Source organism: Podarcis raffonei, chromosome 3 (assembly GCF_027172205.1).
Source record: "Podarcis raffonei isolate rPodRaf1 chromosome 3, rPodRaf1.pri, whole genome shotgun sequence".
In the NCBI taxonomy this organism is placed as follows: Eukaryota; Metazoa; Chordata; class Lepidosauria; order Squamata; family Lacertidae; genus Podarcis; species Podarcis raffonei.
Genome location: NC_070604.1, coordinates 30,032,243 through 30,176,421, shown reverse-complemented (window position 1 = coordinate 30,176,421; position 144,179 = coordinate 30,032,243).

Here is a 144,179-nt window from a genome sequence, read left to right as displayed (position 1 = left end):
TAAATAAATAATGGTTGCTGATTCTTTTTGGGGGGGTTTTTTTAAATAGAAAAATGGACCTTTGATTACTAAAATATATTATGGCCAGCCTGTCTATATGTTATCATTTAACCAAAACAGTCCAGAAGGCATGCCAAATGATGACAATTCACAGTTCAGATTAACAAGAGGGATGTTTTCATAGTGTCTTACACAGATGAGCCACAGGGGAAAATACGTTATAATTTCAGGTTATTAGTAGATTTGAATTTGCGAGGCCAACATAATAGAGTATCTCCTGTGGATCTGATTGTGAAATGCAGCACTAAATCCACCCTGCTCCAAATCTGCCCAATGATCACGTTGCTCTTGCCTTAGCAAATGGCAAATTTCACAGGCCAGGTCCTGTGGGGATTTCAGAGAGCTTTCTTGATGCTGCTGTCCATGGTAGACGTATATAGACTTTGGCTCGGTGCCCATAAATAACCACACCACATCATAAAAGACCTAGCCACAAATGGCCTCAGGTTTTCTGGTTATTCAGTGAGATGTGAGTAACCACTTAACCTTGTGTCTGATGGTGCCTCCTCAAATAAAATAAGTCTTGCTCCCTCCCTCCCTCCCTCCGAATCTTGCTTCCATTCATACTTTCCACTCTGTTCTACAGAGTGGTTTTCAACAGAGAACCACATGATATGGCCCTCCTGATGAATATAGTGGAGCAACAATATCAAAAGCTCTGTGACTGGGGGGGGGGGGTTGGATTCTGTCAGAAAGGATTCTGGTCTATTCTTTTCCTAGACATTCTAGTTTTCCACATGTAGGAAGCATTTCATCTGCTGGGCAAGTACTCTGTTGTGTGATGTCCACCTGTAGTCTGAAGTTGTGTAGTCCCATGTCACCCTCAGGCATCACCTGACTGGCTAGAACCAACCTGTGTCTCCCCAGGTAGATTTGGAATACAACATTCATCATCCCTGATCATTGGGCGTACTTTGGGGGAGGGTTGATGGGAGTTGGAGTCTAACAACCACAGAATAGGCATTCCCTGTTCCAGTTAACCCTGGTAACTTGATGCACAGCTTGGAGGGTGAAGCAAAGATTTGAAGACGGATTCCACAGGACTATTGATAAAATCAAGTTAAAGACTCCTGGTTCATATCTACTCCCCTCAAACCCCATGCTCAGAGTTCCCTTTCAGTTCCATCACATTGTCTCAGGAAACAACAGGACTCAATGGCTGGAAACATGTCAGAAGGTAGATGAGCCAAGAAGTGGCAGGGTTCCTGCTGTTATTATATGTCATGCTTCCCACCAGCATCAGTACCTCTCCTGTGTGAGACTAGAGGATGTACACTTGGTAGTTTAAAGTGTGATTGAAATTGGGGCAAACCACCAGTACCTTATTTAGGGAAGATGAAATAGGAATCATTTCTTCCTCTTCTTCTTTGCAAAATATGCATTTCTTTGCTCTGAGTTTCAGCAGGATCATACTGTAAGTTTGAAAATTAGAAACTTATTTTATGTGATCTGAATTACATGTTGCCTCTCCACTTCGATTCTTGACTCTTTTAATCTGGCAGCTTACCTTGAGGTCTTTTCAGTCTCTGTGTGCTTGCAGGTCTCTTTCGGCGGCATGTGTTATGTGTTAAAGCCAGCTTTTTCTCATGTACACAGCCAACAAAGCTGGTTCTTTTCCTTGCCTCAAGCCAAAAAGGTATGGTTGCAAGATGCAGTTGCATATTTTGAAGATGCCACTCCAAAAATGTCAGACAGTGTGTCTTATCCCTAAATAAATCAGCTTAACATCATCCCCCTTAAATAAATTCCTTCATTAAATAGATTATAATTCTTGATCAATACATAGATGTACAGGGTGATTTCTATCCCTGCAAGATAACTGTATACCTTGTGGTCAAGAACTAAGATATAAGGCTTGCGTATACATACAGGGTCAAGAGGCAATAAATCTTCAGAACACCATCAGGGATACCAGGCAATTATTGCTGCTAAAATCAGGGCTGGCACCAGCTTTGAAGGGCTTCTGTGACTTGGTAGCTCACCAGGGTCTTGCCAGGGAGTGATGGGGGTGTGAAGTGGTGCACATTCCAATACTCTGAAATGTTGGCCAAGTCAGCTTACATGCTGCTACAATGGGACCCAGAGGCATTCTGAGAAAATTAAGAGAGTGGCAGTCAGGACATACTTTAAACAAAAGTTCAGGGAGAAGAGCATTTGCAGGAGAGGGCCATCTGAGACCTGGCATTTGCCTCACTATGCCAGATGCTGATACCAGGCCTGTCAAACCTCACATGGGTTTTTAGTCCCTATTTATTTCATAAGATTTATATACCACTTGGTTGTAAGAGAACACCTTGCAGTGCTTTAGCGTGCCCCCTCCCATGTTGGATGTTCCCCATGACCTATTTCTATGCAGAACTTTCTCACTATGTCCTGGGGGAAGGAAGGGGGGAAGGAAGGAAGGAAGGAAGGAAGGAAGGAAGGAAGGAAGGAAGGCAATCATGAATTCACCTTGACTTTTCTTGCCTAAAGATTTGTGCAGTCTCAGGTATCTAAGGACCAAAAGATTTGAAACCCAAAATGGAGACAGTGAGGAACAAGAGGAAAGTATCATTCGCCTGTTTAGGATCTGCAAGGTATTCAAAAGTACATTTATGTGTACTTTATACAAGCCTAAAAAGAGTCTCTCCTCTGCATTTTCTTACGTACACATTAGTTGTGAAAAGAAGGTCAAAGGAGATTGAGGCCTCTTTTCTACCCTCTATATCAGTGTTTTTCAAACTTGGGCCTTCAGCTGTTTTCAGACTACAGTTCCCATTATCCCTGACCTCGGTCTTGCTAGCTAGGGTTGATGGGAGTTGTAGTCCAAAAACAGCTGGAGACCCAAGTTTGGGAAACGCTGCTCTAGCTCCTGCCTGATGAGAAGACTTGAAGAAGAACCCTCCTGAATTCCTATTTTTGACAACTCTCTAAGAAGGGATATGAGGCCATCAGAAGAAGGGCTTGCCCAGAATACAGTAGGAAAACAATGAAAGAGGCTGGCCTTTCTCAAAACAATTGTTACTAACAAATGCCCAGTTAAGTTCCCAAGTGCTCTCAGACAACTTTGCTCATGATGAATTTCATGGATTTGCACGGTTTAAATTCACGCTTTCAAACATAAATGAGTATTCCAATTTGGCTGGCAAACACAATTTGTTTCAGCTTTAAAGGTAAATTAGTAATTCAAAAAATGATATGTAAAAGCTTTAAGAGGTCATACTGGAATACACTGAAGCAGAAAATAAGGAATAAATATTTTGTTCTGCTAGTCTCTACATAATAAGGCATGTCTGTTTACCAAACTGGTTCTTCAGTCTTTTTGTGATAAACATGTTCTGAAAATAAATTGGGACTATAGATAGTATATCACATATTCTTCTCATGCTATTGTGTTTCATTACATCAGGGCAAGTCAGCCCCAATGAGCACAACGAGGCTTACATCTGAGTAAAATTGTATTGGATTCTGCTGCTAGTGCATCTCCTGAAAAAGACAGTGGCACAGCCTGGCTTCGGGGAATCGGCTCACTCCTCTCCCCCCTCTTTGGCAATAGATAAGCAGAACAAAGAGAAAGAAGTCTTCTTACCAGTTAGAACTTTAATGATCACAGCAAGAGAACAAAGAATCCATTTCCTAGGAATGAAGTTGCTCCCAATTAAGGGTCCCACCCACTTCCTCCCTAGTCATCCACATCACTCCCGCATCTTGTAACCTGATCACACAACCACTGTACTTTCTGTGCTGCCACCTTATCTGCTCTTCTTGACCTTGGGCTGAGTGTCTGGACACATTCCAGCGACAGTGAGTATGTTAACTCTCTCTCTCTCCCAGTTCTCCTCCTCCTAGCTTTTCCCCATTCAGTACTTCCCAGCTTCTGCCTTCTGAACTATGTCCCTCTGCAAACCACTGTTCCAAATCTATACTGCCCTGGGAAGATTCAGGATCTGGTGCAGGAGCAGGGGGAGGGGGAGGCTCCCACCATTCCTCTTCAGAGCAGCCTTCCTCAGCATGGTCCCTGACAGTCATAGAAAAGAAGAAGAAGAAGAAGAAGAAGAAGAAGAAGAAGAAGAAGAAGAAGAAGAAGAGTAGTAGTAGTAGTAGTAGTAGTAGTAGTAGTAGTAGTAGTAGTTTGGACTTGATATCCTGCCTTTCACTCCCCTTAAGGAGTCTCAAAGCGGCTAACATTCTCCTTTCCCTTCCTCCCCTACAACAAACACTCCGTGAGGTGAGTGGGGCTGAGAGACTTCAGAGAAGTGTGACTGGCCCAAGGTCATCCAGCAGCTGCATGTGGAGGAGCGGAGATGCGAACCCCGTTCACCAGATTACGATTCCACCACTCTTAACCACTACACCAGTTTGGGACATAAGCGGGAGGGGAGACCCCAGTGGCGTAGCATGGGTTGTCAGCACCCGGGGCAAGGCAAGTAATTTGCGCCCCCTAACCCGTGGATTTGCGCCCCCTAACCCTAACCCCCAGATGTTGCGCCAGGTGCGGCCGGCCCCCCCTGCACCCCCCACGCTACGCCACTGGGAGACCCCATCATTATTTCAAGTCAGCTGAAGGAGTGAGAACTTTAAAAGAGCTTCCAAATGAAGGTCTTTTTTTTTAAAAAAAAAAACAAAAACAAAACAAGCCACACTCCTCTTCCAGTTGATGCAAGCCATTGTTTCAGTGAAAACATGGGGACTCGATGTGAAAACGTTTTAACATAATCCAAAAAAACGGCACAACATTTCTCTGGAGCCTTGACTCATTTATTTCTAGCCTGGTCTAAATTAGCCAATTAAACATTTCAGAAATATCATTGTTTGGCCCACAAACTATGTGGACTGAACTGTTTGAATAGCTGGAATCCATAAACCCACCTATGTAACGTAAGACACGAGTCATGTTTTTACCTATCCTTTTTATGGGATTAACAGGGAACTGGCAAAAAAACATGGTGATGTTGATAGGAGTTTCCAGCTGGGGTTGATTAAAGGCTGCAGACTAATGCAGTAATGCTTTGTGCTAGCACAACAGTTTAACTCAAGAGTGCTCACACAATGCAAATCCTCCCCACCGTCTGCCCGTCGAGCTGTGGCATAAAGGAAGAAGCTAATTTTGTTGTGATCTTGACCTTTGAGCTGATGCGTCCCCAAATTAATTCTCGGGCAGACGCAGGGTCCTTTGCCTTGGTAAATATGACCAATATTTGGTCAGTCACTTAGCCTGAAATGCGCAGCTCGGCGTGGTGTGGGTAACATGTTCTTAGCAGTGCGTACAAAGACCTAGAACTTATTTCAGCAGTCAGTTTGAAGAAAGTTTTCTTCCTTGATTTTTACGGTTCATTTTAACTGATCTTATCGCTAACTTATCGTACTATATTTAGAGCCCATGATGTTAAATGTTTTAGCTGTTACATTGCTTTAATAGACTTGCATGTTATATACTGTATTTTAATTACGGATGTTTAAATTTGGTTGTCTTACCAATGTATTTTCATATAGGATAGCTATATTTTTGTAATTGGTTTTCTTCTTGTTATTTTGCTGCCATCTCTTATCTGTTTGTGAACTGCTTTGATATGACTTATTGAAATAAAAGCTGTATAACATATTTTTAATGATAAATAACTGTGTTGTTGAAATAAATTATATTAAATAATAACTAAGGCTTCAATCTTAAGCATGCTTCATACCACTGAACCTGGTTGGATGGACTTCTGGATAGACATGCAGAGGACTGCATTCCAGTGAGTTGCAACAATGGCTTCTTAATGTTTCGTCATTGTGTCAAATACTTCACTACAGAGATGAACAGAAACTCCTTTTGTTGTATCGACTACTGGACTGTGACAATAGTTTCACACCATTTGCAGGTGTAGGAGGGTGTGTGGATTGTTTGTGTTTGTTTGTTTGTTTGCTTGTGTTTTTAATGTAGCCACATGTAAACTAAAAGATTGGTTCAGCTGAAACACCAAACCATACTTTGGACTGACTTGTAGTCATGTTTTTATTCCAGCTAACCCAAGAATCCCACCCCCCATAGATCCCTGAATGCTATCACAAGCACTAGCCTCAGAATACATGAGCAAAGAAGGGAAATTACATATCCCAGAGTTGTTCGCGACTGGACTTAACTGTCAGGGGTCCTTTACCTTTATCATTTATGTTGAGACTTTGGACAGAACAACCAATTTTCCCCAAACTTGGGTCTCCAGCTGTTGTTGGATTACAACTCCCATCATCCCTTGCTAGCAGGACCAGTGGTCAGGGATGATGGGAGTTGTATTCAAAAAACAGCTGGAGACCCAAGTTTGGGAAACCCTGTGTTAGATTTTGGCCAAAGTTCTATTTAGTCCAGAACTCTGCCACCCACACTGGTGAACCAGTTGCCCCAAGAAATCTCATAAGCACAGCAAGGTGGCCATTCTCTGTTTGTTCTTGACACCTATTAGTTAGCATCACTCATACTTTTTCTTCAGTGAGGGAGGAGAGTCAAGATGGTGATGTCAGCAGCAGTTTCTACCTTTTGCTCTGCTGTTTTTTTTTTTAATTTTTAACTTTTGCTGCTGACCATTTTAACTGTATTAGCTGTTCCACCTACTCCTATTTACTCTCATTTGTTGAGGTCCTTACCCCCAAGGAAGATAGCTCCACTACTTAATTCTGGCTAAAAGTAATGACCTTGTCCCATTTGTTTCAGTGGAACTTAATGGCAACTGTTCTCTGGATTGGAATTCAGTTGTTTTAGGTTTAGGAGATGCGAAAAATAGGTCACCAACTTGATCGTTCTTTCAACTCTGATGGCTTCTTGTTTGGCTTCTGTGGGTTCTTTTGGCTTGACCGCAGCTGTGTCTTGGACAATGACAGACATATGCAACACATAGAAACATGAGAACTATCCTCCTGCTCCAAATAAATGTTTAAGGCCACATTTTAACAAAGGAAATAAAATAATCTGTTTTGGGATCCATCCAGTTCACATTTTGTTTGTCCTTTGCTCTTGAGAAGATACTAAAATTGCATTTGAATGTTTCTTGTGAAACTCAAAGCTGAGATTCTCAAGATTTCAGGCAGCAGCTGAAAACATTGAAAAAGGCTGTATAAAGCCAGAGCAAACCCAGCATTTTGTCGCTGATTAGGTAGGTAGGTAAAGATATAAAAATCTACCTACTTCCAGTTCAGGCCCCTTTTGCAGCGTTGTGCCAGTAATGCCATCCCATTTCCTCAGTAATGCACATTTTTAAAATATTCCTCTCCAAAATATTTTAAATGCATATTTAAATTTGTAGTTCTATATGTTGAAGCTGCTAGGAACTATGTCAGAATATTTGGGAAATGCAAAATCTGGTGGATATCCTACCTAATTACAGAGCAATCCAAACCCCTCATAGATGGGCAGGCTCCAGCCTCTCGCCCATGCTGGTATCAGAAGAGACTCAAGCATGGAGGAGGGAAGAGGAGAGGTCAGGTCGGGGTGGCGGAGGGGCCCAAGCTGCCAGCTCCATGCTAGGCCAGCAGCAGGTGCTGAGGAGGAGCACCAGAGAGAGGGAAGGAAAGAGGGGGCGACGGAGGGAAGAAGATGTCACTCTTCCCCCCCTTCCGCCCCCGCCACTTAATGGATCCAAATGGTTTCCAGAGAGTGGTAGGGGATGCTTTATCCCATGTTGATGGCCTTTCAGCTGATTCCCTGGTGGCCCGCTGGAATGTGGAGTTAACCAGGGCTATTGACTGTTTGGCTCCGAAGCGCCCTCTCCGATTGCATGGAGCCCGGACAGCCCCGTGGTTTTCCACGGATCTGAGGGCAATGAAACAATCGTTGAGACGGCTAGAGCGCCGGTGGCGGATAACTCATTCTGAATCTGACCGGACACAGGTTAGAGCTCAACGTCGAGCCTACCAAGTGGCGATAGCGACGGCGAAGAAGAATTTCTTCACCGCCTCTATTGCATCTGCAGAAAACAGCAGCAGGAGACTTTTTCAGGTGGTTCACAATTTAGCGGAACCACCTGCAACATCGGGGCCCAGTACGGGCCACATGTTCTCCTGCAGTGATTTTGCAAAGTTTTTTGCAGATAAAATCGCTCAGATTCGGGAAGAAGTAGACTCCACCGTGGGAGCAGGGCCGGGGCGGGAGAGTGCTAGAGTTCTGTCTAGTCAAGTTGAGTGGGATCAATTCCAATCTGTTACCTCCGAGGATGTGGACAGGCTGCTTGGACGAGTGAAACCAACCACCTGTCTCCTGGATCCTTGCCCATCCTGGCTTATAAAAGCTAGCCGGGAAGGACTGGGCGATGGGCTTCGTGGGGTGGTGAATGCTTCCCTCCGTGAGGGAGCCTTCCCAGACCCGCTGAAAGAGGTGGTTATTAAACCGCTTCTTAAAAAACCATCTTTAGATGCGGCCACGATGGCCAACTATCGCCCAGTCTCAAATCTTCCATTCTTGGGCAAGGTGATTGATCGAGCGGTTGCCGAACAACTCCAGGCACGCCTGGAAGAAGCGGACCATTTGGATCCCTTCCAGTCGGGATTCAGGCCTCATCATGGGACTGAAACTGCCTTGGTCGCACTGGTTGATGATCTCCGGCGGGCTAGAGACAAAGGTGAGAGCTGTTTCCTAGTTCTGCTGGATCTCTCAGCGGCGTTTGATACCATCGACCATAACATCCTTCTGGACCGTCTTGAGGGGCTGGGAGCTGGGGGCACTGTCATACAGTGGTTCCGCTCCTTCCTCCTGGGCCGTGTTCAGAAAGTGGTGGGGGGGGATGAGTGTTCAGACCCCTGGGCTCTCACTTGTGGGGTGCCTCAGGGTTCTGTCCTCTCCCCCATGCTTTTCAACATTTACATGCAGCCGCTGGGAGAGATCATCAGGAGGTTTGGGCTGGGTGTTCATCAGTATGCGGATGATACCCAGCTCTACCTCTCTTTTAAATCAGAACCAGTGAGGGCGGTGAAGGTCCTGTGTGAGTGTCTGGAGGCGGTTGGAGGATGGATGGCGGCTAACAGATTGAGGTTGAATCCTGACAAGACAGAAGTACTGTTTTTGGGGGACAGGAGGCGGGCAGGTGTGGAGGATTCCCTGGTCCTGAATGGGGTAACTGTGCCCCTGAAGGACCAGGTGTGCAGCCTGGGAGTCATTTTGGACTCACAGCTGTCCATGGAGGCACAGGTCAAATATGTGTCCAGGGCAGCTGTTTACCAGCTCCATCTGGTACGTAGGCTGAGACCCTATCTGCCTGCGGACTGTCTCGCCAGAGTGGTGCATGCTCTGGTTATCTCCCGCTTGGACTACTGCAATGCGCTCTACGTGGGGCTACCTTTGAAGGTGACTCGGAAACTACAACTAATCCAGAATGCAGCAGCTAGACTGGTGACTGGGGGCGGCCGCCGAGACCATATAACACCGGTCTTGAAAGACCTACATTGGCTCCCAGTACGTTTCCGAGCACAATTCAAAGTGTTGGTGCTGACCTTTAAAGCCCTAAACGGCCTCGGTCCAGTATACCTGAAGGAGCGTCTCCACCCCCATCATTCTGCCCGGACGCTGAGGTCCAGCGCCGAGGGCCTTCTAGCGGTTCCCTCATTGCGAGAAGCAAAGCTACAGGGAACCAGGCAGAGGGCCTTCTCGGTAGTGGCGCCCGCCCTGTGGAACGCCCTTCCAGCAGATGTCAAAGAGATAAACAACTACCTGACATTCAGAAGACATCTTAAGGCAGCCCTGTTCAGGGAAGTTTTTAATGTGTGATATTTTACTGTATTTTTGGTTTTTATGGAAGCCGCCCAGAGTGGCTGGGGAGGCCCAGCCAGATGGGCGGGGTATAAATAATAAAAAATTATTATTATTATTATTATTATTATTATTATTATTATTATTATTATTCTCTCTATTGCCAGGTTTCTTGTCAGCCACACCAATAGCAATACAGTCACCATTGTGGGCCAGCTGGGCTGGAATATGGGAAAAAGACAGAGCCGTCTTTCCCATTGGTGTTAGTGGTTTGTTGCGCCAGGGCGCCGACCTCTCAGGGGCGCCCTAGCGAGCGGGGGAGCTGCGCGGCTTTGCCAGCAGCCTCCCCTTTCCCTGCATGCTCGCCAGCTGTGCCCCACCAACTATATGGCTGGCGGGCGTGCAGCTTCCCTCCCAAACCTCTGCAGGAGGAGAGTGATCCCCGCAAAGGCTTAGCAGCTTCCCTCCCAAGCCTCTGCATCTACTCAAGACAGCCCTGCTCCCGGTCATTGTCCTCCTCCTGCTTCCTGGCAAAAGGCCTTCCTGGGCTGCCTTCTCGGGCGCCCCAACGCTGAGAGCATGTCCGCCAGCACGTTTTCCTGCTTGATCACCGCCACCACGCCGGGGATCGGGGAGGTGGGGGAAGGCAGAGGACATTTTCCACTGCCCCCTCCCTTTTGGAGTTGCCAGGGGGCACCAGAGAGATCTTTGCACCACATCACCAGATATGCTTAAGACAGCCCTGGGAAAAGACATGCCCATTTGAAGTCCAAATGTGACAGGGGACATTTTGTCCAAAAACAGGGTAATTCCATTTTTCTAGGGACAGGGGGCAACCCTACTTCCAACTCTTCATTTCTATGATTTTAAGTTTGAACAGGAGGTGGGGAAGAAAGAAGGGCGAGAGAGGAGAAGCAGGTGTTACAGAGAAGAAGAGAAGAAGAAGAGTTTGGATTTGATATCCCGCCTTTCACTCCCCTTCAGGAGTCTCAAAGCGGCTAACATTCTCCTTTCCCTTCCTCCCCCACAACAAACACTCTGTGAGGTGAGTGGGGCTGAGAGACTTCAGAGAAGTGTGACTAGCCCAAGGTCACCCAGCAGCTGCATGTGGAGGAGCGGAGACGCGAACCCGGTTCCCCAGATTAGGAGTCTATCGCTCTTAACCACTACACCACACTACAGATCCATATATTTGATGTAGCCCCATCCTTCTATGCAGGGAAAGAGTGGGTTTTAGGCAGGGCTTTTTTCAGGGGGAACTCACAGGAACTCACTTCTGGCACCTCTCAGATGGGCGCCATTGCCATTCTAAGAGAATGAGGGAGGCATCCACAGTGAGTTCTGACACTTCTTTTTCCTATAAAAATAGCACTGGTTTTAGGGAGGCGTTGGGAATCTTTTTGAAGTTCCAGCGTGGCATTAAAAACTAAGCTAAACTTAAAAAAAGCTCCTTACAGATATGCTACATTGCTATTTCCCCAACACTGCACCCAATTGTTCAAAAACAGTTTCAAGCAATTTAGCTTCCCATTGAACCTCCTAAATTACTGATATTAAGCACTTGGTTTCACAACAAACTTAATGAATAGTTCTGACAATCTACGAGTATGGCCACTGGAAGCACACGGGCCAGATGGAATCACAGATTACAGAATTTTCCAATTGGCCTGCAATTTTCTGGCACCTGGTGCTTCATTGCTTTGATATTATGTATTATAGTTAGAACGGCAACCTCTCCTGACAGCTGAATCTAGACTTGAAAAGCTCAATTTTGAAAAGAGAAAAAGCTGCCCACAACCGTTCTGATTCCCAAGCACAGTTGATCTTTGAGAATGGGAGTCAGCCAGGCTTTAGGGGATTCAAATTAGTCCTTTGGGTGGCTTTGCCTTCTGCCTTCAAGCATCTTAGGGAAGGAAGATTAAACCGAGACCAAATATTAGAGGGGCTGGGGGTAAAAAGAAGGAAACATACCTGTGAAAAGGAAGAGAAGAGGAAAATTAAAGAAGGGAAGTTGAGCTTTCCTCTAACTTGTGAAGGCTGCAGCTTTCTAACTGCAAATCTGAAGTGATCTGAAATCCCAAGGAACAGTGAGATGTGGACTGAAATGCAGATATCACTTGAAAACTGGGCACCCTAGTGCTAAACCATATAGCATAGTGCTTGATCTGGTTCAGAATTTGCTACAAACCATCATCTTGAGCTTCAGCTGCCTAAGATGCGCAACTTCAGAGCCCAACTGCTTGTTATGTTAACGTACTTTGAAAGCATCATGCTTACACTGGCCCCTTCCTTTCTGAAATAACGTGATTTGCAGAGCTCCTAGACCCTACCCATATTGCATGCATGACCTAATCAGGACCCTATGTCTGAAAACAGTGCCTTCTAGGGCAAAAAACAGCCAGGGACCTGTGATTTTATTATATATATTTTTAAAAGCATTTCTATGGGGCAAATTCACCAGCGAAACCAATTCAGCATTCCTGCTGATGCAATTTAAACCCCTGTATCCACAAAGATAGCTGGAAATGCAATATCATGATGATAAGACATTCTTGTATGGACTGCTTGCTCTCTTATTTGACTAATATAACCAAATGCAACACATTAAGCTCGCACTGTGGTCAGCCATTCAAGTCAAAGCAGGGGGGAAAACAAGAGGTTTACAGCCCTGCTACAATCCATTGGTAGGTCACAAGTTTTTAGGTCTGCTCTTGTCAGAGACCTACAAGAATTTCAGCGCTCTCGCTCGCTCTCTCTCTCTCTCTCTCTCTCTCTCTCACACACACACACACACACACACACACAAACAAACCACCTTGCACTTGCTAAAGCATATTAGGGATGAAAATGGCAAAAAAATGTAAAATGACCCCCCAAAAAACAAACGAACAAGGAAGCAAGCTTTTGAAAAGCCTAACACATTGCCACCATCCCTTCCATTATAGATTTTAGGTACATTTATCACCATTTTATTTTTCCGGCTGGCTCAGAATATTGTATTCCACAGAATTCAAATTGCAACTCAGGACTCAGCTATACAGCTGCAAATAAAATGTTTTTAAGTGTGTTTTAAGTGCAATATACAATGTGACGCCAGATGGCGAGCCTTATGGGAAATTATGGAAAATTCGATGTATTTTTAAAAATACTTTCGGAACGTATGTGTGTAGATTCCACCTTGATAAAATGCAACATAAGAAATAACAGAAGCAATAAAAATGCAATTAAAAATCAATGTGAATTTTTCTGCAGAACACATAGATTCAGCTTATGGACAATGGGTAGTCCACAGCATAAGGTTTGGGAACCTCTGCTCTTAGCACCCAAGTGTGAGAGTCACTGGTCTTGAGCTCAGGCCAAAGCCCATTGCAGTTTAACAGCTCATCTACAAATCACTTGAGAAAGAGAGTGTGGATTTGAGCTGACTTAATGCCGCTGAAGTCAGTAAGACCAAATGATCCTCAGCCTGAGTACTGTGGCCTTGGTGGTTTCTCGCGTACTTTATTCCCAGGGTGCCACAAATGCAGATGGAGATTCCCACAAGCGGCAGCTCCACTCATCCCTATCCATTATCCGGAAAGAGCAGGTGCTTGAAAAATGAACAAGCCGGCACCCAACACACTTATAGCTCTTCATGCACTTTTGGGGGGTAAATAACAGATTGCCTCTATTACTCCTGACCTTACATTTCTTTGTCAAATGTATCAATCACTTCTCTCTAACCTTTAATGGGAAAGGCTAAAGTTGTTTACTGCGGCGGTTCACGTGTGCGCAACCGGCAAGGACACTGCCTGCCTTCGGTGCCATTCCAAGGATTGGGCGTTTTTATCTCGCAACTAACTATATTTGTCCTTATACATAAATGGGTGCTTGTATTCATGTATGTACAAGTGTGTGTGTGTGTGTGTGTGTGAGAGAGAGAGAGAGAGAGAGAGAGAGAGAGAGAGAGAGAGAGAGAGATTTCGCAAGGAGGTCAGACATTGCCAGGAAGGTTAAATGAAAAAGTCAGCAGTATTTGGCAGAGATTTATGTGGAAAACGGATACAGGTCTGTCGAGCTCTCAGCCTGATTAAATAAAGGGTGCCCTGGGAATAGAACACAACTATGTGCATACTCTGGTAAATGAAAGTACTGCATTAGAATGCAGCTTTAGGGTCTAATTTAAAAATATAATTCATACCCGAGCAGAAGCCTTTAAAATATTGGCAGATGTCTTTATACTGTTATTTTATACAGAGGACAAAGTGGATTAAAGATAAATGTAATCCAAATAATGGTGCTGTTTCATTATTTTCACTTCTGTTTTATTTCCTTTAAAGAAATGTAATTTAGAGAGGAATATATATTCTGGGAGATCCTCTTAAATGGAGGAAGAGGAAAGCATTTGCCCGCAAATGGATGTCACAGCTTGGAAGCAAGCAACAGTACCAAGTCCAGGACTACTTCCCGCAGCCTAGGCGAAGTTAATAATGTGGCCTTTTGCAAAAAGAAAAGGAAAGAGAAAAAAGGGCACTTACATAATTGGGAACTTGAATTTTATTCCCAATCACATTGTTTTGTCAGGGTGATTAGGCTCAATTAATTACTCTCCACTCAAAAGTTCCCTGCTTTTATTGTTATCTACTGACGAAGGACAGAGGGCACAGTACTTGCTTCTGTTATACTTTTTAATTTCTCCCCACTGATAATCAGGCTGCTGGTGGAAAGTATTTTTATTTTTATTTAATTACTGTCTCTACCCCTGTTTCTTGTATGGCATAAAGTTCAAATGCAGCAAAATATCATAGAATGCATTTTACCCATTAACATAGTTCATCTTATGGATTCCTTTTTATTAATACAATTGTTGCTAGCAGTGCTCTTTTTCTTGAAAAAGAGGTGCCGGAAACTCACCATGAACACCTCGCTCATTTTCTGGTGCCCACCTGAAAGGTGCTGGAACTGAGTTCCAGCTGGGAGGAAAAAAAGCTCACTAAAAGTTATTAGTGAGCAATCTGAAGCCATAAAACAGGCCTTTCTGGTGGGACCATCACTAAAATCTGAGTTGCTCAGATACTGAGATGGATGTCAATTTTTCTTTACATATTCAGGTTTTTCTTTACATATTCAAGTTTCTCAACAATTTAATTATTGTGCAAAAAACAAACAAACCAGTGGCTTGTTTCCAACTAAGCCATACTCACAATAAACCTATTGAAATTGATGGATGTGGTGTAGGAAGTAATCCAAAGTATGGGCACCTAGCCTAACTAAAGGTAAAGGGACCCCTGACCATTAGGTCCAGTCGTGGCCGACTCTGGGGTTGTGGCGCTCATCTCGCTTTACTGACTGAGGGAGCCGGCGTACAGCTTCCGGGTCACGTGGCCAGCATGACTAAGCTGCTTCTGGCGAACCAGAGCAGTGCACAGAAATGCCGTTTACCTTCCCGCCGGAGCGGTACCTATTTATCTACTTGCACTTTGACGTGCTTTTGAACTGCTAGGTTGGCAGGAGCAGGGGCCGAGCAACGGGAGCTCACCCCATTGCGGGGATTCGAACCGCCGACCTTCTGATCGGCAGCTCCTAGGCTCTGTGGTTTAACCCACAGCGCCACCCGCGTCCTCTAATGCTGTCTTAAATTAAGCCAGAGCATAGTATGCCAGATCCAAACTCTGTTCAATAGTGGGAGTACTGTCCGTTTAGCTGGCCTAAACCTGGCAAAAGGCAGACAAGCATTTGAAATAGAGTTTGACTTGTTGGGGTTTTATTTTTTTGCCAGTGTAAGGTTTGCTAGGCTGTCAGGTTGCTTCACTGAGCTGAATGGAGTTAAAGGACTCTCCAAATGTCCCAATTTTCCAGGGACGACCCTGATTTAGAGAAGTTGTTCCAGTTACTGATTTAATCCTGGAATGTTCTGCTTTTCTTTAGGCTGTCCCTATTTTTACTGGAGAAATGTTGGAGGGTATGGCGTTATCCAACGCCCGAGCCGTCTGAAGGCAATCCTGTACAGGGAAGTTTTTTAAAAAAAGTTTAATGTTTTATTATTATTGTGTATATGTTGGAAGGTGCCCAGAGTGGCTGGGGCAACCCAGTAAGATGGAATAAAGAGTAAAATTATTGTTATGGAATGGGACGTCCTTATTTTCATCAGGGAAATGTTGGTGGGTATGAGTTAGGATCCAGCATAAGTCCCACCTGCCCAGTCCTGCCTTTAGTTTAGGGATCAACAACCTGCTTTTTGATAAGGGCCACATTCCCTCAGAGGTGATCTTTCATGGCACTGGGTGGAGCCAAATCTGGTAATGGAGAAAGCCAGAGGTAAAAGTGGATTAACTAACCTGAAAAAGGTACTGCCCTGCTTCAGTTTTCATTCTAGCATTTCTAGTCCTGCACAGATCTACTCAGAGGTAAGCTCTGCTGCGTTTGAGGGGAATACTTTGAAATAAGTATACAGAAGTGTTGTTGTTTTTTAATAGTACAAAAAACCAGTATGACTTTTGTTCTGAAACAGGATTGAAAGCAATTACTTTATTGTGCTACAGACAGAGCAGATGCCTGCCAATTTGTTCTTAGATAGCCAGCAAAAAAAGTTAAAAATAAAAGTAATTTATAATCAAATAAAATACTGCCTCCTTCCAAGTTCTGAAAGTATATCAAAAAGTGGGAGGACGACACTTTTAACAGCCAGAGGAAAAAAATAGAAAGGAAGTCTGCTAGTGTGGGAAAATGAAGCAGCTTTAGGAGTTTCAAGGGGCCACATAAAATGAGAAAGGGGCCACAAGCAGCCCACCTGGTCTCTAGCTCTTATAGAATCAGATATATCAAGCAAAGAGTCCATGAAATCACGCCAGCTCACCCAGCCATTGCTAGAGATTGAAACAAGCTTTCCATCTTATTTCATGTAGCCTTACTGCCACCCATGCACCCATACTTCCAGCATTCCTTTTCGGCTAGTATATGTTTGTGAAAATGATGTGTCGCTGAATGTATTCCTGGTGTTGGGCCCTGCCTGGTGCCTGTTCTTGTCTTCACTTGCCACTGCACGATCCGCTTTAATTGAAAACTTGATCCAATAACTTTGCTTGGGAACTATTTCTCAGGATTTTGAAAATGCTGGAAGTGGAGAGGTTTACGTGCGAATGAAAATGTTGCACTTTACGGCAGCCTTCTCAGCAATAAGATTGGCTTAAGGGTTAACTTTGCTCCTTTTTTTTGCCCCATTTGAAAAGGCCTTGCAGGTGCCCAACCATCACCATAAAGGAGGGATTTGAATTAACACAACCCAGTCACTGTTGTTTTTCAGAAACAGTTGCAGCTAGGCAGCTGAATTTGCATGGGCAACAATTCCTGTTTCTGCTACGCAAATTACAAAGGGGCACCACTCAGATGTGGCAGACATCTCTATTAGCATGCCTTTCTATATTTTCAGAAATAATTTGAACTGCTTAAAAGATAAGCACATTGAAAGGCCATATAAACTCCAGCTGCCTCTGTTTATTAGCGTCGGCTCACAATCCCTGTTTTGTTCCTTATTTGCCCTTTAACAAGATCTGGGATGTGCTCTTTAGCACTATGTTAATGTGTACTAGACTTATGAACACAGAAAACTGCCTTATACAGAGTCGGTCCATTGGTCCATACTGTCTACATAAGATTGGCAGTAGCTCACCAAAGTTTCAGACAGGAGTCTGTCTCGGACCTACCTGGAGATGCTGGGGACTGAACCTGGGAACATGTGAATGTAGTCATGCCCCGGGATTCATCCTCCTCCCAAGGATCCCTGGAATTCAAATGTATGATAGGGTGGAGAAGATATGCCATGAAATCTAGTGCACAGTGTGTATGGCATAGACAGAGAATGCCAGTAACATACACAAACAATGGCCCAATACATTTTGTAGGGGTGTGTGTGTGAGAGAGCTGCTCTGTGCTGGGGCTGCACAAAAAGGCAATTTGAAGGCTTCACAAGTCAAACAGTGATGTTGATGAAGCGCCTCAGATCGGATCAGGGCCTCCACGAACCCTTCTGCTGCACTGTTTTCTGTACTCTCCACTTTTGCTCCGCCGTTACCTCCTTGTCAATTTGGATACAAAAACGGAACTGGAGGCCCCTCGACTGTCCTCAGGTCCAGTATTGGACCACTTTGACTGGATATCCCCAGCTGATGTGGACAGACTCCTCCGAGCTGGAAAGCCCACTACCTGTCCTCCTGACCCGTGCCCATCCTGGCTGATTAGAGCGTGTGCAGATGAGGTGTGGGGCCCCCTAGGGGGATATCATCAATTTGTCCCTTGGCACCAGGACATTCCCAGGGGGACTGAAGGAGGCAATGGTGTGTCTGCTCTTAAAGAAAACATCATTAGGATCCCCAGTGCTATTTTTCTAGAAAAAAAGAATTTACCATGAATGCCTCTTAGAATGGCAATGGCGCTCACCTGAGAGGTGCCGGAGCTGAGTTCTGGCAAATTCCGGCTGAAAAAAAGCCCTGAGGACCTCCAGTCTAAATTCTGCCTGTGGAGCATTGAAGAGCTCTGGGTGATTTTGTTTGTTTGTCTATTAAAGCTGAATAGTGGATGATTGGGGATTTTTTTAAAAAAAAGTTAAAAGCATCAATTAATGTTTTAAAATCTACCCACTGGGAAAAAGAAAACTCCTCTGGAACTCATCAACATTGCACAGGTAGTTTTTAGGACAGCCTCACCTTGCAATGCCTCTCCCAACACAAGCAAGCTCTAAGAAAGCCAAACCAGCCCATGTAAAGCTGCTAGTTGTTGTTTTTAACACACACACACACACACACACACACACACACACACACACACACACACAGACACACACACAATAATAAGCCCCTCTTGGCCACCTCTTGATTATTTTAAGGTAAGAAACAGTGAGAGACAAATGCCACCACACCCTCCAAAAGTATGAAGCTAATACAGTATGATCTTAGAGTTTTAGTTGGCCTGGTAAAGGTATTGATCTAATATGGATTATGGATGAGAGTAAATCCCATGCACTTCACACACAAAAGCCCCTAAATGTTTTTGTCTGCCATTCAGCAGGCTTCATCAGCTGGAGGGGCTTCTGTGCCTGCAAATTTGTTCTACTTCTTCCAGAAAGGCAGGGGAAGCACATTACAGCCATTTTAAGGTTCCCCATTGTAGTGAAGGGGGAACACATAGCTTTGTCTTAAACCGAATAGCTAGGAACATGAATCACAGGATGAAGCAGAGAGAGCACACCAAAGCATATTGGGTATTCTTTGCTGCCTGCATCAAAGGACAATACAGTGGTATCTTGGGTTACAAACATCTCAGGTTACAATCACTTCAGGTTACAGACTCCGCTAACTCGGAAGTAGTACCTCAGGTTAAGAACTTTACCTCAGGATTAGAACAGAAATTGTGCGTGGTGGCATGGCAGCAGCAGGAGGCCCCATTAACTAAAGTGGTAAAGGTAAAGGTAAAGGGACCCCTGACCATTAGGTCCAGTCGTGGCCGACTCTGGGGTTGCGGCGCTCATCTCGCTTTATTGGCCAAGGGAGCCAGCGTACAGCTTCCGGGTCATGTGACCAGCATGACTAAGCCGCTTCTGGAGAACCAGAGCAGCACACGGAAGCGCCGTTTACCTTCCCACCAGAGCAGTACCTATTTATCTACTTGCACTTTGATGTGCTTTCGAACTGCTAGGTTGGCAGGAGCAGGGACTGAGCAACGGGAGCTCACCCTGTCACCGGGATTCAAACTGCCGACCTTCTCATCGGCAAGTCCTAGGCTCTGTGGTTTAACCCGCTCAGGTTAAGAACGGTTTCAGGTTAAGAAAGGACCTCCGGAATGAATTAAGTTCATAACCAGAGGTACCACTGTATAGGGAATAACCAGGAGGATGCCACCGGCCCACTGCTTTCCAGCAGCATCCACTACCTGAGGTAGCTGCTTCACTCTGCCTATTGATGGGGCTGGCCCTGATGCATACACATCACCTTTCCCTGCATCCAGACCATAAATGTTGCTCACTTATTTACTACATTGGTGGATCTTGTCTACCTGTTGTGCAATGTATTCCCCTGTTTGTCAATAACCTGACCTGCTCTCACTTCCACAGGGTGTAAAAGGTAAAGGACCCCTGGGCGGTTAAGTCCAGTCAAAGCTGACTTTGGGGTGGTGGCGCTCATCTTGCATTCAGGCCAAGGGAGCCGATGTTTGTCCACAGACAGCTTTCTGGGTCATGCGGCCAGTGTGACTAAACCGCTTCTGGTGCAATGGGATACCGTTACAGAAGCCAGAGCATCCTGCTGCAGCAGTACCTATTTATTTACTTACACTGGTGTGCTTTCAAACTGCTAGGTTGGCAGGAGCTGGGGCAGAGCAATGGGAGCGCACTCCGTCATGGGGATTCGATCTGCCAACCTTCTGATCGGCAAGCCCAAGAGGCTCACTGGCTTAGACCATGGCACCATCTGCTCTGCAAGGTGTGGGTGATATCCAGTGGTGCCCACCTACTTGTGTGGTGGACATTAGCCTAAGCTACAGGACTTCTGGTTTCTCTTCTTCAGTCTCTCTGCACACCCCCCCAAAATCTGTGCCAGAGGATGCAGGGGAGAAGAGAGGAGAGGAGAGGGGAAAGATGCCCTTTTGTGCCAGCAAAAAGGGCTGTTGCTTATGTGAATGCATTAACATGATTGCATCTCTTCACTGAAATGTGAATGCAGAGAGCAAACCTTTTAAAATAGCAGCATCTTATTAAATGAGATTTACCAATGAGTGCAAGGCACCACGAGCTCTATATGTAATCTCTGGAATGTCCCTTTGATTTTGTTTTAGTCGGCAACAGTCTGCCTTGTCAGGCAGGAGGAATTATTCTTAGACTAATAATGAAAAGTATGCTCACTTGGATTGGAGCAGCACTATTCGTAACAAAAATACGAATGCCTTATAGATATTTTTTCCAGCCTTTGGCACATCCCTTAAGTCAATCGGAGTTCAGGACTCTTCAAAGATAAAACCAGTGCTTATTACAGTGTTTAACCACCCGTCCACTATGTAGAAAGTTTGATAATATTGTTCTAATTAAACACCATTTATTGACGTTCACCTTCATTAAGCCAAATTAGTTCCCTTGGAAACATGCCAATAAATCAGCAGTTCCAATTAAGCATATTCTGTTCAAGCGGAGTATTCTGTCTTTCCAGAGCCAGTGACGTTAATGCTCACAGTATCCAATGAAGCCGGTGACGAACATGGAAAACTTGGCATGTACACAGCAGTCGAGGTGCCTGATATTGCAGGATTTACAGACACACTAATTGACGGAGGCTCCCAAAACTCATTATGTGGTAGGTTAAGTGTTATCACTTGGATTATTATGATTTATATTAAAAAAAAACATGAAGGTTAATCACAACAAAGGCCTTAACCCTATCTCTAAATCAGACTTGACCCAAGGAGAGAAACTATTTCACCCAGATATGTTAATCCAATGGTTTTCAAATGCTATACTTTGCACATTAATTTGTCTGCTTGAGCGTCTGTGACATGTTGCAGGAGAAACTCTGGCATACGTGTCGAGGACAGGGCTTTTTTTCAGTCGCAGCTCACCCGAATTCAGTTCCAGCTTCTCTCAGGTGGCTGCCATGGCATTATAAGAGAACAAGGGAGGTGTTCATGGCGAGTTCTGGCACCACTTTTTCTAGAAAAATACCACCAGGGCACCAGCGCAGGTCTTCATTTTCACTCTCCCTGGTTCTTTTACCTCCACTTTTTCTTCCTTTAACACCTTTCCTCTCTCATCCTCTTCCTTTCTATTCCCGTTTTCAGTCATCATCATAACCAACTTCCTAATTTCCTCTGGTCCTTCCCCTCAGAGGAGGGAGACATCCTCTTCTCCCTTCCCTTAATCTCCGTGTCTCCTGGCCATCTTTACTCAGCATGCAAGCAGCTGCTGGTGCTGAGATTGATCCAATCAAAAGGCTAGAAGTCACTGAGCAGGATGTAGCCCTAAAGCCCACAGGTGGGTCCACTGTTTGAGAAACACTGTTCTGGCTGAAGCACAATATTTTTGTTGTTGTTTAGTCATTTAGTCGTGTCCGACTGTCCGTGACCCCATGGACCAGAGCACGCCAGGCACTCCTGTCTTCCACTGCCTCCCGCAGTTTGGTCGAACTCATGCTGGTACCTTCGAGAACACTATCCAACCATCTCGTCCTCTGTCGTCTCCTTCTCCTTGTGCCCTCAATCTTTCCCAACATCAGGGTCTTTTCCAGGGAGTCTTCTCTTCTCAGGAGGTGGCCAAAGTATTGGAGCCTCAGCTTCAGGATCTGTCCTTCCAGTGAGCACTCAGGGCTGATTTCCTTAAGAATGGAGAGGTTTGTCACTGGTACATGACACCAGTCAAGCTTGCAAAAATATATCATCTGCCCGATAATAAATGTTGGAAATGTAAAGAAAATGAAGGTACATTCTTTCACCTTTGGTGGACGTGCCCAAAGATTAAGGCTTTCTGGGAGATGATCTATAATGAAATGAAAAAGGTATTTAAATATACCTTCCTGAAGAAACCAGAGGCCTTTCTCCTGGGCATAGTCGGCCAATTGGTGCCAAAGAAGGATAGAACTTTTTTTATGTATGCAACAACAGCAGCAAGAATACTTATTGCAAAGTATTGGAAGACACAAGATTTACCCACTCTGGAAGAGTGGCAGATGAAGGTGATAGACTATATGGAACTGGCGGAAATGACTGGCAGAATCCGAGACCAGGGAGAAGAGTTGGTGGAAGAAGATTGGAAGAAATTTAAAGACTATTTGCAGAAATATTGTAAAATTAATGAATGTTAAAATGATGCTGGATTGAAATTAAGTGGCATTAGCAACAAGGTTAGCAAGAATATGCAAAAATGGATTGTTAATGGATGAAAAAATATAGTTATAATATGTTAAGATATAGAGTTAAGATAAAGGAAAGAGGGTAAGGATTTGCTGAATTGATTATGTAAATTGGAATACAAAAAGGGGAGGTGTGAGGAGGTCAAGGAAACAAGCAAATGAGCCTAAAGATATAAAAAAATGGATTTGTTTTTAATTTTTTCGTCTATACTTGTTTTTTGTATCTTGTATTTTTTCCTTTTTTTCCTTTTTGTCCCGCTATGTATTTTTGTATTTTTTGTATTTTCTCTTATTTTTTCTTTTCTTTTTTTAATGCTTTTTCTTTATTCTGTAAACTTTTGCCTTTTGTAAAACCTTAATAAATATTATATTTTTTTAAAAAAAAGAATGGAGAGGTTTGATCTTCTTGCAGTCCAATATAACCCCTGGTAAATTTCCAAGCAGGGGTGGCCTTGCCCATTTTGCCGCCTGAGGTGAAATGGGAAGATGCTACCACCTCCATCACCCAAGTCTCACTTACTGGGGTCACGGATGAGATCTCACTGGAAGCTGCTGCACAACCCTTGCAGTGGCGGTAGAGGTAGGTGGGGCATCATCCCATTCCACCACTCAAGGCAGCTGCTTCAGTCTGCCTCACGGGTGGGCTGGGTCTCTTGCCAAGGTCTGTTTTATCCAGGCACACTGAATCAACTGTGCACTCTTTCCTTAAGAAAAGTCTTGCTAGTGCCCAGATCTCCCCATCCCTAACTGTTAAACTAGGGTAAACAATACGGCCGGTGTGTGTTGGGGACCCTGTTAGGGAGCTGTGTAAAACTTTGTAAATGTGTTATTTACAGTACCACAATCTGGATTAAGTAGTCAAGCGGTTCAAAAAACAAAACACAAAGAACCTGGAATCCTACCACTCCCCACCCCAAAACCCTCTGAGGTAGAAAACCACCAGTTAGGGCAATATTTTTAAAGGCTGTCTTCTATTTTCCACGTGTTAAGACAATTTTATATGGTTCGTGTTATCCACATGTTATGTACGCGATTCATGGATTATATTCCTGAAGTCCCAATATATTAATGGGTTATTTTCCTGAAATCCTGAATCACGTTGCATGTCAACAACACTCGTTACACCATAAGGCACAAATGAATTTTTGAAAAGCCGAAAAGCCAAACAGAGGTCTTCTACACAGAGCACCGCGGCGTGTAGCATTCTGCAAGCCCTTCCTTCTGTTTGATAAATGATAAAGCACCATTCTATAACATTCTGGCGTGGTGATTAACCTTCAAACCTCTGGGAATCTCGGCGGGTCCTAGGATTTTATGCAGCGGTTATCAGAATAACTGAAGCAGAGTTCCTGATTGGATTCTAGGAGCGGATAGAGGGGAGTGTGTTCCCTCTGCTCAGTGCATCCAGTTCCATGCAGGAGAGCTTCCATCTTCATTTCAGCAGAGGAAGCTTATACACATGTGCATTTTGTTTCAGGGCCAGGAAGTACTCGTATTAACCACAGTGCATGCAGCTCTCTCAGTAGGGACAAGGCATAAAAAAGTGGGATCATATTAATAGATGGCGCTGGTTGTGGGCAGGCCCTCAACACGGTCCCCCCACCCTGACGTGGGTGGAGCCATTACCCTCACGCCAGGGTGGCACCACAATTACCCAGGGCTATTGACCAATCAATTTGAGTGGGGTGATTGGGGGGGGGAGTATAAAAGCGGCAGCACGACGTGTGCCAAGCACTTGCTTCACGCTGCCAAACACCCACCCACCCTCCCTTTAATTTAGGTGTCCTCTGGCCTTGCTTTGGACTTCAGTTGGTTGACCATCTTGGGATGGGGTCCGGGTAGAAATTTTTCCATTTGGCAAATTGGCACTGGCCACTTGGCCTACCTCTTAGCAATCGTCACAACTTTGTAAGGTTAGGCGGTTAGGCATTGGCTTATTGTTGAGTGGAGGAGGGGAGGTCAGCCATCGCCTGCCCCTCCATTGTCCAAGGGTATTCCGTTAAAGGAATCCGAGGCCTGGATCCTGGATCTTGTCTGAAGTCCGCTTGAGGGGCTAGGGCCATGCCAGGCCTCTGGGAACACCAGGGGAGATACAGGCGGGTTCCCCTGAAGCAGCTCCCCTTTGGGTGGTTTACCCTTACAGACTTCTTGCAAAGGGGGCAGGAGTCTGATATAGTCTTTTGCCAATGCCTAAGCCAATACAGCTCACATTTCCTGTAATCAATAAAGTTGTGGCCAAAATTTGCCCAATCACCTTAAACAAAAAATCTGTGTCCGTGTGAATTTCTTTATTCTAATGGGGGGTTGGCTTGAGGGTCTTGACAAACAAATGCTCTGCTTGAATCAAATCTGCATTCCTTCCCTTCCCAACCCTCATTGTGACCTAGGTTGCTGATGAGAGCAAATGGGACTCCCACATAAAAGGGGCTAGTGAAAATGGAGATAGAAGACATGAATGTGCTCGTAAACCTAGACGTGAACCTGAACACCCACCCAAATTATGTGAATAGCATACCGGTAAATAGACTAATATCCTTGATAGCACAAAGGATAGCATATCCTAAGCTGTCCTTAATTTTGGAATTCTAATCACATTTCCTAAAGCCTTCCGATGGTCTCTACTGGAATGGCAGCAATGATAGAATGCTATAACACTGCATTACAGTCCGAAGCTCTGCAGTCAAAACTACATATAAAAATGTGTCTATTAGGAGAAATTGTCTCTAAAATGCTGGCAAATTTTCATGTGGGTCCTTTTTGTAAAAAATAATAATAGATAGATAAATCATGAATTGCTGTGAAATGTGGGGAACCAAATTTAACATAGGGAAAAATGAGAAATTGACAGAATTTTTCTATCCCTGCTCCCAGGTAAGTGTATAGAGGATTGTGGCCCGAAACTATTTTATTTTGGGTAATAAGCATGGCATGAGGAGCATGTGAAACATAGTGAGATGAGAGAAATTTTACTAGGCACAAATGGGTGATTTTTCATGCAATATATTCTTTAACAAATTACGGCGATCCTGAAAATAAGAACCATATGTCATACCAACCAAGAGGTAAACATAGCCAATTAAAATGACTTATTTTTGGTTAATGTATCATATATTGTAACATGAGTAGGCGGCTATAACATCTATCAGAAAAGGCAGTGGTACAGCTGAAGGACAAGCTGATGAAACTCAGCAGTGTGGAAATAGCTAGCTGTGGAAAACATATTTTGTCTTGTAAAATTAAGACTTAAAATTAAGACATAAAAACTGAGTGCATATTGATCTATTAATCAAAAACTTTTTCTGGGGTCTTCTGCAACTGTACGTTTTTATATTCCTGCAAGATTTTTTGTCATCTTTCCAGAGAAACATGGCCCAGGCATTAAATGTAACAGCACTGCCTTGTCTTGTAAGTGGCAAGAATCAAGGCATCAAATGCACCCTTGTCAGTAAGCCCTCCTGTTGTTTGCTTTTGCCCTACAAAACATTTCTTTTTTATATGCAGTGGTACCTGGGGTGAACTCCCGTTGCTCGGTCCCAGCTCCTGCCAACCTAGCAGTTCGAAATCACGTCAAAGTGCAAGTAGATAAATAGGTACCGCTCCAGTGGGAAGGTAAATGGCTTTTCCGTGCGCTGCTCTGGTTCGCCAGAAGCAGAGGTAATTAACCGGAGGTAATATTTCTGGGTTAGCGGAGTCTGCAACCTGAAGCGTATCTAACCTGAAGCGTATGTAACCCGAGGTACCACTGTTACTGGATATAAACATATACAGAGTTAAGTGTGCATGAATCCATTGATTTCAATGGGCTGAAGACCAACACATAAATCTGTCAAATTGTAACCGCTGGTTTTTAAATGACTTTAACTCTTTGAAGAAGAGTTTTGGATTTGATATCCCACTTTGTCACTACCCTAAGGAGTTTCAAAGCGGCTAACAATCTCCTTTTCCCTTCCTCCCCCACAAGAAACACTCTGTGAGGTGAGTGAGGCTGAGAGACTTCAGAGAAGTGTGACTGGCCCAAGGTCACCCAGCAGCTGCATGTGGAGGAGCGGGGAAGCGAACCCGGTTCACCAGATTACGAGACTACCACTCTTAACCACTACACCACACTGGCTTTGTGAAGGGATCATAAGCTGCCATGTGTTTTCCATGGGAGGGTAATTCCTAACCCTGGTGATTTAAAAATGCAGAGAGAAAGAGGGAGGCCGAGAAAGAGAAAGGGGGATGGGGTACTTGTAACTACGTATAAATTTTGGGGTGCTTTAAGATTCAGAAAGACAGCGGTTGCATTCAGAGAAAGTGGTGCTGTTCTGCAAACTGTTGCATTGGTGGGAAACTTTGTGCAGCAGGTATGTAGAGTGCTTCCAGGTGGTTGATTATTGTAAGATCAGTGCTCTTCATGCGTGCAAGTCTCTTTTTTTGCAGAGTCCTTGCGGCATAATCAACATGAAAATTCCAGGCCATAGTACCTCCCGCCCAACATTTAATCCAGATTTTGGCCTGTCTTGGCAGTGGCAGCTCACACAATGGAGTGATGCCACAGATATTACTTCCCAGCATCAGCATTGCTGCTGCTTACCCAGAAGGGTGAGGTGCCAGCTTTGTGGATGAATTAGCCCTGCTTCTGTTTCCACACAAGCTCAACCTCTCTGCCACCACCTCACCCCTTTCAATGGAGGCTATTGCTGTGAGTGTGCCTCACTCAGAGAGCCGTTTCTGCTTGTTGAGGGAAATCAGGTGTTGTTTTCTTTAAGCCCTGTTTCCAAGGATGCATTCGTGATATCACAATGGTCTGTTTGCAGATGACACCCTCCTCTGAAGGCATGCTTATCACAAATATAAATCTTGAAACACATAGCTGTCAACGTTTCCCTTTTTTAAGGGAAATTCCCTTATTCCGAATAGGATTCCACGCAAGAAAAGGGAAAAGTTGACAGCTATGTGTTAAGCTATTGTAGGAATGCAAGAAGCTGACTTGTGTTTTTTTCCCCTATAGCCTTTTTCCTATCAGTGTAAAGGTAAAGGTAAAGGGACCCCTGATCATTAGGTCCAGTCGTGGCCGACTCTGGGGTTGCAGCGCTCATCTCACTTTATTGGCCGAGGGAGCCAGCGTACAGCTTCCGGGTCATGTGGCCAGCATGACTAAGCCGCTTCTGGCGAACCAAAGCAGCGCACGGAAACGCCGTTTACCTTCGCACCGGAGGGGTACCCATTTATCTACTTGCACTTTGACGTGCTTTCAAACTGCTAGGTTGGCAGGAGCAGGGACTGAGCAACGGGAGCTCACCCCGTTGCAGGGATTCGAACTGCCGACCTTCTGATCGGCAAGTCCTAGGCTCTGTGGTTTAACCCACAGCGCCACCGTCATCAGTGTAGATCAGTGTAGATCTATCAGTGTAGACTTAAACTGAGTCAGATCGTTGGTCTGCCTATTGGCAAAATGTCCAGCAAAACCCGGGTGTATGGCAAATAATAATAATAATAATAATAATAATAATAATAATAATAATAGCCCAACAACTTTGAGATGAACAATTTTGTCTGGATTTTCACTTTTGGGAATATGGCAATTCTAGTCTAGCTGAATATTGTCTACATTGAGAGGCCACTGTTGTCCAGGGTTTCCAACAGGGATATTCCCAGTTGTATCAGGAGATGCTGGGAACTGAACCAGGAACTTTGGCATGTGAAGCAGATGCTCCGTTGTTGCCAGTCAGTGTGGGCTAGATTGACCAATGGTCTGATTCAGTTTGAGGCAGCCTCTTATGGTCCTATGAAGCTCAGGGCCAATCGCTATAGCAACAGGGTTGTTGTGAGGAAAAAAACAGAGGGATACTATGTACGCTGCCCCGAGCTCCTTGGAAGAATGACAGGATAAAATATTGTTAGTGAATAAATAAATATTTGGGAAAGGGCCCCTTTCAGGCATGCCAACTCCTAGGGGCAGAGGTGTCTTTGGCCCCCTCAAAATCTGCTGGCACAGGGTGGGCCCCTACAATGTTGAGGAGGCAGAGGAGGCCGATCGGCAGGCTAAGCACGGCACAGTGCAGGTTAGTGGCTGGCTTCTCCTGAGTGTGAGAAAGGAAGTCGTGATGAGCACCAGGCACATAATGTCATGCACATGCACCACCTCCTGCCCCCAAATCTTGGGTGCAAGATGGCGCCTCTCGTCCCTTGTGTGATCCTTTGTGTTGGCAGTGTCACTGTATGAGGGCAATGAGAAGGCTGGTCTGCTGCCATTACAGATCATAATGGTGTGGTTTGTTTTTTAATGTGTCAGTTGTGTAGTTGTGAAAAAATGCTTCCTCTCCACTTCTACCCACCCATATACCCCTTACCACCTCTAGGGGTCAGTTTATGTGAATTTCAATGTGAACCACCCTGTTTTGCACCTCTCAGGACTAATATTCAGCAGATAATTATCCTTCTTCCATTATTTCAGTTCTTTGGGTTTTGCAATACCATTACCAGCTGAAAAGGGGCGAGGTACCAAACTCCATTTAAAACATGCATTTTAGGATGGAGTTTGTTTAGAAATCTGTGCAATTATATATTTAGATATGTATTTTGTGATACAATCAGTATTAAATGTGAATTTCAATATACAGGGGACACTCGGGTTGCGAATGTGATCCGTGCGGGAGGCACGTTTGCAACCCGCAGTGTTCGCAACCTGCAGTGCCGTGTCTGTGCACGCGTGGGTTGCGATTCGGCGCTTCTGTGCATGCGCAAAGAGCAATTTAGTGCTTCTGCGCATGCACAAGAGCCCAAACCCAGAAGTAACCCGATACTTCCGGGTTTGGCGCACTGTGCAACCCGAAAACTCACAACCTAAAGTGTCTATAACCCGAGGTATGACTGTACATATTTTTAAAAAGATTGCAGATTAACTTGGAAACAGGATGGGATGGCTTTCCGAATGAACCCACACAAAATTGGACACGGGCCAGAAATGCAATGCTCCATGCATCTCTTAAACACTGCCCCATGCTATCTTAACTATGGGAAATAGGTTTAGCACGGTCAGTCCTGTATGACTTTTCCCTTGCTAAATCACACACAGTGCATCATGGAATGTATGGCTGAGGCTGCTGGTGAAGCAAGAATGTGAAGCTGCTGTTCTTTAACTCCCTTCTCCCTTTTTATTGCACACAATATTCACAACTAGTCAAAACAAGTGTGCTAATCGTGGAAACAGGAACAGCAATGAACAGTTGCTTCTCTTTCCCAGCACTCATGTACTCATAACTGTAATCCTAATTGGAGGCAGTAAATAAAAGGGGGATAATTAATGTTCATCAATTTTCACTAATTCCCTACTAAACTATCGGTGTCTCTCTCTATCTCTCTCTGTCTCTCTCACTCACACACTGAAGGCATATGCTCTGTAGTCCTCAGTCTGTCAGAGCTTCAATGTGTGTGAGCATTCTATACTGTCACATTCGCTTTGAGCAGATAGATATTCGCAAGCATGTCATAAAATCACACCAGCTCTGCTAATAGCTCAACGGACTCTCAGACAAACAGCTCTATGGAGAGACCCTGTCCACTTCACACTTAACACACCTCCCTGTGTACTGTATTTCAAATAAAATGCTGACTAGCACCACCCAGAAAAAAAGCACTGACCATTTTATTGCAATTCTCTCTGTGCTCCCCTTCCTGCTCCCCTCCGCCCATTGGCAACCTATTCAGAAATCTGCAAATCCCTGAAGAATATAGCACTAATTTTCTTCCTGTGGAGGCTGCAGATTTTCTATTTGCATTCATTTACTGAAGTTTCACTTTCAAAGAAAGTTTCACTTTCATTTGAGTATGATAATGCCTTAATGTGAAAAGTCTGTGAATATGAAAAAGGTCCCTCCAGGGTGTGTTTCAGTAGCATGTTGACAAAGACACTGTTGAGGGTTGAGTGGCAGAAAGTAAGTCTTTAGTTACAAATGCTTTTTTAAAAAGTGTGATGTCAAGGAACTAACTGAACATCATATTATTTGGCATTGACCTGATTTTTCAAAAAATGTATTCATAAATTAAACAATTTCTGCTTCTTTCCCTCCAGGACAGGAAAAGAAAAATAATTAGGTAGCACTTTAACTTGCAAGAACATTAATTACCCTAAGCTATATGTGAAATGTTGCTGTATGCAGATGAGGAGGATTATAATCTATTCAACTTTATAAATGTCCCACACTTGCATGAGTGAGCTGTGCATAATTATTCAAGCTGAGTTGAAATGGTGTGTGTGTGTGTGTGTGTGTGTGTGTGTAGTTCCACAAATATTTCATCACAGAAAAACACTCATTTTGCCCAGCAATTTTTTAGGGAAGACTTAATGAGGAGGTGAATGTTCCCATTGCCAAGACAACCAGGCTAATGCTCCCTGCCTTGCAATGTTATGATGTAATGGGGATCGCTCCATTGCCAACACAACCCTTTCCTGCCTTCCTTTACCATACAGAAAAGGAAGAGTATCAACCTGGCTGCCATGGTAATGTGGGAATGAGGTTTCCTACCATGCAATGAAAGCAACACAGCTTCAACTGACATCAGAGGCATTGCCAGAAAGCAAAGTACGATGGGCTGCATAGCACCATGACATTATTTCGGTCGCTACGTGATCCCTGATTGCCTGGGATCGTTCAGTGAAAGAAAAATTGACCTGAATCAGAAATGGAGAGCAATGTGGTGGTAAGCAAGCCTTTTCCCATGGAAGATGTGTGGCTGTGACGTTAACATATGAGAGTTCTGGAGGTGAAATAGTTAAGCAGGTTACCCAATCAGGACCCAGGGGGGTGGAGTCAAAGGGACTATAAAATCAGCTCTGGGAGGGGCGAAGGGAGGAGTTCGTTGGGAGTTGGGTGGTTGGTTGGGGTGAGAGTGAATTGGGATAGAGTTTGTGGGTAGGTTGAGTTAGTGTAGCGAAATAAGCTGAGTCAGGAATAGTTACGGGCTTGGAAGACAAGTAAATATCTGAGAGTTGGTTTAGTGAGTGAGAGCAGGTAGCGGAAGTTATAGGACTGGAGAGGCACCCCATGATTGTAATTGAACGATACCATTTATGAAACCACATGCTTGTTAAACTCCAATCAATAAACAGGAGTTTATATTCCAATTTAACCCTGACTGGACTCAGTATTGTACCAGGTAGGGCCTGGGTGGTGGCAGCGAGAAATAAAGTGGTGGCACAGGGATCAATAGACAGTGAAATGTGCGGGGACCCTGTGTGATTGCCACAGTGGCATTTTTCAATCATTTCTATTCTTTCTTTCTTTCTTTCTTTCTCTTTCTTTCTTTCTTTCTTTCTTTCAACATGGAATTTGGACTTTTCCAAGTGCCATATTATGTTTGCTCCATACCTGCGAGGAGTCAAATTTTCTATCTGGCAGTACCTATGCCTTGGAAATCCCTGGTTATTGACATCTGGGATAGCTCAACTTGGTAGAACATAAGACTCTTAATCTCACAGTCATGGGTTTGAGCCCCATAATAAGCAAAAGATTTCTGCATTGCAGGGGATGGATAAGATGGCCCTCATGGCCCCTTCCAACTCTACAATTCTATGATTTTATGAGGTAGGCACCCTTGCAGTACTGCTGCAGACGCCCACCTTACTCAAATCTTCCATTTCCCCAGCTAAGCTGCAATTCTCTTTAAAACAGAGGGAGCAAACCAATCAGATTGCAAACCTGCCAGTTCATTAATACTGGAGGCTTTTCAGCAAATACCAAATCCATTCATTGTCAAGAATATGAAGGAGGAGGACGAACAGAATGCAAAGTGGCACAGGACCATCAAAGGCAGAGCATAGCAGAAGCTTTACCCTGGGATCTCCTGTCACAGTCTTCACACCTCCCTGTGTGCGACAGCAACTTCCGTTTGACATACTGCTGAACAAAATCCACGGGGGATCCACACACCCACCACATTTGATCCCCCGGAGTGCTGCAGTTGCTGCAAAATCTTGGGGGAAATCTCCAAGGCCTGTGACTTCCCTGCTTCCAAGAGGAAGCCATTCACAATTGTGAAATGCTACCTAGACAGCATCTTAAAAAGCAGAGACATCACCTTGCCAGCTAAGGTCCGTATGGTTAAAGCTATGGTTTTCCCAGTAGTGGTGTATGGAAGTGAGAGCTGGACCATAAAGAAGACTGATCGCCGAAGAATTGATGCTTTTGAATTATGGTGCTGGAGGAGACTCTTGAGAGTCCCATGGACTGCAAGATGATCAAACCTGTCCATTCTTAAGGAAATCAGCCCCGAGTGCTCACTGGAAGGACAGACCCTGAAGCTTAGGCTCCAATACTTTGGCTACCTCATGAGAAGAGAAGACTCCCTGGAAAAGACCCTGATGTTGGGAAAGATGGAGGGCACAAGGAGAAGTGGATGACAGAGGACGAGATGGTTGGATAGTGTTGTCGAAGCTACCAGCATGAGTTTGACCAAACTGCGGGAGGCAGTGGAAGACAGGAGTGCCTGGCGTGCTCTGGTCCATGGGGTCACGAAGAGTTGGACACGACTAAACGACTAAACAACAACAACATGATGTGGTTCTGTAAGAAGGTAAGAAGAGCCTGCTAGATCAGCCATAGGCAAACTCAGCCCTCCAGATGTTTTGGGACTACAATTCCCATCATCCCTGACCACTGGTCCTGTTAGCTAGGGATCATGGGAGTTGTAGTCCCAAAACATCTGGAGGGCAGAGTTTGCCTATGCCTATTCTAGATCAAACCCATGGCCCATCTAGTCCAGCCTCCTGTTCTCATAGTGGCCAATCAGATGCCCGTGACAGGCTTGCAAGCAGGAAACTGAGCCCCAAGGCACTTTCTCCTGTAGCAGAGGCAGACTTTGGACTCTCAAATTTCAGCGGCGTCCTGTGTGATGCTAAAATTTGGAAACCCCCGGAAACTTGAAGCCTTCCTTTTATGAATTCTAGGTGCCAGAAACCCAAGGGAGCAGAAAAGGCTATTTATGTTGGTAGTGGCACCCGCCCTGTGGAACACACTCCCACTAGATGTCAAAGAGAACAACAACTGCCAGACTTTTGGAAGACATGTGAAGGCAGCTCTGTTTAGGGAAGCTTTTAATGTTTGATGAATTACTGTGTTTTAATATTTTGTTGGAAGCCGCCCAGAGTGGCTGGGGAAGCCCAGCCAGATGGGCGGGGTATAAATAAATTATTATTATTATTATTATTATTATTATTATTATTATTATTATTATTATTATCATTATTAATTTATGTGACCATGGCTGCACAAATGTTATGGGCCCAGAGATGGAAAGAAGATAAAGTCCCTACCAGAGAAGAATGGCAGATGAAGTTGATGGACTCTGCTGAAATGGCTAAAATGAGCGGAAGAATCAGGAATCAGGAAGACCAAAATTTTAATAAGGAATGGGTAAAAATTTAAAACTTATCTTAAAGACCATTGTAAACAGTTGGATTGGAATATCACTTGTAGTTGAAGGGTGAATTCTGGACACAATAGAGTTGTAAAAGATTTGGATCATCATAAAAGATGCAGGAAGAAATGATTCATAATAACACCTACAAAGGGGAGGGTGAAAGTCTAGGAGATTTCAAGGAATCTTGTTTTTATGGTCTATGTTTGATATGCGACTGTAAAAATTTAATCTGAAAAACCAAATAAATGAAAATTTTAAAATAAAATAAAATTTGGCAACCCCCACCTCTCACACTCCATTCTACCGTATTGTTGTGGCACCCCCTGCAGTGTGGCGACCAATGCAGCCAAACCGGTTCTGCTAATCTAAAACCGCCTCTGTCTGTAGTTTCCAGAATCTGGCCTTCAGAAGCATTATGGCCTCCAACAGTAGATCAAGGCTACAGGCCATTCACAGCCCTATCCTCCATGAATTTGTCTAATCCTCTTATAAACTCACCCAGGTTGGTGGGCATCCGCATATCTTGTGGGGAGTGCGCTCCACAGTTTGTGCACTGTGCGTTGCGGTAGAAAACAGTGTCAGACAGATGTCTAGAGACATTAACTTTTCCTGCCACCCTCATTCCTTGCACATAGCTTCATGTTAACAGCAGTTAGCCATGTTGCTTGAGTGACGGCACTGTCCAAAGGTAGCCTGTTGAGATACTGATGAAGATTTTTTTTAAAAAAAATCCTCATGATGCTCCTCAGTCTTTCAGCTGACCATGCCTCTTGAAGTACCCATGTAGAATGTCCATGCCATTGGGCATTACAGGAATCCAATCATGGAAGGTTGGTTTAAAGACCCACTGAGAAAGATCTCAGTTGAACCATTCAGTATTTTTAATGGGGTTCCGTTTCAGCAGTCTTAAACGATAGTGTTGGGTTCCCACGTCTCTGCGGATCTCATCACGAATACGGGGAAGCCTCAGGGGTGCGTGTTGAGCCCGCTTTTATACACGCTCTATACAGCTGACTGTGCCCCCAAATACCCCACTAATAAGATCATTAAGTTCGCAGATGATACAACGGTGGTTGGTTTAATTACGACTGGAGAGGGGGAGACGGCCTATAGGAAGGAAGTTGAGCAGTTGGGGGAGTGGTGCAGGAAAAACAACTTACTGCTTAACTTAAAGAAAACAAAAGAGATCATTGTGGACTTTAGGAAATGTAAATTGAATATTCAGCCACTTATTATTGAGGGGAAGTGCGTGGAACAGGTCTCAGTGTTTCGATTTCTGGGAATGGAGTTGAGAGACGACCTAACCTGGGGAGAGAACAGCAAAGACCTGGTGAAGAGAGCACAGCAGAGGTTATATTTTCTGAGAATCCTCCAGAAAAACAATCTCTCAAAGGACCTGTTGATGGCATTCTACCATTGCACTGTAGAGAGCGTACTAACTTATGGTCTGTGCGTGTGGTTTGGGAGCTGCACGGCCAGGGAAAAAACAATGCTATCCAGGGTTGTAAAGACTGCAGAGAGAATTATTGGGTGCACTCTTCCCACCTTAGATCAAATCTATGCTGCCAGGTGCCATAAGAAAGCGCCAGAGATAGCACATGATAGTACGCACCCCGGAAATGATCTCTTTCGGCTTCTGCCTTCTGGAAGAAGGTATAGGGTTATAAAGGCCAGGACTAGCCGCCTGAAAAACAGTTTCTACGCTAATGCAATTCTGGTTCTAAATGCAGCATAAGGGGTTTCTGTAGTATAGTGTGTTTTAAAATGGGGTTTTAGAGTTTTTATGGGTTTTTGAATGTTTTATGTAGTTTTGTAGTAGTTTTATGTAGTTTTTATGTAGTTTTATGTAGTTTTCAATTTCATCGTTCCGGGGTGGGGTGGTTCTGCGGTTTTCCTGCATATCCCTGCATTGTAAGGGGTTGGACTAGGTGATCATCAGGAACACTTCCAACTCTATAATTCTTATAATTCCAACTCTATAATTCTCTATAATTCTATACTTACGGGACTGCCTCTCCTGGTATACCCCGTGGAGAACCTTAAGGTCCACAAATAACAACACTTTGGAGGTCCCAAGCCTCAAGTAGGTTAGATTGGTTTCAATTAGGGCCAGGGCCTTTTCAGCACTGGCCCTGACGTGGTGGAATGCTCTGTCACAAGAGTCTAGGGCCCTGCGGGACTTGACATCTTTTGCAGGGCCTGCAAGACAGCTGTTCTGCCTGGCCTTTGGTTTGGACTTAGTCTGACCCTAATGTTTCCCTCCCCTTATGGTCTTGATTTATCAGCTACTTTAAAATGAGGCTGCATTTTAAATTGCATTTTAACCTGTACAATGGTACCTCGGGTTACATACGCTTCAGGTTACAGATGCTTCAGGTTACAGATTCTGCTTACCCAGAAATAGTACCTCGGGTATAAACTTTGCTTCAGGATGAGAACAGAAATCGTGCTCCGGCGGCGCAGCGGCAGCGGGAGGCCCCATTAGCTAAAGTGGTGCTTCAGGTTAAGAACAGTTTCAGGTTAAGAATGGACCTCCAGAACGAATTAAGTTCTTAACCTGAGGTACCACTGTATTTAAAATTGTTTTTTTTCTTTTCTCCACCCCCCCTCTTTCCCCCCTATTATGTTTTTACTGTGATTTTATTGGTGTTAGCCGCCCTGAGCCTGGCTCTGGCTCGGGAGGGTGGGGTATAAATATTATTATTATTATTATTATTATTATTATTATTATAGGAGTCAAGCAAACACTGGGAAGCAAAGGCTATTGTGAAGCTACATTTTTTTAAAATGTAGAAATAAAAATATACATATCATTTACCTACCTCTTAATTATGATAGGGTAAAACCAAGCAGAAGACAAGCCCTATTCCCCCCATAAGGGATTATGGAAGAATGGCCCCTAAACCTATTTGTCTTCAATGTGAGGCACTTAATCCAGTCTGGAGAGGCTTCCATTCCTTCAGTGTTCATCTACTTTTTACAAAAGACAGGGAAATTATAGCCATTTTTAGGTTCCCCGTTATAGTGAATGGGCAGTGCAGAGCTTTGTTGGGCTTGGATCCCAGATTACACTGGAGAGAGCGTAGAGTGGCTCAAAAACCTATCAGAATTTTTAAAAATACAGAGATAGAAGGTAAAAAGGGGGGTGGTGGAAGTATACTTCGTACAACCTTAGTATATACATCTCTCCTCACATAGGAATGTGATGCATATAATTCCTACATCCACTCTTCCCACTAAAAAACAGCAAACACCCTTGAGATTGAAGGTTGCCAAATCACTACTCAGAAAAGCTAGTTCTGATTGAGCAAAAGCTTAAACCATTAAAAAAAAAATTCTGCCCAGCATGATAGCACAATCATCTTGAGAGCGGTGATCTCTAATGCCTATTTATTTTCGGATGCTATTTTAAGACACCCATAGAAAGACTGGGGCTGCCACACAGCAGTTTATATCAAAGATCCAGTTCTTTATGACTTCCTGGAAGAGTTCTGTGTAGTTTATCCATGCTTCCAAAAAAAGAAAAAAAAGGATGCTTCCTTTCTGTAACGGAAAAGCTGAAGTTGGCACCTGCAATGACGTAAGCCTCATGACTCACCTGCCTGAATGGAGGTCTCTTTTAGGATCAAAATGTGTCTGGAGAATAGACCTGTGAGGTCCCCAATAAAAGACCTTCTCAATGAAGCCATCGGCCCTACCTCAGTACAATGCAGAGCCCTTGTGAAGGCTGAGGTGGAGCAGCTGGCCAGCAGCTTTTGCGTGAGCCCTCAGAAAAGCCACTCTCACAGCTGGAGAGAAAATAGCCCTGGCAGCATTGGCGTTCCATTATGGGAGCTGAAAAGTCCTTTTCAGGGCGGAAGGGAAACTTCACCAGCTGTCAAGTAGTCGAGATGTTTAAAGTGCACACGCACACACACCAAATACCGGGCACTCACAATGGGTAGAATGCAGAGGCCATGCCACAGGAAATTAGAGCTCCTTTGGGAAATGAGGATATTGTGGGCTGATGAGTTCGCTTTTAGAAATCAATAAGTCTTTCAGTAAGTGGTGAGATCAAGCACTTTTCTGTGCTCTGGAAAAAACGCTCCCTGGCTGCTGGCTCCATCTTATTCATCTCTGAGCAACCCGAAAGGATGGCAGAGATCTTAAAAAGCTGTTGACCTGTGCGCAGGTTGTAGTCCAGATATATTGATCAGGAAGATTAATGTTTCTGGGAGAGTAAGAACGGCACCGTGCAGTGCAATCAGTTCCAACCTTGTTTCCTTCTTGCCCACTTTCTGGAGTGTCCATTTATTGAGCGGGTTGTCATATAAATCAGTTTGAGCTTATGGGTTGCTGAATCCACACATTTGCTATGAAACACACGGAGATAGCAATCTGGGAAGGAGGGGAATCCATAAAATGCACCATGGATAGAATTGAAAATAAACATTTAGAGGGGGAGAAAAATCTGATTGGGTTGATAACTTTGAAGATTCCTTTATGGGAGCATGTTGCATAAACCTTAGAAAATGAAAACGCCTAGGGATGATACCATACCATCCTACTGAAAGCTGTTCTCCCCAAGAATCAGAGTATTTCTTAAGCATCTGTAACTGTGGTAGAATCTGCTACCACAGATTCTGCTGGAGCCAGTGTGGTGTAGTGGTTAAGAGAGGTAGATTCATAATCTGGTGAACCGGGTTCTCGTCTCCGCTCCTCCACATGCAGCTGCTGGGTGACCTTGGGCCAGTCACACTTCTTTGAAGTCTCTCAGCCCCACTCACCTCACAGAGTGTTTGTTGTGGGGAGGAAGGGAAAGGAGAATGTTAGCCGCTTTGAGACTCCTGAAGGGGAGTGATAAAGCGGGATATCAAATCCAAACTCTTCTTCTTCTTCTTTTATCTGGAAGGGTGCACAGTTGGCACATCAGTTGAAACTGGCTTAAGGCACTCTCCAAGCCAAGCTGCCACCTGGCTGCCCCAGAGCAATGTGGGGACCAGGAGTATTCCCAAACTGCAAACCTACCCAGAACAGGAGTGCAACCCTACATAGAACAGATTGGAGTTCCAGACCCCAGTCAGCATTTCTACCAATCACTTCCCTGTTGTCTAGAATAACCCATATCCAATCCTTCGCTGTGTGCAGATTGTGGTTCAGAATCTCTATGGCCTCCTTGGCACCAGCTGAAGAGGGTCACCCCATCCTCTTGGGCACCAGCTGAAAATGAGAGATAGACTGCGTGCCATCAGCATATTGATGGCATCCATGTCTATCATTCTGGATGACCTCTCCGAGCAGTTTCATGCAGATGTTACAAAGTGTGCAGGAGACAATCACATTGGAAAATTGAGGCCAATGGCCAATGAGTCAAGCAATAGTCCTCCAGCATGACCTTCTGAGAATGCCCAACCAGCTAAGGACATAGCCACTATAAAATGGTGCCTCCAAAGCTCCCAAACCAGCCAGTTGCCCCAATAGCGAGTGGTGCTGAAACCACCGAGAGGTACAGCAGAACCAACATGAGCACACTCCTGCTGCCTAGTTCCTGGCATGAATCATCCACAAAAGAAGCCAAGGCCATTTCAGTCCTCATACCAGGCCTAAACCCAGATAGGAAAATGTCTATATAATCTGTTTCATCATGGAAGTTTGGAGCTGAGTTGCCAGCACTCAATCCAACACCCGACTTAAAAAATGGTCAGCTACAGGCTGGCCAATAATTATAAAGGATGGGGAGATTATATACTGCATGCAGTATACAACTGTGCGTATTACAGTATACAATCATGCAGTATACAAGTGCATATTGCAACTGGATATCCCTCATGGGTAGTGGGTAAAGCATAGAATGAAGGAGGCATTTCTTTTTCACCTTTCTCTTTCCCTCTTGCACCACCCTCCAGATTTCTGTGTCTCAACAGGTATAGTGCATAGTGGTCTACTGAACATTTCAAGGGCACTGAATTCTTTCGCAAGTGTGTTTTGCAACAGTGGGGAGGGGAGAAAGATTGTGGCAGCAAATAACAAAAATCAAAGTACTATGTAGAGAAACTTTTCCCCCAGTCTAAGTGTGTGTGAAAGAGAGAGAGAGAAAGAGAGAGAGAGAGAAAGAAAGAGAGAGAGAGAGAGATTGCAGATGTTAATACACTAGAAGGACTCTTAGGAGTATGAATATCTCCAATTCTGGAGTTCGTCTGTATTCCAGGACTGACTGTGAAATCAGTACATTTGTTATTGATTTTTTTATAGAAAATTAAACACACACACAGAGAGTATCTGTTTGACAGAAATGGGAAGAACATGTGGGGGGTTTTAATCTATGAAGTTTAGTTTTTATTCATTTACATATATTACATTTATTTTAGGTGTTTTATTCAAAATAAAGTTTTGGGGGGAACTAAACTGAACAGATGAAAGTAGGTAAAACCTGGTGATTTCCTCCCTCCCCTCGTGAGTAGTGTTTGATGATAAAAGCATAAAAGCATAATGTGGTATCATTTTACCAAGGCACAATATGGATCATCCATATGGAGCAGAAGTTGATAATGCCGCAAAGAAGCAAAAATAAACAGAACAGATGTACTTGTAAAATCAAGTCTGCATCCACCCTTGGGTACCTGCTTCTGAGCGTTAAAACCGCCTAACTTTTATCAGATTCTGAGCCCGGCTGTACTCCTCGCTCTGTCAGAAACAGCGAATCTCCAGATCCCCAAAACACCCTTTAAGGAAGAAGTGATGTATTGAGTATATCCAAAGATAGCGTAGAAGGAGGTGCTACGCGACTAAAGCTAGCACAAGGCGAGTCATATCGTAGAGCAGCATCTGGTAAGCTGATGGAACCCTATCGGATTCAATCAGAAGCTGAAGGAATTCTATTAGTTTCAGCGGGCTTTGGAGCAGGTCCCAGAATACTACGTGCAAGCAGAAGCAAGAATCTTTAACATAACATTTGGCAATTTAACATTTTTATATTTTTTATTGCATAGGCTGTGATTAAGAGCTGGCGCAATGTTGAGGAGGAATTCAAACCTGGCTGAAGCAGGGGGAGAGGTGAGAGTGTCAGGGACTGGGCAGAGGAGGAATGGTGAAGACCACTTCCCCAGCCTGACCTTCTTCCAGAGAAGAAGGAGATAGTTCAGAATTACAACAGGGGTTTGAGGGAGGTCACAGCTCAGAGGCAGGTGCAGGGGAAAGCTGGGAAATAATGGGAGAGGAGGAGGAGGAAGAAGAAGAAGAAGCAGCAGCAGCAGCAGCAGTACCAGGAGAGAGACAGCTGACGGACTCAGTGCCCTTGGAAAGCAATCCTGACCCCAGGACTAGGCAGGCATTGAAAGTAGGAGAGCAAAGAGCTCAAAAGCAAAAGGCACTTTTCAGCACCCGTAGTGATGACTTGTGAGGAAGTGGGAGAGACGGAGGGAGTAGGGTTTCACTCGGAGCAACACCATTACTCCAAGAGACTGCATTTCTAAGCCTCTCTCTGTAAATATTGAATAAAAAGCATTGGTAAGAACTTGCCTTGTCTTATCCATTCCTGGCAACCTGCCATGTGGGGTTGGATCCTCTGACCCCTGACAGAGAGAGACCTCCTCCAAGTGTTTCTCTGGGGCTGACTGCCACCTAGGGGCATAGAAAGGGGCCTTAGATCAGAGATCAGCAACCTAAGGCCCATGGGGGTCGTTTAACTGGCCCATGGACCCCCTCCGCCTGCTCAGGGAACCCCGCCACCCACTCGGTTGGCTCCTGTGTGCTGTGCTAAACCAGTGCAGAGCAGAGTGGGGACTGCCTTCTGTGATGCTGGCCGGCTTCCCATTGGCTGCAGGAAGCTTTTTATTCAATATTCACAGAGAGAGGCTTAGAGATGCAGTCTCTTGGGGTAATGGTGTTGCTCTGAGTGAAACCCCACTCCCTCCTCTCAGAGGTACTGAAGGACAGCACAGGACAAGGAAACTGGGTTGCATTTACAAAAAGTACTGCTGCACACATATAGCTGGAACCTGAATAGTCCTCCATAAATTTAGTTTAACAATGGCTGCAGTATGTTTTTCTGCACAAACACTGGTGACATAGATATGCACACACACACACACACACAGAGAGAGAGAGAGAGAGAGAGAGAGAGTCCCTTCAGCATCTTGAGTGCCACCATTGCAAAATTGTCAATCAGCTTGATGCCTCTAAACATGCAGTCCTGTGCACACTTTCCCTGGGACAAAATCATCAACACAATGGGATTGTGATGACAGCAGTCCTTGCACTGAAGCAACGGACAGCAACAAACACAACTGGTTAAAAGCACTTAGAAACAAATAGGAAGCATTTGTTTTTCTTTTTTAAGCACCTAGAGCCTATTCTAACAAAAAAGGTTTGGTTTTTTAAAAAAAGATTTTAAAAAACATGATAAATCCCCAGACAGATGTGAAATCAGAAGCTTAACAGCAGCAATTTGGGGGAGATGCATACTTAGGATGCAACGTTTTTTAAATTGGACGTAAGGGTATCTACTTTTATGCTTGACAGTCAAACTGGTTACATGTCCAACAGCTGGAGGTTACTGTAGATGGGCTGTGACATAAGAGAGTAGCCACCCATCTGCTGCCTTCCCAGAGTGGAGGAGAATAAATAGCATGCCACATCCCACACACTCCAGCTGTCCCCAGCATCCAGTACTCTGCGACTTGTCTAAAAATAAAATAAGAAACTTTGCTGTTTTTCAAACAAAGGAGGAGGGGAGGGTGCTAGTTGCAGAAAGAAAGGCAGAGGGAGAGGGAAATGGGGTTGTTTTAAAGTATACCTGGGTGGTTCGTTTTTTTCCCCAAAGCAGGAAAGAAACAGATCCTCTTGTCCAAAAGCTGTGCTTCTTGAAAAGCTTTGCCGTAATATGGTGAGTGCATTTGATAAGTTTTCTATCCTCCCTGCCTTTTCTGCTTCCAAGTTTGTCATTCTCAGTGCTCAGCTACAGGAAGAGAGTGCTCAGCTGAAGCCAGTGGCATAGCGTGGGTTGCCGGTGCCCGGGGACAGAGTACGCATGCACATTCAACTGCCTAACGGTGTCCACATCACACAGGAGAACGCAGCCACAGAGATAAGAAAAGAAGGGTTGTTCCGTTATTTGGAGAGGTCCCTTCCTGGTTTGTGTGCAGAAACCATTTTCAATGGAGCCCAGCGACAGAAGTGTGCAGCTGTACTGAGGCAGCATCTAACATTTCTGCGTTTGGGGAAACCTCCCTGTGCCTTCCACCATGCTACATCACTGGCTGAAGGTGGGGCAGAGCCATTACACAAGCTTGCCAGCAGGTGGGTCGCTATTGTGTCTTGGGAGGGAGAGGGGATGCGGGGAGGCAATGGAGAGGTCAGCATGATGCTAACACACCAGCAGGAATGGCAGATTGGCTCCACCAGTGCATATGCACCATGCCAGCCTCCCCACTCTCTCGGCTCTCCCTCCCTGCCTGCAAGCAACAGCAACCCACCTGCTGGGAGGCTGGGGCAGAGGCTCCAGCCCACCCACCCAGCTGCTCCTGGTGCTCAGTGAGATGGGGCAGCAGTTTCGCTGCAGTGAAGTGTTCACTGGGCCCGTGCAGAATTTATACTTCCCCCATCGTCCTGTGTCAAAGTCCTTTAGTGTACTTTCACTAAAAGGTGAGGCCAGGTTAAGGGGGTTCTCTGACAGTTGCCAATCTATGCCCTGAGAAAGCATCCCATGCACTGCAATCTCTACATTTAAAACTACAGAGCTGTGCCACAATAATGTCCCAAAATTCTCTCTCTCCCCTTCCCTCCATATTTGCAGGCAAAGAAATGGGAGGCAGGGGACATGTTTCACCAAATTTCTCCTGGGAATTAAACCAGGGATATATGAAACCGCCTACTGAGTCAGAACATCAGACCATCTTGCTCAGTATTGTCCACACTGATTGACAGTCGCTCTCCAGGGTTTGGGGCAGCAGGCTGGACAAGCTGGGGACTGAAACAGGGACTTCTGGATGCAAAGCACACGTTCTACCACTGAGCTACAGATCTTTCCTTCTCCAACAGTTGCTCATGGGTGGGATTCTTTCTCTTTCCCCCCTAAGAATTCAGTGCTGGTGGTTGGAAATGGCAGCATCGTCAACCGTCTTGGCAGCCTGGTTGCCATTTTTCATCCTCTACGAAGCCCTAAGCCCTAAGGCTCATGCTTCCCAAATGCCCCCCAGTCCAGGGACCACATGAAAACTCCTGAGAGTCTTAGCAGACCCCTTAACCATTCTTCTGCATGTGGAAGCAATTGCCGTGAGCTGTGCTAGATTTTGTATTATTCCTATGTGTACTTCCATTGCTTCTTTGATTTCTTTTATTGTATTAAAATTTGAATTCCACTGAATTCTGGTTGTAAACATTCTTCACAGACAGGTTTCAGACCAACTGAATGAAGCTTGTGGACCACAGTTTAGTAAGCCCTGTCCTAGACCATTGCATAGCTGTCAATGTTTCCCTTTTTTTAAAGGGAAATTCCCTTATTCCGAATAGGATTCCTTTCAAGAAAGGGAAAAGTTGACAGCTATGGACCATTGGGCAGGGCAGGGAGCAGCTGCTCTCCCCCCGCCATCAACACACACCAATGATGGATAATATTTGGAGAAAGTTCTGCAAAGTGGCCTTCCTTTCTAGAAGAATATCAATTTTCTCAAGGGGGAAGTAAAACCCTTTTTTGCTCAGCTCTAGTCAAAAGTTCATGACTCTTATCTGCTGCAAGAGCCCATTTGCTATGCAAGCCATGCTGATCTTCTCGGTCCATTTTCATCAGCTATGTCAATGAGAAAAGATGGATAAAGAGATGAATACAGAGCCTGGGTGCCTTGCTGAGTGCTGGGCATATTCCATCAGTCCTTCTCACATTGGGTGGGTGAAATCTGACTCCAAAATAAATCTGGCAATAGGTTATGGGCCCATCTACCTGCCCAACAGATGGTTAATGCTATTGCCAATCAATTCTTCGGGGAAACTTAGTGCCGTTTCAAGCTTAGGATTGCTGGCTACAACCTTTACCTAAAGGCATTTGCTTTTAAATGGTCCAACAAAACAAGAGAAGAGGTGGCCACAGCTGTTTCTGCCTAGTGTGCTCCTGGTGGTTCTTCCACCCTGCGATAAATCAGCTACGTACTTCAGGCACATTCGACAAAAATGGGTTTCACGTTGTCCCCAAACAAATGAACATTAGGACTGAACTAAAACAGGGGAGCAGGATTTTTCAACATTTTCAATAGATGTGAAAATATCCTACTGGCAACAGCCAGTGGTATTTTTCGGGGGCCACAATGGGAAAGTGGTGTGTGTGTGTGTGTGTGTGTGTGAGAGAGAGAGAGAGAGAGAGAGAGAGAGAGAGAGAGAGAGAGAGGAGTATATGTCTAGAGTAAAAGAAGCCACAAAGAGCCAGTGAATAGCAATGGGCTTCTTCTACACTGTGATCTCCAGTACAATCCCTCATCCCACCATACCAGTTTCAAATACAACTTTTCTTCACTGGCTTGGAAAAGAAGCAACGTCATCTGACTTGGGTTAGGATTACACATACGTTCAGTCCATCAAGCATCACCATCATTCCATCTCAGCCTTAAGTAATTCCTCTACACATGCTACAGGATCCCTAATTGGCTGGGATCATTCTAAGAAGGAAAGCTTACTGGGGCAGGGGGGAGAGAGATGGTGCCAAATAGCAACCGGGGGGGGGGGAGGAATACAGAGGCAAAAACACCTACCCCTTAACAAAGGCTTACAAGTGAATGCCTAGCGCTGCCTATTGAATATCTCTTCCTCAGCTGTTTCAGCACAACAGAGGTGTATTGATTTACGACAAGTTACATTTAAATGATTACTTCATATATTATGATATGCTACATTACATCCTGTTTCTTTTCTACTCCTGTAGCCCAAAGACTTAACTGAAATCAGCGTGTGTCTCAGCTTCATAAAATATGCATGACTTCAGGGGGGAAATATTGTATAAAATTCACCCACCTTGAGAAATTGCAGAGGATTTGCAGTTGATGATGCTGAAATTCACTTTTGTTTTCTAATGCAATTTCTATGTTTATCAGCCCTCTGCTCTCTGAAACAATTTTAAAAAAGGAGAATAAAACAGATTTTGAACTGGGGGGGAAATATATTAAGGAAAGCACACAACCCGAAAGCATGATGTTCGGCTCAGAACAGCACTAAGTTATTTTCGCATTTCAGAAAAAGGGAAATCTTTGATAAGCAATTCCTGCAATGCTGTGCACATGGGCTGCTATGCTTAGGATTTGTTCCAAAAATAATTATGCATGTACATAAAGGTTAAAAGGCTTTTTGTAACTTTGGGGATCTCACCAGTCTTTCAATTCTCTCTCTCTCCTACATTAAAGGATGCTTTTCCACACATGGGCACAGGGAACGCACAGTGGATCATGTACTTGGGGCAGTTTCCTTATCAATATGCTAAATATCACTTTGGGGTGTGACTGTTGCTCTCTGCCACAAATTCACACAGGCACATTTGCAAAGTGGTCCTTTCTACTGACACATAAAGGGATATGGCAAGCGGTGCAACTCCAGATGTCATTGGACTCCAGATCCTATCATCCCTAAGCTAGCATGGTCAATGGTTAGGAATGATGGGAATTGTAGTTTCCCACTCCCATTCCTGTGGCACAATGTGTGTCTGGTTGTTAACCAGAAGGTTGGTTGTTCGAGCCCACCCAGGGGTGGCTGTGGGCAGAATTCCTGCATTGCTAGATAGCCCGTGGGTTCCTTCCAACTCTATTATTCTATGATTTCAGGTAATTTTCAAAGAGGTTTCCCTTGACCGTACATGTTTCCCAGTTGTGTGGAAACAAAGAGAAAGGACTAGGCAGTTAAGATGCAGCCAATGTTTGTGTTACCTGCGTATCATGGAAAACTCTAACCAGAGGAATATTGAAATTGTTGTTTGTTCTTCTTTTAAATATTTGAAAGCAGCTTCCAGAGGCATTTCTGCCCTGGTTGGCAGGGTATAAATTTACTATGAACAAAATGAACTTGGTAGTATGTCAGTTCTGCTAGCGTGAGCTACCTTATTCGTTCCAGGCAGATCAATCAAACTTTTGTTTTGATTACAGAACATTATTGATTGCTTTAAAAATAGGGGAACTTCATAATATACGATGATTGCTCGAGGCAGTTCTCCAGCTATCCTTTATAAACTCTGAATATCTAAAATCACAGGCAGAACTGGGAAAGACTCGGAATGATATGGAAAGAAGTTGGAATTGAAATAGTCTTAGAATAAAAGCACGGGAGGAGATGGAAGACTTCGCATTTCCCCCAGTTTGTTTTTTTGTAGAGGTGAACTGAACAAGAATGAGGAAATTATTCCACCAACATCTCTGCTAACAATTGGCTTTTGTCAGGGAGACACTGCTTCCTTGCCAAATGAACTGAGCTCTCAGCCTAGCCGGTCCTCTCCGGGTTGGTATATCATGAGGTACCGATTCAATAGGGAATTGGTTTTGCTGCCGGAATTCAAACTGGAACAAGCAGACGCTGCATTGAGATAAGAAATGCTCTCGCTATGCTCTGCGGATTCATTGTACGTCTGTGCAGTGTTCAGTGTGTGAAATATTCTTTGGCATCCCAGCCATATTCCACATGCCAGCAAGCTCTTGTGTGCATCTTTGTGCCGCTGCCTATAGATTAACTGCACTTGAGTGAATAGGGAAGGGGGTAAAAAAAAAAAAAGGCCACAGAAAGTATGGGCATGGTGGAAAGAGTATGAGAAACATGAAAAGGGAAAAGGAGACTGGCAGTGTAGGTGTAAGGAAGGAAGTGACACTTATGACTCAATCTTGGACAAGTTATTAGGGAGCTCTCTATGCAGGTTATCTGTCGGTAACACAAGACTTCCCCATGTTTGGCGGCGCTATAGTGACACCTGAGGTGCTCTGGGGGAAAGGGACACCCCCCCAATTCACTGGCCATGGCAAAGGGCAATACAGAATATGTAGGTTCCTTCAATTTACTGTCATGGGTGCTTTAGCTGAGATTCCTGCATCACTAGATGTTTCTTGGTCGTCCCAACTCTACGATTCTATGATTCTATAATAATAATAATAATAATAATAATAATAATAATAATAATAATAATTTATTATTTGTACCCCGCCCATCTGGCTGGGTTTCCGAAGCCACTCTGGGCAGCTTCCAACAAAGATTAAAAATACATTAAAATGTCACACATTAAAAACTTCCCTGAACAGGGCTGCCTTCAGATGTCTTCTAAATGTCAGGTAGTTGTTTATTTCTTTGACATCTGCTGGGAGGGTGTTCCACAGGGCGGGTACCACTACCGAGAAGGCCCTCTGCCTGGTTCCCTGCAGATTCACTTCTCACAGTGAGGGAACCACCAGAAGGCCCTCTGTGCTGGACCTCAGCATCCGGGCAGAATGATGGGGGTGGAGACGCTCCTTCAGGTTTACTGGGCCGAGGCCATTTACTAGACGGGTATCTATCTATCATCTATCTATCTATCTATCTAGTCCCGAAGAGGTTTGCAATGTATACTACAACAATAAAATGCAGCAGCAACAACAACAACAACAACAACAACAAATGAAACAGTGTGTAGTTTCATTGTCACTGATTCCAAGGCAGGTTACAACATAACACATAGGGCTGTGTGTTGGCTCCCAAGGAATCCTGAATCCTGAAGTAAATCAGGTTGATGCAAGCCAGTTTAGGATTCAGCAGAAGGGGAGTGAGGTCGCCCGATTAGGTTCACGTGGAGAAGTGACACACGCATGCCACTTACGTGCGCACATCCTTCTTCCACCTGACCACATGTGCAGTCAGGGTTTCCTGTGTATGTCTGCATCTCTCTCTGCCTCCCAACCATATGCTTTTTGACTGTGTGAATTAGCTCCTCATGGTTGCACAACATCATTTCGGTATTAAATAATGTCATTTAATATCTTTCACCTTTGGCTAATCATATAGAGGTTGGGGTCCCCCCCCCCATGTTCCTCAGTCTGTGTGAGGGTAGCTGGATGGCAGTGAAGGTTTCTGCAGGTACAAATAAATGCTAGGCAATACTGGTCTCCAGGTCATGTGCCCTGTAATATATCACAGCAACCTGTATCAGTATTGTAGACAGCACTGACCTTTCAAACCTCTAGGGCAGAGGTTTTCAATTGTTAACCTTTGAAATCGCCTCATATCAAGGGCTTCTTCTTTTCAGCCGGAGTGCAGTTCTGCCACTTCTGTGGGTGCCATTGCAAGCCAGAGCTACCACCCCTCCTTGCTTCTTGCCTTTATGTACTTCTGAGAAGTCCGTTCGCCCCTGCCCCTTCCTCTGTGAACCAGCCTATTGCAGGCCAGATCGTCCTCCTACTGCCAAAACTGACCAATGGCGGCGCTTGGCCCCACACCCAGGGCAAGTATAAATTGCCAGCCTACTGGGCCTTTCAGCCTCTCTCTCATGTGTGAGTCTACACTTTTTAAAAAGATCTATGACTTCACTTTGCTCCTAGCCATGATCTGTGAAGCTATGGGGCAGGGCCAATCTATATTTCTTTTTCTTCAATTCATTTCCCATGTAGCAGTGGCTACAAAACGAGCGAAGGCTCGTTTGCATGAGGACCGTTCCCAGCTGCCCTAGCCATCTACCCGAATCTAAGAGAATGAGGGAGGTGGGGGCACATTTATTTCACCTGCTCCAGAACCAGGGGCACCAGCATCTGTTCAGGGCTTGTCCCAAGTTACTCAGTGACTTACTGCAACAACTTCACTACTGTAACACTTCTCACACCAAGTTAGAACATTGGACCATCTTGCTTAGTATCATCTACGGCATCAGATAGTGACTCTCCAGGATTTCAAACAATGAGTTTGCCAGGGGCCGAACCTGGGACTTTTTGCAGGCATGTAAAGCATGAGCCCTGCAGCTGAGTTACAGCCACATTGGCTTCCTGGATGTCTGCACTATCCTTGCAGTAGACTTAGCTGAGGCACTCAGTTACCAAAAAGCACTGATCAGGCCTGTTAGGTTTCACTGCAATCCCTGTGAACTTAGAACACAGTCAGCATGCACCCAGTAGACCTCTAGTCAGGGAAAGATCAGCATACCCTCCAACATTTCTCCTATGAGAAACAGGGACGTCCCATTCCATAATGATAACTTTACTATTTATACCCCACACATCTTACTGGGTTGCCCCAGCCACTCTGGGCAGCTTCCAACATAATAAAACATTTAACATTAAAAAAAACCCTTCCCTATACGGGATTGTCTTCAAATGGCTTGGGGGGGTTGGATAATGTCATACCCTCCAACATTTCTCTGATGAAAATAGGGATGTCCTAAGGAAAAGCGGGACATTCTGGGATCAAATCAGAAACCAGGAGGACATCTGTAAATCAGGAATGTCCCTGGAAAATAGGGACACTTGGAGGGTCTGGATCAGTAGCATTATCCAACTGTCTCCTAGGGAAACTTGTTCACTATTCCGTGTCTTTTCATTACAGAACCATAACTTTGCAGGCATTTCAGCAATAATTTTTACAGCATCTGTATGAACCTGAATCTTTACAAGAACTTTTACAGACTCTCACCAAGTACAGTTCATAGTGCATAGTAGTTAGAAGAAAAAGACCCCTCTCCATTTCCACGTCTAATCAGGTTCCAGACCAGAATCTCCCCTGTGCAGCTAAATCTGGATTATTGGGCGTATCTGAACATCTAATAATATTTGCTTAAGCCCACTCGAAACACAAGCAGCTCTCAAGGAGCAAATACATTTTTTTACTGCAGCTTCTTGAGATCTTCTTTGCATAATGGTTTTATTTGGTAATTTAAGTTGAACATCTATAAGAAAGCAAGCTGTCTTGTTGCTCACTTCCCTTAAAAATGCACCCTAAAACTAAAATATACCGCACAAACAGCAGGCCCGTTTTCTTTATCAAGCTGCTGCTTATGCCTCAAGCAGGACGCTTATAGTCTGTGTATTTTTATTATAGTCGGGTAAAAAAAACAAAAACCTTTCAACCTAAGAGACTCAAGCAGCTGTGAATCAATATCACACGGCTGTGATTTCTATGGCAACCAACTCAGATATTTGGGGGGGAAATAGTACGTGTGAACTTTCTCCTTCTCGAACACTTACACAGGGTTATTTGATCTGAGAGTGACTTTTCCAACTAATTATACACACATCTAAATAAAATCATATGATAGTGATGTGATGTTACAGCATTTCTTTCCTTTTTTTGAAAAAATGAGGTTACTGTTTTAATTAAATGAGGTTATACTGGTACAACTCAGTGCAGCTTATTGTGGGTTTTTATGTTCAATCCAGAGAAAAGCATGTATGCAAAAGCACCATTGAAATCAGCAGCTTGGATTTATGTATTAGATCAGTACCCTCCAACATTCCTCAGATGAAAATGGGACATTTCTCGCTCCCCTCCCAACTGACCCTCCTCAACCCCCACCCCATTTTTGCCCCCACCTCGGCAGAACATTTCCTTTCTGAAGCAGGGCAAGTGCCATCACCATTTCATCAATGGGACACAGCACAAAGGCCCCCCACCATCTTGGAAAAAAACCCTTAATCCTGATTTTGTTTTATTTTATTCTTAGATGGGTAGATTTACAAAAAGAAAAATATACACCAATAAATAAATTTTAAAAGGGGGGCAATATTAGACAAGGATTCACAAAGCAAAGACTCCTTGCAATCTGCTCCACTCTTTCTTCCCGCCCAGGCAGGGGTGGAGGAAGGGGGGTGCGGGCTCCCCCGGGTGTCACCACTGAGGGGGGTGACAAAATGTCGGGTGGCACTCACTGCGGGGCCTGCAGCGTGCCCGAGCCATGCGTCTCTCCTGGGAGAGGCGCAGTGGCTTGGGCCCGTTCAGACTCTGTGCTGCCCAAAAGGTCCACCCGCTGCCTCCCCCCAGCTGTAGGGCAGCTGAGTGGGAGCAGGCAGGCAGACTCTGGAGGCCCCACAGTGCACCCTGCCCCTATGGCCGCCGAGACCATATAAAACCGGTCCTGAAAGATCTTCATTGGCTCCCAGTACGTTTCCAAGCACAATTCAAAGTGTTGGTGCTGATTTTTAAAGCCCTAAATGGCCTCGGTCCTGCATACCTGAAGGAGCATCTCCACCCCCATCGTTCACCTTGGACACTGAGATCCAGCGCCGAGGGCCTTCTGGTGGTTCCCTCGCTACGAGAAGTGAGGTTACAGGGAACCAGGCAAAGGGCCTTCTCGGACTTCCGGGTTAGCGCCAGCGCTTAATGGCGGATTTCTCCCGGAGCTCCGGGAGAGATCTGCTTCGCGGGTTCGGGTCCCGTAGCTCACGGCGGAGCGAGGACCCTCAAAAATCACAGGCGCGTAGCCTGTGAACTGGAGACTCGGCGGGCACCTTTGCGCCCCCCCGACGTTGTGAAATAGCCTTTTTAAAGGCTAAGGATCAGCGGAGGGTGTGTGGAGCGGTGCTGAGAGTCGCTTTCACCCAGCCTGCGAAGCGAAGCCGCGTCGCCATTAGCGGAGAGCGCTGACTTCTTCCTGAGAATTCGGATTAAAAAAGAGCAACTTTCCGTGAGTAGGACTGAGCTTATATTAAAATTGGACGCTAAAATTAAAGAAATTGGGCACCGAGACGGACAAGCACTAAAAAGGAAGTCTGCTTTCCGTTCTGCAGCAAGATTAAAGCGAAAGGCATTTAAGCTGTAACTTTTGACAGGAGAGTTTGCGAGCTAAGAAATCCAACACCAAGTAAAGAACTCCCTCCCCAGAAGGCAGGAGGGGGGGGGGAGAAGACTTTAAAGGGATTTCCTGCCTGTTTTAAAAGAAATTGAACTGTTTACCGCTGTTCCTCTACCTGGGGCCGGACTGCTGGAGGAAAGGAACCGGCTAAGGACGGTCGCTACAAAAAGGTTAGAAAGTAACTGTAATATTGACTTTGGCTACTCTCAACTTGAAACATCCTATTTTGCTACATAGTAAGTTATCTGCAGGATACTATTGATTTGGATCTTTTACAAAGAAAGGGACTAGGAGGGCTTTTGCCTTTTGGAAGGTGTGGGAACAACTTGAAGTTTAAGAACTGACTTTACGCCCCCTAGAGGATTTGTGAACAGTTTCAGCAACAAGTGGAATTTAAAACTTGAGAACTTTTTTATTCTGACAGCTTAAGAGTGTGGGAATGACCTTGAGTGAAAGACTTTGTTATGGCAGATGGTAAACAGAAAGAAGACTCACAAGAAACAACTTTGAGATCTGGTAGACAATACAAAGCCGATCTTTCTATGCAAAGAAGGGCCTCTGTATCAGGGGCCTCGGGAACTGCAGCTGTCACAAAGGTAAAAGTAAAAACAATGTCTTCTGAGGAAGCGTTTGCAAAGGCATTGGGGAAAATAAATGACTCTTTAGAGGAACTAAAGAAGCAAGGTGCTGAAATAAATAAGAAAATTGAAGAAATCTCTGGGAAAATTGATTTAAATACTAAAAGTATAACTGACCTTGGGAACAAAGTGAACTCTAATGCAGAAGCAATTGGGAAATTACTGGAAGATTCATCCACAACACGAAAGATAGCTGAGGAAGCTAAGGAAATTGCTACTGCTGCTGAGGAAAAATTTCCACCGGTGTACAGGAAACTAGATGAGTATGAACTGGCACTTTCTATGCAGGATATGCAACGCAAGGAGAAGAACTTAAGGATCAGACTTGTGCCGGAAAAGGAAGGAGATAACTTGGTGGATTACCTGACAAAAGAGTTTTCTGACTTTTGGAAGCAGGAGCTGAAAGAAGAAGAGTTCAAGATAGAGAGTGCATTTAGGTTGGGAACAAGGCAGAGGAAGAATAGACCCAGAGATTGCCTGATAACTCTAAGATCCAAGGAAGAGAGAGATAAAATATTGAACCTGCACTACCAAACAACCCTTCGAATTGAAGATTTTTATATTGAGATCTTTAAAGACATTCCCAAAAGTATTTTGGATGCAAGAGGTCCTTACAAGGATTTGGTGACACTGCTGAAAAGGAACTACATACTATTCAGGTGGGAGTTTCCCCAAGGCCTGTCTTTTAAATACAAGTTCCTGGGAGAACACGAAGAAGACCTACAGAAAGAGACCTATCCAGGAGAAGGACACCCTTCAAGCAAGGGATCACTAGATACGGACACAGAACCACCGACAAAAGACGAACAACAACTGGGAGCTGTAGGAGGAAGTAAGTAACCCCATCATGGCTTTGCAACTTCTAACCTGGAATTGTAACGGTCTAAACAATCCCCGAAAAAGGAAAAATATATTTCATGCTCTAAAGAAAGACCAATTGGACTTGATTTGCCTACAAGAGACTCATGTGACAAGAGCACACAGAAAATTATTAATAAATAAGAGACTGGGACAAGAATTTATATCTTCAGACAGTAAAAAAGAGAGGAGTGGTGATCTACGCAAAGGAAAATCTGCAACCGAAACAAATCTTTAAAGATGACCAAGGAAGATATTTGGCAATTGAAATTCAATTCCAAGGAGAAAAATTTTTGATAGTGGGAATATATGCACCAAATGAAGGGAAAGCAGAATTTTTTAAGAAGTTGCATGAGACTTTAATGGATTATATGGATTATAAATTAATCATGATGGGGGACATGAATGGAGTAGTTTCAACAAATATGGACAAAGCACAAAGACAGGTAGTTACAAAAGATGGAAGACTACCAAAAACTTTTTTTGAAATGACTGACAATATGGACTTGATTGACATTTGGAGAACAAAACACCCATTAGAGAGAGAGGGAACCTTCTTTTCTGAAGCCAAAATGACATGGACTCGGATTGACCAAATCTGGGTGACTAGCAGTATGGCGTCGAATATAAAGAAAGTGGAAATCTGCCCAAAAACTCTCTCCGACCATAACGCAGTAAAGATGGTGATGAAGCTAACAACAACTGGTTCCTTCAGATGGAGAATGAATGACACCTTATTTAGAGACGAGGAGATCTGTAAAAAGGCCCAAAAAACTCTGAAAGATTATTTCGAAATCAATTTAAGGACTAAAGTAGAAAAAAGAATAGTATGGGACGCAAGTAAAGCCGTGATGAGAGGGTTTTTGATACAACAAAATACATTAAAGAAAAGAAAGCAAAACGAGAGGAAAGAGAAAATCTTGGAAAAGATAAAAGAAGGGGAAAGGAAATTAAGACTGAAGCCAAAATCGCAAGAGATTTTAAGAGAAATTAAACTGTACCAAACACAATATATGGAACTGATGAATCAAGAAATAGAATGGAAAATTAAACAAATGAGACAGAAGACTTTTGAATCTGCAGATAAATGTGGCAAGTTATTGGCTTGGCAAATAAAGAAGAGACAAAAACTCAACACGGTAACAAACTTAGAAGTGGAGGGAAAGAACATATGCAACCCAGTGGAAATTAGGAACTGTTTTCAGAGCTACTTTAGACAACTGTATACACAAGGGCCGCAGAAAGAAACAGATATACAACAATTCCTCGAGAAAAATGGGCTGAAAAAGATTTCGCAGGAAAGTAAGACAATTTTGAACCAGGAGATATCAGCACAGGAAATAGAAGATGCCATTCAAAACACGACGCTGGGCAAATCACCTGGACCGGATGGATTGACTTCCAAATATTACAAAGTTTTGAAGGAAGGGCTTATACAACCTTTGAAGGAAGTCTGCAATGAAATCATTGAGGGGAGAAGGGCACCAGACACGTGGAGGGAGGCCTACATTACACTTATACCAAAGACAGAGACTGAAAAGACCCAACTTAAGAACTACCGACCCATCTCATTACTAAATGTGGATTACAAAATCTTTGCTGATGTTTTAGCAAAGAGACTGAAAAGAGTTTTGATGGAGGAGATTCATGGGGACCAAGCGGGCTTTCTCCCGAAAAGGCATTTGTCGGATAACGTAAGGAATATAATTGACATTTTGGAGAAGCTGGAAGTGAATATAAATACTAAGGCGGTTTTGATATTTGTGGACGCCGAGAAAGCCTTTGACAATATATCTTGGAGTTTCATGTTGAAGAACCTCCGGGGGATGGGGGTAGGCCAAGGGTTTGAAAATGGTATAGGTGCAATATACTCTGAACAGAAAGCAAAATTAATTGTAAATAATGTGGTAACAGAAGAGTTTAAGATTGAAAAAGGGACACGTCAGGGGTGCCCTATCTCCCCACTACTTTTTATATCGGTCCTGGAGGTTTTGCTTAATATGATTAGGAAGGACCAGTTGGTCAAAGGGGTTCAGGTCGGAGCTAAACAATACAAATTGAGAGCATTTGCAGATGACCTAGTACTTACTTTACAAGAGCCAGAAGCTAGTACGAAAAGAGTTTTGGAAATAATTCAAGAGTTTGGTCAAATGGCAGGATTTAAATTGAATAAGTTAAAAACTAAGGTATTGGAGAAAAATTTAACACAGATTGAAAAAGAAAGGTTTCAGAATGAGACGGGGTTGACTGTGGTTAAAAAAGTGAAATACTTGGGTGTGAATATGACAGCTAAGAATGTGAATTTATTTAAAGACAATTATGAAAAAACTTGGACAGAAGTGAAAAAAGATCTGGAGATTTGGTCAAACTTGAAGCTTTCCTTGTTAGGCCGAATTGCAGTTATAAAAATGAATGTATTGCCAAGAATGTTGTTTTTGTTTCAAGCATTACAAATAATGGATAAAATGGACTGTTTCAAGAAGTGGCAGAAAGATATATCTAAATTTGTCTGGCAGGGCAAGAAGCCCAGAATAAAATTTAAGATATTAACGGATTCAAAGGAAAGAGGGGGGTTTGCCCTGCCAGACTTTAAATTGTACTATGAAGCGGCAGCTTTCTGCTGGCTAAAAGATTGGCTGCTTCTTGAAAACACAGACATTTTGGATTTGGAAGGTTTTAACAATATTTTTGGGTGGCATGCATATCTGTGGTATGACAAGGTTAAAGCGCACAAAAGTTTTAAAAACCATATTGTCAGAAAAGCACTATTAAATGTCTGGGTCAGATATAAAGATTTGCTGGAAAATAAAACTCCAAGGTGGTTGTCGCCAATGGAAGCTAAGGCAGTTAAAAAGTTAAATATGGAGTCGAAATGGCCAAGATATTGGGAAATTCTGGAAAAGGAAGGGGACAAATTGAGATTGCAGAGTTTTGAAAAATTAAAAGGGAAGGTGAGAGATTGGTTGCATTATCATCAAATAAACGAAGTGTTCAAATTGGACAGTAAAATTGGCTTTCAGGTGGAAAAATCAAAATTAGAGACTGAACTGTTAGAATCCAGTACTAAGAATTTGTCAAAAATGTACAACTTGCTGCTGAAATGGAATACACAAGATGAAACGGTTAAATCAACTATGATTAAATGGGCTCAGGACATTGGTCATAATATTTTGTTCGCTGACTGGGAAAAGTTGTGGACCACCGGGATGAAATTTACGGCATGCAATGCCTTAAGAGAGAATATTATGAAAATGATCTATAGGTGGTACATAACCCCAGTCAAGCTTGCAAAGATTTACCATTTGCCTGACAATAAATGTTGGAAATGTAAGGAAAAGGAAGGTACATTCTTTCACCTCTGGTGGACGTGCCCGAAGATTAAGGCATTCTGGGAAATGATCTATAATGAACTGAAAAAGGTATTTAAATATACTTTCCCCAAGAAACCAGAGGCCTTTCTCTTGGGTATTGTCGGCCAGGGGGTGCTAAAGACAGATATAACTTTCTTTATGTACGCTACAACAGCAGCTAGAATACTTATTGCAAAGTACTGGAAGACACAGGATCTACCCACACTGGAAGAATGGCAGATGAAGGTGATGGACTACATGGGCTTGGCAGAAATGACGAGCAGAATCCGAAACCAGGGAAAAGAAACGGCGGAAGAAGAATGGAAAAAGTTTAAGGACTACTTAAAGAAATATTACAAAATTAATGACAGCTAGAATGATGTTGGACTAAAGTAAATGGTTACTATTAGTAATGGTTAAGACAAGGAGAATAAGGATGATTAGCTTAAATTTATAGCAAAATAAGGGAAGATTTGCTGAACAATTGATTAGAATTTGGAATACAGAAACGGGAGGCACGAGGAAGTCGAAGAAGAAAGGTTTAAGAAATTAGGACATGAAAGGGTACTTGTTTCTTGTTTTGTTTTTCTTTTTGTCTTCTGTTTGTTTATGTATGTTTTGTTTGTATGAATATAAAAATTGTTTAATAAAAATATTTTTTTTAAAAAAAAGCAAAGGGCCTTCTCGGTAGTGGCGCCTGCCCTGTGGAATGCCCTGCCAGCAGATGTCAAGGCAATAGCTATTTTACTTTTAAAAGACAACTGAAGGCAGCCCTGTTTAAGGAAGTTTTTAATGTCTGGTGCTGTATTGTTTTTGATATTCAGTTGGAAGCCACCCAGTGTGGCTGGGGAAACCCAGCCAGATGGGCGGGGTATAAATAATAAATTATTATTATTATTATTATTATTATTATTATTATTATTACTATTACTTACAGTTCTTTTTTATTTCAATCTTTACACAGAGAGGCTATAGAACCTGGCCTTTTAGATAATGGCATTGACCGGAGTGAATCTCCACCCCCCTGTCTCTCCTGCTTCCTCATTTGTCATTCTCGTCATCTCCTCTACGGGTGCTATTAAGTGCCCTCTGTCTTTGAGCTCTTTGCTCTCCTTCTTTCAAGGCTCGCCGGGTTCTGGGAGATGGAGGGTCTGGAATGGTATTTCTAATGACAACGTGTCAGCCAGGTGTTGCTCTGGCTTTCCCATGATTTCCCAGCTCCCCCCCCATCTGCCTCTGAGCTGCGACCTCCCTCAAACCCCTGTTGTAAATCTATACTGTCTTCATCTTCCTCCTCCCTGCACCTCAGAGCCACATGTGTTATGCAGGGTCGGACCTCTGTGGCGGTGGCACTCTCTCCTCTTCCTTGCCCACTCTCCAGCAGTTGCTACGAGATGACCAAAGGAGAAGGCTGGCAGCGGCAGGCGTGAGGAGGCCATGGAGAGGTGACAGAATGCTCTCTCACAGCTGCCACTGCTGCCAGCGTGGTTGCTTAGGACGAGCGCAGGTCCATCGCCCCCCTGAAGCTCTTCGGCAGCAGCACTGGCAGAGAAAATAGGGACATTCTGGGATCAAATCAAAAGCCGGAATGGTTGTTGTTGTTTTTTGTAATTCTGGGACTATACCTGGAAAATCGGGACACTTGAAAGGTATGTAGATCCAAGCACATTACACACAACTGAGCATTTCATTCCAATGGATCTTACTGATACATTTAAGTTCATGTAGGTTTGCAGTCATGTGTACATCTGTTTCCTGTGATGCGTTGTGAACCACCCTGAGATCAGTGGGTATTGGGTGGAATCATCATCATCATCATCCGTTGCACAGGTGGTCTTTCATGTACAACAGTATCATAAAATAAAGAAGACCATATGTTTCTGTTCCTTTTTGCTTCTTTTCCTATCTAAGGCCTGACATAATCATTTTTGGAATAACTACTTGGACATTGCTAGGTTTTGCTACCCCGTAACTTTTATGACCCTCTGTGGTTCAGGGCAGCAGACTTCCTGTCAGGTTCTGTTACCTTTCGCTGATTCTTCCACATTTTTTCTAGGGGCAGGCAACTCACTTCAAATTTTGTCAAACCCTTCATACCACATCTGTTCTCCGCAATGTGCTTGATGAAGGAGATGAGAAAGATGGGAGGGAGTGTGTCTGTGGTGTCTGTGTGTTAGCATTTCATTTATTTATTTATTTTGGTGCTGGAACAATATCAGCACTCAGATGTTCCAAGGTATAGCCAGAGAAAGGATAGGAAGCTCTGAAAGCCAAAACAAACCTGGAAGGGTTTGAAGGAATTGTCACACTTTGGCAAGAGGAGACCACAAAAAAGTTCTAAAACAGCAGAGTGAAGCAAGATTCAAATGGATCATTTGCAATTTGCTACCCATTATGATAAGCGGGAACAAACCTAGACAGCATCTTAAAAAGCAGAGACATCACCTTGCCGACAAAGGTCTGTATAGTTAACGCTATGGTTTTCCCAGTAGTGATGTATGAAAGTGAGAGCTGGACCATAAAGAAGGCTGATCACCGAAGGATTGATGCTTTTGAATTATGGTGCTGGAGGAGACTCTTGAGAGTCCCATGGACTGCAAGAAGATCAAACCTATCCATTCTTAAGGAAGTCAGCCCTGAGTGCTCACTAGAAGGACAGATCCTGAAGCTGAGGCTCCAATACTTTGGCCACCTCATGAGAAGAGTAGACTCCCTGGATGTTGGGAAAGATGGAGGGCACAAGGAGAAGGGGACAGAGGACAAGATGGTTGGACAGTGTTCTCGAAGCGACGAACATGAGTTTGACCAAACTGTGGGAGGCAGTGGAAGACAGGAGTGCCTGGCGTGTTCTGGTCCATGGGGTCACGAAGAGTCGGACATGACTAAACGACTAAACAACAACAACAACATGATAAGCGGGAGCTAGCAAAAAGCAGGATGTCAGAGCGCTTCTGTGATTCCAGTGTGTCCCGCTTAAAATGGGGCAGTTGTGGGTGTGGCAGGATGCTGATACTTCCATAGCACAGAGGGGAGGGACATCAAATGCAGCCTAATCTCCCTTGTTTCATTTGCTGCGTTGGATGGGGGAGAAGTTCTTTAGCTTCACATTTATACACAGACTGACTTATTTAGCATTTCCCATTCTCTCTTGCAAAACTATAGACAAATTTTAAAGGATGTGTTTCCCAAATCCAATCTTCCAATCTTTAATTTGGATTGCTATACCTAAATCCTGTTCTTGTGAGATTTTGGGGAGTTCCAAAAGTGACTCCAACCAATATAGATTATATTTTGGAAACAGAACCATTTTCCTCCTCTTTTGTTGTGTTTAATAAATTTTCATATTGTGTTGATGATCTAAGTGCTTGTGCCATCACATGCTCTTGTATAATAAAGCTATGCATTTGATTAAAAATGAGCCAGATTGTGTTGGGTGTCTTTCATTGCTAATTTCATTTGACTAATACATATATTATGATAGATGATAGATAGATAGATGGATAGATGATAAATAGATAGCTTGTGTGTATAAAATGGATATTACACACACACACACATTATAAAAATCACATAATGTATATAGGCCATAGGATTCCATCCATTCAAATCACTTGTCTCCATTTTGAAAACCAATTGAGAGGCACTGATATACTATTGGAATTAACAGGGAAATAGGTGCTAATTTGGATTTCCAGTTTTCCCAAATTTGAAAAGTGCTATTTATAAATGGATTTGATACAGAATTTATTATATTTTAGTTAAGGGTTTTAAATGGTAAGACCTATAGGGGGAAAGTTTACTGGTTTAGTTTCTATATCTACCCAATGTTGGGTTATTTCTCCCTTGCTGATATATAGCAGCTCTCTTAACTGGAATGCAGAACAATACAAATACGAATTCCCCCCACACCTTACATCTATATGAGGAGGAGAGATTTAAGATTCTTCACGACACTGAGATCACAGACAGATAGGAACCCCTTTGCCTTGCACTGCATCTTCCATACCACCAATACAGATATCAGATTGACAGTCTTTAAATAGTGGTGACGAGAAAAATAAAATCAGGCAGGCAGAAAGCAGCTGAAGAGGCAATATTCGTGTGTGTGTGTGTGTGTGTGTGTGTGTGTGTGTGTGTGTGAATGCAGACTGTGGAGCAATTATGCTGTGTATCAAAAGTCTGGCCAAATGGCACATCCTATAAAGGTTCAGTCTTGCTGAAGGAAGGATAAAAATAGCCAACGGCCACTGCAGCTTGTGAAGCCTCAGTAGCTTAAGTGAGATAGGAGGGAAGCCAACAGGAGGAGGAAAAAGCATGTTCTCCTTCATGGAGAGCACGTGTTGCGGTGGGGGTTGACAAGACACTCCAAAGTTGTGGGGCGGGCTAATTGATCATTGGTCACTGTTGTGATTGGGCTTCCCTTGTTGTTGGAAAGAAGTTAATGTTGCCATTCTGTGATTGACAGCCAGAAATGTTAAAACTCCCTGCACGAAGCGTAGAGCTTCCTCATTTTGCTCCGTGCATTGGATTGCCCGCCCCCCCCCCTATATTTAGGGTTGTTCGCATTGACCTTGCCATGCCTGTCATGGGGTTGTCTGCTCTTGGGGCAGGGGCCTGGTAGGATCTGTACATCTGGCTGATTGGCTGGTGCCATTTGGGATGCAGGTGGCGCTGTGGGTAAAAGCCTCAGCGCCTAGGGCTTGCCGATCGAAAGGTCAGCGGTTCGAATCCCCGCAGCGGGGTGCGCTCCCGCTGCTCGGTCCCAGCGCCTGCCAACCTAGCAGTTTGAAAGCACCCCCAGGTGCAAGTAGATAAATAGGGACCGCTTACTGGCGGGAAGGTAAACGGCGTTTCCGTGTGCTGTGCTGGCTCGCCAGATGCAGCTTGTCACGCTGGCCACATGACCCGGAAGTATCTCCGGACAGCGCTGGCCCCTGGCCTCTTAAGTGAGATGGGCGCACAACCCCAGAGTCTGTCAAGACTGGCCCGTACGGGCAGGGGTACCTTTACCTTTACCTTTACCTAGCAAATCGTCACAACTTGTAAGGTTGCAGTTAGGCATTGGTTTATGGTTTGGTTGGTTGAGGGGCATGGATTGGCTGTGCCTGCCCCTCTAATGCTGCTGCTGCAAGGGATTCTGTTAAAGGAATACAGGGGCTCACCATTGCTTTTGTCCGAACCCTGTCAAGGGGCTAGGGCCACGCAAGAGCCCCTGGTTGCATTTTGGGAGGGCTGAGGGCAGGTTCCCTGCTCCGTCGCTACCCCCAAATGTATTCCCCTTTTCTGACTTTTGCAGGCTTGCAACATGTCAGTCTGTCCCCCACTGGGGGGCAGATAGTTACAACCAATGCCTAAGCAACCACTCACATTTTTGTATTTTAATAAAGTTGTGGCCAAAACTTATGCCAAAAACCTTAAACAAAAGTTCTGTGTGATGTGTGAGTTATTTGGGGTGGCTTGGGGACCTCGACACACAACTGCTAAAGAAAGTGTGAATCTGAACTGGGCAGGCTACGTTGAGGTTCAGAAAACATTTCCCTAGCTTGGGAATATATCGCCATATCTTAATAAAAATGGCTTTCTTGGGATCAATAGCCCAAGAAAACTATGGGTGCCATCCTTCAGAGCTTTAAAATTTGTTGCTGTTGTTATTACATATCATTCCTGGTTTCTACCTGTTTCGAAAGGCAGAGGTCCAGCAGGATGTCTAAAAAGAAGGCTGGACCAGCCCAGAAGTTCAGTTTAAGCTGAGAATTCAGAGACAGATGGGTAAGGAAAGCAGCACTCCCATGGTAGCTACCCGTATTCAGACTGCCAACTTGCCAGCCATCTGGTCAGAATTTCAAACCACACAGCAGAAAAAGAAAATGGAAAGAAAGACGAGAGAAAGGATGGATTTGAGTGCAACGAGGGTCAAGAGGGAAATGAGGCCGTTTGTAGGACATGCAGCTGGGATGCTGATTAAAATGTTCATACACAAAAATATGGTGTTTTCCATAAAAAAATAAACAGTATTAAAAATGCCTGTGGTTCTATCATTTAATAATGTCCCTGGACCAGTTCTTTATGATGCCATTGCTTAAGCAGTTCATAAAAAACAAAAAACATTTAGATGGCCATTTTTGAAACTGACAGGAAGTTTGGATTCCCAATAAGTTTGGACCTCAATAAGGGGAGAATCTGTTCATTTTTCAATTAGTTCAGGTTTCACCGATCATGTTCCAATACGTCCTCAATTATTCATTTTAATTCAATGTGTTCAATGTATGCATGTGTGTATTTTCACTTGTGGGTAAAAAGCACCACAAGATTTGTATTGCTTAGATTTGACTGATGCTGAAGTCTTGTGTGTGCATACCTTACTCTGTTGAGGGTTATAGTCCAATGGTTCTCAAACTGTGGGGACATCCTCCTCTGCTTGTAGGACATGGAGCAACTGGAAGACGTTCAAATTTCATGTAAGGCAAAGAAACCTGAGTCAGGAGAAACCTTTCGCCCATCACCCGCCAAAGACATGGATGGACTGAACATCATCTGTCAGAAGTTCCTCATTGTGGGAGGATGATTCCACAATGGCATGTTGTTGACTGTGGCCAAGGACAAAAGAACTTGCTCCCAGACCCCCCCCCCCATTTTATGTACTTGACTGGCTCTTGAGACTCATTCCAGCAATAAAAACATGGCAACAATCTCCACCACACCTGAGGGCAGGCTAGATTTGGGGGTACAGGGCAGGCATCAAGGCCAGCAACAATCAAGGACCTGAGGAGAACTAGCCAGGTGGGGTGAATTGCTGCCACCCACCACTATCTACCACCTGAGGCCTCCCATTCTGTCTAAGGGTAGAACCGGCCCTAATTATTGCTCTGACACTTGACCCATCAACCCAAACTGCTATGATATATTCCTGCTTTGTTCTTCATTTGGTTTTTTCTTTCTTTCTGTAGTTTTATGTGTTGGAGGCAGAGATGTCTTGTTTTATTCCTCTTTCAGATTGCATTGTTGAATTAGCATCCTAATATACACGGTTGGCGCTGTGGGTTAAACCACAGAGCCTAGGACTTGCCAATCAGAAGGTCGACAGTACGAATCCCTGTGACGGGGTGAGCTCCTGTTGTTCGGTCCCAGCTCCTGCCAACCTAGCAGTTCAAAAGCACATCAGCGTCCAAGTAGATAAATAGGTACTGCTCCGGCGGGAAGGTAAACGGCGTTTCCGTGCACTGCTCTGGTTCGCCAGAAGTGGCTTAGTCATGCTGGCCACATGACTCAGAAGCTGTACGCCGGCTCCCTCAGCCAATAAAGCGAGATGAGCGCCACAACCCCAGAGTCGGCCACGACTAGACCTAACGGTCAGGGGTCCCTTTACCGTTTTACACACAGCTTTGCACATGACTGTGTGAAAGGATCTTTGCATGTCCTGCTGTGGAATGCAGATGCTGTGGAACTGCTGAGGTTTGAGAAGTATAAATTTAAAAGGTGGGTGAGGCTCAAAAAGCTTAGGGAAACACTATTTTCTCTAAACTGCAGATATAGGAAGGGACCCACATGTTGAAGTCTGGAGCCTAGGACCATCACTCATCACTGGACAAACTTGGAGCACAATCCAACCCCCTGATTTGCCAGTAGTAGATGTTGGAGGACTCCCTTCATCTAGTCTAGAATAGCTCCACTGGCTTCTGGCAGTACAGATATACTAGTGTCACTTCACTGGTGCTGAGCTTCCCATCCTGTCCTCCAGCATGCTGCCTGCCAGCAGTTGTCCAGGGAAAGCTCTGAAACAGGGACTGGAGAGGAACTGAGTTGGCCCAGAATCCAATGGATCCTCCAAATGGAACAGAAAAGATTATTTATGTATGCGACCACAGCTGCACGGATGTTATTGGCCCAGAGATGGAAAGAAGATAAAGTCCCGACTAGAGAAGAATGGCAGATTAAGTTGATGGATTATACCAAAATGGCAAAAATGACCGGAAGAATCAGGAATCAGGAAGACCAGAATTTTAATAAGGAATGGGGAAAATTTATAACTTATCTAAAAAATCATTGTAAACAGTTAAAACCATTAGTAGGATTGGAATAACACTTGTAGTTTAAGGGTGAATTCTGGACACAATAGAGATGTAAAAGAATATGGATCATCATAAAAGATGCAGGAAGAAATGATTAATAATAAGACCCACAAAGGGGAGGGTGAAAGTCCAGGAGATTTCAATGAATCTTGTTTTTATGATGTATGTTGGATATATGAGTGTAAAACGTTAATTTGAAAAACAAAATAAATTTACCAAAATAATAATAATAATCCAGTGGATCCCGGAACTGCCCCCTTGCCATCACTCAAGGGCAATAGTCCTGATCCTGATCTCAATGTTATACCAGCTCCGGGCTGGCACAGCTCGGATAAGGCTATTGCTTGCCTCGTGTGAGAAACAGAGATTATGCTGCTATGTCACACCCCATTGCTGCCTGGCCAGGGTTTTGGATTAGCCTGTAAGCCATTCATCTTTAAATACATTCCCACCCGCCTCCCCCAATTAAAAGAGTTGCATTTGAATATATTGCTGGTGTCAATAGAGGCTGCTCCTCTGTTCGGCTGAGAGAGAAATCCGGATGTCATTCGCTGATAATAAGGAAGGTGTTATCCCATTACTTTGATTCACCCATTCAATTATACTTGCTTCATAAGGCAAGTGGGGAGATGGTGGCTGCTTCACTGTGCTCAGTTCCCTTTTCTCTGTTTTTAATGAACTGCTTGGAATTAAACTCTTGCTATATTCTAGCTGGAAAACAATTAACCTCCAGATTCTCCACTGGATCTTCTGAAAAGCCTTTTTCAATTTCGGAATGCCACAATGAGAGTCGGGCTATGCCTGAATGGCCAGCATTGATCAACCTCGTGTGTGTTGCCACAGGCATCTAAGAAGCGTTCCTCATTATTAATTCCCTCGAGCAAATGAATGGACAAATTCTTGAGACTGAACACGACTCGATATTGGCAGAGGAAATGTGCCTTGATATTGGTGATAAGAATTGCTTCCTGAGGTAGGAGCTGTTGGGGGGCTTCCAGATTTCAGTCCAGAAAATGGTCTGGAGCTAGCTAAGCCCTGGTCATCACAGGAAACAGAAGGAGAAGGCAGAGTAGAAGGTACCACTTCAAGCTGCAGGGAGGGACTCACCTTTTTGAATGCTCCCCTTCATGAAAACACTTACCCCAACTACAAAACTAGCATAGTAAGCATACTGTATTCCTTTCCATGCAGTCTAAAGCAGTCAAGCCCACTCTACACCTCCTTTTTTTAATGCATGTGGAGACGCAAACTTAAATCTATTTTTACCAGATAACCAAAATTTATATTGGCCATCTCTTTGACTTTAAAAAATATGTTTTATGTGTCACTTTCTTATTTGTTTCTACATCCCCTTTCCCCCCTTGGCTTCTCCAGCCTTGAGGAATTCCTCTTTAAATTTTCACCCCGGTCCTCCTTTTTCTGCTGTCTCATCTTCTTCTCTTTCCAATTCTGGCAGGAACTTTGTCTCATTAATAAACCATTCTTGCTCATTTATCTTCCTGACTACCTCCTTCCTCCTGTTCAAGCTCTTTCACCCTCAGCTACTGTAAAGATTGCTTACTGTTACACATCCGCATTGTACCAAACTGAATTCTCGGTAGGCTTCTGACTCAAAGGAAGGCGAAGAAAGTTCTGCCAATCCACTGATTACCCTGAAACCCACCTTAGTCCATCAATATTCTCAATAAGATGAAATATATAGCCCCTCTAGCATTGGTGCAAACACACACACGCAAAAAAAACCAGGTGATAACCAGGCAAATGGGACAAATGCATAATAAAACTACTAAAAATGCTTACTAAATGTAAATAGTTGAAGTTAGAATGTAGGTGTAACGTAGAAGCAGGTAAATAGCCCCGCTTCCCCAAACCCCCTGTTTCTTCAAATTTTCAGACCTCCAGATCTGTCACAGGAATGGGGGAGAAGTGTTTTCATCATGAAGTTCATTGTGTAGGTGCAAATAATTTTTAGAAAACTAAATAAAAGGACTGTAGTGGCTGCAGAGATAGAACTTAGCCTTCCTTCCTCCTCCCCCCCCCCAACTCTCTCTCTCACACACTGCCATGAACCTTATGATAATCACTTCCCTAAAAATGGCAGTACAGTGGTACCTTGGGTTACAGACACTTCAGGTTACAGACTCCGCTAACCCAGAAATAGTACCTCGGGTTAAGAACTTTGCTTCAGGATGAGAACAGAAATCGTGCTTCAGCGGCATGGCGGCAGCAGGAGGCCCCATTAGCTAAAGTGGTGTCTCAGGTTAAGAACAGTTTCAGGTTAAAAACGGACCTCCAGAATGAATTAAGTACTTAACCCGAGGTACCACTGTATTTGCAAAGGTAGGGAATAGGGAAGCTTTCCTCCTTGCTTATCCAAATGGCAGCTTCAAGGTTTGTTGGTTTGTTTGTCCTGGCCATAGCAGGAAGAAAAAGGGTAACCTCTTGTTCCTTATGGTGCCAGTTCTGCTCAGATGCCCCCATGACTGGGATGACTGAATACAGAAAGGATGAGGCTTGTGCATCTTTTAATAGTTGTATATGCAGAGGAATTTCCGCAGGTGTATCTGACGTGGCAAGGCACACCTGCTGAAATTCTCTCATCTATGCAGTATGCAGGAACCCTGGCCCCTTATACACACCTGGGTGCCCTAGTAGTCATGGCTGCTATTTACATAACAAAAATGCTGCATGCTAACATGCAGTTAACCTCATGTCTAATTTTGCCCTGAGTGACAGTAAAGGATGGGCAAATTTGTGAACTTCACTTGCTCTCCATTCCTCTTCTCCCCATCCCCCCATCTTAAATTCCATTATCCACATTTTCTCTCCACAAGACTCTAAACTGCTTCTTAAAAATGGAATATTAATGTTTTATCAAAGTTTACATATTATAAGAGAGCGGAGATTAGGCAAGGTAAAAGATTTCTAGAGAGATGGTCTTTATTTACCATGTCTTGGAATGATAAATACGTGGGGAATATATATCCATATAATCTAGTTGCATTGTTCCAGAAACATACAAGATAATAATAATAATAATAATAATAATAATAATAATAATAATAATAATAATTTATTTATACCCTGCCACTCTGGGCTGCTCCCAATAGAATATTAACAACACGATAAAACATCAAACATAAAAAAACTTCCCTAAACAGGGCTGCCTTCAGATGTCTTCTAAAAGTTTGGTAGTCGTTTATTTCCTTGACATCTGTTGGGAGGGCTTTCCACAGGGTGGGCGCCACCACCGAGAAGGCCCTCTGCCTGGCTCCCTGTAACCTCACTGCTCACAGTGAGGGAACCACCAGAAGGCCCTCAGAGCTGGACCTCAGTGTCCGGGCTGAACATGGGCAAGTTAAAAGTATTTTGCTTTATTATGTAATGCAGTATGCTGTAAATGGTCAACTGGTTTAAAAAATGAAGTGCGCAGTGCACTGGTCAGTAATTGCTGGGAGCTGTAATCATGTAAACATATTTGAGAACAGGGGTCTGGCTGATGTTGTTGTTGGGGGTCACAAAATTGCTGGGACCCACATACTCAAGCAGCCTGGCTGTGTTTGTTCTCCTTTGTAGTTGCTATGGAAAAGATGCATGAGGATGATGATTTCTCACAAGTGAAGTCACAGGCAGACCAAATGAGGCAATTCCTCTACCTTCTGTCTGATCTTCCTAGTGGGGCATCTCCCACAAGAAAATGGACAGAAAGGTCGACAGATTACTTACACCATTTAGGAGAGGTATAATGCTTATATAGGGAAGCTGGTTATGTGGTATGAAACATGCTGGTATGAGGAAGTCAGCGGCATCTGAACCCTTGCATGTTCTCCAACAGTGCCAAAGTGGAAGACATCCACTACAGATTTTAAAACAGTGCGGGAACAGGAAAAATCAGTGGTTCATATTGGGGAAAGGCTCAGCCTGCTGCTGAAATGAAGAAAACCCAGTACAGAACAGTAACCAAATTATAACATTTCATTGTGACATCATATGTTAGCCACCAGGGACGCAGGTGGGGCTGTAGTCTAAACCACTGAGCCTCTTGGGCTTGCCAATCAGAAAGTTGGCGGTTCAAATCCACATGACGGGGTGAGCTCCCATTCCTCTGTCCCAGCTTCTGCCAACCTAGCGGTTCGAAAGCATGCCAGTGCAAGTAGCTAAATAGGTCCTGCTGCATCAGGAAGGTAAACAGCTTTTCTGTGCACTCTGGTTACCATCACAGTGTTCTGTTGCACCAAAAGTGGTTTAGTCATGCTGGCCACATGACCCGGAAAGCTGTCTCTGGACAAACACCAGCTCCCTCAGCCTGAAAAGCGAGATGAGCACCGCTCCCCATAGTCACCTTTGACAGGACTTAACTGTCCAGGGGCCCTTTACCTTTATTTTTTACCATATTTTAGTCATATTATCTTTGCTAATTACCATTTCTTCACTTACATGGCTAAGTTCTCTATATGATACTTATATTCCTGTGGCTTTAGAGAAAAACACACCTTTGATTCACTCTTCACTCCTGTCACTCACTTCCAGGGGTGCCAACTTGAATAAAATATTGGGGTAAGCCCCACCCCGATCACAAGACACGGCACACACATGCCGTCAGAATGGCAATGCCCATCAACTTGGGGTAAGTGGCCCCCTCAAATATTTTATTGAGGGGGCCAAAGGGACCTTGGCCCCTAGGAGTTGGCTCCTATGGTCACTTCTGTAGTCTGAATTCAGACTGTAAACTGCTGCTTGGATTAGGGACCTGGGTTGTTGTTGTTTTACAGTTTTCTTGTTTGCTTGTTAAAAACAGTCTGTAATGTGCCGAGTCATCAATAATGATATACTGAAGTCAAGCACACCATCCAACTCTCAGTCTTCAAGAAACAACACCTTGGTTGCTTGAAGAGAGAGAAATAGAGATCTGTCTGTGGTCATTCTTTAGGCCCTTAAGTCAGGGGTGGGGAAATATTTTCTGCGTGTGGTCCCATCTCCTTTCCTTCTCAAGGTTGAATGCCTGTGGAGAACAGGGCCAGCGGCACTGCAGTGTAATCTGATTTCAAGGGTACATTCCAGCCAGGCAAAGAAGGTGCACATCAGGGTTCATGAAGGGTGTGGCTTAGGAGAGCATAGGACCTGGGAAGATCCTCAAGGGCCAGAAAGAGAGGTCATTTGTCTTCTGGGCCTAAAAATTACCTTTCCCCGCTTTAAGGGATGCGTGGCACTTTTGTGTTACTCCTGCTTAACAGGTAAAGTTTCTTGTACAATTCTTTTTTAAAAAAACACAGCTGTTTCCCAGCAGATCTAAAGCTAATCTTTTGATGTGCCTAGTAGTTAATGGATTTCTCAAAATGAAAACACAGAGATGTTAACCAAAAAGGTTTAATGAGTGTTTTAATTATGGGAACACTGGCCGCAATGCACTGAACGACTCTGACCTTTGGTCCAGCCTCAGAAAGTCTCATGCAAAACGAAATGTCCCAGCCGTGGCAGCAAACAAAGGTCAGCTCTGTCGAAAGATCCTTATCAGCCCCTGCTGTCAACAACTCAAGGCAAAATTAAGTCCGCAACTGGAGCTCTCGGTTCTGTTTGACCTTGAATTCTCCACTGCGACGTCCCAGAACGCAACTTGTATAATACCATAAAACTGAATGAAGAACTGGGGCTAGGCAAACAGTTGTTGTTTTTCCATCCAAACAAGGCCAGAGGGCCATCATTCAAGTCGCTACACGTTGTAATTAGAAAGAGGAACAAAGACAAACTAATTAGCCTTCTGCTTGGGATGCCTTTTACCTTGGCACTGAAAGGTCAAGGGAACCAATTCTTTTCAACTGACCGTCCTTCAAGTGGTCATTCAAAGGATCATGCCATACATTACCCAAGACTCAGCTGACCCAGGCAGCCATCTGTCTATTCAAACATATGGTTAGCTGAATGTTTCAGACTTTACGTTTGGGTAAATAGCGTTAATCAGATGTAACCTGAAACTTTGTGCAGAGAATGACGGATAGATCCATTCAATGCTACAACATAGCAAATTCTGACCAGTGCATTAACGTTCATTGGGTTACATAACACCAAGGTCTCCAGGAGCCTCATCAAAAGCAGCAATCATGTCCCCAAAGGCCCAAGTAACTTCTACAGAAGGGACAGAGACATGGCATTTGTTGTTGTTGTTCTTTAGTCGTTTAGTTGTGTCCGACTCTTCATGACCCCATGGACCAGAGCACGCCAGGCACTCCTGTCTTCCACTGCCTCCCGCAGTTTGGTCAAACTCATGCTGGTAGCTTTGAGAACACTGTCCAACCATCTTGTCCTCTGCCGTCCCCTTCTCCTTGTGCCCTCCATCTTTCCCAACATCAGGGTCTTTTCCAGGGAGTCTTCTCTTCTCATGATGTGGCCAAAGTATTGGAGTCTCAGCTTCAGGATCTGTCCTTCCAGGGAGCACTCAGGGCTGATTTGCTTAAGAATGGATAGGTTTGATCTTCTTGCAGTCCATGGGACTCTCAAGAGTCCCTTCCAGCACCATAATTCAAAAGCATCAATTCTTCGGCGATCAGCCTTCGTCAGCCATTTTGATCCACCATGGCTGCTCTACGGTGTGCATGAAACACACCATAACTGCTGGTTCCAATGGATATATTGTTCTAGCAGTGCCCAGATTAACAACGTGCAACTTGAAAAAGGAGCAGAGGAAAAGCATCGCGGGCCAAGGATACAATGTGGACAGCGGTACAATGTTATCTAAGGATGTAGCCAGAAGAGGCCTGAAGGCGGGTAGGTTGGAATCTCCCCTCTGTAGGATATTCCAGAACCCTTTCCAGCATTTTCAGGTTCTGTTATATAAAATGGTAGCTCTTTTATTGCTATAAAGAAAACAACACAGATAGCATTATACTCAGATGCTCAGAGTTAAGCTATTGCATGTGTACGTCAGAACCCCCATGTGTTGGATCCCAGCCATTTGACCCTTAAAAAACACCTTTATGCATGAGGAGGATCTTTCGCTGGAGTCAGCCATGCACTGGATAGCTCAGTTGGTTAGAGCTCAGTGCTGATAACACCAAGGTTTCAGGTTCGATCCCTGCATGGGACAACTCTATGATTCTATTCTATGGGTACACACTCAGAGCAGCTATCTGGTTACATTATCCATTTCTCCTGATCATCAAGGGCTGCATTCTCCAGCTCCTTTCACCCACTGCTGATACTCTAGTTTGCTTTAGAACTTCCCTGCATCTAATCTAGAAGACATCTCATTCTGCTGCCTTCTGTGGCCGATGACAGGGTTATTATTGACTTTACGCGAAAATAGGGTGAGATCTCTAGCATCTCAGCAGGTCTCAGTGGGTGCCCGAAGTTTTGCCCACCACATCCGTATCAGTTTGTCAGCAATAATGTTAGGAACACTTCAGACCAAAGATTAGGAAGGGTGATGGGAGTGGGGATGCAGAGGGTGATTGATTATATGTGACATGCATTTTGGGTTTATGCATTCATGAAGGCCGTGCCTGCAAGATCTGTAATGCCAGCTTGCACACACTGTGCAAAGATGAATAAATGAATAATTGTTTTGATAATATTAAACAGCATGTGTGATGTCGCAGAGCAACATCTGTTATTAACAGTATAAACAAAAGGAGGATTTTTTTCATCTATTTTTTTTCTTAACTGATTACGTGTCATTCCACGGAGAGGAACAATGTGGTGCGTCCAACTGCCCTGCTGTGGTAGGCATTAAAGAAGTGTAAGTAGGCAGAAAGAAGTTACTTTGGTACAGAAGAAAGTCCTCTTCTGAAAGTCAAGGAAAGAGATACAGTACAAATTAAGCATTATAAAATTATTAGGGTCTCATATTACCTTGTGAGTATGCAATGACACCATCATCCATTTTACAACCCAACAGCCCATAGTGATTAGAGATGGGCTAGTGTGTCAATTTTACCCATAATTCTGTTCTAGTCCATTAATTTACATTTTTAAAAAATATATTAAACAAAAACCCAAACGCACCATGCATATTTTGATATGTTTAAACTGTCAAGAGCCACGTCATAACATTCAGAGATGTGTAAAATCTGGCAGTCAGCTAAGTTTTGATCCACAAATTAGTTTTGAATGTGCAGATTAGGAATTCGTAAATACTGAATACCTCAAGCACATACCCCCTCAAGTGTACTGGAAAAAAAATGGGACATCCTGTTTTGTCCCATGAAAGCATGGCATCCCATTTGGGTGCCATGATATTGTGTGATTTCGCATCAAGATCTCACTCTGAAAAAGCGCTTGGGAGGGTGGGCGCTACAATCTCTGGACATTATATTGGAGCCTTAATTTTCATTTGATTTAGACCTATTTAAGCTTGCCTTTGCCTTTGTTTTATTATTTGCTGTGTCTTATTTCTTATAATACTTCTGCCCTTCTATTCCATTTTAGGCAGCCTAAAGATACACACACACACACACACACACACACACACACACACACACACAATATGTATCTTTGTTTGTAAATCAGTATATATAGTCCCTGAAACAGGCTGTATTTGCCAAGTGGACTGAGAGGCAAAAGCATTATAATGTATAGTCCTGTACATTAAAGCTGAGTTATTCCTGCATTATTTTACTCTGGAAATGCTAATATAGATGCCTGCTGTTTAACATATAAGCAAGAGGCTTACAAACTATCCTTAAGGGCTTGTATTATCTTAGATCTGAGCTATTTGGCAGCTCAGCTCAGTTTTATTCTAACTAGCTGGCAAAGATATCCTAAGCAACTCTGCTCTGGTGTGAAGCAGCACTCCCCAGCCTAGTGCCCTCCAGGTGTTTTGGACTACAACTCCCATAAACTCTGACCATAGGCATACTGGCTGAGACTGATGGGAGCTGAAGTCCAGCCACTGAAATTGGCTCTGGGGTGGACTTGGGATAGGTAAAAAAAGGTAAAGGACCCCTGGACGGTTAAGTTCAGTCAAAGGTGACTATGGGGCTGTGGCACTCATCTCATTTTCAGGCCGAGGGAGCCGGCGTTTGTCCACAGACAGCTTTCGGGTCATGTGGCTAGCATGACTAAACTGCTTCTGGCACAACAGAACACCGTGATGGAAACCAGAGCGCATGGAAATGCCATTTACCTTCCCGCCGCAGCAGTACCTATTTATCTACTTGCACTAGCGTGCTTTCAAACTGCTAGGTTGGCAGGAGCTGGGACAGAGCAATGGGAGCTCACCCTGTTGCAGAGATTCAAACCGCCAACCTTCTGATCGGCAAGCCCAAGAGGCTCAGTGGTTTAGACCATAGCGCCACCCACATCCTCTTGGACTTGGGATAAAATTCCAGAGAGGGGAGATTGTTCCATCCAGCAAGCAGGAATTATTGCGCAGGCAGAATGACTGGAAGAGTACAACACTGAATTTCACCCTGTGAGTCGGTTAATTTACCCAACTGTGTTCACCCTGGTGCAGGTGACTGTCCAAACCAGGAGATCATGTTTTAAAAGTGGAGGATATAAAACCAGTCTGAAAATCAGGGTGCCCTGTTTCTTGCTCTGAGCTGACAGGTCTGCTTCAGGGAAGGTTGTGTCATCTGAAAAAAATATGAAAAGTTGTACATGAAGATTTGGCTACATGGCCAGTGTGAAAACAGGTAAAGGTCCAAAATAATTACCATAACACCACAATTTAGAGAGGTAAAGTAGTTACGTACCTTTTTCAGAGCTATGGAAACCTAGCGGGAGGCTGCAGGATAATGGATCTGTTCCAAAGACTTGGTGTTCTTCAACAGAAATTGTGATTAATTTTTGCCAGTAGATTCTCCCTCAAAACACTGAACTGTATGTCAGCTGTTGCCTTCTTGTTAATTAGATAACAGTACTTTTACTTCTTTGGATAGTTTTAGCTAATGGAGAAATGGAATGGGAGGGCAATTACAGTTCATCAACGTTGATTTTCGTGAGTGTGTGTGCCTTAACATTGGCTAAACTGCTACACTTAGGGCTGACAAGGTCACTAACAATTCCAAGTGCACACTTCACGAACACCATGCCATCCCACACTCCTGGATTGCATTCCTAATGGCAATTGCAGGGTTATCAATCTAGCGGGAGTCAGGGTGCTTAAAGTCACGTATGTTAGCTGTCAATGGTATTATATGGTTCGCTGGTTCTGTGAATGTGACTGACATTATTTCTGTTGCTTTGGCAGCTGTAAAAGGGAGTTTCTTTTCGAAGCAATGAAGTGCATGGACCCAGAAATGGATTGCCACCATGGATGTATAATCAAGGATATAATGGAGCGAACTGAAAAGGGGGCAGTGTGGGAAAGCAGTCGTTTATCAGGGAGGCAGAGTCATTATTCGGTCTGGATGCTGATACTTGAAACACGGGAACAAATTTTCAGGACTCTAATGCGAACACCTTGGGGTTTTGTCTACTGCTGATTTGAAAATAGATACCTGCCTCGTCAGCTGTGGGGAGTCTGAGAGCCAAGATAGGTAGGAAGGACGTCTGTAAAACAGAAGAGCACCCCCATTGTTCTACCCAGACACTGAGGTCCAGCGTCAAGGGCCTTCTGGCAGTTCCCTCACTGCAAGAAGCCAAATTACAGGGAACCAGGCAGAGGGCCTTCTCGGTAGTGGCACCCACCCTGTGGAACACCCTCCCACCAGATGTCAAAGAGAACAACAACTACCAGACTTTTAGAAGACATCTGAAGGCAGCCCTGTTTTGGGAAGCTTTTAATGTTTGATGGACTACTGTATTTTAATATTTTGTTGGAAGCCGCCCAGAGTGGCTGGGGAAGCCCAGCCAGATGGGCGGGGTATAAATAAATTATTATTATTATTATTATTATTATTATTATTATTATTATTATTATTATTATTATTCAGCCTTCATATATATATCAGGCATAGGCAAACTCAGCCCTCCAGATGTTTTTGGCCTACAACTCCCATGATCCCTAGCTAACAAGACCAGTGGTAAGGGATGATGGAAATTGTAGCCCCAAAACATCTGGAGGGCTGAGTTTGCCTATGCCTGATATAGATAAAATTTCCCCAGTTCAAATCCATAGGAATGTAAACAGCTGGGCTGTAGTTCCGTAGTAGTAGTAGTAGTAGTAGAAGAAGAAGAAGAAGAAGAAGAAGAAGAAGAAGAAGAAGAAGAAGAAGAAGAAGAAGAAGAAGAGTTTGGATTTGATATCCCGCCTTTCACTCCCCTTCAGGAGTCTCAAAGTGGCTAACATTCTCCTTTCCCTTCCTCCCCCACAACAAACACTCTGTGAGGTGAGTGAGGCTGAGAGACTTCAGAGAAGTGTGACTAGCCCAAGGTCACCCAGCAGCTGCATGTGGAGGAGCAGGGAAGCGAACCCGGTTCACCAGATTACGAGTCCACCGCTCTTAACCACTACACTACACTGGCTCTCACACTCACACTAGAGCATTTTCTGTTGCACACAGAATGTACCAGGTTCAATTCCCAGCATTTCCAGGTAGGACTTGGGTAAACTCCTACCTGAAACCTTGGACAGCTGCTGCCTATCAGTGTAGACAGCAATGAGCTTATGCACCAATGACCTGATGTGGTATAATGTGGGTTGACTGAGTTGAACGCATACCCCAACAGCACTGGAAGGGGGGAAATAACAAAGCTTTTTGTGTCAGTGTTCTATGACAAGATGTGAGTTACTGTGCAGTGTTCTTGGTTCTTCCCAATTCATTAATTTAGTGGGGAGAAAATCAATGTTTTCATTCTTATGGCTTTGGGGTCAGTTTTACCTCTATTCATTGGAAAGACTGAGAAAATCGAAAACCGTGCACATATGGTGCTAGAGGTCAAAGGGATCCTGCCAAATGCTGTTTAAATTTATTAGTTACTCATCCTGTCTGCAAATGCTCATTATGTCTACAAATGCTTAACCTGGTCTACTCATTTAGTGGGAGAAAGAGGCAGAGAGGTTTAAAAAACAACAGTAGTTTGACTGTTTTCACAATAGTCAAAACATTTGCTTTTCTTAATATATAAGTGGTGTGAGTATTCATACCTGAATTTAGAAAACTTTGTTTTCTAACAACCTTCCTTGTGATTCAGGTAAACTGTCTTCTTTTTCATCATCGTTCAGCACAAAACATATTCAGTTTCTTCCAATTGCACCTGCAAATTTTTGCAAACCACTTGAGAGCCTTTAGATGACCATTTTTCTCTGCGCATGAAAAAGTATTTGCAAAATTTGGTGATGTGGGCGACCCTCAACATTTCCAAGGCACAATGTCACTGGCTTGCTTTAAGTGGACCAAGCAAGCCTTCCGATTGGATGATTGCTTCAAATGCTGCCCTACCAATGGGAGAGGGAAGTTTGCCTTTCTGTGGGACCTGTGGAAGATGCTTGCAAACATGCTTCATGCCGTGCAAGAATGTTACAGTTGGCGAACCATTTATGCCACTTAGTGAAAAATGTCTAATAAGGGCATTTAAGTTATCTAAACCTGAAAAGTAAAGCATGAAATTCTGGATGTGTTGTGATTCCAAAACGCCACACTTTTTTATATACGTGGGAAGGGGAAAAGATGCTCCAGCACCTCAAATTCTTTGCCAGGCAATGGCTGAGAAACTATCAACAGATTCAACAGATAATTTCTTTATCAGTGTGTAAGAATGAAGGATAAATTCCATTCAGTTCACACTTGAAGGCAAACCTACCTCTTCTCCACACAAAATGTGAGAAGCAAAACATAGCTATCCTTCAAAATTCACAGCTCTCTGAATTTTATGATGCAATTGTGCGATGCCCAATTATGGTTCATTTCTTTTTGCAAATAAACTCTCTCTCTCTCTCTCTCTCTCTCTCATACACAAACACACACACACACACACACACACACACTTTCCAGTGGCAGGAAGGAAGACTTATGCCTCCATTCTTTCTCCAGAACTTGTTTTCTACAAGACTACTTAATATCCTAGCTCAGAATGAAACCCGGGGTAGATAGTGGAGGAAAAATGATGGCCATATCTGGCGAGCTGGTTGTTTGTTTTATTGGCTTTAGAAGATCTGTCTTCCTCACAGTTTGAGAACTCTACCATAAATATCAGCCCCAATAGGGATCATTTAATGATGACTTAATGATCCTGAATGAAGAAGAGACTAGGTCAAAAGCAATTACTGAGTGATGTAGGGAGCTGCCTTACCAAGCAAGAGGGACGTCATTGGTCCATCTAGCTCCTCTCCAACCTTCAGCAGACACCCAACGTTGCAAGCAGAAGCCTTTTTGAGGTCTGCTGCTGGAAGGGTCTATCTTACTGTGATGAAAGCCAATGCTCCAAAGTATTGTCTCTTTAAGCAAATAATGTCAACAACAACAAAGCCCTCTCCTTCCAACATAGATAAATCATGTAGGCACTCTGCTTTGCTTCAATACACAGAACTATATTTCCCCCCTGTTCATCTAGGCTGACATGAAGCAACAGGAGATCTCCCAGAATTTAGACCTCCCTTTTCCTGGTCTCCAAGAATTGTTCTAAGGACCCCATCTCTGAGGGATCAAGCCTACTTGCCAACATTGCACCCCTCCATGGCCTCTTTTGATTAGATAGTTGTCCCCCCCATCTGCCCTCAGCCTCCTAATGCACACAACATAGCACTGTAGAGTTGGAAGGGACCACAAGGGTCCCTTGTCCAACCTTTCCCTCCCCGACCTGGCCACAGTGATCCATGCGACGGTCACCTCCAGGCTTGACTACTGTAATTCGCTCAACGCGGGGCTGCCCTTGAAGCTGTCCCAGAAACTCCAGCGGGTGCAGAATGCAGCAGCGAGGCTCCTCACGGGGTCCCTGCCATGGGAGCATATTCACCCAGTGCTTTTCCAGCTGCACTGGCTCCCGGTGGAGTACAGGGTCAGATTTAAGTTGCTGGTTTTGACCTTTAAAGCCCTTCACAGCCTAGGACCCTTGTACCTACGGGACTGTCTCTCCCGGTATGCCCCATGGAGGACCTTAAGGTCCATAAATAGCAACACCCTAGAGGTCCTGGGCCCTAAGGAAGTCAGATTAGCCTCAAACAGAGCCAGGGCCTTTTCAACACTGGTGGAACGCTCTGTCTCATGAGACCAGGGCCCTGCAGGATCTGATTTCTTTCCGCAGGGCCTGTAAGACAGAGTTGTTCCACCTGGCCTTTGGCTTGGAATCGACTTGATTCCCTCCCCCTCTTTCTTTTTTTCCTTTCTCCTTCTGTGATGGAACGCCTCTTTGGGGACTTCCCTGGCTTTTTTCTGGCCCACATAGGACCAGTCTGGATAGTTAGCCTTGGTGAAGACTTGACATTTTCATCCCCCAAAAAGTTTTTGATTTGAGTTTCTGCTGAAATTAAGGCTGCATTTTAATGTTGTATTTTAATCTTGCTTTTTAAGTTGTATTTCAATCAATTGTTTTTATACCTGGTGTTAGCCGCCCTGAGCCTGGTCTTGGCTGGGGAGGGCAGGGTATAAATAAATAAATAAGTAAATAAATAAATAAATAAATAAATAAATAAATAAATAAATAAATTATTATTATTATTATTATTATTATTATTATTATTATTATTATTACATGATCCTTTGCCCAACATGGGGCTTGAACCCATGACCCCGAGATGTAGAGCTGCATACTCTACCAGCTGAGTTATCCATGTATAAAATGTGGTTTGTGTATGCCAGGGGTTGTCAACCTAGTCCCTCCCGCCCACTAGTGGGTGTTTCAGGATTCTAGCTGGGCGGTAGGGGGTTCTACGGCACAAGCTGAATCCTCCTTCCACTGAGCACTGGTGGGCGGTAAGGAAAGTTTACCATCAAGAAAGATGCATTAGTGGACGGTAGGTATAAAATGGCTGACTACCCCTGGTGTATGCCTTTGTCCCTCTCTGCCCTGAAGATTTTATTATTTATACCCCGCCCATCTGACTAGGTTGCCCCAGCCACTCTGGGCAGTTTCCAACATATATAAAAGCATAACAAAACATTAAACATTATTATTATTATCTGTCTGGGTCTCCCCAGCCACCCTGGGTGGCTTCCAACAAAGTATTAAAATACAGTGGCCTGTTAAACATTAAAAGCTTCCCTAAACAGGGCTGCCTTCAGATGTCTTCTAAAAGTCTGGTAGTTGTTCTTCCCTTTGAAATCTGGTGGGAGGGTGTTCCACTGGGCGGCTGTCACTACCAAGAACGCCCTCTGCCTGGTTCCCTGTAACTTGGCTTCTCACAGTGAGGGAACCGCTAGAAGGCCCTCGGCGCTGGACCTCAGTGTCTGGGCAGAACGATGGGAGTGGAGACGCTCCTTCAGGTCTACTGGACCGAGGCTGTTTAGGGCTTTAAAGGTCAGCACCAACACTTTGAATTGTGCTCGGAAATGTACTGGGAGCCAATGTAGATCTTTCAAAGTAAAAACTTCCCTATGCAGGGCTACCTTCAAATGTCTTCTAAAGGTTGTGATGGACTATATGGGATTGGCAGAAATGACTGGCAGAATCCGAGACCAGGGAGAAGAGTCAGTGGAAGAAGATTGGAAGAAATTTAAATATCTACAGAAATATTGTAAAATTAATGAATGTTAGAATGGTGTTGGATTGAAATTAAGTGGTTTCCAGCTCTAATGTTTTAAGAGAATATGAAAAAAAAAAGGATTATAAATAGGTAATAATATAATGGTAAGGATTTGCTGAACTAATAATTTGTGGTGGAATACAAAAAAGGGAGGTATGAGGAGGTCCGGGAAACAAGTTAAAGGAAAATAAGCAATTGAAAATTTATGTGTTTTTAAATTTTCTTTATTTTGTATTTTTGCTATTTATCTGTTTTTTCTCTTTTTTATGTTATTGTAATATCTTAAAAAATCTTAATAAATATCTTATAAAAAAAAGACAATGTGCAAAAGGCAAGCAGGCCGTGCTTAATAATATGCAGAGGGGTCGACAACCTTTGCAAATCAACGGAGAAGGGAGCGTGCATAATTTGGTTCCCGCTCAAATATTTTACCTTTCCGTCGTGCTGGCGAAAAGGGTTTGCTGCAGAGCTTGCATCTGAGACTTGCTTCGCACAAAGAGGGGGGTTGTTATGGCAGCAAAAAGCAGCGATGCCAATCCCGCCACACATCTTACGTTAATTAATGTACTACTGTGCGTGTGAAGTAGCTCTCAGCAAACTAATTCTTTAAAATTCTTGAGAGTAATTGTGGGGGCACAAAAAAAAAAATGGAAACAGGTGCCGGGCAGATCAAAGAGCATAGGAAGAGCTATCTAGCAGGTTTGCTAATGGAAAGATAATGGCTTTTATAAGGATGACGGGGAGGGGGGAATAAAGTGACAGACCTAAGGGTGAATTAAAAGAAGAGAAGAGTCCTTGTAAAATCAAGCTGTAACACAAATCCATTAGCTGTAAACACTGGATAATAATAATCCTGTAAATGGTACTCCACTTCCATTTTGTGCAACATTGTAGGTGAAAGGTGGCAGCCTGCCACAAAGAAAAAGGCTTTGCTTTTTTATTTTATTTTTTATTTTGAGAATGGCACTGGGTAAGTCTACTGGGCACACTGGGGTGTTGTTGGAGGAGAAAGGTTGCTTAATGTGCAGCATGGCATCTTGGGGTACCTGAAGTGAAGACTTCTCATGTGGTTTTGGAAATAGCTTCAAATAAATAGATTGTGACTTTCTCCCAATGTATGCTAGCCCAAAGGGCACTTCTTGCATCTTCTTCAGATGACCTATTTATTGAGCATTCATCCTGATTTGCCTGCAGAAAGCTTATATGGAAGTTAGACGGTGTCTGCTCAGCCATTACTGAACATTCGTTCTGGTATGTTCACGGGGCAGGTATACAAGAATGGGTATTCATCCAGCCTTCTCCTGATTTGCTTGAGGGGTGCAAACGTGTCTTCCTGTTGGTCATTCATTCACCCCATGCTTTTCAATGCATTTCCCTGTCATTTTCCTAACCACAAGAAGTGGGTTTGTAGAGTGAAAGAGCACTTTAATCCACTTTAAGTGCACTACCCTAGATTTACAGTATGTCCTTGAATCCCTCTCACAAAACAGAGACTGCCTGGAAGCACTCTGAAAGAGATGACAGGTCCAGCAACCAATTGTGCTATGTCCTCGGCCGAACTGCAGACCTGATGTAGTGAAATGATCTGACAATCTCTTGGAAAAATGTGGGTTGGATGTATACATTAGGCGGGTTTCTCCCAAGAAGCCCTGTCAACAGAAAGCCTGCACAAAGACTTCTGCTTGCACAACAGGGTTTCCCTCTTCCTTCCCCTGTGTGCCCCCAGAGCCCTCCAAATTGGATCAGAGGGTCTGGGGAACACTCAGAATAGCATGCAAGGAGAGAAAAGAAGGAATTGTTTCGTCTGGCAAGCTCCAGTGCTTGTGTGGATAGAATGTTCATCATGGCACAACTTTGTATTCTACTGTACAAATTTGTAACAATTGGGAAAGCATTGCTTTCTATATATATTTATTAGATTTGTTACCCGTTTTTCACTAGGGCGGCTAACAACAATATGATCATGAAATGGGAAAGAGGAGACTGAGAGGAGATATAATAAAGGTAAAGGTACCCCTGACAGTTAGGTCCAGTCGCGGACGACTCTGGGGTTGAGGCACTCATCTCACTCTATAGGCCGAGGGAGCTGGCGTTTGTCCGCAGACAGCTTCTGGGTCATGTGGCCAGCATGACTAAGCCACTTCTGGTGAACCAGAGCAGCGCATGGAAACGCCATTTACCTTCCCGCTGGAGCGATACTTATTTATCTACTTGCACTTTGATGTTCTTTCGAACTGCTAGATGGGCAGAAGCGGGAACTGAGCAACAGGAGCACACCCTGTCGCGGGGATTTGAACCGCCAACCTTCTGATCATCTCACAGCTTAGAAAATGCATTGCCTTTCGGCAATGTCACACAGTTTACTCCCTACTGTTATAAATTTTTCTTCATTGAAAGACTCATTCCCATATGCATATTTGTCCCTTGATCATGTCTCCATAAAGTGATGATTTTCACCTAAAGGAGTAATTAAACGCTTCGCATGAACTCAAACACAGAATAGTTCCATTGAAAACATGGGAGTAGGGCTAACTTAGGTCCATTAATTTCAGTATCACTTAGTTGCGTACAAGCCAATGTTCTCAACAAGTGTAGTTTAATTTAGTTCCCAGATTTGGCTGAACTAATCAAGCATTGCATAAGAAAGTAACATATGCTTATTTGAACCATGGCCCTCACAGATTCTGATGCTCATCTCTCTCTGAAGGTGAGATGCACCTCTGCCCTCCTGCTAAAGTTAGAAGTGAAAGTGTGTGAGTCATTCACTCTTCTGATTTCTGCACTTTTTGCATGGAAGAGGCTGCATTCAGATGGAACTTTATTCCATTCTCCCAATATTTCCTTACTTGATAATCTTATGTGATCTTTCATGTGATGTAAAAGCAGTTTCCAGAAATCTAATGGTATGTAGCAGAAGTTTAGTGCTCATTTCCACGTTGTTCCCAGAAACAAATCCATTTGTAACCCCGCTAATTCACATGAGTTTTGCATTGTAATTTTCGTGCAATTTTTAATGATTGTGCCGCTACTACTCACATGATGAAAATTGGGCTGGTATTCTGGCATACAGCTCTTTTACACCATTTGAGACTTAACACAACATGGCAGTAGTAGAACAATCAAAAAGGCCACAGTTCCAAAACGCAACAGGGAAAACGAACATTGGAAATCAGGACAGAGCATTATAACCAATAAAACTGATGCAATAAACCCCACGTCTGAATTCAGCCAGAGAACTCAGAGAAGCTGTCTAATTAATTTGCAAAACTAATGTGACGATACATAAGCATATTTATTTCTCTTTCTGTGTCTCTGACTTGTTGCTTGAACAAGAACTAAGTAAAGATCAAAGGTTTGTATTATTGTGACATGTCAATCAACAAGTTGGGTCATTAAAAGATGTCATATGTGGAAGTCCTTTGATGGTGTCTACACACTTCATTTCATTTTCCTTCACTTCTCTGTTGTGTCCTCATGGAATTAAGACAAGTGTTTCCTGTGCAAAGATCCTTCCTCCTTACGGAACTGCAGCCTCCAAGTTTAATGTGTCCCCCCGTCTCTCTCTGGAAAATGCTGAATTTGCACATTTGCACCCTCCCCTGAATAAATATGATAAAATATGCCGGAACAAGGGAGCAAACACTGCGAGAAGATTGCAAGGCAGTAGCTACATCACAAGATATTCAGGATTTTAGTAGCTCCTAGGGTGTAAAATGAGCCAGAGTGCGAATTTGTCCTAGCAAAGAAGATTTGTGAGTGAAGGAGCTAGGCACATGACATCAAAGAATGGCAGGGGACAGCATGAAATGTTGCTCAGCATCAACTGCAACAAAACATTTTACCTCTTTAATCTAATAAGCCAGTGGTTCCCAACTAGCTAGGTTCTGCGGGCCCCTTGTTTTTCAAAAGTCAAGCTATGGACTCCCTACTTTTAAAATGTTTGATAGCTCTATGGTGGTGTTTGTTATGTGAATGGCACCACAGATACCCTGGGTGGGTTATGCAGACCCCCTCAGATGAAAAGTACCGGGTCAGGGGTGGTTCATACAAGGAGAGGCGATCCTTAAGTTATTGATATCCTGAGCCATGTAAGGCTTTATAGGTCAACACCAGCACTTTGAATTAGGCCTGGGAATTAATCGGCAGCCAGTGTAGTTGTGCCAGAATTGGTGTTACCTCTTTGACTGCTGTGAATAAGCTCCAAAATGTTCTCAATTTTCATCAGCAGTTCCAATGATACCACCCCATTCTGTCCTGGGTGGGGTTGTCCACGTGACTTTTCTCAGGATCCCATAATTCAATTGGGGGCGGGGGCAGAATCGGTGCTGATTCATCAGCAAATTGAGGCACCATGATAGAATCAAAAGGAAGTGTACCGTTCACACAATGCAAAGTTTTCAGGACAGTATTCCTCGTCTCTCTCTCTCTCCTACTACTGCTACTACTACTGTCAAGTCTGACTTGAAAATCAAAATGGGTGATCATTTGATGCAACCCTGTACAGACTTCATCTTACAGATTTTCTAAACGAAGGGTCAACCTCAAAGCGTTAGTACCAACCATCAGAAAACACGGCAGGCAGCTTTCCTGGAGCCTGGAGACAGTCCAGCTGCAGCTACAGGAAAGCAAAGAAGCCAACCCAACAGATAAATCAAAAGCCAGCCAGCCAAGCCACCAGCAGCAGGACACCAACAAGAATAGTCGAGGGCAGCCAAATATGGAGACATCACAACACTTCGCTGCAGGGGTCTCCATTATGTGGTTGTGGTAGCAGACATTGGTTGCTATCTGAAGCAAAGGAAATAAAACGTGGAAGACATGAAAAAATGTCGTTCTATCTCCAGGCATTTCCATCAACTAATTTATAGCAGGGGTTTCTTATGCGTCTGATTCTAACATGGTAAGTGGAGGTAGGGGCACAATTGTTTCAACTGAAGAGGTGGCATCCATTGGTAGTCATGCTCAGAGTAGACCCACTGAAATCAATGCTACTTTAGTACATTCATTTCCTTGCAAAGGAAACACAAGGCAATTGCAGGGAAATGTAATTATGTAACACTGGAAGACCGAAAAAGCAAGAACAATAATGAATACCAATCGCATTCCAAACATGGGAATAAATAAGGGGAAACCAGTAATTTCTTCAACTGTTTCCTTTTTCACTGGACTTCTCTGACATCTCTACTCACTGCGGTGGCTATATGCTACCACCAGTATTAGAGACAGACTATATCTGAGCACCTGGGATGCAGGTGGTGCTGTGGGTTAAACCACAGATCCTAGGACTTGCTGATCAGAAGATCGGCGGTTCGAATCCCCGCGACGAGGTGAGCTCCCATTGCTCGGTCCTAGCTCCTGCCAACCTAGCAGATTGAAAGCATTTCAAAGTGCAAGTAGATAAATAGGTACCACTCCAGCAGGAAGGTAAATGGCGTTTTTGTGCGCTGCTCTGGTTCGCCAGAAGCGGCTTAGTCATGCTGGCCACATGTCCCGGAAGCTGTATGCCAGCTCCCTCGGCCAATAAAGCGAGATGAGCACCGCAACCCCAGAGTCGGCCATGACTGGACCTAATGGTCAGGAGTCCCTTTACCCTTTACCTTATCTCTGAGCACCAGTCTCTAAGGATCAACAGTGGGAGAGTATTATTGACCTCATGTCTTGCTTCTGGGTATCCCATTGGCAACTGGTTGGCCAATGTGGGAACCTTGATTCTAGATTAGATGGGTCTTGATCTGATCAAGCAGGGCTTCTATTAGGTTCTTAGGATTCTATTTTTTCATGGTTGTCTACAATAAGCTGTTTTCTTTTTCTTTTTAGAAGACAAGACGAGAAACATTATAGAAATAATTGCAGCACTTCCCTCTGTGCACTTCAGAACTTCCTGACTTCTGCAGTAATAGCTTGCACTCGGCGGCAGCACCTGTTAAAAATGTGCTGTGCCCTTTAGAATATGTCTTAGCCAATCACAAAAGATGCTCCGCTTTATTGTGCGATTATTACCCGCTCTCTTTGGAGCCCCACGGCTTCAGACAAACTAATTCAAGCCATTGTTGCCGGCCAGCTTGATCCTGGAATCGCACAATCCTTAATCAGTTTAATATGCTTCATGTTCGCGATTTGAAAAACACATAAGAAAGCAGCCTGTGCAGTGCAGATACGACAATTGGTGAAACAATCCCTTTTTTCATTGTGTTTGGGTAGTGCAAATCTTACCCGTCAGTAACTTTGCCTTCCTTTGCTTGGGAGAGTAAACGAGACAGTTGTTCTCATGCCAACAACTTTTGGTGCCAGGCTAGTGATCAAAATATGTTGCCTCTGGAGGTTCAAGTGCATTTAATAATCCCCCACAACACCTCCCACTTTTATTTTCCGTGACTGGTCCCTCTTCCCTCATCCCCGTTATCATGTTGTGAGCAGACAAAATTTGCCTATACAAACAAGGGGAGAGAAAAAACTTTAAATATATTTTGCTATCTGTCAAAATTCAACAGCTCTCTTACTTCCCCCTTCTTCAAAATAGACAGAAGGAACAACAACAGCAGCAAAATCCTCAGCCAACACTGTCACGCTTTAAAACTTTATGTAATGTTAAAAGTACAAAGACCAGGGGCCTTTGTTCTCATTCAAAATAGCTTGCCAGCGTCTTTCAATAAACAAATAAATATTTGATAGCATATCAGAGTACTTAAAGCACAGTACTTACATTTATCTAGCTGTAATCCTCAACAAATTGTAATCCTCAACTCACCTCAACAGTCGTAGGTCCGTGTTACTATCAGTATCCTTCAAGGCTGGGCCTACCATTAAGAAGAGTGAAGCTTTTGCATTTCGAGACCCCTAAGCCACCCCCAGGAAAATAAAGACACAAGTACACAGAATTTAGGTTAAAGTTAATGGGCAAAATTTAGGCCACAACTTTATTGGTTACAGAATGTGAGAGGTATTGGCTTAGGCATTGGCATCAACAGACTATATCTGACTCCTGTCCACCTTGCAGGAAGTCTGGAAGGGTAAACCACCAGTAAGGGCCTTCCAGAGTCGTGCTTCGGTTTAAATAGGCACTGGCCACGCTCCCACAGCGCCCTGATTGGCTGCCTGGCAAATGGCGTGGTTGGGTCACCCTCAGTGGGACGCGGGATGCGGGACGCTACCCTGCACCACGCTGAGGCAGGGGTGGGACCTGGTGGCCCAGCGCAACCCAGTCCCACTTGGAAGCAGAACCGATTTACCTCATCTTGGAGATGTTGCAGTGGAGAGGTGGGAAGATGGTGGAAGATGAAGCTTTGTGTAACACACAGCCTGACCTGGAAATTTTCTCATTGCTCTCTGTTTTAGTAGTGGACAAAAGCAGGTGTTTAAGTAAGATTCAACTGCTAGTCCAGCTGATCGCTCTACATAGAATTGGTGGTGCTGTCTCGTCCTTCACCTCAGGATGCAAAATGTCTCGGTCCAGCCCAGACCTCAGCATTTCAGAGGCTGTAAGAAGTGCTTTGTCTAAGTAAGTTAATGGCAGGTGGAAGATTCAAGCCATGGACTGATTAGTGGTGTAGCTAATGTGCTACACCAGCCATACCCTCCAACATTTCTCCAATGAAAATCGGAAAACTGGGACATTCCGGGATCAAATCAGAAACCAGGACAGCTTTGGTAAATCCGAGACTGCCCCTGGAAAATAGGAACACTTGGAGGGCTGCACATTTGTCAGCTTCTATGATATGGAGTATTACATGTTCTGCAAGTGGCCCAGGCAGCCAAATGTTGTGGCCATCCTGTACTGGAGCAGGAGGGTCTGTGGTCTTGAGTATAGCCTAGAGTTAGTCCTGCAGACCAGGCATCCTCTCCATATTTGCACTGCTGCTTACTGCCTCACCCAGAGGACCAAGCTAGAATCAAAATTACCCCACGTCATAAGAGCTAGTGCTCTAAAAAGCCTTACACTTAAAGAGCAGGTAGGTGCTATTACTAGGGCTGTGCACTGGATTCAAGCACTGGAGTCAAGCATGTTTGGAGAGCCTTGGATGAGATGCATACCCACAGCCTGGAGGTGAGGCTTCAGGCAAGGAAGGAGAGGCATGCGAAGCTGCAGGAAAAGTTTGAGACCTATCTGACTAGTGGGTGTGTCTATCTGGGAGAAGGTGTGCTCATTGCAGCAGCAATCCTTCCTGCTGTAAATCCTACCACACAGGATCAATGAGTCTGCTGTTTTGTGCAAGATCTCATCAAAGTCTTGCAAGATGTCTAGGAGAGCAAAATATCTCTTGAGATTTGGGAGAGATCTTGCAAGCTCTTTCAGGGATCAACGCCAGCAATGCTTCTCCACAAGCGGTGGAGGTGAGTGTCCCACTGGCGGTGTTGGTGTTGTGGTGTGGAAGAGCAGGATGGCATTTCCTGTTTTGCCTAAAGTGGCAAAATGGGGTGTACCACGCCTGACTTCAGGATTTCAGAACTAACAGCTGTCAGTTCTGAGGGAAGCAGGCAAGGACCCACAACCCAGGTGGGGCTCACTAGCTCGGGGAGGAGTTGTCTGATTTCTCAGCTGGAGAAGGCTCAAGACAGGTGAGGCTCACATGCCTCGTCAACCCCAGAAACTAACAGGAAAGCTGCCCTGGCCTGGGCAGGAAATGGGGAGGAAAGGCTGTGGAAATGAAGCAACAGGCAACCTTTCTTGTGAACAACTCCCAATCCTTACCTAGTTTGGAGTGACGCAGCTCCTATTTTTATTTTTGGACTGCTCTTTTGTGCAAGCATGGTAGGTCACAAATGGTATATATGCACATGTAAACAAATACAGAGTGGGTGCTGCATCACACAGGATCTAATCCTCCCATTTACCACTGATTTTGGACAGCTTCTTCATGAGCTGCTTGTTATTTTTGATTGTGGAGAAGCCACTTGAAAACACGCTGCAGATCCGATCCTGTGTAATCCCAGGTCACTCCCCCTTCAAGCTTTTAAAAACTCTAAGAATATAGTTTTAAAATCCTTTTAAAAACCTTTAGTCCTACCCCTCCAAATTGCTTTAGGGTCAAATCTGAGGTGGCGCAAGTGGTACCCTGTTCAGCAGACAGCAACTCAACCTGAACCAGAGGCAACAGAACAGGACCACGGGGCTCACTATCACTTGAGTTACACCAAATGCCACCCATTTTGCTTTCCATACTGAAAACGTAGCCTCAGTATAGGGACATAGTGTTCCTAAACAAAACAAAATTTTAATGGTCATCGTTTTTCAAGCCTGCAGGGGGGGGGAGAGAAGTTTCACCTCTGCTTTCTTCTTTGTTTCAGCACTATTTTCATCTGGCAAGTCCATTTTTCCTTCCTATGGTGACTCCAATCCATCAGGAACCTCGTAGTGAAGCTGTTGAAATCACTGTGCTATGCAGCCAATCAGATGTGGCTACATAGCAATGCCACAGGGAAGGGGGAAGACAAAGCCAATTGCGAGTCAGGACAGTGCTTCCTGTATTGGTCACATGGGTTATCCCAGCCACTTGGCTGGCCAGTTGCCATCACTCTGTACGGGGAAACACTTTCACCTTCTTTTGGTGCAATCTCTGAAAAAAATCACAAAAAGCGGATAGGTAGGGCAAGTTCGGCCTCTATAAAAATGAAGTTGAAAGACTGTAACTTAATTCTGGGACTTTCGGTTCTGCTTGGATGCCAAATTCCCTTAACTAGATGCTGTAACTTCTGACATCCTGACTTATAAACACATTGGAGGGATGAATAGGAAGCAGGAAATGGCCATGATTGGAGACGCAACATTTTTTGATTAATACTTCACACATTGTAGGATTGACTCCTTGTTGTAAACAGGTGTCCCACTACTTCAGGGCTGAGCAGTGGGTGAGTTTTGGCTGTAATGAAACAAAAGATACTTAGTGCTATGTTATCAGCACCAAGGGCCAAGGGAAATCATCGCACAGTTTATTAGCACTGGAATGCTAAAGGTGAACACAATGCTAACTGTTATCCAGTATATATTAATACCATCACCATATCCATGATTCCAGCATCTCCATCCGACACAATGAAATCCTGTTGACTTCAGTGAAACATACTTCCAAGTAAACGTGCTTAGGATTGCAACCTTGGATGCTTAATCCCTGGACATTTTACAGTTCATTAGCAGCAGCATCCACAGCCATCTGACAGTTGGCCAGAACACCGTGCTAAACTCGAGGATAATGAGGTTTAGAAACTATCTTAGAGGAATGCAAAGTCTCTGGAGTATCATTGGATTGTACATGGTAAAAATTGCAAATTGTTTCACAGATCTTTTTGTTTGGGAAGTCTCTAGGAGGGTGCCTCGGTGGCACAATTGAACTAATTCCATTTCAGAATGTGCGCTGATGAAAAAAAAGTCCTCCCTCTTCCTCCACACTTCCCTAGTTAAAAATTGAAAATCCCGTGTCATGAGTATACTGTCATCTCAATGGACATGGCTTTACTTGAATTGCCTTTGTCCCAAAGGCCAGGGGGACTTTTAATTCCAGAAACAATAAATCCCATTTATTTGGACTGCCTGGTTCAAAAGTTTTGAAAATATAGTTTGCCTCAACACCTCCAGAATGAAGACACCAAATAAGTAGTAAGATTCAATGGTTGCCACTTATTAAACTACAGGGGTACCTTGGTTTAAGAACAGCTTAGTTTATGAACAACTTGGACGCTGAAAACCTGGAAGTAGGTGTTTTGGTTTGTGAACTTTGCCTTGGAAGCTGAACATGTTCCGCTTCCTGTTGAGTGTGTTCCATTTGTAAATTGAGTCACCCACTGCTAATCAGAGGCTTCCTGTTGAGTCTGTTGGTTGTTGAGTCCCGAGCACCCACACAACACAGAGGTGATATTTGGAGCTTTCGTTTTTGCTAATTTTTTGCGTTTTTGTTTGTGTGGCATTTTCATTGTTTTGACTGTGACTTGTTCTTCGTTTTATGGGACTGACTTGTGACTGTAGCTTGTGACTTCATTTTATGTGACTGTGGCTTGTTACTTTGTTTTTGTGACTTGTTTCTGTGACTGTGTGGAACCCAGTTCAGCTACTGGTTGATTGTGTGACTGCAGAAATGGATAAAAGCCCTCCATCCAAACAATGACTAACATTAGTACACGTAAGAAAAAAATTAATTTTAATTTCTATCATCTACAATACTGTCTTATTTACTTTATAGTACAGTACATTGATTATTGCCTTCATTTTATGGATCAATGGTCTCGTTAGATAGTAAAATTCATGTTAAATTGCTGTTTTAGGGGTTGTTTTCAAAAGTCTGGAATGGATTAATCCATTTTGCATTACTTTCTATGGGAAACCGCAGCTTGGTTTTGAAACGCTTTGGTTTTGGAATGGACTTCTGGAACGGATTAAGTTTGAGAACCAAGGTACCACTGTATAAAGTTTGTTTTATGGAAAGCAAAGAATATAAAGGACCACCGGTGAGAATTATTGCGACCCAGCCAATTGAAATTATGAAATGAGCTGGAGAGCAGACATGAGTTGATTTCTTGCTGTCATCAATAAACAAACAAGTGGACAAAGGATCTTTCCAGGCTTCAAAAACCACACCTGATTCTGAAGTCTAGTTCTAGCTAATTTGACACAAATATGGGGTGTCAAGTATAATCAAGGGCCTTCTTAGTGGCTGCTCCCAGATTTTGGAGCTCACTTCCTAGAGAGGCTACACTGGCTCCCTCTTTGTTGTCCTTCCTCCAGCAGGTGAATACAGTTTTATTCTGGAAGGTTTTGGGGAAATGGTTGTTGTTTAAGGAAAGGGCTCTTAAGAGTGCTGTGCTGCTCTCTGCATTTTAATATATTTGTTTTTACGCCGTTTTGACTCCATTACAGTTTAGAATTACAGTGGACTTTCTGGATATGAATTTAATATGTTCTGGGGGTCTGTGTGCACCCTGAAAAATCTGTATCCAGAGGCACCGCTTCTGTGCACATGTGCGACCGATAGAGCGCTTCTGCGCATGTGCGCTGTGCACAGAGTGCTTCTGCGCATGCGCGAGTGTCAAAACCTGAAAAAATACTTCCAGGTTTACCACTTTTGCAGCCCAAAGTTTACATTACTCAAGAGTAACGTAACCTGAGAGTAACCTGAGGGTCTATTGTATAGAATTATGACCATCCGATGAAGCTGAATGTCGGAAGATTCAGGACACCCAGAAGAAAGTACCGTATTTCTTTGCACGACACAGAGTTAAACTATGGACTTTGCTCCCGCAGGAGGCAATGCTGGATGTGAGTGCAACAGCCCTCCCTGCCCCCCAATTGCAATTCCACAGCAGCCTCTGACAGTGGAGGTGGAACATAGCCATCTTGTCAACCCTTGTGCCCATCCTGCATACACATTTTCACCCTGCCATGTGGACAGACAGGCTCAAACATGCACCTGCAACTTGCATTCATTTGCTCCTGGGTAAGAAGGATTCATTGCATCGCACTGCCCTCTCATTCTAGGGAATTTCAACAGCATTGCTTGCTGGACGGACAGTTCTGTTTTATATTCCATTCTGATGACACAATTTCTCCTCTCTTGCCTTACCAGCCCAAATGCTTAACCATCGAGCAAGGACGGGTCATCTGAAAAGGGTTCTTAAGGAGGAGGCGTTAAAGCGCCACAAAATCCTTTTAAAACCTTTGCTAGCACTGTTTCCTGGGGATAAATCCTTTTAGGAACATTCTAGCTGAATACGGGGCTTAGGACTTGAAACTCACAAATAGCTACTCTCTTTCTCTCTCTCTTTTTTTTTTCTTTTTGGCACCAGCTGTGTTCATGTTTCTGAAACAACATCACCAGCCGGACTGAACATTCGTTATGAACATTTCGGCAGTAATTTAAATGTTAAAGGGCAACATGATTTTTTTAAGTGCCTTCCCTCCCTCCCTCTCTCCCTCCCTCCCTTCCATGGCCAGTTGTGGCCTAACAGCTTGTGTGAGAGCACGAGGCAGCACGCAATTTTCAAGAAGAGTAACAAGGGCAGCTTGTGTTTACTGCAATATCTTCTACACCACAGAATGTGAGGTGTTGAATATGGAAATGTAAGCTGTGCCAAGGAATGGTATTAATAGGCAGTGAGAATGTGATGTTCAAAGGAGGGGAAAAACAATGATTCCATAATATATATTTTTATATATGTATAGATAAAGTAGTACACTTTTCATTCCTCCTATGCAATACCTTCTCAGCCTGGGTTGTTTTCATTCCAGCAAAGTTGCCAGTTTGAAAGCCCAGGGAAATACAGTTCCATTATGTGTGTGTGTATTTCCTCCTATCGTGAGTGGTTCCTGGTATTATTCCAGTAATGGAAGCCCTGTGCAAAGGCAGCTATATCTTATTGTATGTTTTGGGCAGTGTGTGTGTGTGTGTTTGTGTGTGCGCGCGCAGGGGGCTAGGAATCCTTTAACTATAGACACAAGGTTTAAAGGAATTTTTACATGCTGTGCAGAACTGATTTTAAGGTAAAATACCTGGCTTCTTGTGCTGGTTCAGTAGTGCTGCAACTCCAGGTGAGACCTGGGTGACACGACCTGGGACCCAGGTGGATGTTGTGGCCCAGGAGGCATGTAAGAACCCATAACAAACACATCTATGCTCACACTTTCTGTCACAGAACACACCTCTGAAACACAATTGACCTCAGCCTGCTAAGTGCTGAGTCTGCATAAACACGTTATCTCAGCCACAACCACAAGATATATGTGCCATTGCCCTGTATTGGTAATGTACTGGACATATAGTCATCTTTCTCCAGCCTGCTTATTTTGCAAGGAATTCAGTGCTGCTTTGAAGCTCTAACAGCTTGCTAATTCTCCCCAAACCTCCTACCTGTGAATAACAAGGTGCATTTTCACATTTTGCTGGCATAGCACCCATTGTGGACCTCTCTTATCAGCTTCCAAAAGCAGAGAAGAGCAAGCTAACCTTGAGCAGAAGAAATAGTGGGAGATCTTCAAAGAAGAAAAGCAGTAAATTCTCCCAACCTAGACAAGTCTTCATGTAGCAGATAGCAGAAAAGCAACATTTGGTATGAAATTTGCTTAAAGATACCTGTTGTCATAGTAATTAGGGGCAGGCTGTTCTGACCAATGAAATTTGTTTTAGGGGTCCACAAGCTGCCCATGCATTCTGTTATCCAGTGATATTACAGTGGTACCTCGGGTTACAGACACTTCAGGTTACAGACGCTTCAGGTTACAGACTCTGCTAACCCAGAAATAGTACCTTAGGTTAAGAACTTTGCTTCAGGATGAGAACAGAAATGGTGTAGTGGTGCGGCGGCAGCGGGAGGCCCCATTAGCTAAAGTGGTACCTCAGATTAAGAACAATTTCAGGTTAAGAACGGACCTCCAGAACGAATTAAGTTCTTAACCCAAGGTACCATTGTACTGGAAAAGATCGTGCATGAGGTGATCACACATGTAAATGTTATAAAAGTGTCTTGAATTTTGTATTTGGGGTCCAGAATTTGGAGAATTCCTCTGGGTCATTTATTCTTGCTGCAACCTGTAATAAATATGAACTCTTTCCTGCTGCCTTTATGTGGCTAAAGAGGACTGTCATGTTTCCAGACCCCCTTTGTAGGGTAACACAGGCAGATCGTGAGGTAGGATTGCTGTGTTTTACCCAGAAAGACCTGAGAAAGGTAAACTATAGAATAAAGGTTTTTCAGGAAAGGTAAGCCTGTTCTGTTTAGAAAAGCTTTTCATGATTTCTTACAATTAAAGTTTAAAATTGTTTGTGCTGACTGTTGTTTTTAGATATGAAATGTTTTTTTTAATGATTTTATGATATTTCTATATTGTCTTTGGTGCCAGTTACTGAAAGATGGAATATAAATGCTTTCAGTGAACAAGCAATTGGCCACTTTCAACTTCTTTGTAGTTTTATTTTCTGAACCACAATATAGAACAACTATTTAAGTGTAACCAAGACCTTGGGAATGAGTCTGACCTTTCTTGGAAGAGCAAATTCCCATATTGTCAAAATGGGTTTTTGAATTTTTTTCCAATTTCAAAAGTTTGCCCTGTTTCTATCCAAGCATAAATCTTTAATCCTTTTGGGTGCTCTGAACTCTGAACATTGACCCTGACCAAGCTAAAGTCTTAGAGTACCTCCACCAATACGAACCTACTCAGACCCTTCAAATTTCTCTAAAAACCCTCCTCTGAGTAGGATGAGTGAATCTGTCAATTTCAGTTTTTCTGTGTTTTTCACTTTTCTAATCAATTCTCCACATTTTCTACATCAGCTTGCATTTTTTCAAGAAAAAAAGATCCTCATGAACATTCACCATCATTTTATTGTATTTCCCCCATTGTACGTATTTTGTATGTAATTTTGCCTAATAAACACACTTTTGCAAGCAATTTTCCTCATTATAATGCATTTTGTACATTGTTTTCATTAATACATTAAGGCACACTTAACCATGCATATATTGCCCAGCCGGAGAACTGCTTTGCAAAATTTGGAGAAATACACATTTCAAAGGATGTCTGTGTTTTGGTTTGCGTATTGTTTTGGGAAGCACCAACTGTAATTGCTGTTCTTTTTTCTGATTTTTCTGATTTCATTTTCATGCTTTATGCTTTTAAAACTGGAGAGTCATTATGTTGCAAGTGACTCATAAATTGAAAATAATAATAATACCCAAATACCAATGGAACTAGTTAGTCATATAAGCTAACTTGAATCTTGATGCTTTTAAGGGGACTTTGGCTTTGATCCTATGCCTAATTTAGTGCTAAATTTAGCACTAACAAGTAGGGTTTTTTGAGAGAAAGCAATGGGGCAAAGACGAAACCGCTCGGACCCATGCCTAAGACAAGCAGAAAACCACGAGGCATCAGGCAAGCGGAAATGTGGACCAACTCTTAATCACAACTTTAAAAAGCAAGACAAAAGTCCTTATATATTAATGAGAATAATGGTTCTTGCAATTTGTACATCTTTTTAAAAGTAGCAATCCATTACCCTGGAAATGTATCCTAGTCTAAATATTCTCCAGATGAATAAGCTGAATTCATTTTTGCTTCTTGAAAAGATGAAGCGGTGATGGGGAGGGACAGGGGGGGGGAGAAAACCTTTCCCATGATTTGAAATAAAGTTGTTGCTGTTTTTATTAAGGGATGACCTTTACTTTCTGTATGAAGACTTACTCGTGATTAAGGTTTTGTAAGTAGGCATACAAGGATACAGCAGGAAAGAGTTCCCCAGCATAGAAGCTGAGAATGTTATTTTCCCAAGAAATGCTAGCACAAAGTTGCTATGGTATAACTAAACAAGTTCCAAAGGAAATAACATTTACAACTTATATTCAGCTGCGCTGTTTTTCTTTGGAGTTTGTGTGCTGATGATCTGAGTCAGAAGCCTGAGCTTGAAGCAATTCCGAAGCTGGTATTAATCCAGCAAATTCCATCATCTATCGCTACTGATCTAGAATATTTGAAACTCGTGACCTTCCAGCATGAATTCACCATTTGCTGTTGGCTTGCCTTCTGAATGGAGCCTTTCAACTGGAATTCTTTGCCGGGCAAACAAATAATGATAAATCACTTGCAACTCAAAACGTGTGAACCCCAATTGCTTTTCTCTTTCTATCTTATAAATGTCAGGCTGATCACAGGCCCAAGAGGCTGCTGGTTGTCATTTTCTCCAAGGAAGAATGGCTTTTCGCACACTGAGTACTTTATGAAAACAAAAACAATTTGTTTCCCTAATACACTGGGTGTAATTATGTTTTCCATTGGGAGTGGGTGCTTGGGAGCCAACTTTTGGGGCAAGTGTGATATGAATTAAGCTCAAAGTATGAGAGAGGTCATCAGTTATAGTGGATACTGCACTACATACACATATAGTGGATACACTCTGTGGGGTGATTTCTCTCTAGCCTACTCATGGTGGGGAAATATGCTTAAGAAATGGCATCTTCAAATGCATTATGGCAGGAGTGGGAAAACTTCAGCCTTGCTGGATTTATTTCAGCTTTCTTGGTTGTTGTTGTTGTTTTCCTAAAACCCCAAGATCCATAGATGTCATATACAAAATAGTAGTGTAAGTAGGGATCAATGTACCATTCCAGGGAAAGGGTAGCTCTGAACACATGGTTGATTGTATTTCTATGCTGATGCTTTTGACACCTGGATAGCTCAGTTGGTTAGAGCATGGTGGTGATAACGCCAGGGTTGCAGGTTCGATCCCTGGGACAGCTGCCTATTCCTGAATTGCAGGGGTTTGGACTAGATGATTCTCAGGGTCCCTTCTAGGAGTCTATGATTCCAATGAATCCCAAAGCGGCTTACAAACAATAAACAACAGTATTCTGATACAGCATAATAGAACATCAGAAGTAGAGTGTAGTAGATCATATAAAATAATTAATTAAAAAAGAAGCTAAACATCAGACTTACAGCAAAAGTCATATTAGATGATTAACCAATACAGTATTTATAATCTATAAAATACTATTAACAACTTTAAGCAAATAGCAACTCCAAAAAAACAAAAACCAAGCTAAGCACTGTTAAGGTTATACACACATTCTCCATGCCCCTATGACTCATAATCTTGCTCTCTATTAAATTCATTAAAATACACATAAAATACACATCATGCCTATTGTTAAGCCAGCTCAGTCCAATGCTGAGGTCCCCAGGTAGTGCGCAATGGTGGAGACAAGGGTCTCTTGGGACTATCACCAGTGGTAAGGTGGATGTTGACTCTGGGTAGCCCACCCAGGTGTCATCAATGAGGAACATCTTCACGTCTCCACACTCAATAATAAGAAGGTCCATTCCTACTCAAGGAAATTCAAGACATGGTCATTCTAGGAATTTCTTTGAGCTCCTAGTCCTGTTACACACAAATCCACTCCTAGTCTCCCCATCATCTTGCAAAACAAGCTTTCTTAATCTCAGCAATCTAATTTAGAAAAGGGGGTGCTTTTTTGTTGGTGTTATTGTTAAAAAAATCGGGAAACTGAATCAATGATGTTCTACAGCAAATTGCTCAGAGATCTATCAGACGATGCCAGGCCACCTTCCTCCTACCCCTTCATTACAGTATGTGCAAAGGAACGCAGGTATCAGTCACAACGTGGGAAGAAACCCAATACAGTTTGATTCATTCCTTCATTCTCTTTACCTGCCATCCAGCAGCAATCATCTTCTGGGCACTGTGCAACATAAAGCAGATTAAAAATCACAATTGCAATCAAACATGAAATCAATAAAGCAGCGAATAAAACAACTATTAAAAACAAAGCAGCCATTCCAAAATCGCTGATAATACAAACCCGCAGTCACTTGATGAAATTAGCAGACATCACGGTTAAATTGAGGGTGACAAGAGGACGTACCTCTTTAACATAGCGGATAATCAATAAGTGGGAATCAATCCCTTGTATCGTTCTAATACTTTCATTTGTACCTCTCTCTCCTTCCAAAAGCTCAGCCAGCTTCAGAGCACTTTACAAATGGTTTCCACAAAACCAGGAAGTGTTTGTGCCAGAATTTATTTCTTTTATATTATCCCCACCGCTGCCACCCCCACACACATTTTCCTCCAAGGAGCTCATAATTCTCCATCATTTTCTCCTAAAAATAATAATAATAATAATAATAATAATTTATTTGTACCCTGCTCATCTGACTGTGTCACAGTCAGGTAGGCAAGACTGAGAAATAGGTGCAAAATGAACTTCATGGCTGAGCAGGAATCGGAACATGGATCTTCCCACTTCCTAAGCTAATCAACACCACTCTGGCTCCCAAGCAGTAGAATGCCATGAGATACATTCAGTCCATGAAATTGTGGTCCCAAAGGCTACAAGGGTATAACTTCTCCAACCTGGTGCCCTCCTGATGTTTTGGACTATAATGCCTATCAGCACCAGCCAACCTGGCCAATGGTCGGGGGCGATAGTAGTAGTAGTCCAAAACATCTGGAGGGTGGTGGATTGGAGAAGGCCAGTAAAACTGGGTTCAAGAAAGGAAAAGACAAATTCATGGGAGAAATCAGTCCATCCATGACCACCGTAGGGTGGACTCAAGATGTATGCCTGATGGCAGTGGGGGAAAGCTCTGGCTCACCAGCCAGCCACACCCATCTTTTACTACACCTGATGATGTAGATCAGGGGTAGGCAACCTAAGGCCCACGGGCCAGATCCAGCCCAATCGCCTTCTCAATCTGGCCCATGGAAGGTCCAGGGATCAGCGTGTTTTTACATGAGTAGAATGTGTCCTTTTATTTAAAATGCATCTCTGGGTTATTTATGGGGCCTGCCTGGTGTTTTTACATGAGTAGAATGTGTGCTTTTATTTAAAATGCATCTCTGGGTTATTTGTGGGGCATAGGAATTCGTTCCTCACCCCCCCCCATAAAAAAACATAGTCCGGCCCACCACATGGTCTGAGGGACGGTGGACCAGCCCATGGCTGAAAAAGGTTGCTGACCCCTGATGTAGATAATGCAAGGTGTGGAGACAGGTAACATTATGGCTGAGCCAAGAGGCGTCAGCTGATCAGCGATACCTGCAAAGCCCTGTCCAAACCATTGTGCACCTCATGTTGGAAGTCCCAAGTATCAGCTGGTTTTTTGAGCTTCTGAAGCCCCATGTACAACGCTGTGCAAGACCCAACGATCATCTGTGATTGCTGAAGCTTTGTGGACTGTGCCTTTGCTTGCGTGGTTTGGTTTCAAAGCATGCGGTGGTAGAAATGGATCACCTGCCCACCTGTCAAACTTAGTCACTGGGGGAGATAACGATTTGGCCTGCCTATCAATTGCAGTCCCCCTCCACTGCCTTATTAAAACAGGAACTGGACTCTTGTGGAACCCCCCCCCCACCGCCCCTGCTTCCCTATTTACCTGCCCGGTCTTTATGATTTACATGAGAGGCCCTGCTTCAGGTGCCACATTAGAGATGAGGAGATTTAGAGCCTTTTAAGCAATGGCACCTCAACTGCAAAACACGGTCCCCAGAGCCACTCAGCTGGTGTCTATGTTGCCAGCTTTGCTGAGCTTATAAACATTGGTTTCATTTACTCCTGCTGTCATGATTGCTAGCTGGATATACCTGCTGGGTGCATTCCCAGGCAGAATGGGGGGGGGGGATGGAATTTACTCATGGGGAAATTAGAAAAGGCAAAGGTTTTAACTTTGCAATATGAAGAACTCTCACCACCTGAGAATTACACTGTCAGATTTGAGGGGGAATGGCTCTGTTCTTTCTTTCTTTCTTTCTTTCTTTCTTTCTTTCTTTCTTTCTTTCTTGGAAAACTTTCTCAAGCCTGACAAATGTTAATGCACAACCTACGGCTTCCGCATGACCTGGCATCCGCCCAGCCTATGCACCTGCGATATTACAGCCAAGCGTCCCCAAACAGTTTTTCTTCCCTAACGACTTTGCTCTCTTTGGAGGGTAGCTGCTTACAAAGTTGCTGGCTTTCCCCTTTTCTTTCTTTCTTTCTTTCTTTCTTTCTTTCTTTCTTTCTTTCTTGTCAAGCACTTTTGAGGCAGGCACCATTTTCCTTCCCCGCAACTGTTGTCTTGGCAAGCTTATTGGAGCTAATCATATCTGTCCCCGGAGAGGGACTGCGAGAGTGAGACGGGCCCGCTCCGAAGCAAAGAGAAAAAGAGTTCCAGCAAAGATGGTGCCGGAGAGAAGCAGCGGCGGCGGCAGCAGCCACCTGCTTTGCCTGAAGGGCAATGTAAGATTCTGCTCAAGAAAGGCAGAACGAACATCTGCTTTCTGCTCAGGCCATTCTGACAGTTCCCATTGCACCAATAAAACATAAAGCTATCAATTCCTAAATAAGGCCGGGCAGAATTTCACCAGTTTCATCTCTCTCTCTCTCTCCTTGCCCCCCTCCCCCAAAACCCTCTCTACTGAAAATGGTTCCACATCAATGCGCTGTCAGGTGTGCGTTTACATACAGTTCATTTGCATGAATACACACGGTCCACCAAGGCAAACAAAGGAAATGAGCACCAGCTTGAGTTGCGACTCTTCCAAAGCAACTGTGATCATTTCGGGGCTGTATTCAGAAACAGAAGCTAAAATCCGTCGCTCAGAATCCATCAGCGGAGCTTCCCCTTGGGTTGGGTTGGCTCCCACGACTCCTCTAGTTCATGGATAGCAATGGAAACCACTTTCACGTTGATGAAACAGAGCCCTGGGGAGGGGCTATGCATATCGAAGGGCAGGGCTATTCAAATTAGATCTGTTCTTTGTCATTCTGGTGTGGTTCTGTGGGACAGAGCCAATGCGTTGTGACTGGAGTCATTTGCCCAGGAGTATAGCGAGCTTCTACATCTCAGTAGTTTGCTCCTGTGCACTTCTTTGTTCCTCCTCCTATAAAGGAATGGCTGCCATGGAGAAAAGCGCAGAGCTGTATTATTATTATTATTATTATTATTATTATTATTATTATTATTAATTAAATAAATAAATTTATACCACCCTTCAGCAAAAGATCTCAGGGCAGTTCATAGAATAAAACACAAGATAAAACACAGTAAATAAGTAAACCAAAACAACAAAAGAATAACCCCGCTTCCCGCAGATGCATTTAAAAAGCTATAGAAATCTCCTGGTAGTGCTTGCTGCTGTCATAGGCATCAGGCTTCCACCAGGTTTACAGGTGAGACCCAATGTGCCAGGTGCAATGCGTCTCCATGCAATATACAGGTCTTCCGAGCCACTCTGCATGGTACAGGTTTCCCCCCCTCCTTAGACCTTGCCTTTCATAAACAGTTCTTCAGTTGGACCACTTGTGTCCCGCTTGCAGACTTCTCATAGCCATCTATGAGAACAGGATGCTGGTCAAGGTGCGCCTTTGGCCTGATCCAGTAGGGCTCATTTATGTCCTTACGTCCTTCTGTCATCTGTACTCCAGGCAGTCTTCATCATGGATGAAATGAGGAGTGGAGCCATTTGACAACTCAGATCGCCATGATTTGTATGTGCCACCTACTGATTCAATGATAATGGTGACACACTGACTCCCCCAGCAGCAAGACAGCCCCAAACATTTCAGATGTGCTGTACATGCCGATAATGAGCTTCTGCACCACTGCAACCTCTCTTCCAAGAGAACTTGCTGTGCACATTGCATGTTGAGATCAGAGCATTCTGAGACAACCATGCAATTAAGATTCTTTACACGTGTCTTGCTGTCAATGGTGACAAATTTTCATGAGGACTTTTAAAAACATAACTGATGTAGAAATGCAGATAACTTGATATTGGAAAATGGAGAACTGGGAGAAACTGAAATTGACAGAATTGCCCAGACCTAGTCCTTTCCTTAGGAAGTTCTCTCACCTTCCGTCCCTCTCAGTGTAAACCTTCTACCAGTCACATCATCAAATCTTAGGTCTGTTCTTGGTTGAGCACACATCTTAACACCAAACAAGAGGCACAGAATAACTTACTAAAGGAAACATTGGACAACATACCCTTGCCTTATGTATATTTGCCCAGTAGCTATGGATTCCAACCTTGTTGTCAGGCAAATCCTCTAACACTTCGTAGATGTTAACCACAAGTGCTGGGAACATTAAGAATCTGTGTGAGATCATTAGTGTGCAGCTTGCTTCCCCTACCTTAGCGACATCCAGAAATGACATTAGCGAAGAAGTGGGTGACTTGGCTCAATACAGTATACAAGGTCACAGATGAGACGCTCACGGTTGAGTCTCAGGTACACAAACCAGGCTTTGTTTGATGAGAACAATGATTCATAAAGAACGCTGTCAGAAGTGAAAACAGAGGAGTGTTTAAGCCTCTTGTGTTTTCAGTCCAAACTGTCTGCTCATGAAATGCATTATAAAACACCCGTTCCAGAGATGTGTACCCTTATTGGTGCCAGACCTAAAGTGGAGTCAGATTCCAAGTTTGAAATATGTCCCTGGAATATGTGCACCAGATGTTCCCATGATCATTAATGCAATCATATAGAAGATCAGGACAAACATCCCTCCCAACACGTTTTTGAGGCCCACTGTCATTGTCCGCTGACCCTGTGTGAAAAGGAAGATCTCTGGTGACTTCTGCTGTGCTTTGATGAAAATCCTTTTGAGGACAATGTGCCTTAGCATTCTGATGTGGTGGACGAGGGTATATAATAATGGCAATGTAGAAGGAGCCAGCTTCAACCCCCAACATCTTCAGGTAGGGCTGAGAGAGACTCTCTCCCTGAAACTGGCAGTCTGTTTAGACAATGCTGAGCTAAAGTGTCAGGAGCTAGATGAGGAGGAATCGTAGGAAGCTGAAGCTGGGGAAGCCCCCAGAGAAGCATCAGAGAAGAAAGACTCTGAGACAGGAGAATGGTGGTAGGATATAGAAGACAGGTCAGAGGAAGGAGAGCAGATGGGTTGAAGGCTGAGTAGGAAACAGGTATGAATGGGGGTGAAGCAAGAAGAGGAGGAGGCTGAGGATATGACAGATCCTCAGGCTGCCAGTTCCACTGTTTTCCTCTCCTCTCCTCCCCTGTCTCCAAGAATGGGGAGGGTGTTAACATGTAGCAGAGCAAAAGGCACAAAGAACCTCTCCTCAAAGGAGTTTGAGACTGTTGGGAAGACAGTTGCCTGGGGAGGAGCCTTTAGGAGGAAGTGGGATGCTCAGAACCACAGTCCTGTCAACTGCTTCATCAGGTTAGTCCTTGCCAAGCTCAGCATGAGGTCGGGGTAGCATCCTTCATAAATGTTTGGATACCAGGAGCCATTTTGAGACAAGATGGTGGACTGAAACATGACTTGGCCTTACTTCACCCATTTTTGACATGAAAGGTCCAAAACCACAAATTACCTATCTATTTAAAATTCATAAACAAAGGTTTCTTAAATTTCCCAGGCAGCACCAGGCACTCCCCGTTAGTGAGAGTATATAGTACAATTCCATTTATACAATTAGCATGGGGAACTTCGAATGTTTTCAAAAAATTAAGAGCTCACATAAACAGGAGTGTTGCTTATGTAGGGTTTCACTAACATCTGAATACTTAGGAAATGCGCAATGAAATTTAATAACTAATAGCAAAATTTGGCTTAGCATCGCCAAATAACACAAAAGACCACCACTGCTATATAGAAGCCCCCCACCACCAAGCAAAAACAACAACACAACCCCCCCACAAATTTTCTTCTCTAATAAACAATTTTAAACAAATGACTGTTTTACAATTTGTTTAAAAAAGCAAATTTCCTGGGTCAATAAAATTGCATTTTTGAATGGAAGAGATGCCCGGATGTGCTGACTAAGAACCCAGTAAAATATCAATTTTAACACTTTACACTTTAATCAAAATGTATACCAGTGCTTTTTCATTTCCCTCAGCACAGCAGTATGGTAATAAAACCTTAAATGTTGAGATCATTCCAGTTTCATTGCAAGTTGTTCAAATTGATGAATATTTTTTTTTGTACTTTATGCACATGATACAGGGTTTGATTTCATTCCTTTATAAATTGTTACTCTATATTCCTGATGCACTTAAGAACACAAGCATGATTTGAGCTTTCGATGCCATCACAAAATATGCAAATAAAAGCCATGCTACTTAACTCTAACTTATATTTCCAGTTCTGTTTTTGGAGTGTTATTATTTTACTTTTAATATATATATTATACTCATTTCAACTACCCCATCTTTTGTTTTTCTTTCTGCCCACCCACTTGGGATTTTTCTGCTTTTGCATATGAATCCAAAAGACCATCAAAACATACATTATAAAAGAAGTGCAAAATGGAAACATAGTGTTTGGCCTACCAGAATTTAACATGACTGCTTGCTCATCTCCATCCTGTGAAGAGAGACTGAGCAATTGGGACAATCTTGGCTAGATCTCCTGCAGTTAAAAGTACCACAAAACATGGAATCAGGGGTCTAGGAAGAGGCTTGGAAACATTACACTGAATTGGTGTTGATAAGCTTTATATTCTCCATCATTTACAGAAGAGTTTCTCTCAGTATGAAAAAGGTGCACATAATAACCCAATATTCCCTTGTATCAGGGGCATTTTTAAACATCCTGATCTGTTTCTGTGCTCTCTCCATTTCAACCTGCAATTCATGTTCCAAGATGCTCTGCATGAAACAAAGCTCTATGCTCCCCCTTCACTCTTATGGGGAATTTAAGAATGGCAGTAACTTGTTCTCCTGTTGGCAGAAGGCTATAAAATTTGCAGGCACAGTAGCCTTTCTAGAGTGGATTACACATACCATTTTTTTCAGGGGACCTTTAAAGTTTGATTTCTTAAAAACCAAGGGAAACTCTATAACTTTAAAAAAAAATTGCCAAAATTTGTGCGTGGTGATGGTGGAAAAATCCCCATGAAAGACTGGGGTGGGTAAAATACCACCCCACAGCAAGAAACTTGCTGTTCCAATAGTATTTTGGCCCCCTCCATGGATTTGGGGGGGATACAAGGCATAGATCCAAATGAAAAACAAACACAGTTTTTAATCCCTTCCCCAAACCACTGGGATTGGAGTACCCTGGGGAAATACATCACTGTGATTAAGAGCTAGACCTATCCATCTAATCAAAATATCCCCCCTCCCAGCTTTGGGCAGTTCCCCAACCAACTTAATTTTGTTTCTCAGGGAGAAAAAGGCTGTGTCTTTTTTTCTGAGAGCTTAAGCCCCAGAGCCACACAGAATCTTAGGAATATCCTGATCTGCCTCATGATACCTTGTTAATGGTGCGATCCAACTCATATATGTGAGAAATTTCCCCAAATCACTCCAACTGGCTTAGAATTCAGGGTATACACAGAGGTGATACACACCCCTAATACGTAACGTGTATATGGGCAAGTTGGATGACCAGAGTCTTAATATCCACTTTTCTGTTTCTTCTCTTCTGTAAACTCCTCTCATTTCCTCACTGTAGAAGAGTCGGATATCAATACTAAATAACAAAATGCCAGCTAAACATCCACTGTAGTTGCATGTTTAGCAGCAAGCGCCATGTGGAGACACCAGCAAATGATAAAAGTTTCCCTCCATGCTGCGATAAGCTTCACCTGCCAATTTTTATTGATTTATTCATTTTGCTCAGCAAGCTGCTGTGACAGGCGCAAGAGCAGTTCCCGATCAGTTGGCAACCCCAATGTGTATAGTCTGAGCTGGAAGCTCCCTTAAAAACCAAAATGCTCAGATGAACTGAAATCCCCTATTGTTTTCATACACTGTTTTTTAATTTAATGTTTTCTGCAAGAGAAAACACATTCCTGCTGTTGCTTCAAAACTGCTTTGTCTGAATGTCCTTACTCTTCCACTATAGTATGCTTTATGGTGGGAAATTGGGGAGCGGGAGAAAGAAGCTCTGCTCAGTTTAAGTTGCAGGAAGTGCAAGATATGGTTGTACCTGGGTTACTAAGGCACCAAAAGATATGGTTTCTTGACTGGAATGAAGATTTGCTGTCTTTGTCTGGGGACAGTGCCAGAGCTTGTTGTGGAACACCATCCATTTGCGTGGACAGGCGGAGTCCCCAGATCCCGAGCGGTCCCCCCCCGTCATGTGGAATAACAACTCAAGACAACGTGCTATGGGATTATATTGGCCACAACTTTATTAAATTTCAAATGTGGGTAGACCTTGGCTCAGGCATTGGGCGTTCTCCCTCCCCAGTCCCCAGCCGGGGACCTAGGGAGCATCAGGGTTATCCAGTGTGTGTGTGGGGGGGTGGGCCGGCTCTGGAGAACATATGTTCAAGCAGAGATAGCCGCCCCCGTTACGCCACCGCCGCAGGGGAGAGCAATGACGACCTTTCGGCATACGGTCAAAGCCTCCCTTCAGAAACCCCTTTAACGGAGAACCCTGGTATCGCTGCCGCAAAGAGGAAGGTGGACTAAAGGATTCCGCCCAAGGCCTGATACCACCAAAGTTGTGACACTTTGCTACAGGAAAGGCGAAACCTGCCAATGCAGGGAAATTCCTTTCCGGCCCTTTAACAGCGACCTTAACGTAGCAGCGCCCGCATACCTGTAAAGAAAAGTTAACCTGCAAAACCTGTGAAGAAAAGTTAACCTGCAAAATAAGACATTAACTCAGGGTGGGTAGGGTGGGAGAAGCTCTGGAGCCAAGTGAGGATTCCCAGGTAAGATCCTCCCTCTATTGTGTGGGCAGGTAATCCCTCCCCTACCTGGCCTGGTCTCCTTGGCAACGCTTCCCCCAGATGGGATTGTACAACTGACTGAGGTAGGCGGAGACCTCCAGGTATCCCACCTGAGGGAAGGCAAAGCCAAGCCTATGCTGATGGAGCCGCTCCAGATCCAGGGGCTGCGCGCGTCCATGCAAAGGGCACCCCCCGTTTTATGCGGGGAGCAGTCATTCAGCCCTAATTGTTCCAGAATGATTGCTCTATATGTTCCAGATTGAACATGCCAGGGGTTCATGGGTCAGGATTCAGGGAACCATCGGTCGCTGTCCAGCCATGATAATAGTTGGCTGCAAGTTCAGCCTAAAATTCTGGAAACTGAGAGATGAATTCTGCAAGACTGCTGACAACAGAATAAACCATGCTATGTGCACACCTAATTTAGAGATTATTTGCAGGGCAGCAAGCTTCAGTGGGCTTAATTCATGCATCAAATAATCAAAGTTTTATTTGAGACCTTTGCATGTTCTTCAGAAACTATCAAGCTTATTTTTATAGGGCTAGAATCTTAGTCCCAGCAAAAAAATTTTTTTAAAAAAATCATCACAATCTTAGCCCCAGCAAGAAATTCATTAATTTGAGGTTTCAAGAAGTTTAAAGGGACATTGAAACAAAGATGTTTCAATAAAAAGCCCTGTATCCTGGTGTTGCATTCCCCCCCTTCATCTTTGTGTTTCTCGGTCTATTCTGCAACATGTCATCGACATGATAATAGTATATTGGTGGTAGATTTACACCAGGCTATCAACTTACCATTCATTGTTACCACAATATTGTTACAACAATATTGTCACTTGGAGGGGTGCTTTTGCCCCGTACCACAACAAAAACTATACAAAAACGGGACAAAAAGAAATGAAAGATTTCTGAAATGCAAAGTTGCAGGATTACAGCAGGAAGCAATGGGATGTACACTGGTTAGATAGGATCAAGGATGTCTGCCTGGAAACTTTTGCAGGCACAAACAGCATTGAAAGTGGCATTGCGTATAACCACCCCAACGTCAGCATGAGCACAATTCATTATGATTGCATTATAATAAAAACTAAGGTGTCTGGAGGGGTCTCATTCCCCAAATAGTGGAAGAACTTAACCTAGCCTTAGCAAGCTCTTAGTTTAATATTTATTGCTGTGATTTGCTACCCATTTATTTCGGTTCATGTTCTTAATAGGGCTACTTGAGATAAATGGGTTTTGATGTGTAGGGGAAAAAGCTTTATAAATCACAGTAAGAGTGGATATTTTTTTTAAAAAATAAGACTTTTAAAATCAAAGTAAATTTGACAACTTTCATGTGCATCAAAATAGGAACAGATTCTGAAAATGTGCCTGTTTCCTGTGGAACCCTTTTTCTTGTGCGAGAAGCTCTCCAGTGTAAGAGCAATGGACTCATAATCCCAGAGACGTTCCTAATTCACTTAATGTTCTCTTCCAAATATGCGGGATCAATATCTAATTCATACTGTAGTCTGTCACCTCATCTGTTGGTATGTGCCAGTGGGGGCTTAAATATTCTGTACTCTCTCTGCTTTGAATGAAAAAATGTCCCCAACTGCTATTTTTGTTTAATGTTCCTTGTTAATGTGTGTGTTATTATTTGGGACAAGCTGAATCATAACAACATCTGAATTTCTGGATTTCGGCTGCGTTTGTGTTTCATGCTTGGCCATTCCTGTGGTTGGCTTTAATTGTTTCATTGTCCTATCTGTTTACCTCCCTACATATGGTCTTCTTCACTACAAAGAACGATAAAATGTATACACGATGAGTAGTTCAAACATAGGCCCACAGAATTTGCCAATGGGGGAAAAAATTGCTGGCGTCCATTTTACTCCTTACCATAATTAGCACTGCAATATAAACCAAATCCCTAATTAAGGAATGGAATGCCAATGTACATATAATCAGGACTGATTGCACTCTGCACATATATGAAGAAAAATCTAATCCTAGACTTGGAATAAATTATGCACATTTTGAAAATTTTGCCAATATTGCTTTGCATAAATTATTCTGACTTTGTTGTGGTAGTTTCCACAAAATGGGGAACGGTTTCTCTGATGCCAAAGCATTAAAGATCCAAGAGAAGAATAAGAATAGCCAGCAAAAATAATTGATGGACTAGAGGTCACAGGACAGGCAGGGCTATCCACAGGAGAAAGAAGCTGTTCCTCTTTCTCTGACCGTGGCTATCTATATATTTTAGATTCTTATCTGTAAAGCCTTGAGACATTAAATACCTAAGAAGGGGGTGGAAAACCTGTGACCTTCCAGATAGTGTTAGATTATGGCTACCATCAACTCCAGCCAGCATTGCCAGCACATTTTGATTTATGACTTCTTTTCCAGGAAGACTAGAAACTTGTTTCTTTTAAAATTGAAGCTCTGAGTCTGTGCACCCGGGTGGCCATGGGCCCAGTACATTTGTGCCCACCTATGAGCAACCCTGAGTCCAATGAGAGTTGTACAACATCTAGGGATCCTCAGGTTCCCAATGCACGATGTAACAAAATTCCCAGCGAAACTATGAAATGCCACATCAAGAACTGGATTCAGGCTATCTTACACTTGAGCCTCTCCAAGAATTGCTGAGGCAGCAGAGCAGCCATCAAGAGCACCTCACTACAGACTCTTTTGGCTTGACCTCAGAGCATGGGTCAAGTGGGTGCTCTGGACCAATCTTAGAATTCATGCTGGAACATTAGGGAGCTGGGTGTCTCTAAAGTTTACAGGAACCAAGCTCTTTCCTCTGAACCTATGTCCAATAAGCCTGCTGATTTCTTATAGGTTTTATTACCTTTGGGCTTCAGTGTAGTAAAGCTACCAATTTTATATACTGGTTCTGCAGCGGCATAGGCAGGCAGCCCAGTCACCCAGGCACTTGGCTGGTCCTGAATGGTGGTTTCACTGTTTCATGTATTTGCTTGTGGCAATAAACACACACCTCAGGCTGAATGTTTGAAAGAGTCCTGACCACCCCAGTGCATTGATTACGATGACTGAGCTTGCCAGATACTGTGTGAGAGAATCTGGGCGTTTTTAATAACCTGAATCACATTTCTACAGAGGCATATGTCCTTAGAAGTAAGTCCTACTGAGTTCAGTGGTATTTACTCTCAGGTCTACGTCAACATATCCATCCTTCTTCCTCTGACATTCTGTCAGGGGAAGGAATTCTTCCATCACAGGAAGACTCCTATCTTTGTAGGAAGGCAACCTTTGGGCCTAGCCCCAGGTTAGGGAACCTCCTGCAACCTCCCCTCTTCTGAAAAATAAAAGAACTATCCTGACAAAAAACTATGGTATCAAGCAGCCATGGTGGGTATACAGTGGTGCCTCGCTAGACGAAAAGAATCCGTTCCGTGATTCTCTTCGTCTAGCGGTTTTTTCGTCTTGCAAAGCAAGCCCATTGACAGCTTAGTGGATTAGCGCTACAGCTGTCAAGCGGCTTTTTGCGATCAGCTGTTAAGTGGCTTATCAGCGGAACAGCTGATAAGCGGCTTAGCGGCTTAGGAAAAGGGCGAAAAAAGTGGAAAAAAAACCCGCCGGGGGACGCAAGATTTTTTCGTCTTGCGAAGCAACCCCATAGGGAAATTCGTTTTGCGAAGCGCCTCCAAAACGGAAAACCCTTTCGTCTAGCGGGTTTTCCATCTTGCGAGGCGTTCGTCTTGCGGGGCACCACTGTACTGTTACGTATTCAGTGGTCTGTGTTTGCCTGAGCTTGAGTCTGGACTAAGGATTCTGAACTCCTGTGTTTTGATTCGATACATGATATCAAATCACAGAACATTTCAGGATTTCGTCCTCTGCCATTGGCCCTTAAATTCTGAGTCATGATTCACAGCTTGGAAGTTTAGACAGCCAATCATGTTGGGAGTGGGAGTGGCCCAGGCCTTCAAAAATAAGCAGTTGTTTTGCCCCTGTTGTCCAGTTCTGTTAGTTCAATACAGGTTCTTGCTGTTATCACTGTGTTTTGCCTCATGGGAACCCACCTACATTTCATATACAACTACTTCCAGCAATCAGAGGCCGCCCCCCTTTGAATCTCAATTGACAGGGAACAACAGGGAGAGTGCTATTGTGCTTATATTCTGCCTGTGGACTTTCCAGGAGCACCTGGTTGGACAATGGGAACAGAGCTCTGAACTAGAAGGTCTTTGGTCTGACCCAAGAGGGATGCTCATATTTTCTTACAGTCGAATCTCTACAGGCTAGGGTGACCAGATGCAAATGAAAGCAGGGGGCTTTCAGCAGCTGCTGCTTGTCAAGCCTGGGTCAGGATGCGTGTGCACAAACATTAAAGCACCATGTAATTTTAGTGCACAGCTTGCCGCTTCACACCCTGCAGCTCTTGAAGTTTGTTTCGAATTGCTGATGACATATACTGTGCTGTTCACCCAAAGAGCAAGCAGTCTCTGGGCTTTCAGATCATGCGCAGGAGAAGCTAACTGATTGCTAACGGACACAGAAATTCAACAGGAAGTGATTAACCTTCAGTGATGTGAAATAGCCAAGCAAGTGGGCTGAAGTTGTGATCCTTGGTGGTATATGAGCAAAGGTTTCCCTATTTTCATCTAGGAAAAAGGGTGCAGAGCTGGAGATCCTCAGCCCCTCCCTTCCTCTCTGGCCCAAGTTATTAGTGGTTCAATATCCACAATTTTCTAGGTCACGACGCAGGCCTAGGAAGTCGACTGCAAGTCGGGGAATTACAGTGAGTAAGATAAAGTGGTGGTGGGCAAACTTGGGGGAAGTCCTGAAGACTGGCACACCCCATCATTTAATTACTATTGTGGTTTCACTTTTCTAGGCCACCCAGGTTGAATGTGTTCTCATGCTGAACCTGTTGCCCTAATGGTTCGCCGTGAGAGCTTGTGTTATGCCACAGCCTCGACAACACAGCGTTACCAGTTAATTGCGGTGAACCACACAGATGAATACGCTAATTATTCAACCCATATTGCTTAGGGTGGGTGTGGAAACGCATGAATCCAGGTTGAATAACAAAACAACTGGCAAACTGGTTTTGTCTTTCAGCATAGAAGCAGAATAAGAAGAAAATGTTGCCATTTCATGTTGAAGTTACACTTCTATAGAACGCCACCACACCACTTCGACTGAGGCCCTGCTTTCGGGTGTTCAAAGCACTTTACAGGCATTTTCTCAAGGAGTCCTCTAAGCTAGGTCAATGCTATCAGCCCCATATTTCAAACTGGAGGAGGGGCAGAAGCTGAAGGCGACAGCCAGCAGAGGCAAACATTCAAAAACCCATGGTTTTAATTAAGCAGAGTCTGTGGGCATGCAAACTGAAGAAGTAAAATGTTTAGGGCCTCTAAGGTTGAAAAATGCTTTTCATGATTTTGCTGTATCTACCCGTTTGGAAACCGGGAATCAGAAACTTCTGCTGATAATTGCAGATCATTCAGACATCTACCCAGAAACATCCACGTTACCTTCTAGACTGTGGTGATCCGACTCTGGAATGTTCTTCCGAGGCAGGCCCACCTGGTGTTTGCTCGGACGTTCTTTTGGCACGCAGGCAAAGTCCCTTTTAGACTCTGCCAGTATTGCTTTATTATACAGGTCTGGCTCTACCATTAGACGGAGTGAGGCCACCACCTCAGATATCGAACGGTGCAAGAGAGAGAGAGAGGAGTTGCAAGGTGTTTTAAGAGAGCCTGCCTGTGGCCCCTAAGCTACCCTGTTGCCCTCAAAATGATGCTGTCCCATCACCAGCAGCGTCAAAATAAAATACAACTGCCAACTTCTGTATCTCAAATGTGGGTGACATCACGTCCTTCGCCTCAGGCGGCAAAATGTCTCGGGCCAGCCCTATTTTTATGCTGCACCTTTATCCTGCTGTTTCCATCCTTGTGTTATTTTTTTCTTTATTGTTACAGATTTACGGTAATTCCAATTGCTAGCTGTCCTGAGGAGGCTCATATTATTGAAAAACAGGGTAGAAAAAACATAAAGCAAAATGAGAATTATATCGAACAAGACCACTTTCCAGTTACTCTGTTGGCAAAGTGACCTTCCTCTCTTGATGGGGTCACCTGAGGGAGGCGGGGGATGCTGACAATAATTAATGTGACCACAAGGCCCTGGCTGAGGCAAGCAAACATGCAGGCCTTTTTCATTGTTGGCAAATGGAGCCTTGGAACGTGAGTCGGCAACCAGAACAAGTCTTGACATGAACATAAAAGTTCTTGAACAAAATCTATGATCTGTCCATTTTGTCAGCAAATTCATCTCTGTTATGACTTTGCAGGGGCACTTACAACCCTCTGGAAAAAAAGGAGCCACAACATCACCATCGCTTTGGAACTTTTTGCTCACATTTTCTGACTTTACATGAACATGTGCTGCCACCTCTAGACGATTGCATAAAATTACTCTTTAGGTTTCCTGTTTTTAACCACAACATACTTTTTCTACCTCCATTATATACTATTAGAGTTACATTTCTCTCTGGAGAATGAAGAACACGCCTGTAAATTGTCTGTCAAAATGCCTAGGAATATGGGAAGCTATCCTGGAGTTGTCAATATTCGAGATGGAACATGGAGTCACGAGCTTTAAACTGGAACGTGGATTGGTGTTCTCTTCAATAAATTGCAGCTATATTTGCACAAAACTCCTGGCTTATTTTGGTGCGCAACATTCTGATAAGGGGAAAGGGGAAACGCATCCATGCTATCAATGAAGGGCCAGTCATACTGTTAGGCAGAGTGAGGCAGGCGCCTCAGTCAGTTTGGGTGTCATGAGAATGCAACAAATGGTTAGTTGTTTAGTTGGTTATTATCAGTGCTTTTTTTCTATAAAAAATGTTTAGGGGTACTCTCATTTTGACTCAAGAAAATCACCCTTTTATAGTTCAAATCAGGAGAAATAAATACAGTAAATGGACAAAAGTACAAAGATTCACAAAATGTTTAGGAGTGCGCATACCCCTGCGTTCCCCCCAGAAAAAAGCACTGGTTGTTATTGTCTTCATTTATACCTCAGATGGGCGGTGTATAAATAAATTATTATTATTATTATTATTATTATTATTATTATTATTATTATTAGTGCTACTGGGCAGAGACACTGGTTGCATGGGTGTCCACAGGAATTTTTTGGAAGAGCAAGGAAAGCTTTATCAGGGAGTGGGGGGAATGAAATACTAAAAGAGTGGAGCAAGCTAATAAATATCTCACAAAAAATGAGGACTTTTACTTTGTATCTCAGGTTCTACAAATGTTAGAAACTTTTAAAAATGAAAGTTGAGAATCTGAGGATTATGATTCATGGGGGGATGGGACACAACTGCCCCACTCCCTTCCACTGTGGGGTTTTCTTGTCTTGTAGGATTTTCTTGTGGGGTTTTCATGTCTTGTAGAATGATTGTCATGCATTTACTATCTATTGCAGGGGTTGCCAAATTGAGTGGGGGGGGGCCCACAGGCACATTTGCAAACTGGATAAAATGCTGTAGTGCCATGCACATGCTGCAGTCATTTACACATCACCTGTAACATCCATGTGCATGCAGGCACACTCATTCCCCTTCCTCCCTGCATCCAGTTAGGCTTGAATAAATGTTTTATTTATTTATTATTATTATTATTATTATTATTATTATTATTATTATTATTAAAAGGGACGCGGGTGGCGCTGTGGTCTAAACCACAGAGCCTAGGACTTGCCGATCAGAAGTCGGCAGTTCAAATCCCCGCGACAGGGTGAGCTCCCGTTGCTCGGTCCCTGCTCCTGCCAACCTAGCAGTTTGAAAGCACGTCAAAGTGCAAGTAGATAAATAGGTACCGCTCTGGCGGGAAGGTAAACGGTGTTTCCGTGTGCTGCTCTGGTTTGCCAGAAGCGGCTTAGTCATGCTGGCCACATGACCCGGAAGCTGTACGCCGGCTCCCTTGGCCAATAAAGTGAGATGAGTGCCGCAACTCCAGAGTCGTTCGCGACTGGACCTAATAGTCAGGGGTCCCTTTACCTATTGTTGTTGTTGTTGTTGTTGTTGTTGTTGTTGTTGTTGTTATCATTATTATTTCTGATTTCTCCCTGTGTGTGTGGTGGGGAGAACTACTCTTCCTAAGCCTAATTTCTGCAGGAAAGCTACCTGATATTGCTGATATGTTCTTTTGTTCTAACATGTCTTTGCAAAACTACGGACAGCACGATAAAGGGGCACGTTTAGGCTTCTTCTGGCATGGAGTGAGGAAATCCTAGCTGCCATATTCACAGCTTTCTCTCCTGCCCATTCCCCACTACCACCCATTAAGGCGAAGAGGAAAATTACTTTTAATATATCATCGACTTCTTATGCCCAAACTGTGGCCAGTTTTCCATTTTTAATCTTCTCTCTAACAAAGAGCAGTTGGGCAGCTCTCGATGGCGAAGACACAGCAGTCAACTACCTTGTAAATGAGAAGTGGTGGTAGTAAAAAATGAATTTGTATATCACCAGGAGTAGAGAGTGTGTCTGCCTTGTAAATTTAATTAAACAGCAGGTGCAAAATCAGGTCATATGGCTTTCATGTGCCCCATGTGAGGATGACAACTAAACAATGATTCTAATATGAAGAAATTTGCATACATTTGCATGGGATTCCGTGGAACGCACAGGGCAGCTCTCACCTCCTCCTTGCATTTCACTTCTGGGAAGTTGATTATCCTGAATGAAGGGAGTGGTGTCCCTTCCGCAATGCTTCCCAAATGCTAGAAATGCTTCCATTCTGTCATAGCTGGAGAAAAGGGACTCCTGCCTGATAATGGAGCACTTTCACAATGCAGAATACAGTGGTACCTCAGGTTAAGAACTTAATTCGTTCTGGAGATCTGTTCTGAACCTGAAATCCTTTTACATGGTTTTGTACATTTTGTGGTATTTTATGCATTGTGCTGTTATTTTTATAGATTGGTAATTCTTTATTGTGGTTGATAAGTATGAACTGCTTAATTATTATTTGCTGATGTTTAATTTTACTGTTTACTACAGTGGTACATTGGGTTAAGAATTTAATTCATTCTGGAGGTCTGTTCTTAACCTGAAACTGTTCTTAACCTGAGGTACCACTTTAGCTACTGGAGCCTCCCACTACCGCCACGCTGCCGCCACATGATTTTTGTTCTGATCCTGAAGCAAAGTTCTTAACCTGAGGTACTATTTCTGTGTCTGTAACCTGAAGCGTCTGTAACCCGAGGTACCAATGTTCATTGCTTCCATTTGCTTAAAAGCAAAATGAGAAGGACAGAGCGGGGGTAAGGACATGCCCCTACATTTTGGAGGGAGTCATTTCTCCAAATAGGATTTACTTGCTGAAGCACTTCAGCAAACCTGGTCTTTGTCCCATGAACGTCACACAGAACTCTAATTGCTCTATGGGTTTTATAGGACAAACAAGGACCTTTGTCGGTTTTCATGCTTTCCAGACTTTTCTGTTGGTGTCTGTTCCCCGTTATGTTTTTATTTGGAAGGATGTGCATTGATGAAGATGATGATAATGATGAAATAGAAAAGCAATATTTCAGTACATGTTTGATTAACACTGGTTTCTTGGGACTCTACACTGTTTTATTGAGGGAGAAAACTAACACTTCCTTCATTTTTCATTTACAGAAAAACTCACACATAAATCACGAGAGTGTCATCTTTTCCACAGGAGCCAAAGTCAATATCCCAATCCAAAAAGTGCCATGTGGTGGGAATTAAAGTGCAATACAAAAAAATTAAAAAATTAAAATTTGATATGCAAATGACAAAGCTCTATTACATTCCAGCAACTGCACTCTGTCCACATTTAGCCAGCAGTCCCCAAGTGTTTTACGGTGTTTTAATTCTAAGCACTGAACTTTTACTGGTATTTTTAGTTTTTGTCTTGGCTTATGACCAAACAAATCTAACTTACTTACAATATGCCTTGTTTCTCTACTTCAAAATAAAAATGCAAAAATCTACACCTTTGAAAATAAATGCTTGCTTAAAGCTTCATGACTCTGTAGGGATGAATGGATCCACCCACTTCAGTTTTTCTCAGTTTCTCATTTTTCCAGTTTGAAGTTCAGTTTGGCACATTTCCACATCACTTTGTCATTATTATTTTTTAAAAAAGAGTTCTCACAAAAATTCATCACAATTTTAGTGTATGTTTCTCGTGGTATACTCATTTTTTACATGCAATTTCCCTAGACATACCCATTTTTTCAAGACTTTTTTTGTGACATAATGTAATTTTTGTATATTATTTTCACTGATGTGCACACATATTTCCCCTAATGCACACCTTTTTTTCTACACGTTGTTTGAATTGCGTCGCAGAAAATCATAGAAGTGTGATTTCAAAGGATAGCAGTGTTTTGGTTCGCCTCTTGTTTCAGGAAGTATGAACTAGGCAGGCTCCCATTAAAATGCAAAACTGAACAGAAATTCTTCTCATCCCTAATTCCTATGAGCAACACATTCCAGTCAACCAAGCGGAACGTACTGCTGAGTCACTAGTGATTTCCTAATGAATAATTGCAGGCTGTTGATCTATAAAGGCATGCTGACTGTGAATAATGTCACCTTTGGAATCATCGCAAATCACAGTCATGGGGGCTATGTTCTACCTCTGCTGTCAGATTCAGCACACCTCTGGTTGCAGATTGTTGGGAATCACAAGCGGGAAGAGTGTTGTTGCCCTCAGGTCCTGCTTGCTGGCTTTGCATGAGCATCTGATTGGTCACTGTGCAAGCAGGATGCTGAGTAGATGGGCCATTAGACTGATCCAGGAAGCAGTTCTTATGTTACTTCCTAACCTGGCCACCTGCATTGTGGCAGAAAAGGTTGGAATGAACACTAGACAATTCTATGATGTCGACAGGCACCATCTGCCATCTTGTGGAGACTTTGTGTAGTATAGGGGTGTCCCTGGATGCCAGCCTTTATGCTAGACCAAGAATGGAGAATTTGTGGTCCCGCAGACTCCAGCCCCCATCAGTCCCAGTCAGCATGGTCAATGATCAAGGAGGATGGAAGTTGAAGTCTGACAGTGTTTGAAGAACCATAGGGTCCCCATCTCTGTGCTAGAGTATCCAAGGGAGGAGGAAACCCAAGGGTAAGAGGATCACTCATGATTCATAGAACTGTAGAGTTGGATTGGCCCTCCAACACAGGAATCTCAACTAGATCATAGAATCATAGGATTAATTCCCTCCCTGAGTCACTGGGCAGAAGGACCAATGAACTAGAAGGAGCAGGGGGTGGGGCAAATACATACATATGCATACAACCATTTTATTAGTTGGTCATCTTCAGTTTCTTTTCTTTTATAGATGTACTTAATTAATCACAGTTACAAATAAAAATTTGACCGAGAAAATAATTTCTTGAGACATCAAACATTACCACATATTATCACTACTATCAGAATCCTGAAGCATATTAAATACCATTAAAACATGCTGGCAAGATGCAAAATATTAACACACTTTAGTTTCCATTAGTCATAAAAAGGCATCAAACTCCATCTATGAGTGTTCATAACGTACAGCCATACCATTGATAAATGCAAATGTTACTTGTTCTTTTTAAGTTACAATAAACCAAAAGGATTTCCACTTACGCTGTAATCCTGAAAACACATTTACTAGGGAGTAAGCCCCATTGGGACTTGAATACATGGATAGGATTGTATTGTTATCGCCCAGCATTTAGGGCTCCAAAATCTCTTAACATGCTCTTGTTCTTGTTCACATCTATTTACTTGATATCTTCCTTGCTTTACCCAAATGAAACACATTGGTTTTGCTTCCAACTGCTAATTCCTAAAATTTAGTGCCACACTCCCTTAATGAAAGAATTTCCTTCCTTGTCCACTACTTGACATAGAGAAGTTGTGCCACTATAGTGATATATGAAAAAAGTCCTTTCTCTTTGTTCCTTGGTACAAAAAGGAAAACGTTATACCAAAAGGCAGTAATCAAATCTCCAAATCAAAAGAAGTGTACCCATAGAGAAACTGCAACACATCTTCTTATTCGCATGTCGACAGGGATTTTTCTTTCCCTGACATGAAAACGTAACCCGAGGAGGGAAAAACATCAGAAGTAATTGCAAATGTGGATTAATTATGACATCAAAAACCAAGTTCAATAGCTCTGAAGAAACATTCAAATAACCTTGCACGGGGAAAAGAGAAGCGACAGCCATTAATAGTAAGGAACCTGTAATACATTGCTTATTTTTAAAAAATAAAAAGCTAATGTGCTTTGTGAATTGAAATTGGTTGGTGATGTTTGTTTAGCTGTGTTAATTAAAGAGAGAGGTTACTCTAATAGATTAAAGACCAAAAAAAAGAATAACAAAGAAAATTGAAAAGACTGCATACAGTAAGGCAGTATTATCAAAGGCAAAATAATGTAGCCACAGCAAAACATCACCTTGAGGTGCCCTCTACGTCCATCATTTCAACACAAGGAGCAAATTGTGCCAATGTTCCAGTCATTATTTAATAGAGAGATGAGGACAAGGGATGGGGATGAACTTACTTAGTCCTCTGCGAAAAGTGGACTCCAGTGGACCAACCCAAGCTTAAGCTTCCAAACCTTTTTTTGTAGATCAGAGCACAACTCTGAATCCCAGTCATAGCCTTCTCTGGGTTTTGCAGTACATTTTCAGGGCACCCAAAAGCATGTATTCAACATAAAAGAAGCATACAAATGAGCATGTATCTTATGTATAAAGTGCATTTTTACATAAAGAGGTGAGCGCAAAATGCATGAAACAGGACAGAAAGGGGAAGGAAATGGAGTAGAATCATGTCTATGTGGTGACATAGCCTGCTACCTCGTACATAAGGACAAGACAAGATGCACTTCCACGTAAATAGCAGCATTCAGGGGCTGGACTTAACTGTTGCAAATAATGAAACAACCACCTCAGGCACCTGTTTTTCCTGTCAAGGGAGAGAAGCAGGATTTTCAGCAAACGGGTACCAAAATAACTTGGCCACCCTTTGGCACTAAGCCCTTTGGCTGAGGACTGGGTTGCAATTTGTCGTTTCACCTCTGGCAGCAAAATGTCTTAGCCAGCCTTGGTAGCATCTGGGGATTCTTCCAAAAGTGTCTTGCATACTTGCTCTCCACCTCACTTGGTTCCTCAGGCCAGAGGTGGACTTAGGGCAACGTGATTGAACTCCGAGTGCATCCACAGGTATGTAAAGGATTCAGTCCTGCTTTCTGCAGGTACTGACTACATAAGCAGCTGATCCACTGCTGTCTCTACTTGCCCCTGACCTGACATTGCAGATGACATCAGGTATGGGAAAGGTGGGCTTGATTTGGGGGAAGGGGTCTCATGTAGCCACTGCCCACACTCTCACCTGCAGCAGCAAGAGGGAGGAAGTAATTGCAACAGGCGGAGCAATGCAGAACATCATGTTGGGGAGGGGGGAGTGACTGGCAGGCAGTGATTGGCATTGCATTTGGCTTGCCACGAATGGACAAATGTCCCGATTAAGCCCATGAGCCCAGAGGCTCCTTAGTGCATATGTGGCGAGAGCCTACATGTGCAGAATGTGTGTTCATAGAATCATAGAATTGTGGAGTTGGAAGGGACCATGTGGATCAGCTAGTCCAACCCCCTGTAATGCAGGAATCTTCTGCCCAGTGTGGGGCTCAAACCCATGACTGTGAGCTTGAGAGTTTCATGCTCTGCCAACTGAGCTGATAATACAGTCTACATCATCAGCAGAGCGTGGGTTGCCAGCAGCTGGGGCAGGACATGTATCTGTCATGAAATTCTACTCAATATTGATCCAGAGCAGAATTCCAATATATTGCAATTCAATGTAATTCCAATGTATTCCAATGCAGAGTCAAAACTTAAACACATTGCAGGATTCCCAAAAATAGGGCAGAGGCAATTGTATTGCATCCAGCAGAGTTTTCATGCTGCTGAAGGCAAATGAGCATAATGGTCGCAAATCCAATACAGTGGTACCTCGGGTTAAGTACTTAATTCGTTCCGGAGGTCCGTTCTTAACCTGAAACTGTTCTTAACCTGAAGCACCACTTTAGCTAATGGGGCCTCCTGCTGCCGCCACGCCGCTGGAGCACGATTTCTGTTCTCATCCTGAAGTAAAGTTTTTAACCCGAGGTACTATTTCTGGGTTAGCGGAGTCTGTAACCTGAAGCGTCTGTAACCTGAGGTACCAGTGCACATTCAGGATTGGCACTGTCCTTAAGAAATTCAGTTGCAGCAGACTTAACTTAAAAGACTTACAAAAACTTATAATAAGTCTAAACCTTAACGCTAAGCATACTATGTACAGAACACCACACCAGAAAGAACAAGAGACAGAAAGAGAAAGTGAAACCCAGACTCCTTCTGGCCTCTTTTTATAGTCAGCATGTCCCTGACAGAAGAGATAAGAGAACCAGTTTAAACCAGCTGTACTCAGCTTCTCTGAAGGAATAACCCAAACATCAGGAACCATCTGCTTGTTCCTTTCACACAGAGAAGCTTCCAGAACCCTCTTGAATTAATTAGAACAGGAAAGATCTCTACACATCAGATCAATACCTTCTGCACTAAGAAATGCAAACTGAGAGTATCACGCCCCCCGGTGGACAGGACAGCTGGGGTGGGGGCACATGTCAAGGAGGCGAAGGTGGAGCCCACGTGGAAAGTGAATGGAGCCCTCCTCCAACAGGCTAATCGCCTGCTGCCTCCATCCACCTGACCACTAGGCCAACCTGCCTCAGCTGCCAGGGCTCTGTGCCTGTTGTGGGGGTGCTTGATTGAACCCCCTCAAAAATGTGCGCCTGGGGCCATGGCCCCCACCCCCCGACATTACGCCTCTGATCTATGTACCTTCAGCTGAAAGCATGGAGGTCAGAAACAGGGATGAAAGGCAGGATCCATCTTTCTTTGTAGGTTAACTTAGGGGCTTTGAATGGATAGGATAATGGTAGAATAAGATCTACCAATACAGCTGGAACCCAGTTAAATTGATGCCACTCTTGTTCACTTGCAGAACTAGGAAGTAAAGCCCATCACGGTCATTCGGTTTTATTCATATGCATTGGGGTGGCTATTATCCCGCCCCTCACAGGGAACACCCAGATTAATCCTTTTATTGCCATCTGCAAGAGGTGTTTCGGAGCAGTCTGTGCCACATGCAATACCCAATCTAGTGGGTTCTTTTCTCATTTCATTCGGAGCAAACATGTGTAAATACTTTATTAAAGTAAAAAAAAAAAGCGCCTGAACTGAAAGATGTTCCCCACTGATTGATTTTTCAAAAAGGCTCCCTAGACTGATTCAACTGCAGATGTTTGGGAAATGATTGGATGTAAAGTGCTTTTAATTCATAAAAGCAATAAAAAAAATTTGCTTATTGACTGAACAGATGAGCGAGCTAAGGGGACGTAATTTGGAGGGTTCTTAAAGGAAAAAGCTTTTGGGAGGCGGGTGGGAAGGTAATGATAGCGCAGAAAAAGAGCCTGGTTAGATACCGTAGATGATTTGAAGGAGGAGAAGTATCTTAAATGCAAAGTGGTATAATTTAGAGAAGGATCCTATAGTCCCCGGGAGGATGTCCCAGAGAGAGAGAGAAAATTGGATCTCCCTATGATGTCATAGGGGACAAAAAGGAAATGTGCTGGGGAATGCCTGGAAATATTGTGGAGCCCCTCCACAAGAACAAATGGATGTAAAAGGCTGGATGAAAAAGGAAGCCCTCCCACACTCATTCTGCCCTGTCAGCATAGGAAAAGGCAGCTCCTCGGCCTCCATCTCCCCTTCTTCCTCTCCCATAAGGTTCCTCTGCCTGCTGTGCATTTCTACCCCCTACAGCTCAAGCTCCAAAACAGGGGAAAGTAAGCTGGTAGGATGTTCTACCACTCCGTCAGTGGACTGTGTTTCTTGGATGTGGAGATGCCCAGCAGTCGCTTGGAGAGCTGGTGAACTCTGGCTCTTGGTTCAGGGGAAGTTGCCTTTCCCTAGTCAGATGGGAACTTAGTGTGGTGGAACACTCATCCACCACGGAGCAGGCAAATTTAAAAACAATTCGAGCAAAAGTCTTACTTTTAAGGATTAGGCTTTGTGTGTGTGGTTTTTTCTCTCCACAGCAGCAACAACAGAACCCTTAGCACTGAATCTAGTTTGCCTATGCTGAGCAGCACAGTGGCCTTTGTGAGGACAGGATGTCCCGTGGGAATGATGGTACAGGATGTGATGTCATTCCCAGGGGCACTACCGCCAATGGTAGTGCCCTTCCCAAATGTCCCAGGAATGCTGCCAGGCTGTTGAGGGCATCAAGTCACTGCTTTTGGGTGGGCGAGATGGGGGCAGGGGGAGCGACTTGTTGCTTGGCCACCTTGTTCTTCCAGTTGCTGAAAATCTCAGGAGGGGAGGGCGCTATGGTGCTCCTATGGTTCTTGCTGGCTTTCTATAGGCAACTCTTGAGAGAAGGATGTTGGACTAGATGGGTCATTGGCCCATCTTAAAGTTAAGACCCCTCACACAGACACATACAAACAGTTCTTAGATTCTTCTCCCCCCCCCCATTAATCCAGTCTTTGGAAGACATGTTTCCCCTGCTTCACTAACCTAAGAAAATTGCTGGTCTGAATAACCTTGGGTGTATTAGTCTAGGAACTCTCTTCCTTGAGCTCTATCATTGCAAAAAATGGCAGCTATACAGTTGTACCTTGGGTTACATACACTTCAGGTTACAGATGCTTCAGGTTACAGACTCCGCTAACCCAGAAGTAGTACCTTGGGTTAAGAACTTTGCTTCAGGATGAGAACAGAAATCGTGCGGTGGCGGCATGGCAGCAGCAGGAGGCCCCATTAGCTAAAGTGGTGCCTCAGGTTAAGAACAGTTTCAGGTTAAGAACAGACCTCCAGAATGAATTAAGTTCTTAAACCGAGGTACCACTGTAAATGCAACCAACCATCTCAGTGCTGCCCTTCAAGGATCAGCTACCGGTTCAATTGTCTAACCGAAGCTAAAACTTACATTTTGCGTCTCTTTCAGAAGAAAAGTCCATACTGGGGTAACTTTTGTGAACCTTGAGCTACCAGGGTCATTAAATTGAGCACAGCACAGCACAGCATCTGCCTGTCTGCTCAGCAACTACCGGAACCTATCCCCTCTTTCGACCACAGAGCGAACCAGCGGAGCACAGCCGTTCCATTTGCGAGGAAATGGTTCGGTGCTCCCCAGAAGACAAGAGACAATTTCACTCAAGCCTATTAACCGCACAGCTAGTGACACAGATGTTGACGCAGTCTGCAAGATGGCACTTTGGGGAATGAGGGTGCTGTACATCTTGGTAGTTTAGGTTTTAAGTTCTAGGCTTTGGGGGGAGAAACTCTGCCTGGATTGGGATGGCATCCAGGGACTGGCAATCAAAGACAATGGCAGAGGGAGGTAGGAAGAAAAGACAGAGGGATAAGTAACAGGGAGGGAAGGAAACATCTCGGGCTTTTCCTCTCAGAGCCATTTATGCCTTCTGCTCCTCCAAAGGTAGGCACCGGTCCATGCAACTCCCACAGCCATATGGGAGGCTGAGAATGGAGTTCATCCCAAACAGGAGGCTGAGCAGTGGTGTCCCTATTACAACGCAGCAGCCGGCATATCAGAAGTCTTTTTCCAGGGTGCCAGAAGGCTCCTCTTCAATCAGATCTCCGCCATCAAAGCTTCCTAGGATCACTTAGTAGTGTTCATTTGGATTGGAAAAAAAATATCCTGGAAATAAAACATCTGCCGCAGCAGCACATCGATTACAACAAAGCAAGGAAAAGAAGGGCAGAAAGTCACACACGTTGCGTGGGATTTTGCTCAGGAAGTGTGAAGATGAGCAGGGTCACACAAAGGAGACCACCCATGGAATGAAGCCGTGTTAGATACAGCAGGCAAAATAGAATTAGTTTGCTTTTACTGTAGATGGAATAATAATAATAATAATAATAATAATAATAATAGAATTTCATTTATGAATTGCTTCCTATGAAGCATCTCAAAGTGGTTTCGCAATGCAATTAAAAGCATATATAAAATGCTTGATTAAATAAAAATAAGAAAAGGCTACCCATATAAAAAATGATAAAAGAATTCAGATTCATGCCTTTGTTTTCTAAGTCATTAGACCATTGCAAAGCAAAGCTTGACAATACAAAACAAGTCAAAAATAGAAGTTGACTTGTACACAGATAAACTGCAACCTAAACAAACTTAGAATGCTGGATTTCCTTGGCATATCACACCTAGCCCCTTTCAAAAAGGAAACATTATTGCTCTCAATGAATATTAAAATGATTAAAAATGAAATAAACTATAAGCTGTGAAAAACTGAATTAAATTTTGTAGCATCAGAATAAATTTAAAATTCTGAATAACATCCACTGTGGTACTATAATTATTGTTAGGTATTTTTTAATACTAACCCAGCTCCCCAGTCAATTTCCAAGGGCAGTTTGTCAGAAATAATAGAGCAAATGAATGAATGAAAGCAGTGTTTAATAAAACAATGAAAATGTAAGTGATAGATATTTTTTTTAAAAACCACAGATTTGCCATAAAAGCATTTACCTTTCTTGGTCTGGTAACAACTGATATTGAGAGGTGCATTGCCACTGAACAAAACTAGCATAGTGAATAGCCACTGGTAGCCAAATTCAATGGGACTTACTTCTGAACAGGCCTGGTTAATATTGCAGTCTTCTACTCCATGAAACTGCAGAATTCCCTGTTAAAACCATCTAAGTTGTTGGGCAACACATATATTGCATATATTGCAACATATATTCACATATATTGCAGCAACACATTCCATAAGTTCACTGCTCATGGTGTGAGCTTTGTTGTGTATCATGAATCCTACTGCCCATTAACCTCACTGAAATACTATGAGAGAGAGAGAAGAACTTTTTTTCTATCCATTTTCTCCACATCATTCATAACTTAAGCTGGGGGAATGCAAGTGGTGCCCCCCAGAAACTGTTGTACTATAAGACCCATCATTCCTGACCATTGACCATGCTTGCTAGAGCTGATGGAACTTGGAGCCCAGCAATGTCTGGAGCCAATATGTTGTCTACCCCTGACTTAGGCAATCAAAACCGGGTGGAATAAGTCCTACTAAACTCAACATAATGCAAATACCATTTTGCTGTCAAAAGTTTCCTTTTGTCTGCTGTCATAAAAGGCAAATTTCTTACTTGCAGAGAACCAAAAAACTGAAAGGCAGCAAGGGAGGGAGAAATCAGTAGATCATCACAATATTCCCAAACTTGTACTGATGCCAAGTTCCTGCAACAGCCATAGCAGATCAGTCTATATATCGTTCTGCTTATCATGCACCCCAAGCAGAGAGCACAAGGGAGTGAGGTGCTTATGGAACAAAGAATGTGGCTAAGCAAACCTTTGCAGCCCAAAATTCCGGCTGTGTCAGATGTTACAGCGGGAGGCAGAGCTATCCAGGGACACCCATCAAATTCAATTTGAAGCAAAATATGGCCATCAAGTTATGCTTCACTCTTCACACAAAAATGATTTATATGCTGGAATTCACGAAGAGCCAGTTGGTCTTAAGCTCTCTATTTCACCGTTGCTGCTCAGAAATCAGATCTGTAGTTTCCACTGATCCCCTTCCCCAGGCCAAATAAGTAGGGATGCTTGTGAAATTCTCGCCATTCAAATTTCTATTTGGATTTATCTGCTCTTGGTTCTAGAAGTAGCATGGACACATGAATCAAAGCCTCCCTGAAGATAACAGAGCTCAGCTAGGAACCATCTTACTACAGAGGGAAAGTATAGAATATTAAAAGATGGTTCATGGGTATGTGAATCTAAACACCCTGGTACTTAGTTGGAAAGTGTTTCTGGAACCATGATAACCTGATAACACAGAGGGAGAGAGATAACTCAGTCACCCTTCATTGTGTGTTTCCACCTGAGCATTTGCTGGTGTGATCTGGTCTTGTGGTACCCAGTTCTGGGAAATAAAATATGCAAGAATATTGTCTGCCACACGATCTGCCAGAAGTTTGTTGTTATACCATCTGGGCAGCTTTTATTTATCCAGCTGTATTTCTTTGGCTTTGCATTTTTAATTGGCACATCTTTCAAGAGGGGCAGCATTGCTTTAACCTCTTCTGTTCCACTCTATGAAGCTATGTCTACAAAGCAGATCACCTCCCCCCAAACTCAGCATTTCCATTTCATCAAGGGTATATCGGTACCTGAGCAGTTTCTCATGTATTTCCCACCCCCACCCCCCATGCTCCTCATCCAAACATCCATGGAGTGATTGGGAACTTGTGGCTCTTCAGATTTTGTTGGACTGCAGGTCCCATCAGCCTCAGCAAACATGGACAATGGTCAGGGATGATGGGAGTTGTAGTTAAGCAATGTCTGTAAGGTCACAAGTTCCCATCTCTGCTTGAAATGGTATAAGAGTTCATATCCACATACTCAACACTCTGTAACCGTAGCATGAAGTGATGGCTTGCAAGCATGAAACAGGCCATCTCAGGTCAAGCACAAATGCTGGAGATTTCATAACAACTCATATAATGTTAACAAATGCAAGAAATTTAGTTATTTCACACATCCCAGTGCAAGTCACTGAGATGCTATTTTGTAATGTGCACAACGAGTTGTGAGCGCCAGCTTGTTGCTGAATGAGCTTTGTGCCCATCCTTCAGGAACTTGGGGCTCTCAGCGAAAGCAGTAAAGTAAAGTGAGACCATAAATGCATCTAGACAGCTCCCAAGCACCTATAAGAAACTTAGCCCAATATATGCTGATCATGCTTGAAGTGTGCTGGGCTCTATCTTCCTGAAGGAACTAAAGACTAAAGAGACCTTGCCTTATATTATATTGAATTTGGTTTCTGAAGACTGGGAAGAGTACAGAAAGGGACTAATCCTCTCAGCTAGAAGATGGTGGCTGGGCTGTGTCCTCTGTCTACGAGGCCCAGGTACTAGCTGTTCTCTCCCTGAGGAAGTAGCCTGAACCCAGGGGAGTAGCTAGCGATTCATGCATGGGGGCGCTGTGGCGATCCATGCTCCGCCCAGGGTGGGGGGCGCCACAGTGATCCACCCAAGGGGGCACTGTGGCAAGCTGCTCACGGAGTTTGCCTGGAGGGTTCAAGCCCCACGCTGCAGTTTTGGGCATCGTGGGGGCCCGAGCCACCGCGTCACTCCTAGAAGAGACGCGTGGCTCAGGCGCGCTGCTGGCCAGGCCCCGCGGTAAGTGCCACCCCCTCAGTGTGCCATTTTGTCACCCCCAGGGATGATACTTGGGGCGGACCACAACCCCCGCACCCCCCTTCCTACACCCCTGCCTGAACCTCATCTGAGCTCTTTGCCATGCATGGCAAGATCTCCAGGTCATGGGTTATGATTTCACCTTTCCCATATTTGGAAAATGGCGGACTGCCACGGTATACGCAGCATAGCACATGCAACATGCCCGTCAACTGCCCCCCAAAAGGCAGGACATCCCATTTTGTCACTTTGCTCCTGCATTTTTCTGGGTTAACAGAGTTGCAAACCGATTATTATTTGTTCAGGAAGCAATTAACACTGGAGTGAGCACCAGATTTCCCCTACATTCCACTGGGTTTCCACAAGTGGCTTTTACATCATGTGAAAGCTGAACTATAATTTGGGAATTAATGGAAAAACATGGGCAGGGGGCGCAGAATAGACTTCAATGTGAATGCAACCTAAGTCAGTATTCCATAGCTAGTGGGCACACACAGATCTTGTTGGGAAGTTTGGGGGAATCCCCCTCCCAGGATTTCTTTTCTAAATACAGTTTTGTACTTCTGCAAATCCCATGGTTCCCCATGTCTGCTGCTACCTCCTTCTTGTGCATGGGCAGAGCAGTTTTGGCTACATTAAGGCCTGCCACCTGAAGAAATTAGAGATGATGAGGAGGATAATGATCCTACATTTCCATAGACAGGGATTCAAGGTGCCTTATACAAATTAGAACAACACAGATAAAATGCTGGAAGCTAAAAACATATAAATGGCTATTGTAAAATAATTAAACTCTAATAGAATTAAAATGATTTATTTTTAAAAAATCTATTAAAATAGATGATACCTGCAAAATTTGTCCTGAACGTTTGGTGCCAGTTTTCAGAAAAGCAGAATATATCCAAATCAGGGAAAAGGAAGGTTTGTTTGTTTGTTTTTCACTTTCAGAGCTTTCAGAAAGGCAGAATACATCTGGGATGGGTGTGCAGGGGAGAGAAACAGTATTCCATCCTTATACTTTGGGTTGATATATTATTGTCTCTCCAGTTTGAGAGATCTTTTAATATAGTGCATCAAAAAATTGTATGAGGCTTGGAAGTATTGGGAAATGGCTACTCAGGCTTACTAACCAGTTGAGGCCAGCAAACAAACTCAGCTACATCTAAACAAAGAAGCATCCCATAAATCTCGGTGGACTTCTCCAAGCGTTTTCACAGCCTTCCTTCCTGGGCAGCTCCAGCAGAAGATCGCAAGCTCTTCCACAGTTGTTTTCAGCATCTAGCTAGGTCTGTAGCAGTCAGCTCTGGTCAAATTATTAAGCCATGATATTTATGAGGCTGTGCATTATTCCATCCTTGCCATAACTGTCAAATCAATCTGATTAAAAGTGCTCCCATCTGGTTCTCATGAAAATAAATTATCGAAATAATCTGCTTCTTTCCCTTCTTCCTTTATTGAAAGCCGGTCTTTATGGCTGTCAAATGTGTTACCCTCTATTTAACAAAATGGACAATGGAGATAGCCGCGATTTTTTTTTGCGGGGGGGGGGGGGCGGGTGGATAAATAAATAACGCAAAACAAATCACAGCAGAGTGGTTTGTAATAAGGTTCAGTGCATTTAAAGATAAAAGCCCAAGAGTGCAGTACTGAGAATTGGAGCTCATGGGGGAGGCTAAGAGGACGGCAGTTTTGAGCAAACACTTCATTAGGGATGAATAATGGATGTGATCTAATGAGAGCAAAATTGTGGCTTGAGAAGGACGGGGAGCTGAGCTGTCAATGATTCACAATTGCCTCACAGAGAGAAAGACTGGTCAAGTGTGCCTCTGCCTGTCACCATCTAGATCTTCCTTGCATCCATGGACCTGAAGCTGAATGCTCATCCTTTAATTAGGCTGCAAGCACACCATACATTTAATGCATTTTTCCTGCCCTCTCCCCACAAAACCTTGGGAACTATAGTTTACAAAAGGTGCTGCAAATTATTGGCTCTGTGGCGAGTAAACTAAAGTTCCTGGGGTTCTTTTGGGGAGCTATGTGCTTTAACTATCTGGTGGCTATGCAGCCATAGTTTCTGCTGTTATTTAGCATCTTGACCGTTGGGGACATGAAATCTCTGGTGATTCACGTTAAGGAGTCCTTGATTGCTTCCCAACCAAATAATTATTTTATTGTCAAAATGTGCTTTGCACAGCTAGCTACAGTTCTCTGAAGATCTTTACCTGGTGTGTTTTTCTCCTGTGAAACGTTCATTGGTGCAAAATGTGTGGTTCATGAAACTTTTCCATCTGCCCCCCTGCCACTGCAGCTATTTCTAACATCCTAAAGATTGCACCTCAGGATATTTTGGGGTGACTTTTATGGTCTCTTTCTCATTATTCCCCATTGAAAGCAGTGGTCACGTCTAGCATTTCACACTGGGCTATATTGCTTCCTTAAAGCTACAGCTTCTAACTTAAGTGGTTTAGCAACTGTTTGATGCAACATGGCATAACTTCCCCACAAAGAAATCAGAATACAGTGGTACCTCGGGTTAAGTATTTAATTCGTTCTAGAGGTCCGTCCTTAACCTGAAATTGTTCTTAACCTGAAGCACCACTTTAGCTAATGGGGCCTCCCACTGCTGCCGCGTTGCTGGAGCACAATTTCTGTTCTCATCCGGAAGCAAAGTTCTTAACCCCGAGGCACTATTTCTGGGTTAGCAGAGTCTGTAACCTGAAGCGTATGTAACCCAAGGTACCACTATAAAGCTCAATAGTTAGCATTGCCTAACCTTGCCTGCAAGCTTTGTGTAAACAACTCAGGACAAATCTGCCATATATTTTGGAAAGTGGCTTGTGCATTTGTCTGCTTGTTCTCTGTGAGTTTGGACACCACTTAGATATTCCCGTATTTTGGCACAGGCTTGGCCACCTCTTGAGATATAGTCACCAAACGCAGCATGAAGGTTTCCAAGGTGGGGGGTGGGGGGTCGCTGTTGACATTTGGATGCCAGGCACCATTTTGAATCAAGATGGTGCTCTGATAAATGACTTTGGTCTGACTTCACCTGTTTTGGAGCACAGGTTTGGCCACCTCTGGAGATATCATCACCTAACTTGGCACCAAGGTTCCTGAGCTGCAGCGGCAGACTTCATCACCGTTTGGAAGCCAGGTGCCATTTTGAATCAAGATGGTGAACTGAAAGGTGAGTTTGGTGTGACTTTACCAAGTCAATGGAGTGGTGGGTCCAAAGTCACAAATTACAAACAGCACAATACATTTTGGTTTCTAACAAAATCCTGGGCAGCACTTGGCACTCGGCACTAGTCCTCAGTAAACAGGTCACCCAGAAGCAACCGCTTCCTGGGAGAGAACGTATTGCCTAAGGCAGATGTGGGGGAACATTGGACCTCCAAATGCTGCTAAACTACAACTCCCATCACCCCTGGCCATTGGCTAGGCTTGCTAGGGCTGATGGGAGTTGTAGTTCAATAACGTCTGGAGGTCCAAAAGTCCCCCATGCCTCACCTAGTGCCTTTACAGCAGAGGTGAGATTCAAACCAGGAACTTCCCGATTCATAGCTCAGTGACAGTTAACATTTCAGTGACAGCACTTACCCATCTGCTATCGGCTACTAGGATCATGGAGGAGGAGGAGCGATGGAACCAATTCAGAAGAATAGGTCTATCAATGACTATAATCATGATAGCTAAAGCAGAAAAATGGAATATCCCATTCAGAGGTAGCATTCCTTAAATTGTCCAGATTTCAAGGACAAGTCAATCTGCCAATTTCAAAACCATTTCCATGGGCCAATAGAACATAAATAATAGAGTGTTATCTGTGCTCATGTCCTACAGTCTCTTCTTGAAAAAATTCGGGCATTGGTTATGTTTGCTCACAGCTCAGTGGCATTTCATAGCTCAGGGGCTTTCTGAACCAAAATTATCCCTTGATTTCAACACATTTCAACTTGACTATTCAGATACTCTTCTGAGAGCACATCTTATTATCTACACAGAAGTTGCTCTGGGGGTAATCTCATGGAAAGTTTGTTCAGCTCTTCTGTAACATTTCTAAATCAATTTTGTTTCTCCTCTTAACTCCCAAGCAGTCTAGCAGATTGCAGAGGTCTAATTTCTGTGTGTGACATGAGCCACAAAGAAAGCGTATCCCTGGGAAGGCCTTCGCACATTCTCCCTCTTCTTCCCAACACATTTAAATGTGCTTTCCATGCCTATCAGTCCATACATATCCAAGGCGACAGCTACAACCAGCAGCATATTGAACATCTGCCATTTTCCTTGCCAAAATCCCATATCTAGTGTGCTAAAAATATGGTAGAATTTGAAGAGGAAAAGCAATGAGGCTGTAGAACCAAAGCATGAATTTTTGCCACACACATATACAATGTTACCTCGGGTTACATACGCTTCAGGTTACATACGCTTCAGGTCACAGACTCCGCTAACCCAGAAATATTACCTCGGGTTAAGAACTTTGCTTCAGGATGAGAACAGAAATTGTGCTCCGGCAGCGCGGCAGCAGCAGGAGGCCCCATTAGCTAAAGTGGTGCTTCAGGTTAAGAACAGTTTCAGGTTAAGTACAGACCTCCGGAACAAATTAAGTACTTATCCTGAGGTACCACTGTATATGGAAACAAACAATGCCGTACACATATATATATGGAAACAAACAATGGTCTATTTTGACTTCATTAACATGTTGTAAAAGGCACACACACACCACGTACTTTCCACAACATGCCAATGAACTCAAACTATACCCATGTTTAATATGTTTTCTTTTAAATTTTGTACACTTCAAAAGAAATCAGAGAGCCGGGCAAAACTGCAAGCAAGTAATAGATGACAGAGCTTGCTACCTTGGCAGAATTCTGATAAATGCCCAGTAGATGCTCATTACCGCAAAAGCGACAAGCGAACCCCCAAGCCTAACATTTTGTTGTTTCAGAAACCAGCGAGGCAAGATCAAAACCATTGGTGAGAAAAGAGTAGAGCTGTCTCTAAAGGAAGAGCTGCCATGCTCAGGCCAGATTGCAAATTGCTCCTGTGTGGATATATGAAAAAGCAAAGAAGCAGCCAAACTTTCCTTCACTTTTCTTGAGTGAATGGATATTGTATATTGTGCCTTCCTCTTCCAAATGATCTGGACAGTTGTTAAGATAAGGACCATTATTTCTCGCTAAGTAAATATTGCAATAAAAAAAAGTATCATCCAAATAAATGGTGCTCATCTTACCTGTGTGGCTGGCTGGCTGATGATGATGATGATGATGATGATGATACTTTTATTTATACCCCACCCATCTGTCTGGGTTGCCCCGGCCACTCAGGGTGGCTTCCAACACATAAAAACATAATAAAACATTAATAGTAACAATCTAATCCAATATAAAGGTCTCAATAACTTTAAAATAAACAACTTATATCAAACAAAGCAACATTCAACAATACATCAGAATCTAATACAGTGGTACCTCGGGTTACAGACGCTTCAGATTACAGACTCTGCTAACCCAGAAATAGTACCTCGGGTTAAGAACTTTGCTTCAGGATGAGAACAGAAATCGTGCTCTGGCGGCACAGCGGCAGCAGGAGGCCCCATTAGCTAAAGTGGTACCTCAGGTTAAGAACAGTTTCAGGTTAAGAACAGACCTCCAGGATGAATTAAGTTCTTAACCCGAGGTACCACTGTAGTAAACAGTAAAATTAAACATCAGCAAATAATAATTAAACAGTTCATAGTTATCAACCACAATAAAGAATTACCAGTCTATAATCAATAAAAATAACAGAAAATCACAATGCATAAAATACCACGAAACGTACCAAACCATGTAAAAGGATTAATAATAATAACGAGAGAGTCAAGAATCAATGTGACCATTTTATATGCACATACCAATATTGGTAACTTTCATAGCTATCCTCGTTCTGCCACTACTCTCTTAATCAGGGATAGCCAATATGGTGCCAATCTGGGCATTGTTGGATTACAATTCCCGTAAGCTACACCTCCATGGCCTATGGCTAGGGATTATGGGTGCTGTAGTCCACCAACCCATCAGCTACCCGTCCTCAGAATGGATCCATGAAATATCCACACACACACTTTCCCAGTTACCGAATGGTGCTGTGAAAAGTTACAGAAGGGAATCTTAGCTCAGGCCTAGTTTTAAGATTTGTTGGCTACACCATCAGTGGAGAGGCTCCCCCAGCCAACACCCACTGAAAATTGCATCCTTCATGAGAACTTCACACTATGGTATGCTGTATAATGTACACTTGTTCTTATATGGCAACGGAGCAGATGACAGAGTTATGATTGGTGCAAGATAAGGTAATATAGTCTAGGTCAACGGTTCATCCTTGATCTGAGATAAACATCAAGCTCAGCTTTGCTTCAAGACCTGTGACTCATGTGTCTGTTTCTTCAACACACATGTATAGACATTTGCAGTCCATGCCTCCTTCCCTTACTAATTTTATCACTGTTTTCGAGCTCTGTGTCAGGTATTCATAATAATGCTGCCTTCAACTTCTCCAGTGCCGGATTTATGTGTAGGCTAAGTAGGCTGAAGCCTATGGCCTCTAAATCTAGGGGGCCTCACCAGCCCTCCCGCTCCCCATCTAGCAGTCTCCCCTCTCCCAAAATTCCAAACCCAAGACTTCATGTGAGGGCAGGGCAACTTGGGCCTCTAAGTCCAGGGGGCCTCGCCAGCCTGCCCGCTCCCCAGTGCCACAGTCTCCCCTCTCCCAAAATTGTAAACCAAATACTTCAGGTGAGGGCAGGACAACTTGGGCCTGTAAATCTAGGAGGCCTCGCCAGCCTGCCCGCTCCCCAGTGCTACAGCCTCCCCTCTCCCAAAATTGTAAACCCAAGACTTCATGCAAGGGCAGGGCAACTCAGGCCCAGCAACTATTAGACTCAGGGCTAGCCAGTGGGGCCCAATTTGAAGCAATGGGGCGCAACTTGAAATTTTTTTTTGTAGGGCCCCAGTTCACAGCCAAAGTCTGCAAAATCTTATAGATATAAATAAAATCTATCTAGATTGCCCTGGTGCAGGGGCCCCCTTAGGAGCAGCCCGCAGGGCCCAGTTTGGCCCAGTTGCTCCAATTGCCTTAAGGTCAGCCCTGATGAGACTGTGCAGGGGTTGGACTGACAAGCCCTGCACCTTCTGGGTCCCTGGTGTCACCATTCGGAGTACAGACTCAAGGACTTGTTATGGAAATAAAGGGGGGCACTTATTGGAAATCAGTTTTGTCACCTCTTCCCCCCCCAAACCCTGAGACAATGAGCCTAGCCACTTTTATTCACAGTCGCATAAGCACTACACTACAGCATGGAATATACACCCAATATGTAGCAATAGAGATTTATGTTGCTGCTTTATGAATGAATACTGTGTTTTATGAATGGACTCTGTATTTTGTGACTTACCTAAGAGCCACCAATAGGGAGCTCTAGAATCTGACAGCTAACCAATTGGGTACTACCAAACAGCGACCCCTATTGCTGAAAGCAGGTAACCAGCAGCGAATGCTTTAGCTCAGCCTTTGCACTGTTGACTGAACACCCCCTGCTGTGCAGATAATGGAGAAAGCTGGTAAATTGTATCCCTTCTGGCATCCTGGCCAACTCTATTACGCTGGTGTAAACCGTGGTGCACCAGAAGCACAGAATAGCAGCAAATAAAATCCACTCATATGTCAGCAACTGATAAGACTTGTCAACCAGTTCTTCCAAAGTCTTCCTAAATTATAAAGCTCCAAAATACATGCCAAAAGAGAGCAGGTCTGGGAAGAGCAAGGCTTACAATGGGCACCACCAGTAAAAAGGCCCTGCTCCGTGTAAGTCCTGCCCTGTCATTGGATAGAGTGCCCACTTGCCCTCCTTCTTGACATGGAATGCTCTCTATTGGAGTCTCCAGGTCCAGTACAAAGACCATAAGAAGGGAGAGCAGGGACCTTGAAGTTCCCAACGGCTGTTAATCAAGCAAGCAAGCAAGCACACAGGTCACCTTTGTCACAGTCAGGACGCCTATGTCCTGGCCAGGCCTGCACCCAACCTTGTTTTTGCATAATCTTGTTTGTCCTCAGTAACCAAAATTAAAATATCAACATATACAAGCAGAAAAGTTGTTTTCCTTCATTTGCAAGGAATCATACAAAACAAAGTGGCACTAATAAAGAAAAGTTCCAGGGTGGCAACAGAAAGCAAACTAAAAATGCTTTTGCAGTTCATCAAAACTATCCAGCAATATCAAGTTATAGGAAAACTGGTGCTATTAACAGTAATCCTTCTAGTTGTTTAATTGGTTTGGCAACTTCCATGCATATGAGATGTGATGCTAATTATTTTCCCCATGATAACTAATCAGAGGCAGCTACAGCAGAGCTATGTGATTCAGGTGAGGGTCAGATGCCTTGAAAATCCCAGCAGGTATATAAGAGAACTGCAAGACTTGAGTATAGCTGTTTGTAAGGAAGATGTAGGTGGAGCCTTGCCTTCCATTAGCACCCGCTCCGGAGCTGGGGCCACAGTTGGGGGCATAGCGGTGGTGTCCAAATCCCCAACCCTGCGCCTTAGCTGGTCTATGTGCCGGCACCACAAGCGTACATCTTTGAGTGCCACCTGGTACGAATGGGGCCCCGTGACTCCAGCTACTGTGGCCGGCACCCAAGGAATGTCCCCCACAAAGTTCTGGGCAAAAACCTGATTCCCCGGATAAAGGACCGTGGCGCATTAGTACAGCCCGGTGGCTTGGCCACACCAAAGTCCGGGTTCAGCCAGTCAAGCGTTTGCTAAAACAGTCAAAGCAGATACAGCTGTTGTTAGTAACTCAGAGAAGATTTGGGAACCTTCAAGCTTCCAAGAGGTCCATAGTTTGACCTCAGAGGATGCTGAGCCATGGTTAAATGGCAGGAAGGCTGAACTTGATTCCTTAGAGAGGAACAAGACCTGGGAAGTAGTTGCAGGCTGCCCAGGCCACAAAGGGTTTACAAAGTTCAGTTATTGCAAAAGTTTTTCAGTGTTAATTTTATGCATTTTTTAAAATCACCATGGTATTTAACAACAATATCTTATGCCCTTTAGAGGAGAAATTGTGAATTGCAGAATTTTAAATACCCATCATCATCCTTGGCTTCACTCAATTTTGTTTATAACACTCTTCCATTTTCTTCTAGTTGTGGGGGTGGGGGATGGGGAGGGGCCTCACAAGTGGAGTAGCCTAGGGCCTTTCTTCATCTAAATCCGGCCCTGACCTTCTCACAATCCGCTTTTGGGATAAGGGGTTATTGGTCTGTTAGTCTGAATATTCTGTGAGTATTCTGCTGCTTTACTACAGGCCTCCCAATTCCTGGGACACATCCAGCATTAAAAATAAATGCAGGTTTTGTGGCTCTAAGATATGCATTGTTTAATCATGGTTTTGCTTGTTTGGATGCACAGAGACTCCAGAATAATAATTAATGTTTCCTTTCAAAAGGTTTGCTCAAGTGTCTTCTGCCCGTTTAAAGTTATGCCTCTCCTTCTGGACAGCTGCTGTTTGTTGGTTTTTGCCAGAGACGAGCAAATGCTACAGCGATCCATCCTGATGCTGCGGAGAAACATGCGCTGAACTTTGCATGGAAAACAAAGAGGCTTAGATTTGATTCACAGTCATGGCAGCCTCTCCCCCCCCCCCCAAATAAGGAATGTTTTCGCATGCTGCACCTAAGGCAGTTTGAATGCTCAGAGGTCCGTGTCCTATAAAGAATGCAGTGGCGCCAGATGCTGATACTAGTGCAATGTGTTCCACAAGTTGTACGGAATGCAGTCATGCCCTGGGCCCTCGAACACTCAAAACACATGTGAGCAACAATTGGACACTTGGCAACAGCACAAATACAGCAACAGCAGACTTCGGCATCGCTTTGTTTCAGCAAACATTGGCTTGCTGCACACACCCCTAAGTCTACCAGGTCGCAGTACATGTTTTCAAGATGTGGGATGGGATTCATTCACCATGCACCACATTTTGCACTTGTACAAAGGAAGTACTAAGAAGTAATGTCATTATTAGCAAAGCTTGGGTGCCATGGATGGCATACTGGGTTTGGCTTTGGGGAAATGTAAGAACGTAGCAACGGCCTGTGGAGAAGGCCAGTGGCCCTTCTAGTCCAACATCTCCTTCTCACAGCAGTCAATCAGTTGCCCATGGGAAGCCCACAAGGAGAAACTGAGTGCAAGACTGCTCTCTCCACCAGTGATTCCAGGCAACTGGTATTCAGAGGCATATCTACTTCTGATGGTGGAAGTAGACCTTGGCCATCATGGGTGGTGGCCAGTGATAGCCTTCTCCTCCATGAATTTCTCCAATTCTCTTTTGAAGCCATCTGGGTTGTTGGCCATCACTGCCTCCTGTGGGATGGCAGAGAGTATTATGAAATATTTTTATAAAAGTTGTAGGAGTGGGGGGTTATACAGCAGATTTTTTCCAGCCTGGTGCCCACCAGATGTTCTGGAATGCAACTTCCCTGCCTACTAGGTAGAGTTGGCTTTATGATGGATCCGAACCACACCTGGAGAAGTGATTTTCCTGGCAAAATAGACCTCTGGCCCATCATGAGAACCCAGAAGTTAGTCATCCTTTCCATTAACTATATATTCAGAAAATATCTCACACATGGTGTGTATGTGTGTGTGTGCGTGTGCACTCACCCATACCCACACACAACAAAAGCACAAAGAAATATGACCCACCATCTGTGGCAGGTTTGAGGCCGAACGACTAGTTCCACCCCACTAGGTGCTGAGGTTGGGGTGCTGCAGGGCATAGCAGCTATGATGTAGTGGATTGAGCATAATGGAAGGCGAAAGGGGGGGCACCGAATTTTGACCTCACACAGGGCACTGCTGAAATTTGAAAGACCAAGGTCTGCCCCTGCCATCGGTCAGAAAGGAGAATTTCTGTTCAATCCTTTTTCTTTATTATATTATTATTTCTCAATAAAAAGGCTTACCTGAATGTTGGGTAGAACTTCATTACAGCTGAGGTCACTATGGACCAACTATGAAGTGTTTTTGGTTACACTCACATAGACAGACACTCACACAGACCTGGCTAGATGCGCCCTGGCCATTCTTGGTTCTGTGCTCACACATGGCAATGGGAGAATCATGTTCTTACTAGGCAGGTCTATAAGTTGGCAGACAGCATTTCTTCTGATGGCCCCAGAGGCAAAATACTGTGACTTAGATCTCTTTAAGAATATCAGCACTGCTGTACTGGTTGGCCAAAGCTATGCACCATGCACAAACCCATATACACCCTGCCTGGAAATAGTCCTTGTGTGCTTTGGTATTTGAAACTGATCAGCCTCTTTGAAAAGTCAGTGAATCGTGACATCTTCTCCCTATTCTAATCAGCATCCTGCTCTAAGAGCCAGTGAGCTTTCTACCGTAGGAACTAATGAATCTGCTAGATAAATCCCCTCACTGGGTGAAAGATCAGGTAATGCTATTATGGCTATTGTTACTAAGGGACAATCTTGCTTTAACAGTGGCACTGCAGGCAATTTTCTTTGATATTCCCTCTGAGGTATTCCAGCTGGGTAGGCTGAATAATTTGTAGCCTGATGTTGTCAACCTCCCAGGAAGCTCCAACCCTTTGCTTAATTATGAAACTAGGGCCCCCATTCTGCAATGATACTACAACCTGGATAGCTCAGTTGGTTAGAGCATGGTGCTGATAACTCCAAGGCTGCAGGTTCGAGGCCCATATGAGACAGCTGCATATGCCTGCATTACAGAGGATTGGACTAGATTATCCTCAGGGATTTTCCAACTGTACAATTCTATGATTCTGTCAATCATAATGTGATACTTTTCAGCAGAACATTTTCTAGAACTGAGCTGAATTTGGGGGTAGAGAGGATCCACATATTGCCATAGTGCCAGGCTGTAGGCACTACAAAGGGGGTTCTCCAGGGGATGTTGGACTTACATTCCCATCATCCCTGACCATTGGCCATGCTAGCTGGGGCTGATGGGAACTGGAGGCCCCAGACTCCCCATTCCTGTGCTAAGGGACATAGACTGGCAATGATCACAATGGAGCTCACTTTTTTTGAGCATGTAGGAAGGGGAAGGATTGAAACTGCAATTCATAGTGCGGATGATTACCCACCAAACTATTGGTGTGGGGGCCCAAATTCTAAAGAGAGGTGTTTTTGTACCTTCATTTTGAAGTTTCTGTTACCTGCAAGAGGTGGATTTAGGGGACCATGGCTATTTGGTTCGTGCTGGGGGTACAGAGCCTTGAGGGTGATGCAGGGAGCAACACAACTATGATTTAGAACTGAGTGTGAGAGATGAGGGAGCACCAAATTTTGGCATCACTCAGGGCACTGCTGAAAATTGAGATCCCCCACAGTCTACCACTGCACCTGCTGAATATGTACTTCTTTACCTTGGCATTTGACAGCTGAGATTTTTAGGATCTCATCTTTTTTAGGGCCTACCTCTTTAGGAACCAACTCTTCAGACCTTGTTTGTTTTAAACTGATTTTAACACCTTTTCTGCTGTTTATTTTGAAATTATACACCTAACTATGACTACATAAGGTTTTTCCCTTCTTCTTCCTTCCCTTTAAAAAACAACAAAAAACACTTCCTTAAAAATACACCAAAAAAATCCCTTTTCTTTTCTTTTCCCTCAAAAATTGAAAATAGAGGGAAGCAAGGTCTTTTCCAGTGGGCTTCCCTTTGGGCTCCAGCTTGCTTTTAGTGCAGTAGCCGTTGGAGAGGTGGGCTCGGGCTGGGCTTGGGTTCAGCCGCGTGTGTACCTCTCCTCCTTTCCCTCAGCGGCTGGAGCACAATGGAGAATGCAGCAGGGTCAGGACTTCTCCTTTCCCCATCCGCGCTTGTTTCTGGGTTCTTCCGGCCCTGGGCCTCCGGATGGCCAGGCGTCCTTCTCCTCCTTCTCCTCGGTGTGGCGGTGCGCTGGCAGCAGCAACAAGATCGGGGCTCTTCCCCCAAAGAGGGCTTTCTCCCCTTCTCCTCTCCCTCAGTGGCCGGTCAGGCAGTGCAAACAATGCTGGCCGCCCTCAGGAGCTCCTGGGCTCTGTGCCGTGCACCATGTTGCCTCACTGGAAGTCCCGACAACATAAGGTTTGAGGTGGATTTGGTTTGGTCTTTCAGAATACACTCTGTCATGCATGGATTCAAGCTCTATGTCAGCTACATCAAAGTTAGAATAGATGATTTTGGAATCTCTCCTTCAGTGACATCTCTGTTTATATCTGACTCTCTTCCCCATCCTTAATCAAAGGGCACACCTGTCCCTTAGCTTCCAGTTTCTCAGCTTTGTGGAGCTTGAGCCCACATGAGAAAGCCTTAACTCTGGCCTTAAACCAGAGTGGCTTTTGCTAAAGGAGCTTCTGCAGCAGCAAAGCCCACTGAAATCAAGAAGAACATTTCCACGTATTCCCCTGATCAAAGGCTCCAAGACCAGATGAATTCTCCAAACACCAATCCTTTAGCTGTGGGTGAGAAGGTCACACACTGTCGTGACTAGGTCACAAACAGTCGCATTACATCTTCTGAATTTTGCGACTTTCGCCGGAATGCCATTGCTCAGTGAGAAAGTTTTCAAGTTGCCTTAACGGATGTGCCATTCTGATGGTTATTAACATTTTAGTAGAGAGTTCTTATTAAGAAGAAGGCACCCTGGAGTGCTACTGTAGTGAAAGGACAAAGGATAGTTAATTAAATCATGTTAACGCCTTTCCAGATGGCTTCAGTGTCATGGCTATGTCATGCCAAAAGCCAAATTTGTTGTGGTGGTGGATTCTCTCCCCCTCCCCCCGTTTTCTTTTTCAAATGCTCTTCATACTAGCTTGGATCTAACACAAGTCAAATGCATATGGAGGAAAATAGAGTATTGAACTCCACTCTAATGTCACCTTTCCTGGTTACAAATAAAATACCTGACGAATCAACCCAACATGTTGAGTCCCAAAACTGGGGTGCGCATTTTCCTGACATACTCTCTGTAGACAATGCCAGGATAGCTGGATCAATGGTCTGACTCTGTATAGAACAGATTATTATATTCCTGTCTGGGGCAGTCAATCAAATTAAATCACTTAATCCAATCAAATTAAACTACTTAATCCAGCACAGATGTTTAAAGATGTTTAAATCTACATATTTCATTGGTACTAAACTGGATTAAGTGGAGCTATGCTAATTTGGGGATAGCAGCCTTGATTCATTCAAGGGGGGGGGAGAACTTTCCTCTTCTTATTCTTTTATAATTGTTATTTAATTAGAATCAATAATAATTATTATTTATTATGATTATGCATTCCATTTATTCACCATTTTCCACAAGCATCTCCGACAGATTTACAAATCTCAAGAAAGGAATATGACAAGGCAACATGTGAGGACATTAAAATAAATATAATGAGTCCTCCTTTCTTTTCTACGATTGAAAACTTCTGTCTGCGTCACTCCTAGCA